This window comes from Bufo gargarizans, unplaced genomic scaffold, assembly GCF_014858855.1.
Source record: "Bufo gargarizans isolate SCDJY-AF-19 unplaced genomic scaffold, ASM1485885v1 original_scaffold_1145_pilon, whole genome shotgun sequence".
Lineage (NCBI taxonomy): Eukaryota > Metazoa > Chordata > Amphibia > Anura > Bufonidae > Bufo > Bufo gargarizans.
The window spans coordinates 164,746-308,924 of NW_025334252.1; the positions used below are offsets into that span (position 1 = coordinate 164,746).

At 45.6% G+C, this 144,179-nt stretch overlaps 2 protein-coding genes across 2 annotated transcripts in view; both read right to left on the bottom strand.

The window, feature by feature from the left end:
* Nucleotides 1–24,395: 24,395 nt before the first annotated feature.
* Nucleotides 24,396–54,283, bottom strand: LOC122923003 (cytochrome P450 2A4-like). Its single transcript, XM_044273792.1, has 9 exons — nt 54,051–54,283; nt 44,368–44,530; nt 33,573–33,722; nt 31,753–31,913; nt 31,206–31,382; nt 30,095–30,236; nt 29,589–29,776; nt 28,580–28,721; nt 24,396–24,617 (listed from the first exon to the last, which is right to left on the bottom strand). The coding sequence occupies exons 1-9, from the start codon at nt 54,228–54,230 to the stop codon at nt 24,436–24,438; spliced, it is 1,485 nt and encodes a 494-aa protein (XP_044129727.1). The 5' UTR covers nt 54,231–54,283; the 3' UTR covers nt 24,396–24,435.
* An 87,326-nt stretch (nt 54,284–141,609) lies between these two features.
* The window catches only part of LOC122923001 (cytochrome P450 2G1-like), a 77,255-nt gene continuing 74,685 nt past the window's right edge, over nt 141,610–144,179 (bottom strand). Inside the window, exon 9 of the mRNA XM_044273790.1 lies at nt 141,610–141,980. Within this exon, the coding sequence (XP_044129725.1) occupies nt 141,808–141,980 (173 nt within the window). The 3' untranslated portion in view covers nt 141,610–141,807. The remainder of the gene's footprint in view (nt 141,981–144,179) is intronic.

The following is a 144,179-nucleotide window of genomic DNA, read 5'->3' on the forward strand; positions in this document are numbered from 1 at the left end:
GTCCCATCCAAATTAGCTTATGATTTGGTAGCCAAAAGCAGGAGTGGCTACAAAACATATTAGACATGCAAATTTTCCATTCACGTGTCATCTCTGTTTTAGATCCACTCCTGTTTTTTTTGGCATTAGCAATACTGATAGATTATTGAGCAAAGGCTGGGCAAAGGCTGACCGAGTGAAGACGTATGCTCCACAGACAGGATCCGTTTTTTGTGGGTTTTTGTTCTGACGGATCTGAGGAAGGGCAAATTAATCAGTGACGTCAACACAAACTTACTGCTGACACCCTCTCCATTCTGTCAGGGGGCTCTACTTGTATAAGCGTTTAATAGAACAGGTTCTGTAGACATCTATGTAGAATCAGCTGATGAGGGTGTAAAAGGACTGCGCTTCTTCTTGACGCTAACATGAGCCTGTAAGGCTGAGTTGATACATACTTCAGTTATTTGGTCAGTTTTGGCCACGTGACTACCCAAATAAGTGAAGTATACAGTGATTCTAAGAGTGAAACCTGTCATCTGCATGTCATACTGACTCACAGTATTATTTCACTACCAAAGCAGACTCCCTATGCATGTTACTGCAAGGCACAGTGTTCTACACCCCTATAAAGGCTCTCTGCAGCCCGGAAATAGCTGTTTTTTAACGTAATTTGCCACAAATAAATTCAAATCAAAGCTATTTTTTTTTTATATTCGGCAAAAAACTCTAAAAATAACTAAAAATAAAAAAAAAAAAGGGAAGCCAGCAACTTTTGTGACAGGTTACAGTAAGGAATACACCGAGATTTATAATATCATACAGCAACATCTCCCTGTATTAAACTTTGACCCGGAGTGGAAAGGGATAGTCAATGAGGGGGTTAAATGTGCGGCCCGCAGAGCCACAACCATAGGACAAAAAAATAGCGCCAGTCTTTACCAGGAACGATCAGCAACTCCACTTATGTGGCTCACCTATAAAGGGAGCTACAAATGTGGTAGTAACAGATGTATCTGTTGTAAATACATGTCAGTGTGTGAAAATGCGACATCTCCTGTGAATGGCAAGAATTACACCATAAAACTATATTTGAACGGTAACACAGATTATGCAATTCATTTAATCACCTGCAGAGATTGTCTTCTACAATATGTAGGTTGCACTTTAAAACAAATAAAAAGCAGAATACGCAAACATTTATCAGATATACCATATTATGAAACTCGCAATGAATCTGCAGCCAGTTTTCACTTTACCACTGTGCACAAAGGAGATACAAGAGCGTTTTCTGTTCAGGGAGTGGAAAGGGTTACTCATCCCATTAGAGGAGGCGAACACAAAGGAAAACTCCTCAGCTGCGAGGCATTTTGGATGTTTGAATCGGGAAGTTGCTTTCCCACAGGTCTGAACAGAAAATACGATCTAATTTTGCAATATCGTTAAAAAAACTATTTTTTATAGTTTTTCACTACTATATACATGTTGTCTTTTCTTTCTGATGCATTGGGTGTTGGTTTTTGGTGTCTGATTAGTTCTCCTACCTTTTTGAGCATGTGATGCCGAAGTCTTGATTACCTGGTGCACCACATGTTTAAAGAGAGGTGAGCATTCACTTTTCTGTATGTCATGAATAAGGACCGAGATTGTGGAGTCTGAAACGCTTAGACATCGTGGATCTTGTATGTGATTTGTGTTTGGATAACAGTTTTTTATTGTTATTAATAAAGCTGCAAGTTTTATTGAGAAGCTGGGCCACAAGTTTTTTCTTTGAAGCCGTGAGACATGTAACATCTGTGGATACTGCATTTCTATGGAACTGCATACTGCATCAGTTGGTCCATTACAAGGAAGTTTGCATTTCAATTCTTCAGTAAAGTAACCAATTTATTGCATAACCTTCTCCTTATCATTACTTCCTGCACTACATTTGCACCTCAAGATGCTGACGTCACGACAACATGGACGCTACCTCACACTGTAAAACTGTCAACATTAAGGGCACCTTGATTGCCATCAGGCAGGAGGATCCCGAGAACCTGAACATGCCCCGAAGTAAAGAACCGGTGCCCCCTTCTCGTCACTGCACATCAACACAGGGAACTTTAGAACCATCAGTAGACTACTGCATCCATCTGGCCACCCACACTCCCGAAAGACCCTGCTGCCCACATTTTGCAACACCAGCACCTGATGACTGATTTTCAGCTTGGATATTCATATTCCAACTATATTTTATTCCAACTTCACTATTGTGTTTTCATCATTTTAATGATACATTCCAGGTGTTGTTTTCCTTAGGCAAAACCCTCTACCTTTGCTCTATTAGGACTTATAAGTATGATAGAAGGAGCCCCGAAAGTGGTGGAGTGCACACTGCTCATGCGCGCCCGCCTTCCTTTGATTTCTATAGGGCTGCTGAAAATAGCTGAGCGCTGGCTTGATAGCCCATAGAAGTGAATGGAAGCGGAGGCCGGTCATGCACGGTGCACTCCCGTACACTTCTACGGGGAGAGGGTTTGGTGGGGGCTGAACCAGAGTCCTCCAGCCACCACTTTGGCCCGCTCCATTCTCAATATAGGTGCTGTTCCCCGCGGTGGTACCCGCACCTATCAGGCAATGGGAGCATATTTTAGCGCTATACCCCCATTGTCTCGGATGAAACAACCCCTTTAAGAAAATCAGCTGTATATGGATACAAAAACTATTTTTCCCATGCAGTCATAGAAGTACATCATCCAACATCTTATCTGCTGGTTGAAAAAAATGAATAGTAACCCGATACAACTAGCTACCAGTGGGAAACTGGAGATCCTTAGGGTATAGATGACCAGGATAGGTGCTGCATATCTGCTCATTTCCATGTCTGTTCTGCCACCTTGAGGCAGATAAGTCACATATCTGGTGTACGCAGCCTAGGCTCTATCAATACCATGCAGGCACAGGACCTTTATCGAATACATACTGCTTTAAGTGAAGCCAGTATTTTACCGACGACTTCCAGGTCCCAAAGCAGATGCTGAAAATGCCTCACCGTTACAATCAGATTCCACTTCTTATATTACCACTAATGTTATATTAGGGTTTTATTGGTTATGCAATCACCTAATGTCATTTTTAAAGCGGATCTAAAGATTGTTCTTATATTGTGATTTCCATATGTATCATAAATGATAAACCAGTGATGTAAGGCTGTATTCACATTAGCCTTTGAATGTGGCCATCACATTAAATCTTTTATCAAATGAACCTGCCAATTTCCATGCCTTAGGCCAACCATCTAATGTGTATGCAGCGTCTTGACTTTCCCCTAATGACTGATGTTGGGAGAAATAAGGATCGGGAACATTGGATTTCAACTGTCCGATCGTTTTGTTCTCCCCTCTCCTCATTTGCTACTTATGCATTCTTGGCCAAGCTAACAATGCATATGTATGGGAGGATAGGGAGAGATAACTGTTGGCTGAATGATCCTTCAGCCGACATTAGAACTCAACAGAGTTACATCACACATATACAGTATAGTACAGTGATTCCCAACCTACGGCCCGCGGGCCAAATGCGGCCCGCGAAGCCGTGTCATGCGGCCCGCGCAGTGACCGAACTTTATCAGCGCAGGGCGCGCTGCGAACGGCACAGGCAGCAAAGGCATCGAAGTGCTCATGCACTGTCTTCCTGGCCTCTGCCAGTGCGCCTGTGGGAGATTACGGTGCTTCTCTTCAATTTCACAGAGGCAAGTGCAGTAAATAAATTAGCTAGGAAGCGGCTCTGGGTGGGGGGGATATCTGTGGAGGACACTGAAGGGGGGAGATCTGTGGAGGACACTGAAGGGGGGATCTGTGGAGGACACTGAAGGGGGGATCTGTGGAGGACACTGAAGAGGGGATCTGTGGAGGACACTATGAAGGGGGGATCTGTGGAGGACACTGAAGGGGGATCTGTGGAGGACACTGAAGGGGGATCTGTGGAGGACACTGAAGGGGGGATCTGTGGACGACACTGAAGGGGGGATCTGTGGACGACACTGAAGGGGGGATCTGTGGACGACACTGAAGGGGGGATCTGTGGACGACACTTAGGGGGGGATCTGTGGATGACACTTAGGGGGATGTTGGGGTGGGAGGTCCTGGAGGGGTGTTTGGGTGGGAGCTCTGGAAGGGGTGGGAGATCCAATAGGTATGTGGGGGTGGGAGATCCGGGAGGGGGGCCCATAAGTTTTTTTTGCTATGGGGCCCAGTCATTTCTAGCTACGCCCCTGATAGGTGGGTAATGTGGAATCAAATATTCACACACAAGTATGCTCCACACACTCTCTGCACACCTGTGACGTGTATGCCATGGTGGTTAAAAGGGCTAAAACCAATATACTTAATGCCTGAAGAGTTGCTTTAAAGGGAACCTGTCACCTGGATTTTGGATATAGAGCTGAGGACATGGGCTGCTAGATGGCGGCTAGCACATCCGCAATATTCAGTCCCCTTAGCTCTCTGTGCGTTTGTGTCAAAAAAACGATTTTAGAGATATGTAAAATAACCTTAGATGAGTACTGTATCCTCCATACTAAGACATGAGTCCAGGGTGCTCTACTAATTTAGGTAGTTACAGCCGCTGCTCCACTCACTCTTTGTCTGTCAAAGGTCCAGCTCTTTGGCAGAAGACCTACTGCCTGTGTCCTGTGTGCCTATTGGGAATATTCTTCATTAAACCTGACCTCAATCTACAATACTGCAAGAGTTCAAACCTTCCTTTGGTTCTGTGTGCTGCTGCTAGGCTGTCTCTGATGTGTAATCAGCTTCTGCTATATATGCTATGCAGTTTGTCTCATTCTCTGCCTGGACAATAGGTTTACTAGCTTGCTAGGTCCTGCAAAGGTGCTACAATCAGTTTCTCTACCCGTGTACCGAATTCTGGCTTATTACCAGAGTCTGACCATCTCCTGCCTGACTTGACCTGTTCCTGATTACTGTTCTGACCCTGTGGTGCCTGTCCTGATCTCTGGATTGTTTCTCATATTTGCACGTACTCTGCCTGCCCTTATTTTGACCTCTGTCTGATTTTGTGCATTGCCTGATCCCCCGGTGCTTTGCACCTAGTGTCTCAGACCCCAGGCAACTGCAACAGGCAACAGTCAACTACATTGGGTCTATTGAAAGAGGTAGCTTGCTAGTAGCTCTCCTGCAGCAAAAGTCAGATTCCTATATAGGGGTTAAAGGGTGAATACCAAGGGATTGCTTGGAAAATGCCCTTAGGTTTAGTCCAATGTCAAACTGGTTAATTGACACAGTGGTTCCACCCCGACTGCCAATAACTAAGCTTAGAAGTACAGGTACTACTCTGGGCTGAGCCAGCTATGTGAAAGGATGTGTGTGCCATGTGTCTGGTAGCTTTGACAGAAAATAATTACAGACACAAACCAGTAATCTTAGGGTGTTGCAGGGATCGTTTAGGGATTTATTTAGTTAGGTAGATTTAATTAATAGCTAGAAATAGAGTTTTATCAGTAGAGATGGAGAGCCAAGTGGAAAGGTACTGTTCTGTGTGTGAAGCCGGCTGGAGTTGTTTATGTAATGCACTGCAGTCACAAAAATCTTGCTGGGTCTGTACAAACATAATTTTTCTCTGTGCATGAAAGCAAAATAAAAAATAAAAAAACAACTCAAACTTCTACAGTTCATAAGTGTTTAACAGGTATATTCTTAGCACCTCCAGCAGCATACATTTCTCTGGATATGCTGCACAAAAGCCCCTTTTTATTTCTAAAATCCAGTTGTAATTTTATTACCATTTATAACTGCGCAGTTCAGCGTATTTCAGTATGTCAATGCAACGGCCGGGTTCAGCGTCTGGGGGATCCCTTGCCCCTTGGGAGGTTTCTACTAAATATGTTTCTCTTATAGAGCAAGTAAATGTGACACCAGTTGTAGTTAAGCAACAGGGACATGGAGTCCCCTTTGTAGATGGTAGTGTAGGTACCCAGTGTAGGAAGGCCAGAGTGGTGTTAAATAGGCCACAATATCCCTGGAGATGTAGTGTAGCATTTTGTCACGGTGCTCCTACCTGAAAACGGGTGGATCCCAGACATGGCCGTCCAGTGCAAAAAGGGTTGATAACTTGGATGGGGTAGAACAAAGTTGAGTCTAGACTCGGTAAACGGTTTAACAGTTGCTTTACTTTGAATAAATGGTAATCCATACTGTTTCCATTCTTTATCTTGGTTTCCAATAGGTTTTAACAGTCAAATCGCAGGTAAATACTTTCTCTGCAAACAAACTCCTCTCTGCTGTATCCTTAGTGTAGCTCTCTCAGCTCTGCTATGTCAGCAATAGTAGTGTGTCTCTTACAGTAGGCAATCCTAGGAATTTCTTGCCCTGGCATTTAGTACCTCAAGCTTTAGCTTCAGCTTGGAATAAGGCAATGTGAGCCCAGGAGGGGACAAGCAACCATGTATCCCTTTGCAGGCAGGACTACACACAACCTCTCCCTTAGGAGGGTAGACTAGACACTCACTGACATTAGCCAAATTCCTCCTCTCCTTCTCCCGCTAGAGGGAGAGAGAGAATGGACAATCCAGTCCATTCCCTGCAATTTGCACTGCCAAGTGTTTGCTTCCACCCTGTGGTAAACCAGGCACATAGCATGAAATATAATAGTTACATAGGAAAGAATATGCACATTATTAGGAGATGACATAAAATATATTTGGATGATGTAAGTTAGCGTATAGAAAATATTAGAAAGGTGCAAAAGAGTGGTAATGGCACTCCGGGTAATTACATCAATGCCAGTGTGCTCGCAGGAGGAGACATTTAATCCCCAAAGACTGTTGCAACATCAAGCCTGGCATGGAGAGGGTGCCAGGGGTGAAGATGGGAATAGTAGTCTGGATGGTGGCAAGAATCCCGATCCAACACTCCCCTATTTAGCCAAGTCCACAGTGAGAACGTGATGTACCATCTCCACCAGGGCATACCTTAGCAAGAGGGGTCTCCTGCCCAATATAAGTCAGGTTGCCCTTGGTGTCAGGGTTGTGATAAGGTACAGGGCAGGAATCCTCGTTGGGGGGTTTGTGCAGAGATAAATGGTGAGCAGCCACTAAATCTAAACAATAACCAGTACAGTGGTTCTAAAGTGATCCGAAGTTTAGTTAAAAAATGCAATTTGTCATGAACGCATCTAATGTTCTTATGATCTTATCTTAACTCTGGTGAAGCTTCAATTTTCAACACAACTAGAAATAAGCGAATTTCTCAAAAATTTGATTTGGAAAAGATTTGATTCAATTTGAATTAATTCGTGGCGAATTGCATTAAAAAACAGTCCCCTCGGTTAGCATTTGGTTAATTATCCATCAGTATTGCTAATGCCCCAAAAAAACAGGAGTGGATCCAAAACAAAGATGACACGTGGATGGAATATTTGCATATCTTCTTTTGTACCCACTCCTGCTTTTGCCCACCAAATCATAAGCCAATTGTGATGGGACCATACAGGCCTTACGCCTCTTTCACATGGGCATCGCGTGTGAGGGCTGGATAGGATGCAGGTGCGTTGCGGGAAAATGCATGATTTTTCTGCGCGAGTGCAAAATAATTAAACTCACCTCATTCACTTGTTCGCTGCCTGGCTCATCTTCTTTCTTCTTCTTTGATGACCTGGGAGGAAAAGGACCGTCACTGCGCTCATCATATGGCCCATCACCATGTGGCACCATGTGGCAAGGTGACATAGTGTGGAGTTGACAGCAGCATCAGGAGACCACAGAGTGGCAAGATGACATAGTGTGGAGGTGGCAGCAGCATCAGGAGACCACAGAATGGAAAGATGACATAGTGTGGAAGTGGCAGCAGCATGAGGAGGCCACAGAGTGGCAAGGTGACATAGTGTTGAGGTAGCAGCAGCATCAGGAGACCACAGAGTGGCAAGGTGACATAGTGTGGAGTAGAGATGGCCTTGCGGTTCACCCGGCGGTCGTTTCGCGGCAAACTTTGCTTGTTCACGATTCGCCAAACATGCAAACATATGGCGATATTCGCAAGCGCCATCTTTTTTTGCATAGAGCAGAACTTTGACCCATGACATCCATCAAGTGGGACAGGATAGCCAATTGAGAAGTTTCAGCACATGGACACACACACCCTACCCTATAAATTAACCCGATCTGGCCACCATTTTACGTTCAGTCTTTTGCCAGTGTAGGGAGAGGTTGCTGTGTGGAGCAGGGACAAACTGTTAGGGACACCAAACGCTAGCTAATAGGGCCACAAAAGTCATTTTAAGGACTGGTATAGGTGTGCTATTGATAGGTGTGACATACTGAGGAGTGTGATATACCTATAATATACTTTCCATATAGTGCATTTGTAATTTACAGGAGTTGTGTGCGGTTCTGCTGAGATACCACAGCTATACAGAGGGACAAACACTATTGGAACAAATAATTTCTACTGGTTTGATATACCAGTTGCCCCCCCCCAAAAAACAGATAGAGGCAGGGGTGTAATTTACCTATAATATAATTTCCATATCGTACATTTGTAATTTGTCGGAGTTGTGTAAGGTTCTGCTGAGATACCCCAGCTATACAGAGTAGCAAACGCTATTGGAACAAATAATTTCAACTGGTGTGATATACCAGTTGCCCCCCCAAAAAAACTGATTGAGGCAGGGATGTGATATACCAATAATATAATTTCCATATAGTACATTTGTATTGTGCAGCATTTGTGTGCGGTTGTGCTGAGATACTCCAGCTATACAGAGTGACAAACGCTATTTGAACAAATAATTGCAACTGGTGTGATATGACATTTGCCCCCCAAAAAAACTGATTGAGGCAGGGGTGTGATATACAGTACCTAGAATATACTTTTCGTATAGTGCATTTGTAATTTGCAGGAGTTGTGTGCGGTTCTGCTGAGATACCCCAGCTATACAGAGGGACAAACGCTATTGAAACAAATAATTTCAACTGGTGTGATATACCATTTGCCCCCCAAAAAACTGATTAAGGGGCTTGATATAAGTGTGTCCAGATAATAATTATTAAGCGGTTCTATATACCTGCTTACACAAATGCTGTTCTTCTATAGGGACTTTGTCACAGGGTCATTTTGAAAATGACAGGCAGAGGAACAGGCCGGCCATTCCGCAGGGGTGGTAGGGGTCGTGCAGGTGCACCAGGCTGGAGCCTAAGTGGGAAGTTGGAGAAGGTGCGTGCAATTACGTCAAAGGACGCAGCAGAGTTGGTTGAGTGGCTCACTCAGCCTTCTTCTTTTGCACCCACCTCATCCTCTGTATCTGCACCCTCCTCACTCTCTGCTGTGTGCACCCCCAAAGACACCACCACCATCACCATAGCCCCTCTACTTGAGTCAGAGGAATTTTTTTCCCATCCATTCCCAGACCTTACCGATGCGCAGCCATTATTGGCATCGGATGAGGAAGAGGAGGTAGCAACGGCCGCCACCCAGTGGTCTGACGACAGTACCCAGATCAGCCCAAGGCTGGTCCCGCTGTTGCTGCCTACTCTGATAGCTCTAATGTCAGTGGTGGTGAAGGTGATGATGATGACGTGTCGATGGACGTCACGTGGGTGCCCACAAGAGAGGAAGAGGAGGGAGTTCAGAGGGAGAGACGGAGCAGCAGATAGAAAGGAGAAGGAGGAGAAGCACGCAGAATTTGCAGTGCACAGGAGGCAAAAAGCAGACTGCAAATGTATCTGGAGCGAGCCATCCACCATGCACGGTCACATCTTGCGCTCCCAGGACGCCGACACATGGCTCCGCAGTGTGGGCTTTTTTTAACTTGTCAGCAGCTGATAATAGTGTTGCCATCTGCAGCCTGTGCTGTCAACGCATAAGTCGCGGTAAGCCCAACACTCCCCTAGGGATGACCGCCTTAAGAAGGCACCTGGCCTCCCATCACCAAGCCCAGTGAAGCAAAGCCGTCAGAACCCACAAAGCCACACTCCTGGTGCTCCACGTCCTGCCTCTTCTCCTTCTCTTTCTCCTCTCTACTCCCATTTGTCCTCCACTCCACCTTCCACCGTGCCGTCGTCGCGTTCATCTGGCACAAGGCAGGCTTCGGTGGCCCAAATGTTCGAGCGTAAAAAAAGATGATACCGGATAATCCTCTTGCGCAACGGCTGACCGCTGGCTTGTCAGAACTGCTAGCCCGCCAACTACTGCCATATAAATTGGTGGACTCAGAGGCCTTTAGAAAACGACATTCTACTGGGCGATGAGCAGGAGCCAGGCCGCTCCACTGCTTCCAATTTAGTGCAAATGGGGGCCTTCATTCTCCAGTGTTTTTAAGAGGGACCCTCATATAAAAAGCATAAATGGCAAGGACTAGGGATGAGCGAACTCAAACTGTATAGTTCAGGTTCGTACCGAATTTTGGGGTGTCCGTGACACGGACCCGAACCCGGACATTTTCGTAAAAGTCCGGGTTCGGGTTCGGTGTTCGTCGCTTTCTTGGCGCTTTTGTGACGCTTTCTTGGCGCTTTTTGAAAGGCTGCAAAGCAGCCAATCAACAAGCGTCATACTACTTGCCCCAAGAGGCCGTCACAGCCATGCCTACTATTGGCATGGCTGTGATTGGCCAGAGCACCATGTGACCCAGCCTCTATTTAAGCTGGAGTCACATAGCGCCGCCCGTCACTCTGCTCTGATTAGCGTAGGGAGAGGTTGCGGCTGCGACAGTAGGGCGAGATTAGGCAGATTAACTCCTCCAAAGGACTTGATTAATCGATCGATCTGCAGCTGTGCATCATTGAGCTGCTGAAATTCAATTGCTCACTGTTTTTAGGCTGCCCAGACCGTTTGTCAGTCACTTTTTTCTGGGGTGATCGGCGGCCATTTTGTGTCTTGTGGTGCGCCAGCACAAGCTGCGACCAAGTGCATTTAACCCTCAATGGTGTGGTTGTTTTTTGGCTAAAGCCTACATCAGGGTGAAGCTGTCACACCAAGTGCATTTAACCAGCAATAGTCTGTTCATTTTTTGGCCATATACTACATCAGGGGCAAGCTGCGCCCGTCACCAAGTGCATTTAACCCTCAGTAGTGTGGTTGGTCAAGCTGTCACACCAAGTGCATTTAACCAGCAATAGTCTGTTCATTTTTTGGCCATATACTACATCAGGGGCAAGCTGCGCCCGTCACCAAGTGCATTTAACCCTCAGTAGTGTGGTTGGTCAAGCTGTCACACCAAGTGCATTTAACCAGCAATAGTCTGTTCATTTTTTGGCCATATACTACATCAGGGGCAAGCTGCGCCTGTCACCAAGTGCATTTAACCCTCAGTAGTGTGGTTGGTTAAGCTGTCACACCAAGTGCATTTAAACAGCAATAGTGTGGTTATTTTTTGGCCGTATCCCAGTCTAATTCTGTCAGTAAATCCATACCGGTCACCCAGCGCCTAAATACTAGGCCTCAAATTTATATCCCGCTAAATCTGTCGTTACCGCTGTACTGTTGTGGCTGGGCAAGTTATTTAGTGTCCGTCAAAGCACATTTTTTGTTCTGGCTTGAAATACAATTCCCAATTTAGCAATTTCATAATTTAGTGGTTTCTGCTATATCAGAGCTATTTGAAATCTATCCCTAAAAGGGTATATAATATTCAAGGTGCACATAAGGTCATTCAGAATAACTTCACACACACGCTACTGTGCATTTCCAAGTCTAATTCTGTCAGTAAATCCATACCGGTCACCCAGCGCCTAAATACTAGGCCTAAAATTTAAATCCCGCTAAAACTGTCGTTACCGCTGTACTGTTGTGGCTGGGCAAGTACTTATTTAGTGTCCGTCAAAGCACATTTTTTGTTCTGGGTTGAAATACAATTCCCAATTTAGCAATTTCATAATTTAGTGGTTTCTGCTATATCAGAGCTATTTGAAATCTATCCCTAAAAGGGTATATAATATTCAAGGTGCACATAGGGTCATTCAGAATAACTTCACACACACGCTACTGTGCATTTCCAAGTCTAATTCTGTCAGTAAATCCATACCGGTCACCCAGCGCCTAAATACTAGGCCTCAAATTTATATCCCGCTAAATCTGTCGTTACCGCTTTACTGTTCTGGCTGGGCAAGTACTTATTTAGTGTCCGTCAAAGCACATTTTTTGTTCTGGGTTGAAATACAATTCCCAATTTAGCAATTTCATAATTTAGTGGTTTCTGCTATATCAGAGCTATTTGAAATCTATCCCTAAAAGGGTATATAATATTCAAGGTGCACATAGGGTCATTCAGAATAACTTCACACACACGCTACTGTGCATTTCCAAGTCTAATTCTGTCAGTAAATCTATACCGGTCACCCAGCGCCTAAATACTAGGCCTCAAATTTATATTCAGCTGAATTTGAATACAATACATTGGGCCAAATAATATTTTTGTTGTTGTGGTGAACGATAACAATGAGGAAAACATCTAGTAAGGGACGCGGACGTGGACATGGTCGTGGTGGTGTTAGTGGACCCTCTGGTGCTGGGAGAGGACGTGGCCGTTCTGCCACATCCACACGTCCTAGTGTACCAACTACCTCAGGTCCCAGTAGCCGCCAGAATTTACAGCGATATATGGTGGGGCCCAATGCCGTTCTAAGGATGGTAAGGCCTGAGCAGGTACAGGCATTAGTCAATTGGGTGGCCGACAGTGGATCCAGCACGTTCACATTATCTCCCACCCAGTCTTCTGCAGAAAGCGCAAAGATGGCGCCTGAAAACCAACCCCATCAGTCTGTCACATCACCCCTATGCATACCAGGGAAACTGTCTCAGCCTCAAGTTATGCAGCAGTCTCTTATGCTGTTTGAAGACTCCGCTGGCAGGGTTTCCCAAGGGCATCCACCTAGCCCTTCCCCAGCGGTGAAAGACATAGAATGCACTGACGCACAACCACTTATGTTTCCTGATGATGAGGACATGGGAATACCACCTCAGCATGTCTCTGATGATGACGAAACACAGGTGCCAAAAGCTGCGTCTTTTTGCAGTGTGCAGACTGAACAGGAGGTCAGGGATCAAGACTGGGTGGAAGACGATGCAGGGGACGATGAGGTCCTAGACCCCACATGGAATGAAGGTCGTGCCACTGACTTTCACAGTTCGGAGGAAGAGGCAGTGGTGAGACCGAGCCAACAGCGTAGCAAAAGAGGGAGCAGTGGGCAAAAGCAGAACACCCGCCGCCAAGAGACTCCGCCTGCTACTGACCGCCGCCATCTGGGACCGAGCACCCCAAAGGCAGCTTCAAGGAGTTCCCTGGCATGGCACTTCTTCAAACAATGTGCTGACGACAAGACCCGAGTGGTTTGCACGCTGTGCCATCAGAGCCTGAAGCGAGGCATTAACGTTCTGAACCTGAGCACAACCTGCATGACCAGGCACCTGCATGCAAAGCATGAACTGCAGTGGAGTAAACACCTTAAAACCAAGGAAGTCACTCAGGCTCCCCCTGCTACCTCTTCTGCTGCTGCCGCCTCGGCCTCTTCTGCTGCTGCCGCCTCAGCCTCTTCCTCCGCCTCTGGAGCAACGTTGGCACCTGCCGCCCAGCAAACAGGGGAGGTACCACCAACACCACCACCACCTCCGTCACCAAGCATCTCAACCATGTCACACGGCAGCGTTCAGCTCTCCATCTCACAAACATTTGAGAGAAAGCGTAAATTCCCACCTAGCCACCCTCGATCCCTGGCCCTGAATGCCAGCATTTCTAAACTACTGGCCTATGAAATGCTGTCATTTAGGCTGGTGGACACAGACAGCTTCAAACAGCTCATGTCGCTTGCTGTCCCACAGTATGTTGTTCCCAGCCGGCACTACTTCTCCAAGAGAGCCGTGCCTTCCCTGCACAACCAAGTATCCGATAAAATCAAGTGTGCACTGCGCAACGCCATCTGTGGCAAGGTCCACCTAACCACAGATACGTGGACCAGTAAGCACGGCCAGGGACGCTATATCTCCCTAACTGCACACTGGGTAAATGTAGTGGCAGCTGGGCCCCAGGCGGAGAGCTGTTTGGCGCACGTCCTTCCGCCGCCAAGGATCACAGGGCAACATTCTTTGCCTCCTGTTGCCAACTCCTCCTACTCGACTTCCTCCTCCTCTTCTTCCACCTGCTCATCTAGTCAGCCACACACCTTCACCACCAACTTCAGCACAGCCCGGGGTAAACGTCAGCAGGCCATTCTGAAACTCATATGTTTGGGGGACAGGCCCCACACCGCACAGGAGTTGTGGCAGGGTATAGAACAACAGACCGACGAGTGGTTGCTGTCGGTGAGCCTCAAGCCCGGCCTGGTGGTGTGTGATAATGGGCGAAATCTCGTTGCAGCTCTGGGACTAGCCAGTTTGACGCACATCCCTTGCTTGGCGCATGTGCTGAATTTGGTGGTGCAGAAGTTCATTCACAACTACCCCGACATGTCAGAGCTGCTGCATATAGTGCGGGCCGTCTGTTTGCGCTTCCGGCGTTAACATCCTGCTGCTGCTCGCCTGTCTGCGCTACAGCGCAACTTCGGCCTTCCCGCTCACCGCCTCATATGCGACGTGCCCACCAGGTGGAACTCCACCTTGCACATGCTGGACAGACTGTGCGAGCAGCAGCAGGCCATAGTGGAGTTTCAGCTGCAGCACGCACGGGTCAGTCGCACTACAGAACAGCACCACTTCACCACCAATGACTGGGCCTCCATGCGAGACCTGTGTGCCCTGTTGTGCTGTTTCGAGTACTCCACCAACATGGCCAGTGGCGATGACGCCGTTATCAGCGTTACAATACCACTTCTATGTCTCCTTGAGAAAACACTTAGGGCGATGATGGAAGAGGAGGTGGCCCAGGAGGAGGAGGAGGAGGAAGAGGGGTCATTTTTAGCACTTTCAGGCCAGTCTCTTCGAAGTGACTCAGAGGGAGGTTTTTGGCAACAGCAGAGGCCAGGTACAAATGTGGCCAGCCAGGGCACACTACTGGAGGACGAGGAGGACGAGGATGAGGAGGAGGTGGAGGAGGATGAGGATGAAGCATTGTCACAGCAGGGTGGCACCCAACGCAGCTCGGGTCCATCACTGGTGCGTGGCTGGGGGGAAAGGCAGGACGATGACGATATGCCTCCCACAGAGGACAGCTTGTCCTTACCCCTGGGCAGCCTGGCACACATGAGCGACTACATGCTGCAGTGCCTGCGCAACGACAGCAGAGTTGCCCACATTTTAACATGTGCGGACTACTGGGTTGCCACCCTGCTGGATCCACGCTACAAAGACAATGTGCCCACCTTACTTCCTGCACTGGAGCGTGATAGGAAGATGCGCGAGTACAAGCGCACGTTGGTAGACGCGCTACTGAGAGAATTCCCAAATGTCACAGGGGAACAAGTGGAAGCCCAAGGCGAAGGCAGAGGAGGAGCAAGAGGTCGCCAAGGCAGCTGTGTCACGGCCAGCTCCTCTGAGGGCAGGGTTAGCATGGCAGAGATGTGGAAAAGTTTTGTCAACACGCCACAGCTAACTGCACCACCACCTGATACGCAACGTGTTAGCAGGAGGCAACATTTCACTAACATGGTGGAACAGTACGTGTGCACACCCCTCCACGTACTGACTGATGGTTCGGCCCCATTCAACTACTGGGTCTCTAAATTGTCCACGTGGCCAGAGCTAGCCTTTTATGCCTTGGAGGTGCTGGCCTGCCCGGCGGCCAGCGTTTTGTCTGAACGTGTATTCAGCACGGCAGGGGGTGTCATTACAGACAAACACAGCCGCCTGTCTACAGCCAATGTGGACAAGCTGACGTTCATAAAAATGAACCAGGCATGGATCCCACAGGACCTGTCCGTCCCTTGTCCAGATTAGACATTAACTACCTCCCCATAACCATATATTATTGTACTCCAGGGCACTTCCTCATTCAATCCTATTTTTATTTTCATTTTACCATTATATTGCGAGGCTACCCAAATTTGAATGAACCTCTCCTCTGTCTGGGTGCCGGGGCCTAAATATATGCCAATGGACTGTTCCAATGTTGGGTGACGTGAAGCCTGATTCTCTGCTATGACATGCAGACTAATTCTCTGCTGACATGAAGCCAGATTCTCTGTTACGGGACCTCTCTCCTCTGCCTGGGTGCTGGGCCTAAATATATGCCAATGGACTGTTGCACTGGTGGCTGACGTGAAGCCTGATTGTCTGTTAACGGACCTCTCTCCTCTGCCTGGGTGCTGGGCCTAAATATCTGACAATGGACTGTTGCATTGGTGGCTGACGTGAAGCCTGATTCTCTGCTATGATATGAAGACTAATTCTCTGCTGACATGAAGCCAGATTGTCTGTTACGGGACCTCTCTCCTCTGCCTGGGTGCTGGGCCTAAATATCTGACAATGGACTGTTGCAGTGGTGGCTGACGTGAAGCCTGATTCTCTGCTATGATATGAAGACTGATTCTCTGCTGACATGAAGCCAGATTGTCTGTTACGGGACCTCTCTCCTCTGCCTGGGTGCTGGGCCTAAATTTATGAAAATGGACTCTTACAGTGGTGGGTGACGTGAAGCCTGATTCTCTGCTATGATATGAAGACTGATTCTCTGCTGACATGAAGCCAGATTGTCTGTTACGGGACCTCTCTCCTCTGCCTGGGTGCTGGGCCTAAATTTATGAAAATGGACTCTTACAGTGGTGGGTGACGTGAAGCCTGATTCTCTGCTATGATATGAAGTCTGATTCTCTGCTGACATGAAGCCAGATTGTCTGTTACGGGACCTCTCTCCTCTGCCTGGGTGCTTGGCCTAAATTTATGAAAATGGACTGTTGCAGTGGTGGCTGACGTGAAGCCTGATTCTCTGCTATGACATGCAGACTGATTCTCTGCTGACATGAAGCCAGATTCTCTGTTACGGGACCTCTCTCCTCTGCCTGGGTGCTGGGCCTAAATATATGCCAATGGACTGTTGCACTGGTGGCTGACGTGAAGCCTGATTGTCTGTTACGGGACCTCTCTCCTCTGCCTGGGTGCTGGGCCTAAATATCTGACAATGGACTGTTGCATTGGTGGCTGACGTGAAGCCTGATTTTCTTCTATGATATGAAGACTGATTCTCTGCTGACATGAAGCCAGATTGTCTGTTACGGGACCTCTCTCCTCTGCCTGGGTGCTTGGCCTAAATTTATGACAATGGACTGTTGCAGTGGTGGCTGACGTGAAGCCTGATTCTCTGCTATGACATGCAGACTGATTCTCTGCTGACATGAAGACATATTCTCTGTTACGGGACCTCTCTCCTCTGCCTGGGTGCTGGGCCTAAATATATGCCAATGGACTGTTGCACTGGTGGCTGACGTGAAGCCTGATTGTCTGTTACGGGACCTCTCTCCTCTGCCTGGGTGCTGGGCCTAAATATCTGACAATGGACTGTTGCATTGGTGGCTGACGTGAAGCCTGATTCTCTGCTATGATATGAAGACTGATTCTCTGCTGACATGAAGCCAGATTGTCTGTTACGGACCTCTCTCCTCTGCCTGGGTGCTGGGCCTAAATATCTGACAATGGACTGTTGCATTGGTGGCTGACGTGAAGCCTGATTCTCTGCTATGATATGAAGACTGATTCTCTGCTGACATGAAGCCAGATTGTCTGTTACGGGACCTCCCTCCTCTGCCTGGTTGCTGGGCCTAAATATCTGACAATGGACTGTTGCATTGGTGGCTGACGTGAAGCCTGATTCTCTGCTATGATATGAAGACTGATTCTCTGCTGACATGAAGCCAGATTGTCTGTTACGGGACCTCTCTCCTCTGCCTGGGTGCTTGGCCTAAATTTATGAAAATGGACTGTTGCAGTGGTGGCTGACGTGAAGCCTGATTCTCTGCTATGACATGCAGACTGATTCTCTGCTGACATGAAGCCAGATTCTCTGTTACGGGACCTCTCTCCTCTGCCTGGGTGCTGGGCCTAAATATATGCCAATGGACTGTTGCACTGGTGGCTGACGTGAAGCCTGATTGTCTGTTACGGGACCTCTCTCCTCTGCCTGGGTGCTGGGCCTAAATATCTGACAATGGACTGTTGCATTGGTGGCTGACGTGAAGCCTGATTCTCTGCTATGATATGAAGACTGATTCTCTGCTGACATGAAGCCAGATTGTCTGTTACGGGACCTCTCTCCTCTGCCTGGGTGCTTGGCCTAAATTTATGACAATGGACTGTTGCAGTGGTGGCTGTTGTGAAGCCTGATTCTCTGCTATGACATGCAGACTGATTCTCTGCTGACATGAAGACAGATTCTCTGTTACGGGACCTCTCTCCTCTGCCTGGGTGCCGGGGCCTAAATATCTGAGAATGGACTGTTCCAGTGGTGGGTGACGTGAAGCCAGATTCTCTGCTATGGGACCTCTCTCCAATTGATTTTGGTTAATTTTTATTTATTAAATTTTTATTTAAATTCATTTCCCTATCCACATTTGTTTGCAGGGGATTTACCTACATGTTGCTGCCTTTTGCAGCCCTCTAGCCCTTTCCTGGGCTGTTTTACAGCCTTTTTAGTACCGAAAAGTTCGGGTCCCCATTGACTTCAATGGGGTTCGGGTTCGGGACGAAGTTCGGATCGGGTTCGGATCCCGAACCCGAACATTTCCGGGAATTTCGGCCGAATTTCTCGAACCCGAACATCCAGGTGTTCGCTCAACTCTAGCAAGGACCAGTACTGGGTGGACACGTACTTGGACCCCGGTACAAACACAAAATGGCGGACATGTTACCAGCATCACAGAGGGCTGGAAGAATGCAGCATTTCCAGGCCTTTCTGCGAGAGATGCTGCATTCTGCTGTTGTGGGCGCTGGCAGAGGAATTTCCATCCACAGAGAAACAGTTGCAAGTAACAATTCTACAGCGCATAAAAGAAGAGGGCGGTTTAAAGATGTGTTGGTCACTCGGGTATGAGATCATTCTTGCAGCCAACCCATCGACAGCCGCCCTCCGGATCCAGCCTCAGGGAACGCCTAGAATGACAGGTGTCCGACTACATCGGGTTAATGGACGATGTGGACGCTCTGAGAAGCGAGGAACCCCTGGACTACTGGGTGTGAAGGCTTGACCTGTGGCCAGAGCTGGCACAATCTGCCATACAACTCCTGGCTTGCCCCTCGTCGAGTGTCCTGAAAGGACGTTTAGCGCAGCAGGGGTGACGATAAGCGCACTTGCATAGCTCACGACAGTGTGGACTACCTCACATTTCTAAAAATGAATGAGGCATGGATCTCGGAGGAATTAAACACCTGTGACGACCACGTTTAATTGAAGTTCCTTATGCCAGCCCACAAATATCCACCACCACCCAGAACAAATAATGGTCCCTGTCTTAGGTAAATAAAGCTGCATAAAAGGCCTTTTCTGTCCGGTGAATGCCTAATGTTTGGGACCTTGGAGGAATTCAACACCTGTGAAGACCATGTGGTATCGAATTTCAACTATTATCATTTGGGTTTTTTTAAGAGGGGAGCTTCGTTAGCCATTTTTTAAAATCCAATTTTATATTTTTGTTTTTTTAAACATATGTATTTGACATCTATTTGTACTGGCCTGCAGTAAAATTGATACCTAATGATTGTTCAATATACCTCCAGCCACATAATTATTTTTTCTTTTCTGTTCGGTGAATGCCTAATGTTTAGGGCCTGTACTACACTGGCCTGCAGTAAAATTGTTATTGAATGGCCGTTTAATATACCTCCGGCCACATAATCACTTGATTATTTTTGCATAATTTTTGGGGCCTGTAATCTAACTGGCCAACAGTTAAATTGATATCCATTGACCGTCAAATATACCTCCGGCCACATAATCACTTGATCTTTTATGTATGGTGAATGCAAAATTTTTGGGGCCTGAAATCTAACTGGCAACCAGTAAAACTGTTATGCGATGACCGCATAATTTACCTCCAGCCACATTATCAATTATGCTTTTCTGGCAGGTGAATGCCAAATGTTTGGGACCTCGGAGGAATTCAACGCCTGTTGACGACGACCACGTGTTATCGAATTTCAACTATTATCATTTTTTTTTTTTCAAGAGGGGGGATTTCTTTAGCCATGTTTTTTAATCCAATTTTATATTATTTGTTCTTTTAAACATATGTATCTGACACCTATTTGTACTGGCCTGCAGTAAAATTGTTATTGAATGGCCGTTTAATATACCTCAGGCCACATAATCACTTGATTATTTATGTACGGTGAATGCATAATTTTTGGGGCCTGTAATCTAACTGGCCAACAGTAAAATTGATATCCATTGACCATCAAATATACCTCCGGCCACATAATCACTTGATCTTTTATGTACGGTGAATGCATAATTTTTGGGGCCTGAAATCTAACTGGCAACCAGTAAAATTGTTATGCGATGACCGCATAATTTACCTTCAGCCACATTATCAATTGTGCATTTCTGTACGGTGAATAAATAATTTTTGGGGCCTGTAGTTCACTGGCCTGCAGTAAAATTGATATCCATTGACCGCCTAATATACCTCCGGCCACATAATCACTTGATTATTTAGGTACGTTGACTGCATATTTTTTGGGGCCTGTAATCTAACTGGCCAACAGTAAAATTGTTATACAGTGACCGCCTAATGTACCTCCAGCCACATTATCAATTGTTCTTTTCTGTCCGCTGAATGCCTAATCTTTGGGTCCGGTACTCCACTGGCCTGCAGTAAAATTGATATTGAATGACCTTCTAATGTACCTCCAGCCACATTATCAAGTGTTCTTTTCTGTCCGCTGAATGCCTAATGTTTGGGACCTCGGAGGAATTCAACGGCTGTTGACGACGACCACGTGTAATCGAATTTCAACTATTATCATTAGTTTTTTTTTCAAGAGGGGGGATTTCGTTAGCCATGTTTTTAATCCAATTTTATATTATTTGTTCTTTTAAACATATTGTCACTGCCATGGTCATGGTTGTGACTCCTGAACCGCATGCGGTTGTCAGCGGTCTTTGGTTTTGTTGTCAATCACAGGTGAGGGCTGTGGTATTTGCCTCACCTGTGGTTGCCGCTGGCAACAGTATGTATGTGGCAGCATAGCGGTCTGAGCTGTTTCATGGCAGCTTGCTATGTTGTGCATGCGGTTGTGTGTGATATGTGTGTATGTGTGCACTTGGTTTTATGTATTGTGTGCACTTCCCCTTTAAGTGGTGTTTTCCCTTCCCTGGTGGTGGAAGGGTTAACTCCCTTTCTGTGTGTGTGAGAAACTGGGTGTGTCTGTGTGGTTGTGGCCACTTAGGCCTATAAAGCCTCTGTGTTTGGCATGGCTCAGTGGGTTGCTTCAGCCATGCTTAGCTGGAGCAGCCTCCTGTGAACTCCATCTGCCAGTGGGGGCCACCCTTGTGTTCATAAACAAACTGTGACTCTTAAGTTTATGTGATGTCCACTTGATGTTTTTCCTTGTTATGTTATGCCCCTATGGATCTGGGTTCCTGTGTGTTTGTGTGTGTGCTGTGTCCATTTGTGTTTGGGTGTGGACACTTGCGGTCTTGCACGGGATCCAGTCTGAGTGTCTGTGGCAGGTAGGTGTGGAAGTGCTTTTCAGCCTCCTGCCATATCCATAGGCTGTTTATGTTCCTTTCCCTGCAGCTTGGCCAGTGAGACTCCTGTTCATTCGTGTCCAGAAGGAACAGGTCGTCTTACCCTGCTCCTTGTTCCAGGGCAATCCTGAGGGCTAGTAGGGACCCCAAGGCATCCGGTGTATGAGTTCTCCCACCTTCAGGGTTGACTCATATGGTTATTGTACTATTGCTAAGTAACCATGGCAACCAGGGCTGCAGTAGCTTCCTGGTTGCCATGGTTACCGATCGGAGCCCCAGCGATTAAACTGGGACTCCGATCGGAACTACGCTGCCACCAATGATCGGGGGGGAGATGGGAGGCCGCACACTGCCACCAATGTTGTTACTGCTATAGAGGGAGGGGGGGCCGATGGGGGGTGCACACTGTGCCACCAACGATTTATTACAATAGAGGGAGGGAGGGGGGGCGATGGGGGGCGCACACTGTGCCACCAACGATTTATTACACTAGAGGGAGGAAGGGGGGCCCGATGGGGGGCGCACACTGTGCCACCAACGATTTATTACACTAGAGGGAGGAAGGGGGGCCCGATGGGGGGCGCACACTGTGCCACCAACGATTTATTACACTAGAGGGAGGAAGAGGGGCCCGATGGGGGGCTCACACTGTGCCACCAACGATATTCAAACTGGGGAGGGGGGGGTCTGCCCCCTGCTGCCTGGCAGCCCTGATCTCTTACAGGGGGATATGATAGTACAATTAACCCCTTCATGTGCCGCACCTGAAGGGGTTAATTGTGCTATCATATCCCCCTGTAAGAGATCGGGTGCTGCCAGGCAGCAGGGGGCAGTCTTGTACAAAGTTTGTAGTGTATTCTAACTAGAAGCGTCCCCATCACCATGGGAACGCCTCTGTGTTAGAATATACTGTCGGATATGAGTTTTCACGACTTAGATCTGAAAAAGCTTTTATGCAGACGGATCTTCGGATCAGTCTGTATGAAAGCAACCTACGGCCACGGATCACGGACACGGATGCCAATCTTGTGTGCATCCGTGTTCTTTCACGGACCCATTGACTTGAATGGGTCCGTGAACCGTTGTCCGTCAAAAAAATAGGACAGGTCATATTTTTTTGATGGACAGGATACACGGATCACGGCCTCGGCTGCAAAACGGTGCATTTTCCGATTTTTCCACGGACCCATTGAAAGTCAATGGGTTCGCGAAAAAAAACGGAAAACGGCACAACGGCCACGGATGCACACAACGGTCGTGTGCATGAGGCCTTAAGTGAATGAGGCCCGCCGCAAACTTGCGGTTCGCGAACATTTGATCGCATTCGCGAATCGTCCTGGCCGATGTTCGTCCATCACTAGTTCTCAGCAAAACATCAAAAAGTATTTTGCCTTCGAAGGGGAAATATTAGATTTAATGTTACCGTTATAAGATCAAATTGTATTGTGATTGTATGTGTGTGGGGTCTGAGCAATCGGATATTGGCCAGCTGAGCAGAGATGTACCTGTCTAGTACGGTATGGGGTGTACAGCTGGTTCGCTTCCCCGTGGTGCACCCTGGGTAACTCTAAATGAACCAGCAAATACTTACGGTCAGACAAAGACCAACAGGACACAAACTCTAATCTATAGACTGTGTTTGTGGGTGTGTGTGTGTGTGGGGGGGGGGGTGTATATAGTATGCGGCAGGAAAATGGATGTGCAATGTGCATGTGAGAGATATTTCTTTTATGTCCATACATACATGCTACAGACATAGTGATGTGATGTCACAACAATACTTAGTGCACCAATCAGTAATATCTACTTAGACCTGATAAAAAGTGAAGTTATATGTATCGCGAAAAAAAATTCGGATCATAAGTGCCTATTTTCGCTATCACGAATATTTTATAACTTTCTATCTGCATATAAAGTGATTGGTCTGACATGCATGTGAAATGTAATTAAATACACTAGTGTAATGTGAAATTACTTACAGTGATCAGGAGTTCTTCCTCACTGTCTTAAAATTTGCTTCTGACCATCTTTTCCAATCGCCTCAAACTTCGGGTAGTTCGAAAACAGTTGCTAGGCCACGCCCCTTTTTGCGCATGCATATTAAGCGAATTTTACATTGCGATTTTAGTAATGAAAAAAAAAATGTGAACAAAGAAAGTGAATTCGCGTTTTCACAAATATATGACAAATATTCTACCATACTTTCGCAAAATCGAATATTGCCCCTGCTGCTCAACACTAGGGTTAACCCTTGCTGCATTACAGGAAAAATTGTATTAAATTGGAAAATCTGCAAAAGAAGAGAAACCTCTATTTTTCTTTAATTCTAGTGGAGCACCTAAAGAGGTAACTATGATTTTAAAATCAATTTCAAATAATTTGAGGGGTGTAGTTTTTAAAATGTCATTTCTGGGTAGTTTCTATTATGTAATCCTGTTAAAGTGACTTTATAACTTAATTTGTTCTTAAAAAGTTGGTTTTGGAAATTTTTCATGAAAATTAAAAAAATTGCTTCCAAAGCCTTCCACCTTCCAAAAATAAAATGACATTTACAAAATGATACCAACATAAAGTAGACATATGGTAAATGTTAATTAATAACTATGTCATGTTTTATTACTATTGGTCCTAAATGCAGAGAAATTCAAATTTAGAAAATAGAGAATTTTTCAAAATTTTCTGTCAATAAAGGAAAAAATCTATTGACTGAAATTTAATGCAATGAAGCACAATGTGTCATGAGAAAACAATCTCAGAATTAGTGGATAAGTAAAAGGATTCCAAAGTTATTAGCATATAAAATGACACATCAGATTTGAAACATTTGGCTCGGTGAAAACTGGCTGTGTCCTAAAGGGGTTAACGAGGTATAAAAGCCATTTTGTACAGTTTTGGAAAATTTCCAAGCCCAGATATGTCTGGTGTGATATTCAAGTCTTCTGGGGGTACAGATGCTTTCAAGTTGAAGTTTTGAAGTATGGTAATTAAGAAGATAAACAGCTCCATTCGAGCCAGACCATCTCCCAAACAAATCCTTTTACCTGGAGCAAAATACAAATATACAGCGTCATTGAACTGCATCATTTATAATGCAATAATCCAAGCAACCAGGGTGTGAATTATTTCTATATTGTGTCTTGTTACCAGGTTAAATATTCTGTCTTGTTTACTTTCATATATCTTAATATCAGTCGGAGCTCAGTGTTTCAAATACAGAGCTTCATATGTCCTGCATAGACATGCTGTTAAATGGTAGAATTGTGGCTGGTTGCAGACCCTATCATGGGAAATTTAGGCGATAAAAGTGGTTGTTCACGTATTCTGCACTTTTTTTCAGACTCCCCAACATGGCTGGACCCACGGTAGTGAGCATACTTACCTAATCCCCACCGCTGGATTACGGTTCCATTACTCCCCTGGTGCACAACTGGTCCTATAGCTACCATAGCATGATGTTGATCTGGTTCATGTGACCGCCGCAGCCAATGACTGGCTGAGTTAGCTACGTCCCCAGCAGCGCACAAGTGGGAGTGATAGAGCTGGAACTCAGGAGAAGGGATCAGGTAAGAATGATTTCTACCAAAGGTCTGGCCATGCTGGAGGGTCTGAAAAAAAGGTAAAGAAGAGGAGTACTATCCCTTCAATACATTGCATTAAAGCCCATCTGTCAGCACATTTGTACCTATGACACTGGCTGACCTGTTGGATGTGCGCTTGGCAGCTGAAGACATCTGTGTTGGTTCCATGTTCATATGTGCCCGCATTGCAGAGAAAATCCATGTTTTACTATATGCAAATGAGCCTCTAGGAGCAACAGGGGTGTTGCCATTACTCCTAGAGGCTCAGGTCTTCCTGCAACTGCTACGTCCACTGCTCTTTATTGACAGGCAGAGACAGGGAAAAGAAAAAAAGAGGGTTAGTCACTGGGCCTTTCAGAATGATGGTCCAGGGATAACTTCGCAGGGCGCCAAAGGTAGGTCAAAGAGTACGTATAGTTCGTTTGTACCAGAATTTTTGGAGAACAAGTATATGTATATATTAAAAATTTAGTGGAACAAAGGAGGGCAGGCTGCCAATGGTCTCGACCCACCCTGATGCCCTCAAGGTGGGTGATTAGGATGAAAACAGTGGGGTTGCGTAAAAAACGCTAGAAAGGACCACAAAGAGGCGCCAAGATCCCTAGTATCTAGGGTTGTGATGGTATATACCCAAAAGGTGTTAGATACACATAAGTGGGGTGACAGTACTTTCACACTCACCAATTTATTTGTTAAGATTCTCACGGTCAACTCGTATATGGTGTGCAAATAGCAAATGTAGTATTAGGTAAATACAAATATAAAACCTTTGACAAATATAAAATCTAGATATAAAATCAAGATATAAAATCAAAATTTTAGTGACTCACTTCACCCAGGAGGGTAATGTGGGATAAAGCACAAGACACCCACATCACACCTCCTGCGCCTGGATCGCCAGTAGAGTCTCACGGATGAACAGTGATCATTGTTCATCCGTGAGACTCTACTGGCGATCCAGGCGCAGGAGGTGTGATGTGGGTGTCTTGTGCTTTATCCCACATTACCCTCCTGGGTGAAGTGAGTCACTAAAATTTAGATTTTATATCTTGATTTTATATCTAGATTTTATATTTGTCAAAGGTTTTATATTTGTATTTACCTAATACTACATTTGCTATTTGCACACCATATACGAGTTGACCGTGAGAATTTTAACAAATAAATTGGTGAGTGTGAAAGTACTGTCACCCCACTTATGTGTATCTAACACCTTTTGGGTATATACCATCACAACCCTAGATACTAGGGATCTTGGCGCCTCTTTGTGGTCCTTTCTAGCGTTTTTTACGCAACCCCACTGTTTTCATCCTTTATTGACAGGACCAGGCAGGGTAAACGTGATCACACCTGCCTGGCCCTGTCAATCAGTGTGCAGAGGGCATGGCAGTTGCAGAGACCTGAGCCTCTAGAAGTAATTACAATGCCCCTGTTGCTCATTTGCATAAATTAAAACTTAATTTTCTCAGCACTGTGGGCACATATGAACATGGGACCAACACAGATGCCTTTAGCTACCAAGCGCACATGTAACAGGTCAGCCGGTATCATAGGGACAGATCTGCTGACAAATAAACTTTAAAGGTATAAATTGTATACAGTAATCTCCCATAGTCCCTCTAGTGGTGGCAGCCGACAGAAAGAATTTTTATCATTAATCCCCTAACAGTCACATTAAAATTGGAAACAAAACTCCCTAATATGTCACTTTGATCGTAGATTTTGAATACAGGTCTCCGATAAATATAATTGACACAACTCAGGTGATTTAAGTGCATTTTAACCCCTTGAAGGGAACCTGTCAATGGGATTTTGGGTATAGAGCTGAGGACATGTGCTGCTAGATGGCCACTAACACATCCGCAATACCCAGTCCCCATAGCTCGGTGTGCTTTTATTGTGTAAAAAAAAACGATTTGACACATATGCAAATTAACCTGAGATGAGTCCTGTCCCTGACTCATCTAACGTACAGGACTCATCTCAGGTTAATTTGCATATGTATCAAATCGTTTTTTTCTTACACAATAAAAGCACACAGAGCTATGGGGACTGGGTATTGCGGATGTGCTAGCGGCCATCTAGCAACCCATGTCCTCAGCTCTATACACAAAATCCCGGTGACAGGTTCCCTTTAATGACTCATTTTAGCCTGAAAGGCTTTTCCAGGATTTTTATTTTTAAAGCCCCCTTCCCCCCTCTACTGGTACTTTTGAACATGTATACTCACCTGCTCCCCTTCACTCTGTTCTGGCTCTGGTTTGTGTTCGCTGAACTTCTGGTACCTACCTATCAACTTTTACACGGCCGTAGTCACGTGCCCCACTGCAGCCAGTGGTGACGTGTCTCCAAGTGATACATTACTGCTTGTTTATACTTGGGAACATGTCACCTCTGAAGCCATTCATTGGCTGTAATGGCGTAGGTGACTATGTCAATGCTCCATCTGAAAGAAAGCAAGCCGGGGACCCGACAATGGTAGAAGAGGAGCCAGCATGCAGGACCAGAGTGGTGGAGGTAAATATGAATTGTTCAGATATGGAGAAGAAGATATAGATTGGACATCCACATGCCATGCATTGTTTTACTTTGTCTCTCAGTACAATTTATAAATATCTCTATTGCCGTACTTTTTTATCAAAATACATAGACCCACTCACCACGTTAAGCTGACCTCTATTGAGTAGATCTCTAATCTAAGTATAAATTGTTCAATAGGCTATGCAGGCTAGGGGTCATCAGTTAATAGTTAATTATTCCCAGAAAACCCTTTTAAGGATTGGCATTCATTTACATGTATTAACCTGCCAGCATGTCAAATTAAATCTGACTGGTCACTGTAGTCTAGAGGGGAAAGGCACCTTAAAACTTCAGCATTTCCTGCTTCTAGGCAGGGCTTACATAATTTTCTCGCATTGTCTCTGAAAATAAGGACAGTCCTTGCAAATTTGGAACTGTTGTAGAGATGGGCGAATCAATTATAAACAATACATTTCACAAAAATAACTTTGTCAAACGAATTTGAAATTTGGGAGATTCACTTTCGGATGATTCACTCAGAATGGTGCCTGCTCAGTAATCTAGCAAGGAAACAGGGCAGGGAGGGTGAAGACATAAGATCACATGACCCCAGGCAGGGCCCCGATCAGTGCCTGACAGCCAATCAGGAAGAAGGATAGTGGCTAGTCCATTAGGCTTCATGTTAGCTGTGAAGTACAATGTGGAAAAGTTTAAGGGCTATGAATACTTTTTCATGGCACTGTGCAGATGTCATTGTGAGCTCAGCTGTTCATGTGAGAGCTGAACAACCTTTTCACATACTCATGGAGAGTGGCACATCCATGAGTACATTAATAGGCAGTGCAGTGATAACAGCTTCTAGCTAGGTCCTAACCCAAAAATGTACATACTATAGCTGGACATACCTGTAGCCAGAGGCATGAAGGCATCATTCTTTTTAAATTCACCATTTTCATCCAAGAAATTCTTGGGGTTAAATTCATTTGGATATGGGAAGCAGGTGGGGTCTTTCAGGACAGAAGACAATATGGGATACACATTAGTGTTCTGAAATAAGACAGAATAAGACAGTGTAGTTTAAATCAGTTGTTAGTTTTCGAGAAGAAAAAAGATTTTAAAGGGTATTTAGACTTAAAAGTGTAGGGTTCATTGTTCAGGACCTCCATCAATTAACCAAAGCTTTGAATGGCGATGAAAATAGCTCTGGTTCTGGCAATCAGATGGCCTACTGTTTCAATGGACACTGTTTAATCTGTCCCTGTAATTTCCCTGTGATGGCTTTACAGTTTTCTGATGTTCTCTGAATGCCAGAAATTGTCCACCCCCAACTACATATAGTGATGCCTGAAAGCTTCAGAACACTTCAGACAATGACCCTAAGCAAACAAGTCATTCTACCAAAAAATAAAGAAGTATAAAGTTAAACTTTTGGAATAGTTGAGTCAAAGTTCTGCCCTTAATCCAATACAAATTTTGTGAAAGGACCTGAAGTGAGCAGTTCGAGGAGGAAACCCATAAAGCTGTTTTGTACAGAGGAATGGGCTAAAATTCCTTCGAGCTGATATGCAGTCAACAATTGCCAGAAACTTTTAGTTGCAGTTTTTGTTACACAGGGGATCACACCAAATACTGAAAGCAAAGAGTCACATCATTTTGCCACTCACAGACATGGGATTTTGGATTATTTCCCAAGTCTTCCAAGACCAAGTGTTATATTTTTGACTCATTTGTTTAATTTGGTTATCTTTATCAACTTTTAGGATTTGTGTGAACATCTGATGTAGTTTAAGGTCAAATTTATGCAGAAATATAGAAATTTATGTAGGGCTCACAAACTGTCAAGCACCAATGTAAATGGAACATCTTAATCTACTTCCCAGAAGTCTTTCCATACAAACATTTTACGATACCTACCATAGGTATGGAGTACCCTCTGTATGTAATGTCTTTTGTTGTCTTCCGTGGCAAACCCATTGGAAGCAAATCTGCGAAACGCTGTATTTCATGAAGAACAGCATCAGTGAAGGGCATCTGTTTCTGGTCTTGAATCTTTGGGCATCGATCAAGACCAATGACCTTGTCAATCTCCTTATGGACTTTTTCTAGTAATAATGAGAAATGGAAGTGTTGTATAATACATTTTTAAATGTTGATTTTTTATTATGGTAATGATGATATTGCATTAGGAACCCAATAAGACACATTTTGTAGCCTATTCTTACTGTTGCCAATCGGTTGCCATTAGGGTCTTTCTCTTATGGATAGATTTTCATTGCAGTTAGTGCAAGCTAGATGTATGTTGGACATCTAGGGATGAATATTAAAGAATAATAAAAAGGTCCACATTCTGTTGAGGTGTTGACATCTTCCCATTAATATACTACATTTTTAAAACAATAATTGAAAAGTGATTTACCTACCAAGGACATCAGGATATTTCATAAGAAGAAGCAGAGAATAAGTTAGGGTTGTGCTGATGGTCTCGACCCCAGCAAAGAAAATCTGCAAAGCACTGTTCACTAAGTTGGTGAGGTGGAATTCACTTTTGGGATTAGTATTTTCCTTTAAATAAAAGAGGAAAAAATATTACATATGCATTATATCTTACTATCATATTACTATTATCATTATGTTGATTCTTCCATTGAAATGAGTGTAAAAGTGTCTGCCTTCTGTTTACCATTCACAATGCCAAAGTCTTAGTATGTAGCAGAGGGATCTTTGAGCCCCCTTCACATTAATTGTTGATGAACACATTTAATTTTTTGTTACAAAAGTTATGGTTGTCCACATAGAATTTGAGTTGTCTATCCATATTTATTCTTCTGTTTAGGTTAAGTGCCCTCATGAAATGGAAGATTTTATGATATTTCATGTGCTTCTTGAACTTTTATATGCCAGGACAGAGGTGGCATGCTAAATCTCATGCCAATTACAGAGGCATTTTATATTAGAGGCAATATTTATACTACAGGTACTTAGTGTGTGCAGGACCCAATGGTTCAATGGGGGTTCCTGACAAGTCAGCCAAGAAAGAATATGTGTATTAGAGAATCCACTTGGATTCTGTCGTGAACTTTTTGTGATTTGTTTCAGGTGAGTGAGAGAGAGAACCTAAAATGCTACTAGGGTTTTCTGGGCAATATGTATACATTGTCTGGGGGTATTATTCTCATTACGGAGAGTGCCTAGCATGCATAGTATGTGTGTGGAATATTGTAAACCAGGCAATGCTTTTGGAAAAAGCCTGCCTTGTGATATACCTCATAATTGCCTACTATCTATATTTTCATTGTGTCACCCATCTTGCTCAGTAAACAGTGTAATTTGTTATAACAAAGCCGGCGTAGTCATTGCTTCCTGCTATCCATCCACCATCAAGGACACACTACGTTGTATCCAAAAGTGAAGAAGGGTTACACCTCTCAATTCACTGCTCATACAGCCCAGGGAGCGCTGGAGCAGGAATTAGCCACCGTGAGGACTACAACCAACCTCATTGCCAAAGCCACCCTCCCGTTTTTAATTTACCTTTTCCATTTTGATGAGAAAAGCATCAACATAATCCCTGGGGTTATTCCTATTCAAAGATTTCTTGTTTATTTCAACAATTTTTTCCACAAACTTAAGAAGTTTTTTGAGATAGATGAAGACCTTCTGGTGTTTCCCAGGGATAAACAACATGATCCACGGAAACATTTCATACAGCTAAAGTAAAATAAAGTGGAGGTTTAAAACATAGTAGTAGGTGTGATAATATGAAAAACATTAGCATCATAATATTTGTTATGAAGCAACAGATACATTGCAAAATGCTCCACCGAATCATTCAATTATACAGCATCCTTCCATCCCATCCCAACTTGCCACCTCCTAAAAACTTTAGAAAAATATGCAAATATATATACACCCTTTCCTCTCCACAGTCTGGATCATGCGAATCACCCTGGTCTCTAATGCTCTCATTCTTTGATAATTTTCTATCATGCTTTGCCAAAATACCAAAGAAACAAAAAATTGCCACAATTTCAATCTTTTGCTCATCTCTAGTAAGAATCAAACCTTCTTTAGTTCTAACCTGGCCCCAAGTTGAGCTGGCAATGGAGAATGTTTTATGCATCAAGGAAATAACATTCAGGAGTTCTGCATCCTCGTAATCACAACGATTTCCAAACATGATGGAGAAAATAACATTGCAGGTAGCTTTACTGATGTACAATCGAGGTTCCACCAAGGATTCTAGGGCACAGAGAAAGATGAAATGCCTGTAAATTTTTGGTCCAATAGGAGAGGAGTTCCTGACATTTATTGGAAGTTAAAACTCTCAAAGAACAGAACTCTGACCTGATGGGTGTAAACTGACCCAAACTAACACTCTTATAGGTCATGATGATGCTGTGAGTTTACATCTTTAGACCAAGAGTCGGTCTGAATTTCTGGCCGCATTACAGACATCTGAATGAGACCTTGGTTTGGCCCCATAAGAGCTTAAGCCCACAAATAATTGTGAGCGTGTTCAGTATTTGATGCCCCTAAATGGGCAGAGCTTTTCTAAATGTTTGTCTCAGACATGTTTATAGGTACCCACATGTGTCAGGCTTATTGCCTCTTATCAGTTAAGAATAAGAATTTGGTTGACTGTGTGAGATAATGTGTTTATTTGGCACATATTTTGGATGACAACCCAGATCATGTTTCAAGCCTTTTTAAATGGGTTGTTTCATAAGTACAACCCCTGTCTATATGCCCTATTATGGCATATGGACACAATAAAGGGGGACTCCCCTCTATAAGCTAGAGTAAAAAGCTGCTCTGCATGACCATCTCTTGTTCTGATGGGCTTCAGTTATCCTTGTATTACAAAGATGGCCATTCATATGAATGGATGGCATGTAATATTACTTGTCCTCCTCAATGAATGCATCAGGAGAAGTGCCTTGCTGCAACTATTTGGTGGAGGATGTCGAAAGCAACTAGGGGTCAAATATCTAACTTCTGGAGTTTTTTGCCTACTTTTTTTCCAAAGAACATTGCAATAAAAACTACCTATGGCTGGATCTCTGCAAGGAGAATCAATACTTTTTCTGTGTCAAAGTACACAATATAGCTATAAAGTACTGTCTCTATTTTTTACCCAAATCTCATCCATTGGTCTTTGCTCCTTAAGTGATCAATAGTTAGCTGGGACGCATGTGACTATCTTGGACTAGATCTAAAAGAAAAAAAAGGAGTATCTTTCCTTTTGATTTTTATCTCAGTCATGATGAATAAGAGATGGTAGGAGCACACATCAACACCCCAAAGAACATATGTGAGACTAGACTATAGTCATTTTTACACTGCAGTGAAAAGCAGAATTATATGGAAGGAAGCATTCCATCCAGGTAAATGCCTGCTTATTTTGCTTATTCATTGGGTGATCTGCAGCGCCTTTACATATGCCAATTTGTTCCCGATAGTCAACCCAAAAATCAGGCCATGTAAATCCAACATAAGTGTCCCTTCAGGTAATAACTTCAGAAATTAATTTCTACTGTTAAAAACCTTTTACCCAACTCGGGTTTGGTTCCAAGTGGTACCTTGGTGCCTTGGAACCGAACCCGAGTTCGGTAAAAGGTTTTTAACAGTAGAAATTCATTTCTGAAGTTATTACCTGAAGTCTCAGCAAGAATTCGCAAAGTAATAACTTCGGATCATCAGAGCCAATACATTCTAATACTGTACAAAGCACTTGCTCCGTACAGTATTGTAATGAAGTTTTAATGCGAATTGACTTCAGATGTTTCATCCGAAGACGATTCAATCATCCCTACTTTGCATGTACAGTATATAACTTTCATAGACTTTTGTTTTATAATATGATTTTTATAAAAATACTAAGATTACATAGTAGAACACCTGTTTTCTTAAGTTCCGTCACTAGACAGGCAGCCTCTTCTTGAATCCGTTCCTCTGTGTTTCTTCTTCCCATGCCCAATTCCCGCAATGTGGAGAGTGAAAATTTACGAAGCTCCCTCCATCTGTCCATGTTACTTGTGAAAGCAATCCCTGAATGTTGAAATTCTATTTATATTTTTCGTAATCATATTCATGCATGTGTACATTATAGCAAAATAAATTAACTGGTCGTCAATATTTTATCTGTCTTTATGGTATGTGAAGAGTCGTGAGCCGGCTTCACAAATAACTTATGGCAGCCATACATATTAGATGAATGCCAAGTGAACCCACTGACATCAGCAGACCAGATGACCATCTAATGTGTAATGTCTTCTGAAATTTTCCTGACAACAGATATCTCCAATCTCAAAGGAGATAAGCAGATGTTGAGCCAACCATTTATGTGTATGGGGGGTAGTTTGATGGTTCTAACTCTCCATGGGCTACAGAAATGTGTTGACAATGCACATTGCATACATTAGGACATATCCCACCAGTTTCAGCAGGATCTAATGTCAATCTAATGTGTACACAGTGGTAGCCTAACAAGGATTTTAACATGTCAGATCCTTTGTTCTCCAAGAATACAGCATAAGCACAATTATAAGTGTTACAAGGCCAAATGAGTGCCCTTCTGACAGTCATCCACAGATCCCCACAAGTGTCATCCACAGATCCCCACAAGTGTCATCCACAGATCCCCACAAGTGTCATCCACAGATCCCCACAAGTGTCATCCACAGATCCCCACAAGTGTCATCCACAGATCCTCACAAGTGTCATCCACAGATCCCCACAAGTGTCATTCACAGATCCCCACAAGTGTCATCCACAGATCCCCACAAGTGTCATCCACAGATCCCCCATAAGTGTTATCCACCACAGAGCCCCATAAATGTCATCCACAGATCCCCTCCCCGCCCAGTGCCACCTCCTAGCTAATTTATTTACTTCACTTGCCTCTGTGTATTCTCACACAGGCGCACTGGCAGAAGCATCGTCGAACAAGGTGCGCTGGAAAGCGGCGCATGCGCACTTCGCTCGACGATGCCTCTGCCAGTGCGCCTGTGCGAGATTATACAGAGGCAAGTGAAGTGAATAAATTAGTTAGGAGGCGGTGCCACGGGCCGGCGCCTCCAGCAAGAGTGCGCTCTACGCGGTGGCGTACCTTGCTTATAGGTGGCTCCAGTCCTGGTGCTACCAGCATTGCTACAGAGGTTAAAAGGGTTGGGGGTCAGCCTGCACAGACCATACTCCGCACACTGTATCAAATTGGTCTGCATGGCTGTCATCCCAGAAGGAAGCCTTTTTCTAAAGATGATACACAAAAAAGCCCACAAACAGTTTGCTGAAGACAAGCAGACTAAGGACATGAATTACTGGAACATGTCTAATGGGACCAAGGTAAACTTATTTGGTTCAGATGGCGTCAAGCAAGCATGGTGGTGGGAGTATCATAGTTTGGGGCTCAATGGGTGCTGCCAACTGTGGGGATCTACAGTTTATTGAGGGAACCATGAATGCCAACAGGTACTGTGACATAGTGAAGCAGAGCATGATCCCCTCCCGTTGGATACTGGGCTGCAGGGCAGTATTCCAACATGATAATGACCTCAAACACAACTCCAAGACAACCACTGTCTTTCTAAAGAAACTGAGGGTAAAGGTGCTGGACTGGCCAAGCTGTCTCCAGACCTAAACCCTATTGAGCATTTGTGGGGCATCCTCACATGGAAGGTGGAGGAGCGCAAGGTCTCTAACATCCACCAGCTCTGTGACATTGTCATGGAGAAGTGGAAGAGGATCCCATTGGCAACCTGTGAAGCTCTAGTGATTTCCATGCCCAAGAGAGTTAAGGCAGTGCTGGAAAATAATAGTGGTCACACAAAATATTGACACTTTGGGCACAATTTGGCAATTTTCACTTAGGGGTGTACTCACTTTTGTTGCCAGCGGTTTAGACATTAATGGCTGTGTGTTGAGTTATTTTGAGGGCACACCAAATTGACACTGTTATGCAAGCTGCACACTGACTACTATACATTATATCAAAGTGTGATATCTTCAGTGTTGTCCCATTAAAAGACATAATAAAATATTTGCAAAAATGTGAGGGGTGTACTCACTTTTGTGAGATACTGTACACTACGTGCAGAATTATTAGGCAAATGAGTATTTTGACCACATCATCTTCTTTATGCATGTTGTCTTACTCCAAGCTGTATAGGCTCGAAAGCCTACTACCAATTAAGCATATTAGGTGATGTGCATTTCTGTAATGAGAAGGGGTGTGGTCTAATGACATAAACACCCTATATCAGGTGTGCATAATTATTAGGCAACTTCCTTTCCTTTGGCAAAATGGGTCAAAAGAAGGACTTGACAGGCTCAGAAAAGTCAAAAATAGTGAGATATCTAGCAGAGGGATGCAGCACTCTTAAAATTGCAAAGCTTCTGAAGCGTGATCATCGAACAATCAAGCGTTTCATTCAAAATAGTCAACAGGGTCGCAAGAAGCGTGTGGAAAAACCAAGGCACAAAATAACTGCCCATGAACTGAGAAAAGTCAAGCGTGCAGCTGCCAAGATGCCACTTGCCACCAGTTTGGCCATATTTCAGAGCTGCAACATCACTGAAGTGCCCAAAAGCACAAGGTGTGCAGTCCTCAAAGACATGGCCAAGGTAAGAAAGGCTGAAAGACGACCACCACTGAACAAGACACACAAGCTGAAACGTCAGGACTGGGCCAAGAAATATCTCAAGACTGATTTTTCTAAGGTTTTATGGACTGATGAAATGAGAGTGAGTCTTGATGGGCCAGATGGCTGGATTGGTAAAGGGCAGAGAGCTCCAGTCCGACTCAGACGCCAGCAAGGTGGAGGTGGAGTACTGGTTTGGGCTGGTATCATCAAAGATGAGCTTGTGGGGCCTTTTCGGGTTGAGGATGGAGTCAAGCTCAACTCCCAGTCCTACTGCCAGTTTCTGGAAGACACCTTCTTCAAGCAGTGGTACAGGAAGAAGTCTGCATCCTTCAAGAAAAACATGATTTTCATGCAGGACAATGCTCCATCACACGCGTCCAAGTACTCCACAGCGTGGCTGGCAAGAAAGGGTATAAAAGAAGAAAATCTAATGACATGGCCTCCTTGTTCACCTGATCTGAACCCCATTGAGAACCTGTGGTCCATCATCAAATGTGAGATTTACAAGGAGGGAAAACAGTACACCTCTCTGAACAGTGTGGGAGGCTGTGGTTGCTGCTGCACGCAATGTTGATGGTGAACAGATCAAAACACTGACAGAATCCATGGATGGCAGGCTTTTGAGTGTCCTTGCAAAGAAAGGTGGCTATATTGGTCACTGATTTGTTTTTGTTTTGTTTTTGAATGTCAGAAATGTATATTTGTGAATGTTGAGATGTTATATTGGTTTCACTGGTAAAAATAAATAATTGAAATGGGTATATATTTGTTTTTTGTTAAGTTGCCTAATAATTATGCACAGTAATAGTCACCTGCACACACAGATATCCCCCTAAAATAGCTAAAACTAAAAACAAACTAAAAACTACTTCCAAAAATATTCAGCTTTGATATTAATGAGTTTTTTGGGTTCATTGAGAACATGGCTGTTGCTCAATAATAAAATTAATCCTCAAAAATACAACTTGCCTAATAATTCTGCACTCCCTGTATATATAGGTATTTATAGGGGTTTTCCTAGATTTTGATAATGATGACCTATCCTCTGGATAAGTCATCAGTATCTGATCGGTGGAGACATAACACCCTGGTCCCCTGCGATCAGAAGGCACAGGCTCTCCTATGAGCACCACGGCCTTCTCACAGCTTACTAAGCACAGCACTGTTCATTATTTAGTGGTCATTATCATGCTCAGCCCCATTTACTTCACAATGTATGGCGCTGTGATTGCTAAGCTGCAAGAAGGCTGCGGCACTGTCAGGGAAGCCGGTGCCTTCTCAAACAGGTGATCGGTGAGTGTCCCAGGTGTCGGACGCCGACCTATCAAATACTGATGACCTATACTGAGGAAAACCCCTTAAAAGACCCTTTGCACTGGCCAAAGGATACCGCATGGGGGATGGATGATATGTTATAGGATTGTTCATCCCACATTTACATTATGTCAACAGTATATCCCCTATTTACACATAGAGATGTGCTGTCGACCAGTAAACGTTTTTCTGATGACATTAAAGATCTAATCGGCGGGGGTTGATGTGATGACGTAGTCACGCTACGTTTCACCTCCCTCCTCCACCTAACATGGCGTGTAACCTATGCGCTACCCTGAGCGAACTGAGGGCCTCACCGCTTCTGACCCTTGGTACAGGTCTGGATCTCTTTAATACCCTCCCTGTCTCCATGCTGTGACTGCCCGCTTTAATTTGGCGTTCCCTTGAGGGCTCTTGTCTCCGGTCTTCGCCTGCTCTCTTTTGCCCTTCCGCTCCTTGCTCCTCCACCTCCCCGTTCTCCGCTTCCCGCCGGTCCCTGGATCAAAGTTTGAAGAGACGCTGCTCTGTGTCCTCCCTGATTTGTTTGTTTGATCCACCCTACCTTTTGTCTCCTTGTGCATATCCTCCGACCCTCCTGTGTTTGCTTCCTCATACCAAAGGTCTGCTTTATTTGTTTTTCTACTGAATATATTATCAGACTGATATTGGTTATACTTTGGATGAACTATTTGGATGAACTTTTTTTTTTTGCTTTTTACCACAGCAAGTCTTAATATTTCCCCTCTGGTAATTAATATAAGAAGGTAGAGAAGGTAGAGAGGGGAGAGATGACGTAAATGTCTTGTCAAAAGATGAATCCTCACCACTGATTGAAATCTTGGGCGCGGTTAAAAAAAATAGAGTTAATAAAAGACATATCAACTCAAATTGGGGTAATGACTGATGTGGTTCTGATAAAAGATGACGTCTCCAAAATATGGGACAGAGTAACTACCATAGAAAAAACTGTGGAGGTCCTGGAGAAGGAAGTTAAAACGGAAATCCCCATGTTGAGATCTGAGGGTAACACCTTAAAAAAATTGATGGTGGATCTGAAAGACAGGTCTAGGTGATGGAATGTGAAAATTGTGGGCTTCCCTGAAAGCATGGAAGGGGGCAATCCTGGTGATATGATACACAAATTAATTCCGGGGAGGTTTGGAAGGGAGCATTTGTAACATTCCAGAGTTATGTTACGAAACTCTCTTACCCCGCTACAACCTGTCAAGTGTATCTGCATTGTCATCCTGTGTAATTTAATGTCACATACTCACTAATGTGCATTATAATCCTTGTTAAATGTATTTGTTGTAATTTCTATGTACACCAGCAGGTGGCAGCAATGTGTTTAGCAGAGACTTAGTTCAGTTTAGTGTTTCTAGACTGGAATAGTATATTCCAGTTTAGCTCCCCCTCTGTGAGGAGGTGTGGAATGTTCCCACATCCTGCCTCATGGGTGGGGAAGGAAGTTAGAGTTAGTGTGCCAGCCACCCCGGCTAGGAGAAGGCTGCGTGTGTAGGAGCTCCCAGTTCTAGGCATCCAAGACAGTCTCTTGTCTCGGCTGAGACAAAAGATCATCATTCCCAGTCTGAGCCATTCAGCATCAGCTGGTGGAAAGCAAGCAGCCACCTCCAGTATTCCAGGAAGAACCATACCCTGTGAGCACAACTGTGAGTACCGTCCAGAGACCAGGAGAAGCTAAATTCCTCCTCAGCTAGTCAGTCCCCAATACAGCAGAAGTCAGATAGCGCAGAAGATATAGATTCCTGCCACATCACAGAGCCATAAGCAGACGACTTATCCTGCAGAGAGCTCCAGGCACATGATAGAAGCAGAAGATAGATTCCTGCCATACATTGCTAATACCTGCTGGGACTTCAGACTATTGCTGTACCTCATATGGATTACTGCTGCATCAAGTAAAAACCAGTTTGAACTTTATTGCAAGTCTGGATCTCATTTACTGCTACAAAATCCCTCAAGTACTCCTACTAGCAACACACTCATTTTATTGCAAGTGAGCCAGGATCCAGGAGTCCAGCCGTACCCAGGTAGGAGACACCGTTGACACCATTACTATTACCACACAGAGACATCGGGTTCCAGGGGGTAAATGTACTTCTGGAAGGTATCCGCAGACAGTTCTTGTGAAGATACTTGTTTTACGAGACAGGGACATGATCTTGAGAAGGGCAAGGGAGTGCCCCCCTATTTTATACAATGGAAATTTTTTCCAGATTTTTCTAAGGATATTCAAGAAAAGAGACATAGCTATACTGAGGTTAAGAGATCACTTTGTGAAAAGAACATTCAATATTAATTTGTCTATCTGGCAAAACTGTGGATAATCTTTAATAGTGTGACTCACTTTTTTGATACTCCTGACCTTGTGGTAGGCTGGCTTGATCAGAATAACATCTGATCCTTTTTGCTTTTTTCCATTGTGGCGAGTGGGGGGGGGGAGGAGGAAAGGTGGCCTCAGTTGAGAGATCTGTCCTAAGATGGTGGCGGATCAAGAGTTGGTGGGGTGGGGGTCAGGTATGTAGTTTGTGGGGTGGGTTGCGATGCGTCTCCCAGGTTGGGGAGGGGGAGGTAGAGACTGTAATATTTTCCATTTTTTGGGGGCTGATTGATGTTGGTTAGAATCCTAACCTGGAATGTTCGTGGTCTTGGTGATAAATTAAAAAGACAGGCAGTTTGTGATCGGGTTTGGAGACATCTTCGAGCGATTGTCAGTTTAGTGGAGACCCACTAACCTGAGGGGGAGATCCCTCAACTCGGTGGGGGTTGGGCCATGCAGACCTATCATTCCACTTTTACTAGTTATTCAAGAGGAGTAACAGTATTAATTCACAAAGGGATTGATTTTGTCTGCTGGGCCTCCTCCATCGATAAGCAGGGGAGATTTGTTTTCCTTTATTGAAACTTATCTGGGAAACTATGCATCTTGGCTTTTATTTATATTCCTCCCCCTTTTTCTCTTTATGTACTTAACTGTTTACTAACTTTTATGGATCAGTGGCCTGAATTCCCTGTCATTGTGACAGGATAGGATCTCCATGGACAGAGATACGTGTATTCCCGCGTCAAGGGTCTCCTTTGTCCCGCTTTTGCCCCTGACGAAGCACGTGAGCGAATCCCAGGTCGGGCAATGGGAGGATTTGTATTTGTGATATGCCTTTTACAAGTTATTGTATAGTGCTTAACTATCAGTGCAACCCCTTGATATCCTGCAGGTTTCTGTTGGAGGAGGGGAGGTTACCTGAGGAAATCGTGTGCTTTCCATGTCCAGACGGACTGAGGAGAGCATTGGGTGGAGGAAAGGATTACAAGAAAACTTGCAGCGCGGTCCTATAAATAGAGGATGGTAGTCTTCCGGGAATCAGAGGCGATAAATGTACCCCTTAGACATGGGTTCATATAGGCCGATTTCTTTACTCAATACAGATGTTAAGCTTCTCTCAAAGATTATTACTACAAAAATTGAAAGTTGCAATTCCATTTACTGTAGAGTCTCTCGGATTTTGAGTGATCTTTGCAAGGTTGGTTGCCATAAATACAAAAGTGATTCTTTTGGTTAAAATAATGTTTTTGGCAAGGCTTGTGATAGCACGGGCTTGGTTCTCATCTAATACCCCAAGTATAAATACATGGTTAAATCTTGTTAGCAAGATTAAAAGGTATGAAAATATCTTATATAAACAAAGAAACTCTAAGGATAAATGGTTTAAGGTGTGGGAAGAATGGAATTTTTTTATTTTTTTTTGCCTCAACCTCTCATTATGCCCATACCGTCCTTTTTTTGTCGGGGGGGATGGGAGACGCATCGCAAAGGGGTGGTAGTTTGGGATGGAATTGGGGGGTAAGGTTTAAGGAAATGGAAATACTAATTATGATATTTTAATTTGTATGGAAATATTATTGCTTAATAAAAGGAAAATAAAAGATCTAATCAGCCAAGGTTGTTTGTCTACTGATTGCTGCCCTAGTTACACAGCCCTTAGGGTGCTCTCACACATTCAGGCTTCTCTATGTTGTTTTTGATGCCAAACTTAGGTGTGGATCATAACAGGAGAGAAAGTATATATACAATACATATCATCTCCCCATTTTTCAATCCACTCCTGGTTTTGGCTTCAAAAACTGCATAAAAAAACCTTAACATGTGGCAGCACCCTTAGGTCACACACATATAATAGTGTTCTATATGGCACTCAATCTGAGACTATGTTCAGGTGTCTCGAATTGTGCCTATTCAGCCTAGAAACTCTGAAAACAGTCTATTGCTCTCCATCAATCTGGAGATGTAGCCTAGTATTGCTACCAGAGGGTAAATAATACATACACGATCCTCATTAAAAATCAATAGAACATGTAATACATGGACCTGCTGAGTCCTCTCTGCTCTGGCTTATAATGGCCCCCTGAGAACAAAACCCCTTTCTATTAAGTTAGAATTCACTAAAAGACTTTATACATGAAAACATTTGGTTGCTTTTAATGTTTGTTCACATGTGGCACATATGTTACAGAAAGTTCTGTGGCTGTGCCATTCAGCTGAATGGATCTTGCAGGATTTGAGGCTCCTGCCGCAGAAGTACTTCCAATTCAAATGTTCCAGTACCATGTGCGAGCATGCAGAAAAACATAAGCAAAAACAATAGAAAATAGCCTTAAACTAGAAATAAATGCTCTTTTATAGCATATCTTGTGGAATATAATCATTCTTAGTGGTAATATTAAAGGGGTTGTCTCACTTCAGCAAATTGCATTTATTATGTAGAGAGAGTTAATACAAGGCACTTAGGCTACTTTCACACTAGCGGCAGCCTTTTCCGGCAGGCTGTTCTGGCGAGGGAAGAGCCTGCCAGATCCGTGCTGCCGCTAGTGCACCGTGCTGCCGGAAGTTCGCTCCAGCCCCATTGACTATAATGGGGGCGGGCCGGAGGCCGGCCGCATCACGGCTTACATGACGAGAGGCGCCCGGAACAAAACTACGACATGTTTGCAGTGCTGCAGCCGGACCTCTGGCCCGCCCCCATTTTAGTCAATGGGGCTGGAGTGGACTTCTGGCGGCACGAAGCACTAGCGGCAGCACGGATCCGGCAGGCTCTTCCCCCGCCGGAACAGCCTGCAAAGAAGGCTGCCGCTAGTGTGAAAGTATCCTTACTGATGTATTATTATTGCCTCTATTGCCTCCTTTGCTGGCTGGATTCATCTCTCCATCACATTATACACTGCTTGTTTCCCTGGTTACGACCACCCTGCAATCTATTATCGGTGGTTAAGCTTGCACACTATAGGAACACTAGGAACACTAGACTATGTGCGCTCCCTCGGTCCCGGCCACCAAATATGAAAGTGTTTTTTCCTATAGTGTGCAAGCACAGCCACCACTGCTGGATTGCAAGGTGGTTGTAACCATAGAAACCAGCAGTGTATATCGTGATGGAAAAATGAATCCAGCCAGCAAAGGTAGCAATATAGACAATCATAAAATATTAGTAAGTGCCCTGTATTAACTTTCTCTACATAATAAATGCCACTTGCTGAAGTGAGGCAGCCCCTTTAACTCTGAAACGACAGGTGAAAATGTAGTCCTTTCAAACCAAACAAGCTTTTCTAATCTATGCTTATGGTCGGTAGTCCATCAGAGAAGTCGTGTGGGTTTTGCTAGAGAATTGTACAGGTGGTGATCAACAATACATACTGTGGGGGGTTAGCTCTTCTCCGGGGGTCATTCTCACAGATACGCCTTTAGGACACCAAGTTTCAGGTCCAAACAGTGTATTTATTGTTCAACACCAGCAACAATAAAATGACAAAATAATAAACACTCGCCCGTCCAGGCTCTAACTAAACATAAAGTTTCCTGACTCACCTAGGTCCCAGTTCACACCCTGTGAACTCGTGCGGCTTTGTCAGCCAATGTCCCACAGCCTCCTGGCTGTACAGAGCACAGTACGCCCACTGCCTCCAGTTCAGTATTTCTTGTGGGGGATTGGGGCTCAGTAGTCTGCCTGACTATGGCCCTGCGACCCTCCCAGGCGTCGCTGCGTCCCCCAACTCCAGGCTATCGCCCAGCTTTGTGGTCCCTCCGCCTTGCCCAGCTGAGACCACACAGACAGAGCCTCCAGGCCTCTGTCCACAGGTACCACACTCCCCCCTTTCTGACACTCTGGGAGGTGCTTTGTGCCAGGCTGATTACCTCCAGCTTCTCTCACCTGTGGTGGAACAGGGGTGTGGACCGAACTATCCACCCCTTCCTTGCCTCTAACCTGAGTGAGACCTGTCACTGTCTCACAATACTTTAAGGAATTTTTTAGATTCAGAATATCGATGGCTTCTCCTCAGGATAGACTATTAATATAAGATCAGTAGGCGTCTAACTCTCCTCACTCCTGTTGATCAGCCATTTGACAGACCCTCCTGCCTCTACTTTGTCTACCTGCATGGTGTGTACTTAGTTGCGACATTGGAGGATGTTGCAACTTTGTCCCACTCAAGTGAATTAAGCTGCAATATCCTGCGCCGGTGCTGCTAACTACTGTAGTCACACCCCTACTGATCTCATATCCTAAGGCCTGGAAAACCTCTTTTTACTAATTGTCCATTGGCTCTGGGAGACCATTGGCCCGCAAAGAGCTCTACTCCTAGGCCTTTTGCTATCTCCACCATTTCTGCCTTACGTTTGATTAGTAAAACTACAATAACGTAAAATTAGATAAATCACTCACCGTAGTTTTTGTAGATAAAATCAAAGGAAGAAATATCACCTCGACCTAAGAAATCTTCTCCTCTGTCAACGTAAACCTCTTTTACCGATTTGTATCCAGTGACCACTATGACTGGTCGGGAACCCAAGTAAATGGTGAACACCTCTCCATATTTCTCACTCAGCTGTAAAGAAATCAAAGATATATAATGTCACATTAAGTAATGAGTTACCTCGTACAGTTCACTCATTGGGTGTTGGTGTGATCGTCTTGATCCAATAATTACGCTTCACATATATACTAGCACCGGAATCCCACAGTGTACCTGCTCTGTTTTACCCATACAGGCCGCATAAACTTCCAGAAACACCCCTATAGGACTAATGATGAGCTTATCAATTTGTTCATCTGAACAGATTTCCATTTTTGAGAGAGCATCCTCAGAGCTGTGGACAATCCCTGCGCCAGCAGATTAACATTGGCACACATCTCACGTAGCCCTAATAATCTCACTCATGTGCTGTTACTGCTAGTATCGCTGCATGCTCAATGATATCAAAACTAACCTGCATCAATGAATTTGCATGTGTTGCCAACTGAATAAAGGAATTTTTGGTTTACCAGATAGATCATTTGTGCATGAGCTGATACTCACAGTAACAGTGCATGCACAAGATTATCATGGCCACGGGAGATGTGGGGCCATGAAGGATGCTCCCTCTCAGATGTAAAATTCGTTCAGAGGAACATATTGCTTCATATGAGATGATTCACTCATCCCTACAAAGTAAACAAAGTGGTATGCCCTTGCTGAAGTCAGTCATTGGCCACCTGTCACGAGGGTGTCACGACGTATCGACCCTGTTGTGCCTGGGGTCATAAGGTGGCTATGTTCTCGGTTTCTCAAGGGATCGCTTCATGACCTAATGCTGAGAATGGATTCCGGTCCAGGTTTTCCTGATTAGGTTTGCGATCCTTTGAGTCAATTTTGTCAGGAGCCAGTTTTGCCAGGGGTTGTCAGAGAAAATAAAAGACGTGCTTGCGCTGTATGAGACTCCTATAGCCCTGTCGCTATCTATAAGAATTGATACACGCCTTAGGGATAGGCTGAGGAGTTATTGTCCTCCAGAGACTTTTCTCAGGCAGGAGTCTGTTTGCTCTGACTCAGACGAACCTATGCAACTAGGGGCAGCCACTCATCAGGTTCGTCCTCTTGGGGTTTCGCGTAAAGCAAGGGTTTGTTTTTTCTGTGGTGGGAGGGGTCATTTTATTAGAGCTTGTCCATCTGTACCCAAAAAGAAACAACCGCCGGAACTACTGACCCCAGGTTGTGCGGAGGATGAAATATGAGTTTATACATCTCCTCCATACAAATGTCTCAGTGCCAACTATGGTAGTCTCAGGTGATAAAACTGAGACTATCTCAGTTTTTTTGGACAGTGGGGCTGGGGTTAATATGGTGGATACCCGATTCGCTCGGACTCTGGGTTTGTCTATTAGTCCTTTATCTAGATCAATCCCCATATTCGCCATTGACTCTGCTCCTCTTACTCAGGGGAACCTAACACACATTGTACATAACATAAATCTTTAGTAGTGTTGATCGAGCACCAAAGTACTCGAGTGCTCAAGTAGAACACTTTGGGATGCTCGGGTGCTCGGCAGAGCACAATGGAAGTCAATGGGAGAACCCGAGCATTAAACCAGGCACCCCCTGCTCTGAAAAGGGGAGGGTGTCTGGTTCATAGGAAAAGGTCAGTAATTGATGGAAACACCACTGAAATGGTTCGGTAACAGCATGGGGAGGATGTCTGGATGCATCTTGGACTCCCATGTCGCTGCTGGGAAGGATGTTGTCCGAGTAGTGCGCCACTTTTACAGACTGACAATAATACGTGCCAAACCAAAGATAAAATTGATTTTAGAGGAAAAATTGTTAGGAAACATTCTTTCCCGTATAATTACTTGTATATAAAGTGCAAGTGCTGCCAAAAATTACAAGGAAGAGGCACTCCGATATGACCTGTATATCACATAAAGAAGGGCCTCATTCACATTGTGGTACAATTGATTAGGTAGTGGGACTCCTACACTCATAAAGCCTATGCAGTAAGTGAAAGGGCTGCCAAAAATTACAAGGAAACCGCCACTCCAATACACCCTTTATTACACATAAAGGAGGGCATCCTACACACCCTTGAAAAATAATGATTGCTGGCCTGCTGGTGACCCTCAAAAACATTAGAAGCAATGCTGGTGACCTTCTAAAACATTAGGGGCGAGGGCCTGCTGCTGATCTGACCATCTAAAAAATTAGGGGAGAGGGCCTGCTGCTGATCTGACCATCTAAAAAATTAGGGGTGAGGGTCTGCTGCTGATCTGACCATCTAAAACATTAGGGGTGAGGGTCTGCTGCTTATCTGACCATCTAAAAAATTAGGGGAGAGGGCCTGCTGCTGATCTGACCTTCTAAAACATTAGGGGTGAGGGTCTACTGTTGAGCTGACCATCTAAAAAATTAGGGGTGAGGGTCTGCTGCTGATCTCACCATCTAAAACATAAGTGGTGAGGTTCCGCTGCTGATCTGACCTTCTAAAACATTAGGGTGACGGTCTGCTGCTGATCTGACCATCTAAAAAAATTAGGGGTGATGGTCTGCTGCTGAGCTGACCATCTAAAACATTAGGGGTAAGGGTCTGCTGCTGAGCTGACCTTCTAAAAAATTAGGGGTGAGGGTCTGCTACTGAGCTGACCATCTACAAAATTAAGGGTGAGGGTCTGCTGCTGATCTGACCATCTAAAACATTAGGGGTGAGGGTCTGATGCTAATCTGACCATCTAAAACATTAGGGGTGAGAGTCTGCTGCTGAGCTGACCATCTAAAACCTTAGGTGTGAGGGTCTTCTGCTGAGCTGATCATCTAAAACATTAGGGGTGAGGGTCTGCTGCTGAGCTGACCATCTAAACCATTAGGGGTAAGGGTCTGCTGCTGAGCTGACCATCTAAAAAATTAGGGGTGAGGGTCTTCTGCTGAGCTGACCATCTACAAAATTAGGGGTGAGGGTCTGCTGCTGATCTGAACATCTAAAACATTAGGGGTGAGGGTCTGATGCGAATCTGACCACTCAAAACATTAGGGGTGAGGGTCTGCTGCTGAGATGACCCTCTAAAACATTAGGGGTGAGGGTCTGCTGCTGAGCTGACCCTGTAAAACATTAGGGGCGAGGGCCAGCTGAGCTGACCATCTAAAACATTAGTAACGAGGGCAGCCTAAAAAGCATGTTGATATGATGGAGGAGGACGAGAAAAGTAAGATTGAACCATATACCCTTTTTTGTGTGGTGGAAGGGGTGTATGGGAATACAGTGTATTCAATACATCATAAAAGCCACAATTAAAGTGCCTTTATGTTCAGCCGCTTTCCTCTGGTGGAGTAGAGAAGTCAGGGGCAATCCAGGCCTTGTTCATTTTGATAAGAGTCAACCTGTCAGCATTTTTTTTGTTGACAGTCGAGTGCCCCAGCAACACTAAATGCCAACTCTGACAAAACGCTGGCGGCAGGGCAGGCCAGCACATCCAAGGCGTAGAGCGCCAGTTTGTGCCATGTGTCCAGCTTGTTTACCCAATAGTAATAAGGCACAGAGAGATCATTGAGGACGCTAGCACGGTCTGCTACACCATCTTCCAAAACTTTTCTCTCCTTGTGACAGTAGGCCGCGCATCAGGGTGAGGGTGCTGGCGTGGTGTCATGAAACTGTCCCAGGCCTTGGAGAGCCTTGGAGAGTGTTGCCTTGTCTTTGTTGGAACTGCTGTGTGTTCCCCTCGTCTCCCCTCCTCGGCTGCCCAAGGAACTATGTACTCTGCTGCCAGAGTTGTCAGCTGGAAATTTTTGGAGCAATTTCTGCTATTCTTCTCCACCACAGGAATGAGAGATGAGTTCTCTTTGTAGCGGGGGTTGAGAAGGGTACACAACCAGTAATCGGTGTTGTCCAAAATGCGTACAACGCAAGGGTCACGGGAAAGGTAGCATAACATAAAGTCAGCCATATGTGCCAGAGTCCCAACAGACAAGACTTCGCTGCCCTCATCAGGAGGATAACTCTCAGTCTCCTCTTCCTCCTCTTCGGCCCATCCACGCTGAACAGATGGAATAAACCTGCTGTGGGTACTACCCTCTGTAGCGGAGGCAACCGTCTCCTGCTCCTCCTCCTCATCATCATCCAATTCGTGCTGGGAAGATGAATGGAGGGTGGTCTGGCTATCACCTGTGTACTATCTTACCACATGTTCACCTCTTCCACATGCAAAGTGTCCTGCTTCATTGTGAGCAGCAAGCGTTTCTGTAGACACAGAAGTGGGATGGTTACACTGGTAATAGCGGCATTGCCGCTCACTATCTATGTTGATTCCTCAAAGTTGCATAAAACCTCACAGAGGTCAAACATCCATGCCAACTCCTCGCTTGTGAAGAGCAGAAGCTGACTGGAAAGGTGATGACCATGTTGCAGCTGGTATTCCACTACTGCCCACTGCTGCTCACAAAGCCTGGCCAACATATGGAATGTGGAGTTCAAGCGCATGCTCACAACACACAACAGTCGGTGAGCTGGTAATTGCAAGCGCTGCTGCAGCGTTGCCAGACCGGTGGCAGCTGTAGATGACTTTTGGAAAAGGGCACATACGCGGCACACCTTCACCAGTAGCTCAGGCAAGTTGGGGTAGGTTTTGAGAAACCGCTGAACCGCTAAGTTGAACACGGGGGGCTAGGCATAGTATGTGGGTGAGCTTGCCGAGCTCCAAAGTCGCTACCAAGTTACGGCCATTATCAGACACAACCATGCCTGGTTCTAGGTTGAGTGACAAGAGACATAGCTCATTCTGGTCTCTTATCCCCTTCCACAGCTCTGCGGCGGTCTGCTGTTTGTCTCCTAAACATATTTGTTTGAGCACGGCCTGTTGCCGCTTCCCCACTACAGTGCTACACTGCTTCCAGCTACTGACTAATGGCTGACTGGTGCTGCAAGATGCTAATTCAGAGGTGGAAGTGGAGGAGGATAATAGGGGGGTTGCAGCCACTAATGTAGGTGATGGCGGAAATCCTGATGTAAGTAGAGCCCGCAATCCTTGGCGTTGGTAGCACCTGTGCCATCCCAGGGTACGACTCGCTCCCAGCCTCCACAACTATCACCCATTATGCCATCAGGGAAATATAGCGTCCCTGGCCACAAACACTTGTCCATGTGTCAGCCGTTAAGTGGATCTTCCCAATAACTGCATTGGTCATGGCACGGGTCATGTTACGGGACACATTCTGGTGTAAGGCAGGGACTGCAAACTGGTAAAAATTGTGGTGGCTGGGGACTGAGTAATGAGGGACGGCAGAAGCCATCAGGCTGCGGAAAGCCTCAGTGTCCACAAGCCTAAATGGCACAATTTTCAAGTCCAGCAATTTGGAAAGGTACGCATTTTGGGCTATGCCCTGTGGGTGCTTGGCTGGGTATTTGTGCTTTCGTTCAAAGGCCTGGCGTATGGACATCTGTACGCTGTGCTGGGACACAGAAGTGGATGTGCTAGCTGATAGTGCTTGCGAAGGTCCAGGTGCAGGGCGGGAGGCATCCGGGGGAAGAGGAGGCCGTGATGTGACCCGCAGACACTGATTGTGGACCCAGGCTTTCGGCCCACCTATTAGGGTGCTTTGATGCCATGTGGCGGATCATGCTAGTGGTGGTGAGGTTGCTAGTGTTCACGCCCCTGCTCATTTTGGTGCGGCACAGGTTGCAAATGATAATTCTTTTATCGTCCGCACTTTCCTCAAAAAAGCGCCAGACTGCAGAACACCTACCCCTTGGCAAGGGAGATTGCCGCAAGGGGGTGCTCTGGGGAACAGTTTCGGTCCTGTTTGGTATGGCCCGCCTTCTCCCTTTTGCCACCCCACTGCCTCTTCCAGTTTGTTGTGGTGCTACGGATCCCTTCCCCTCTGTACTGCTGTCCTCACTCCGCTTGCCACCTTCCCAGGTTGGGTCAGTGATTACATGGTCCACCGCCTCCTTTTCCACTTCCTCATTCTGGTTATCCTCCTGGCTTGTTGACCTAACAACAACCTCACTTATTGACAACAGTGTCTCATCCCCATCATCAACCTCTTAAAACACAAATTGCGATTGACTTATTGGCAATTGTGTCTCTTCTTCATCATCAATCTTGTGAAACACTAATTGCCGTTCCCCACCATCATCTTCTTGTGACTGTGGATGCTCAAGAGTTTGGGCATTAGTACACACAATCTCCTAATGTCCTTTTTCAATCGATGAATAGAGCTCCTCGGAAAATCCAAGTGTGGAATCACTTGTTTGCCAAGACTCTCATGGTGGGAGGAAGGAGGATCAGGGTGAGGATTCTGTTGACCAGACTCTTGGCTACTGAGACTGGACTTTGTGGAAGACAGGGTGGTGCCTAACCGACTGGAAGCATTATCTGCTGCAATCCAACCGACCCCCTGGTCGCACTGGTCTGACTTCGAGAGTGGTGTCCTGCACCACCCTGCAAACTAGAACATGAAGCTAGGTATCATGGATGAGTGTGTTTCTTGTGCTCTGGCAGCAGGCACAGTTTCACCGCGGCCAGGGTCACGTCCTCTGCGTGCACCATCAGCAGCCTGGCCACTTCCCCGTCCCTTACTGCTCGCCTTCTACATATTAAATTGTATATATACTTGCAAGTATGTCACACGTACAGTAGCGCAGATTTTGTAAGTGTATGCACAAATAAATTAAACTGAATGTCACTGATATTTAGGATGTGCAAACGTAATACAGGAGATGTAGCGCAGGTAATGTCACTGCTGTCACCAGCGGCTAACGTTATACAGGAGATCTAGCGCAGGTAATGTTGTTGCTGTCACCAGCGGCTAACGTTATACAGGAGATGTAGCGCAAGTAATTTTGCTGCTGTTACCAGCGGCTAACGTTATACAGGAGATGCAGCACAGGTACTGTCGCTGTCACCAGCAGCAAAACAATTGCACGCAATTTAGGGCACGTTGCGCTAATATATTACACAGCCAGATAAAACAATAATCCTTAAAAGGACTGTTGGGTCTCTAACAATTTTCAACACTCAACACTCCCTAAAAAAAATGCGCAATTCCTCTCCCTACACTATCTGTCCCTTCTGCTGTAGCTCGCTCTGACTGAACCGAACCACGGAACAGCCAGCCAATCACTGTAATGTCAGTAACCAACATGGATTGGCTACAGCATTACAGTGAATGGCAGTACTTCCCTGCACGTTTATTGGCTGCATAGCAGCCAACAAACGCGCTGGGAGGAGACTTGAGCATCGCTCTCGAGCACACGTGGTGTTCGGCCGACCACCGCAATGGGTATTCGGTATTCGGCTGAGCATGGGTATTCGGCTGAGCATGTTCGCCCAACACTAATCTTCCGGTGGGGGCCCTCCATAATGATTTTATTTCTTGCTATGTCCTTGAAGGTCTTCCCACTCCTATGGTATTAGGTCTTACCTGGTTGGTAGCGCATAATCCTGTTGTTGATTGGCAGGCCAGGGAGATATTGGAGTGGAGTGAGCATTGTAGGGACAATTGCCTAAGTAGCAGTTGCTCAGCCACCTCCATTACAACCTTACCAGCATTTGTGTCCGACTTTGAGGATGTTTTCTCTGAAAGGGGTGTCAGGAGTTACCACCCCATCGTCCCTATGATTGCTCAATTAACCTGCTCACTGGAGCAAAGTTACCTAAGACCCACTGGAGCAAAGTTACCTAATCTTTCTGGCCCCGAAAGACAAACCATAAAGGACTATATTTCTGACAGTCTGGCTAAAGGACATATCAGACCCTCTTCTTCACCCGTGGCTGCAGGGTTCTTCTTTGTGAAGAAAAAAGATAGGGGCCAGCCTCCTTGCCTAGATTTTCATGAACTAAATCGGATAACTATCCGAGACCTCTATCCTCTTCCTCTCATTCCTGACCTCTTTAATCAGATTGCGGGTGCAAAATGATTTTCCAAAATGGATTTAAGGGTAGCCTACAATCTGATTCGCATTAAAGAGGGGGATGAGTGGAAGACAGCGTTGAACACTCTTGAAGGGCATTATGAAAACCTGGTCATGCCATTTGGCCTGACTAATGCTCCTGCTGTCTTTAAACACTTTGTCAACAATATTTTTTGTCATCTTGTCGGCAGATTTGTGGTGATATATCTTGTTGATATTTTGATCTATTCACCCGATCTAGAGACACACATGGTACCTGTCAGGCAGGTGTTGCAGATTTTATGGACGAATAAGTTATATGCTAAAGTGGAGAAATGTGTGTTCACTGTACAGGAGGTACAATTCCTGGGGTATCTGCTATCAGGGTTCAGTATGGATCCAGAGAAGGTCCGCACGATCCTAGAATGGGATCTTCCTAAGAACCTAAAAGCTCTGCAGCATTTACCGCCCCCTCCAGTAATTGTCGATGGCAAGAATTGTAGATTCTTGTTTCGTCTGTCGCTCCCTTTAATATCTGGTGCATTGGAGGGGTTACGGTCTGGAAGAAAGAATGTTGGTGCCAGCTTTGGAAGTAAACGCCAGAAGGTTAATTCATTCTGGTCCCGAGTGTCCGGTGGCTTCCCGTAGAAAGGGGGGTACTGTCATGAGGGTGTCACAACTTATCGCTCACCCTGTTGTGCCTGGGTTCAGAAGGTCGCAGCGGGTGGCTACACGCTTGGTTTCAGGGATTGCTCCATGACCTAATGGTGAGAATGGATTCCAGTCTAGGTGTTCCTGCTTAGGTTTGCAATCCTTTTTCTCCTACTTAGAAATCTGTAGCTATTCCTTTCAGCTGTTCTCTGTCAGCCACTTCCAGCTACTATATATTCTCCCTTTCTGCTTCCCTTGGTGCCAGATATGCTGTAAACCTTTCTTCCAGATCTTCTGACCTCAGGTGGACAACAGTTGCTGTGGAGCCGTTGGAACTGGAGCTGTTGTCCGGTTCACTCCTGTTGTTGTCTTCTGTTGTTGTTGTCTCCCTTCAGGAATTGTTTATTGTGTTTGTGTTGTTTGTCCTTTCCCTGTTGTTACCCTAGGTGTCAGTGGTGAGGACTAGTGCTCCCACCGCCCTATTCACTACCTAGGGCTTATTTCATGGTAAGCCAAGGACGAGGCTCTTCCCTCCCCTCTGGCCGCACGTCTGTTACCTGCCATCTCAGACGGGATACCACAGCGGTGCATGTGACCATGCCTATACCCGGCTGGAAATAAACAACAGAGCCAGGGAGTAGGATCAGCAGGTAGCAGGTCAGTATGCATCTTTCAATAGGTGATACAGGCGATGCGACATAAGTAAAAAGTAATTACAGGAAAATCCCTTTAACTTGGCTAAAATAAAGTCTCATTTGAAAAAAAGTTTTTTTTGTTGTCATGTTTTTACCACCATGCCTCAGGGACACAGAAAACAACTAATATCTAGGTCATGCCCCTAACTTTATGCCCTTCAACACAATAACAGTGCCAGCTACAGCGTCTCCAAATTAGTTAATGCCTTAGTTCCCCCATAACAATGTTTGTTACCCAGTGTTATCATGATTCTATTGGTGTTTCAGTGATGTCTGTCGGCACAGTAGCAGTTGTATATCTGAACAAGCACATATGAGTTTGTCTAGTAATGTTTTTGACTCACCAGTCAACTCGAAGAACACTTACTTTCAGTAGAGATTTCACTATGTCCCCTTTAATGAGCTGTAGGCAGTTGCCCAATATTGGCAGGGGAGTAGGTCCAGGTGGCAAATTCCCTTTTCTCCAGAAATGTTTAAAGCTGATGAATAAGATTAGACAAGCCACCACCACTGTAAGAAGGAGAGTAACATCCTCTGAGAAATACATCCTGACTGCGGATTCTTGTCTTGTTTCCCCAGGTGAAATCTCTGCTCAGGGAAATCTTCTCATTATGTACAGGGAGGACTATAGGCGGGGTGAGGGTGTTCTGATTTTATTTATCTTGTATTCAGATTATTCACAGTTCAGAAAATGTTTAGACTTTTTTTGTGTCATGAAATTCTAGTTCTTGAATGACCTCTCACAGAGGGAGTGTTTGTATTGATTAGTGTTGATTGCGAATATTGGAACTTCGAGAATTCGCAAATAACTAGAATATAGTGCTATATCTTTCTAATCGCGAATATTCTAGATTTTTTTTATCATTACCCATGATCCCTCACTGCTTTTTGCTTGCAGACCAATGAGAAAGCTGCAATATCTTTGACTTGGGAGTAGTGTTGATCGCGAATTTTCGTATCGCAAAGTTTCCGATTGCCGTTTTTGCAATCAAGAAAATAATCACTGGAGATCCTGAATTCTCAAATTCGCAAATATATGACGAATATTTGCCAAAATATTCGCAAAATATCGCAAACTCGAATATTGCCACTGCCGCTCATCACTGGTATTGATCTGGGTTGCTTGACTATGCACCATTTTGTAAAATATCCTATGAATACCATCCCCAAGAGCTATGGTTTCTAGCTGAAGGTACTCCTTTGTTTGCTTGACTCTTTGAGCAGAAATCTAGGGTAAAAGTGATGGTCAAGGGGTGCTGGGAGTTGGACTCCTGCCGATTTAATATTGATGATCTAGCCTGAGGATAGGTTATTACTATCCTGGCACTGCAAAATCCCTTTAATTAACCACTTCAGCCCCGCTAGGTGAAACCCCCTTCATGACCAGGCCACTTTTTACACTTCGGCACTACACTACTTTCACCGTTTATCGCTCGGTCATGCAACTTACCACCCAAATGAATTTTACCTCCTTTTCTTCTCACTAATGGAGCTTTCATTTGGTGGTATTTTATTGCTGCTGACATTTTTACTTTTTTTGTTATTAATCAAAATGTAACGATTTTTTTGCAAAAAAATGACATTTTTCACTTTCAGCTGTGAAATTTTGCAAAAAAAACGACATCCATATATAAATTTTTCACTAAATTTATAGTTCTACATGTCTTTGATAAAAAAAAAATGTTTGGGCAAAAAAAAAATGGTTTGGGTAAAAGTTATAGCATTTACAAACTATGGTACAAAAATGTGAATTTCCGCTTTTTGAAACGGCTCTGATTTTCTGAGCACCTGTCATGTTTCCTGAGGTTCTACAATGCCCAAACAGTAGAAAAACCCCACAAATAACCCCATTTCGGAAAGTAGACACCCTAAGGTATTCGCTGATGGGCATAGTGAGTTCATAGAACTTTTTATTTTTTGTCACAAGTTAGCGGAAAATGATGATGATTTTTTTATTTTTATTTTTTTCTTACAAAGTCTCATATTCCACTAACTTGCGACAAAAAATAAAAAATTCTAGGAACTCACCATGCCCCTCACAGAATACCTTGGGGTGTCTTCTTTCCAAAATGGGGTCACTTGTGGGGTAGTTATACTGCCCTGGCAATTTAGGGGCCCAAATGTGTGAGAAGAACTTTGCAATCAAAATGTGTAAGAAATGACCGGTGAAATCCGAAAGGTGCACTTTGGAATATGTGCCCCTTTGCCCACCTTGGCAGCAAAAAAGTGTCACACATCTGGTATCGCCGTACTCAGGAGAAGTTGGGGAATGTGTTTTGGGCTGTCATTTTACATATACCCATGCTGGGTGAGAGAAATATCTTGGCAAAAGACAACTTTTCCCATTTTTTTATACAAAGTTGGCATTTGACCAAGATATTTTTCTCACCCAGCATGGGTATATGTAAAATGACACCCCAAAACACATTCCCCAACTTCTCCTGAGTACGGCGATACCAGATGTGTCACACTTTTTTGCTGCCAAGGTGGGCAAAGGGGCACATATTCCAAAGTGCACCTTTCGGATTTTGCAGGGCATTTTTTACACATTTTGATTGCAAAGTTCTTCTCACACATTTGGGCCCCTAAATTGCCAGGGCAGTATAACTACGCCACAAGTGACCCCATTTTGGAAAGAAGACACCCCAAGGTATTCCGTGAGGGGCACGGCGAGTTCCTAGAATTTTTTATTTTTTGTCACAAGTTAGCGGAAAATGATGATTTTTTTTTTTTTCTCTTTTTTCCTTACAAAGTCTCATATTCCACTAACTTGCGACAAAAAATAAAAAATTCTAGGAACTCGCCATGCCCCTCACGGAATACCTTGGGGTGTCTTCTTTCCAAAATGGGGTCACTTGTGGCGTAGTTATACTGCCCTGGCAATTTAGGGGCCCAAATGTGTGAGAAGAACTTTGCAATCAAAATGTGTAAAAAATGCCCTGCAAAATCCGAAAGGTGCACTTTGGAATATGTGCCCCTTTGCCCACCTTGGCAGCAAAAAAGTGTGACACATCTGGTATCGCCGTACTCAGGAGAAGTTGGGGAATGTGTTTTGGGGTGTCATTTTACATATACCCATGCTGGGTGAGAAAAATATCTTGGTCAAATGCCAACTTTGTATAAAAAAATGGGAAAAGTTGTCTTTTGCCAAGATATTTCTCTCACCCAGCATGGGTATATGTAAAATGACAGCCCAAAACACATTCCCCAACTTCTCCTGAGTACGGCGATACCAGATGTGTGACACTTTTTTGCTGCCAAGGTGGGCAAAGGGGCACATATTCCAAAGTGCACCTTTCGGGTTTCACCGGTCATTTCTTACACATTTTGATTGCAAAGTTCTTCTCACACATTTGGGCCCCTAAATTGCCAGGGCAGTATAACTACCCCACAAGTGACCCCATTTTGGAAAGAAGACACCCCAAGGTATTCCGTGAGGGGCATGGCGAGTTCCTAGAATTTTTTATTTTTTGTCGCAAGTTAGTGGAATATGAGACTTTGTAAGGAAAAAAGAAAAAAAAAAGAAAAATCATCATTTTCCGCTAAATTGTGACAAAAAATAAAAAATTCTAGGAACTCGCCGTGCCCCCCACGGAATACCTTGGGGTGTCTTCTTTCCAAAATGGGGTCACTTGTGGCGTAGTTATACTGCCCTGGCAATTTAGGGGCCCAAATGTGTAAGAAGTACCTTGAAATCAAAATGTGTAAAAAATGGCCTGCGAAATCCGAAAGGTGCCCCTTTGCCCACCTTGGCTGCAAAAAAGTGTGACACATCTGGTATCGCCGTACTCAGGAGAAGTTGGGCAATGTGTTTTGGGGGGTCATTTTACATATACCCATGCTGGGTGAGAGAAATATCTTGGCAAAAGACAACTTTTCCCATTTTTTTATACAAAGTTGGCATTTGACCAAGATATTTTTCTCACCCAGCATGGGTATATGTAAAATGACACCCCAAAACACATTCCCCAACTTCTCCTGAGTACGGCGATACCAGATGTGTCACACTTTTTTGCAGCCTAGATGCGCAAAGGGGCCCAAATTCCTTTTAGGAGGGCATTTTTAGACATTTGGATCCCAGACTTCTTCTCACCCTTTCGGGCCCCTAAAAAGCCAGGGCAGTATAAATACCCCACATGTGACCCCACTTTGGAAAGAAGACACCCCAAGGTATTCAATGAGGGGCCTGGCGAGTTCATAGAAATTTTTTTTTTTTTGCATAAGTTAGCGGATATTGATTTTTCTTGTTTTTTTTCTCACAAAGTCTCACTTTCCGCTAACTTAGGACAAAAATTTCAATCTTTCATGGACTCAATATGCCCCTCAGCGAATACCTTGGGGTGTCTTCTTTCCGAAATGGGGTCACATGTGGGGTATTTATACTGCCCTGGCTTTTTAGGGGCCCTAAAGCGTGAGAAGTCTGGAATATAAATGTCTAAAAATGTTTACGCATTTGGATTCCGTGAGGGGTATGGTGAGTTCATGGGAGATTTTATTTTTGACACAAGTTAGTGGAATATGAGACTTTGTAAGAAAAAACAAAAACAAACAAAAAATGTCCGCTAACTTGTGCCAAAAAAAATGGCTGAATGGAGCCTTACCAGGGGGGGAGTGATCAATGACAGGGGGGTGATCAATGACAGGGGGGTGATCAATGACAGGGGGGTGATCACCCATATAGACTCCCTGATCACCCCCCTGTCATTGATCACCCCCCCTGTCATTGATCACCCCCCTGTAAGGCTCCATTCAGACATCCGCATGATTTTTTACGGATCCATGGATACATGGATCGGATCCACAAAACGCATGCGGACGTCTGAATGGAGCCTTACAGGGGGGTTATCAATGACAGGGGGTGATCAGGGTAATCAGGGTGATCACCCCCCTGTCACTGATCACCCTCCCTGTAAGGCTCCATTCAGACATCCGCATGATTTTTTACGGATCCATGGATACATGGATCGGATCCACAGAACGCATGCGGACGTCTGAATGGAGCCTTACAGGGGGGTTATCAATGACAGGGGTGATCAGGGTAATCAGGGTGATCACCCCCCTGTCACTGATCACCCCCCCTGTAAGGCTCCATTCAGACATCCGCATGATTTTTTACGGATCCATGGATAAATGGATCGGATCCACAGAACGCATGCGGACGTCTGAATGGAGCCTTACAGGGGGGTTATCAATGACAGGGGGTGATCAGGGTAATCAGGGTGATCACCCCCCTGTCACTGATCACCCCCCCTGTAAGGCTCCATTCAGACATCCGCATGATTTTTTACGGATCCATGGATACATGGATCGGATCCACAGAACGCATGCGGACGTCTGAATGGAGCCTTACAGGGGGGTTATCAATGACAGGGGTGATCAGGGTAATCAGGGTGATCACCCCCCTGTCACTGATCACCCCCCCTGTAAGGCTCCATTCAGACATCCGCATGATTTTTTACGGATCCATGGATAAATGGATCGGATCCACAGAACGCATGCGGACGTCTGAATGGAGCCTTACAGGGGGGTTATCAATGACAGGGGGTGATCAGGGTAATCACCCCCCTGTCACTGATCACCCCCCCTGTAAGGCTCCATTCAGACATCCGCATGATTTTTTACGGATCCATGGATACATGGATCGGATCCACAGAACGCATGCGGACGTCTGAATGGAGCCTTACAGGGGGGTTATCAATGACAGGGGGTGATCAGGGTAATCAGGGTGATCACCCCCCTGTCACTGATCACCCTCCCTGTAAGGCTCCATTCAGACATCCGCATGATTTTTTACGGATCCATGGATACATGGATCGGATCCACAAAACGCATGCGGACGTCTGAATGGAGCCTTACAGGGGGGTTATCAATGACAGGGGGTGATCAGGGTAATCAGGGTGATCACCCCCCTGTCACTGATCACCCTCCCTGTAAGGCTCCATTCAGACATCCGCATGATTTTTTACGGATCCATGGATACATGGATCGGATCCACAGAACGCATGCGGACGTCTGAATGGAGCCTTACAGGGGGGTTATCAATGACAGGGGTGATCAGGGTAATCAGGGTGATCACCCCCCTGTCACTGATCACCCCCCCTGTAAGGCTCCATTCAGACATCCGCATGATTTTTTACGGATCCATGGATAAATGGATCGGATCCACAGAACGCATGCGGACGTCTGAATGGAGCCTTACAGGGGGGTTATCAATGACAGGGGGTGATCAGGGTAATCAGGGTGATCACCCCCCTGTCACTGATCACCCCCCCTGTAAGGCTCCATTCAGACATCCGCATGATTTTTTACGGATCCATGGATACATGGATCGGATCCACAGAACGCATGCGGACGTCTGAATGGAGCCTTACAGGGGGGTTATCAATGACAGAGGGTGATCAGGGTAATCAGGGTGATCACCCCCCTGTCACTGATCACCCCCCCTGTAAGGCTCCATTCAGACGTCCGCATGATTTTTACGGATCCATGGATACATGGATCCATGGATGCGTTCGTACGTGCTGTAAAACGCTCAGGTAAGAACCATGCCCATAGGGAAACATTGGTTTTTGCCTGCATTTCAAAATTCCTGGCCTTTAAAATGCTGTCATTCCATCTGGTGGAGACGAAGACTTTTAAAAAACTTCTGGCGGTGGGTGTCCCACATACGTGGTTCCCAGCCACCACTACTTTTCCAGGCAAGCCATCCCCGCTCTGCACAACCAAGTGGCGGACAAAATTAGGTGTGCATTGCGCAACGCCATCTGTGGCAAGGTCCACATAACCAGTAAGCACGGGCAGGGACGTTATATCTCCCTAACTGCATTCTGGGTAAATGCAGTGGCGGCTGGGCCTGAGGTGGGTAGCAGTTTGGCGCATTTCCTTCCGCCACCGAGGATTGCAGGACATTTCTCTTTGCCTCCTGTTCCCTCCTCCGCCTACGCTTCCTCCTCTACCGCCTCCTCATCTGGTCAGCATAACACCTTCACCACCAAATTCAGCGCAGCCAGGGGAAAACGACAGGAGGCTTCTTTGAAACTTATCTGTTTGGGGGAAAAACACCACACCGTGCAGGAGTTGTGGACGGGCATGGAACAACAGAGCGATGAGTGTTGGTGCCACTTAGCCTCAAGCCTGGCCTTGTGGTGTGCGATAATGTGCAAAATCTCATAGCAGCTCTGGGACTAGCCGGTTTGACGCACATCCTTTGCCTGGCGCATGTCCTGAATTCGGTTCCTGAAAAAATACCCCGATATGTCAGAGCTGCTGCAGAAAGTGCGGTCTGTCTGTGTGCGCTTTCGGCATTCTCACCCTGTCGCTGCTCGCCTGTCTGCGCTGCAGCGTTACTTAGGCCTTCCCACTTATCGCCTCATATGCGGCATGCCCACAAGGTGGAACTCCACCTTGCACATGCTGGAGAGACTGTGCGAGCAGCAGCAGGCAATAGTGGAGTTTCAGCTGCAGCACGCACAGGTGAGTCGCTCAGCAGCACCACTTCACCACCAACGAGTGGGCCTCCATGCAGGATGTGTGTGCCATGTTGTGCTGTTTCGAGTACTCCACCAACATGGCCAGTCATTCACAAGTGGCTCAGAGGGAAGATTTCTGCACCAACAGAGGTCAGGTACACAACTGTCCAGCCAGGACACAGTTCTGGAGGATGAGGAGGATGATGAGGAGGAGGAACCGTGTTCACAGCAGTGTGGCACCCAAAGCAGCTCATGGGGATCACTGGAGCGTGGCTGGGGGGATACAGAGGACACAGACGATACACCTCCCACAGAGGACAGCTTGTCGTTGCCTCTGGGCAGCCTGGCACACATGCGCGTCAACATGCTGCAGTTCCTGCGCAACGACCGCGGAGTTGCCCACATTCTAACCAGTGCTGATTACTGGGTGGCCACCCTGCTGAATCCCTGCTACAAGGACAACATGCTGTCCTTAATTCCGTCACTGGAGCGTAATCGGAAGACACGCTGCTGATGGCATTCCCACTTGACACCGGGAGCTCAGTGAAAGCACAAGGCGAAGGAAGAAGAGGAGGAAGAAGTCGCCAATTGAGCTGGTGCACTGCCAGCAACTAAGAAGGGATAGTTAGCATAGCCGAAATGTGGAATCAGCACACCACAACAACCAGCACCACCAGCTGATATGGAACGTCTAAGCAGGAGGCAGCATTTCAGCAACATGGTCAAGCAGTATGTGTGCACACGCCTACTTGTACTTACTGATGGGTCTACCCCATTCAACTTCTGGGTCTCCAAATTGGGCACATGGCCTGAACTTGCCCTTTATCCCTTGGAGGTGCTGGCCTGCCCTGCGGCCAGTGTATTGTCCGAACGTGTGCTCAGCATGGCGGGTGGGGGGGGGGGGTTGGGAATCACAGACAAGTGCAGCCGCCAATGTGCACAAGCTCACGTTCATTAAAATGAACCAGGAATGGATCCTACAGGACTTGTACTTACCTTGTGCTGAGTAGACAAATATACCGGCCGCACTCAGCCATTGTTATATTCCAGCGCACTTTCTCTTTATTTTCCTTTTTATATTTCCCGAAGTTTTGGGGTCTTCCCAAATTTATGGAAAAAAAAAATTAAAATACAAAAATATTGGATATATTGGAATGGCTCACCCTCCAATTGCAGGGAATGGGTGCTCCCCCGAAAAGGTAACCCCAACCTTTAAAGGAAATGAAAATATCCAAGAGAGAGTATAAAATACAAAAATAGTGTTGTCTCCTCCACCACCGCTTCCACCTCCACCTCCCCGCTTCCACCTCCACGTCCACCGCCTCCTCAACCTACTACTCCACTTTAACCTACGCCTCCTAGTTCAAGATCATCATTTTTTACTTTTTTTTTATTCTATGTTTTTTTAATTCATTTACCTGTTCACATTTGTTTGCAGGGCAATTGTCCTGTTCTTACCCCTATTTTGCTTCCTTTTTCAACCCTCTAGCCCTTTCTATGACTTTTCTAGAGCCATTTTAGTGCCCCAAAAATGCGGACCGAAATTGCGGGCGTGTGAATGGACCCTTAGAATATAGTGCTATATATTTATATTCTTGATTATTCTAGATGTTTTTTTCCTCAGTAACCTCCCTTCTTGCTTGTGGGCCAATGAGAAGGCTGCAGTGTCTTCGTCTGAGCTTAGCAACATCCCTAGCAACCAATAGGTTACCTACCCCTTACTATATAAGAACCGTCCCATCAGCCATTTTCTGTCGTTTTATGGATGTCACGGCCACGGTTATGGCCGTGACTCCTTGGGAGCCGCATACAGTTGCCCGCGGTTTGGGTAGTTGTTTCAACCGCAGCTTGGGGCTTGATGTAGTTAGCCTCAGTGCGGTTGCCGCGGACAACAGCTATGTGTGCGGTTCCCTTGGAGTTGTGTGCGTTTGTGTATGCACTTTTTGTGTTGTGTGCACTTCCCCTTTTAGTGCTATTTTCCCTTCTCTGGTGCTGGAAGGGTTAACTCCCTTCCCAGTGTGTGTGTTGTGTCACTGGGTGTGTCTGACTGTGGGGTGGGGCTTCTTGGCCTATAAAGCCTCACAGCCATGCTTGCTGGAGCAGCCTCCTGTGACCTCCATCTTCCTTGCCAGTGAGAGCCACCCCTGTGGTTTTCCCCATCCTCAGCCGTGACAGTATGACCACAGCGGCTCCTCGCGTGGCGGATCCCTCGAAAGAGGGCAAAGCATGCACCGCCGTCTGCGGATGGGGTGCATGCGCGCTCTTCGGAGGGAGAGCGCTCTGGGGGTTTCGCCTCTGACGGCGCGGTGAGTGGCGTTCCCGCCATCCTTTCACCGTTGCCTCGTTTGGCGTCCCCCTGATTGTTTTGCACCTTGGTGTTTGTTTGGTGTGCGGGTGCACACCTTCGGAAGAGGGTGCAGCATGCAGTGCCATCCCCTTGTGGCCTGCATGCGCGTTCTCCGGAGGGAGAACATCCCGGGGGGATCACCGTTAACGGCACGGTTGGTGGCTTATTCCCCGCCACCGTACCTTCCGTGTCCGTGTTGGTGGTCCCTCGTCCCTCTCCATGTTCCCATCTCTGGTCGTTTGCTGGCAGCACTCCGTAAGTGGTCCGGCTGCGTGCTGGTTAGGAGTGTCTGCTGGCAGCGACTGGAGTGGGGACGTTAGTGGAGAGTCCCCTCGTCCACTCTCTGTGGTTCCATCCCTGTGTCGCTGGTGCGGGCTGCAGGCCTCGTCGGACTGGCTGTGTTGTGTGCTGGGAGAGGATGCAGCTGACAGCGACTGTTTGGGAACCATGTCCTGAGAGTGGACGTTCCCTTCTCCTATCCCCTTGTCTGAGTCCCTCACGAGTTTTTTTTTTGGTGGGGGGGCTTTGAGGGGTGGGAGTGTCATGGCTACGGTTATGGCCGTGACTCCTTGGGAGCCGCATACAGTTGCCCGCGGTTTGGGTAGTTGTTTCAACCGCAGCTTGGGGCTTGATGTACTTAGCCTCAGTGCGGTTGCCGCGGACAACAGCTATGTGTGCGGTTCCCTTGGAGTTGTGTGCGTTTGTGTATGCACTTTTTGTATTGTGTGCACTTCCCCTTTTAGTGGTATTTTCCCTTCTCTGGTGCTGGAAGGGTTAACTCTCTTCCCAGTGTGTGTGTTGTGTCACTGGGTGTGTCTGACTGTGGGGTGTGGCTTCTTGGCCTATAAAGCCTCACTGTTAGCATGGCTCAGTGGGTTGCTTCAGCCATGCTTGCTGGAGCAGCCTCCTGTGACCTCCATCTTCCTTGCCAGTGAGAGCCACCCCTGTGGTCATAAAGTATTGTTGCTATGTTTAAGTCTTGCTGTGTGTTTATGTAGTATGTTACATTCTGTTGGGACCTTTCTATGTTTTGGTGCAGCTGACGGTTCTGGATTCCTGTTAGCTCAGGGATCCAGTCAGCAAGGCTGTGGCAGGTTGGTGGAACTTCTCGTTCGCCTGCCATTCCCGTAAGGCTGTTTATGTTCCCCTTTTCCCAACAGCTTGGCCATTGAGACTCCTGCTCCTCCGTATCTAGGAGGAGTAGGTCGTCTTACCCAGCTCCTAGCTCAGGGACCTGCGGAGGGTAAGTCAGGGCTCCGAGGTTCCTGCGCATGGGTCCTCCTACCATCAAGGTCGGCCCATGCAGGTAGGAGTTAGGGTCAGGTTAGGGATGCGTGAGGAGGTGACCTGCTCCCTATCCTGTTCTCATGGCCGAGTAGCCACTATATCATCTGGCATTGCACGGCTGAGGGTTTTCCCCATCCTCAGCCGTGACAATGGAGTTCTGAGAGAGAGACAGCAGTGTCATGGCTGTGCTTTGTGCTTTACTGTGTAATTACATTAGATAGTTAGTTAGTTAGCTTATATATATAATACAGATAGTTAGCGGGAGATAGTCAGTGTAGGTTAGATCGTGATATAGTGTAGCTGATAGGTACCAGTGCATGTAGTGTTAGGTAGTATGACAATACTTTTACACTAGCGTTTTAGTTTTCCAATATTGAGTTCCGTCACAGGGGCTCAATACTGGAAAAGAACTGATCGGTTTTATCCTAATGCATTCTGAATGGAGAATCAGTTCAGTCCCTTTCACATTTTTTGGCTGGAGAAAATACCGCAGCACGCTGCAGTTTTATCTCCGGGCAAAAATACTGAACACTTGCCGGAATGCCGGATCCGACATTAATTTACATTGAAATGCATTAGTGCCGAATCCAGATCTGGCTTTTCGCTCTGCGCATGCACAGACCTTTAGAAATGCAAAAAAGAAAATTAATACCGGATCCGTTTTTCCGGATGACACCGGAGAGACGGATCTGTCCCAGGAAACTTTTAGCAACTTGATAAATGTAGCAACAGTGACCCACGCCTGTATTGCGCACACAATACGCGCATATTACATTGCTGATTTTTGCAATCAAGAAAATAATAATATATGATGAATATTTGCCCAAATATTCGTGAAATATCGCAAATTCGAATATTGCCCCTGCCGCTCATCACTAGTAATTACTAGGAGATGTAGATTGTTATTCTTCAGAATTGAAGTAACTGGAGTAGCTTTTAATCCAGGAGCATGGACTGCTAGCTGTGTGCCTACTTTATGAAAAGACTTGTGACTCTTCATAAATTAGGAGATTTCTCCACCAGTGCAGGGGTAAAACAAAGGGGCACATTTATAAAGGCCGGCTTTTTAAACGCCAGACTTCATAAGGCCCTACGCTGGTGGTAGATCTTCCACAGATCCACAGACGCTTCTAAATTTAGACCATATTCTATGCCTAAACCAAGCATACAAAATGATGAATGAGATGGGCCTCCCGTCCCCTTCTCCGCCAACACCACACCCACTCTTTTAGGCCTTGCGTGAGCAGGGAGAAGTTGCAGATTGCGGAGCAAAGGACCTTTGTACCGCAATCTGCGCCAGAAATATGCCTAGGCATATTTCTGTTTAATAAATGACTCCCAAAGACCAGCTTAAAAAGCTTGTTGTTGTAACATGACCCTCAAAGACTGAACATGGACTTAAAACCATTGTGTCCCAACCCTTTCAGATCTTGTGAGAACAAGCTTGTTATTCAGCTACTTTACATAATTATTTTTGGCACTGGAAAGTAGACAAGTAGGTGCCTGTTCACATGACTAAGGTATTGGTTAGTCTGCTCGGTTCTCTTCCTATCCTTAAGATTTTTTTCTACACCTCCCATCAAATAATAGCCAGACACGAATTCGGATTTAAATCTGCCAAAGCAGCCGTTTTTATTAAATAAAACAAATAACAAACATAAATAAATTAACATTAACCCCCAAAACCTGAGTCACTGATGAGGGAGGTCCTAGAAGCCCCTATACGTTACAACACCCAGAATTAACTGGCAACTCCATCTTGGCTCCAGCCGATGAACATCAGCTCGGAGACACCAACTGATGGACACCAACTTCCTCAATTACTGTTCACTGATAAGAGTCCACCCCCACCTGTGGGGCCTTCCCATTCTCAACCACCACCACATCCACCAAGTTCGAGGACCTCCCACCGCCAAAAATGCTCAACTTGACCTCAACTTAAGTTTACGCGTCCCTTCACATCCCCAAAGCGATCCCACCTTGGATCCCCAAAGACCATAGATCTATCCCTACGGGATTAAGTTGTACCCCATCCTCTCTCCAAAACTCACCCACACCCGCTTCCAACTCTGGATGCCATACCTCTGTAGATGTTATGTACACATGTCACAGTGTTCCTACCTGGATATCTGGATGTGATGTGGTCCGAAGAAGTGCAAAAAGGGTAGTTGAACTTGGATGATAAGTAAGTAGAATAAATGGAGTCCAGACCTTGCAGTAACGTTGAACAGTTGCTTTTACTTGGTAATAAATGGTATTCCATACAGTTTCCAGAATTTATCTTGGTCATCAGCAGGTATTGGCTTAACTTTGGCAGGCAAATACTTCTCTGAAACAATCTCAGTCCTGCTATGCGGTTGCTCTCTCAGCTCTGCTATGCTTGGCTGGATAAATATTAAACTCTTCCTCTTCTGCTGGAACTTAAGTTATCTGTAGTCTGTAGTCTGTCTCTTACTTTTAATCCTAGGTACTTATTGTCCTGGCAGTGAGTGCCTGAAGTTTCGGCTCAGCTTGGCTGAAGGCAATGCAAGCCCAGGAGGGGACAAGCAACCATGTAGTCTTCAGAGGCAGGGCCTCTGGGCCTAGCAGAGCAGGCAGTGCTAGCCAGCACACAACCTCTCCCTAAGGAGGGTGGACTAGACTAATCACTAACTAACTAACTCCCCCCTCTCTAGAGAGGGCTGGGAGGAACCAGAAGGTTCCTCTCCAGAGAAACTATCTCTGCCAATTGCTGCCGCCATCTGCTGGTGGACCAGGTAATTACACTTGAACATAACAGTTTCAGGAATAAACATGCACATTATAGGAAATACATCAGGTGATATAAATTAGCACATAGGAAAGTGGTAGCAAGGTGCAGAAGGAGTGGTAATTGACATTACACGAGCAGAAATGGATCGCTTCCTAGCTGTCTTACATTTAGACCATATTCTACGCCTAAACCAAGCGTATAAACTGAGGAATGAGACGGGCCTCCCATCCCCTTCTCCGCCAACACCACACCCATTTTTTAGGCCTGGCGTGAGTGGATAGAAGTTGCAACCTAACATACAAGCAGAAACAAATAGATTCCCACCGCCCCATTCTTTTTATCACATTCTCACTTAGCCCTAAACTTGCTGCTTCTGTCGCTGCCCCAATTCTAAACGAATGCCCTGTATAATCCTCCAAATCAACCCCTGAACCCTTTAAGCACCTTTTAAAAATTGCTAAAAATTTAAACTGCAACAAAAATGAGCCGTCCTGATGGCGAAGGAAAGGAGCAGTGCCCTTCCCAATTTCTCCACTGTACAAAGTAAACACCCTGGGACCGCAAGCAAAACCAGGTGCTTACCCCTACCTTGACAATCCATTTTTGATTTCCAAATGCACACCTCCACTCTGTCATCGTAAAGGTCTACATCCTCCGACAACAGCCCCCCTGCTTTCTGGATGCTGCCAGAATGCTAATGAAAAAGCCACCGGAATAAATTAACTTCCCCCGGTTAACAACAAACGAACCCTAATTGCTACCTTATTTCTAATAAATGAGTAAACAAAACCGTCCGTCTGGTATTCTCTGCCTGACTTTCGTAAAGTCAGGTAGCCGACGCATAAGAAAACCAAAGGCTAGACCCGCCACACATCTGTTCAGCTGTGATAGCGACCAACCATCCTCTCTAACTTGACCTAAAAATAATAATAAAGCCACCTCCCCTTTCTCATTGCTCATACCTAACTGCGCACACCAACCTTGTCAAATCTGCCATGCCTTACCATACGCCGCCCATGTGCCGGATTTCATCGACGGCCACAAAGACCCATTACCGTTTATCCAAGAGTTCCTACAGAAACGTTAGACACACCAACCCCTCGTGTTCCTTCTCTGGCATCAGTTGACGAAAACGTTCCCACTGTGAACGAGCAAGTATTCTGCATCTTCGTTTTAGCTACCTATTGGTCAACTTCGCTAATTCTAGCAATCATATAGGAAAGTTTACTATAGAGACAGCTAAGTTTAATTCGCTATGCGATTATATGACTGCTTTTTTAAAAAAATAAATAGAATAATTATAATACCTGATAATTATTATAATTATTCTATTTATAAAAAAAAAAGCAGTCATATAATCGCATAGCGAATTAAACTTAGCTGTCTCTATAGTAAACTTTCCTATATGATTGCTAGAATTAGTGAAGTTGACCAATAGGTAGCTAAAACGAAGATGCAGAATACTTCGTTATCTTCGTTTTGTGGAATATAACGAATACATTCGTTATATTCGTTTTGTGGAATATAACGAATATATTTGTCATATTCGCTAATTCTACCAAGCCATTGAAGCCAACCATATAGTAAACCAGGTTCAAGTTAAAATCGCCATGCGATTAATATAACTCGAAGGAATCGCATGGCGATTTCAACTTAGTAATGCTATATTCCATATTCGTTAATTCTAGCCTAATATGGAATATAGCAGTGCTAAGTTGAAATCGCTATTCGATTAATTCAAGTTATAATAATCGAATTGCGATTTCAACTTGGACCTGCTATATTCCATATTAGGCTGGAATTAACGAATATGGAATATAGCAGTGCTAAGTTGAAATCGAAAGTCGATTTATTATAACTTGAATTAATCGCATTGCTATTATAATAACTGAGTAGCCTTAAGTAAAAATCGCAATATGCGATTATTTAAATCGCATATTAATCGCGATAACTAGAATAATGACGAATATTCGATTTCGATGAATATAAAACGAATATTCTATCGAATATTCGCGAATTTCATCGAAATCGAATATGACACCTGCCGCTCATCACTACTCCTCTTCACTGTTTACCTTCTAGCCATTGCATCTGCAGTGGTGAGCAGGTGTAATTACACCCAAGCCGTCCCATTCATTTCAATAGGAAGGCTTGGGTGTAATTACACCTGCTCACCACTGCAGGTCGGTTAGAAGGTAAACAGTGAAGAGGAGGCAGCGCTGACACCACGCACGCCTTTAACCACCGATGGAGACGATGCCGCCAAACTATTGATTGCTTGAACTACCCGCAGATTGTCACAGTGAAACCGAACTTTTTTGTTCACAAACTGGTCGCCCCAAAATTCCACCACCATGACAATCGGAAACAACGCTAACAGATCCAAATTCTTTACCCAGCCCCTAACTTTGCACACCTCTGACCATTGCCCCATGCACCATTGGCTGTGGAAATAAGCCCCAAACCCCCCCACCCCAGCTGCCAGCTGAATCTGAAAACATTTTAAAGTCAAAACTATTATTAACCTCGCCCATCACCAACATTCTTCTATTAAATGCCTCTAGAAAACCCGCCCACACCTCTTAATCCCCCTGTAATTCTTTACCTAACCTATTAAGATAATGGGGGGCAAACACACCAGTCGTTGAGGAGGACAAACGCCGACATAATATCTACCCCATTGGTATAATCCTACAGGCAAAGTTGAGTTTTTCAGAGACTGGAACTCCTGTAACTGCACTGTATGCAATAACAATGAACAAACCCGCCGGGCCCGAGTATAAAAAATCATCCAAGTATAGCGGACCGCCCCCTAGGGCCCTACTAGGGGAATCGGGGTACCCGGGGGTAGGAATGCCCGAATGGTATAGGGTGGCCTAAAATGTCCCTTTATGTTTATGAGTGTCACAGTGCTCCTACCTGGATACGGCTGGACCTAGGCTTTGGCTCCGAAGCAGACAAATAGGGGGGATAATAATTGAGCGATAAAAGAATAACTTGAGTCCAGACCTTGCGATGAAGTTGAAAAGCAGATTTACTTTGGTAAACTTTCATCAGACACAAACTTAAAACTTTGTATTGGTCCCAGCAGGCTTTGGCATTAAAACTCTGGCAGGCAAACTCAACTCTGGTACATCTGTTGCTCTCTGGGTCTGCTGTGCTGACAGGCTTGCTGTATAACTTAGCTTATTCTTTATGCTGCAACTTATCTCTTTGTAGTCTGTCTCTTAATTATGAAATGTGCCAGGAAACCCTCCTCCTGGCTCATGAGGCTCTAAGCTGTGGCCTTCACATCCAGCAGAGCTGAAGGTGCTCTGGCTGGTGTGGCTTGGCCTGGGCACGTCCAGCAAAGACGTGCCCATCACACCCTCCTTCCCCTAGCAGGGGGTAAGCTAGACTATCTAAAACTGGTCCCCACCCTTCCTGCAGGAAGTGGGACTCGCCCACTCCTCCACAGAGGGGGGTTAGAATAGAATGGAAATGTCACGGTCCCTCCTGTGACAGAGGTTAGAAGATCTGAGAGACTGGCTGCACATTAGGTTATGTGACAGCCTGTTTTCACTTGTTGCAGTGTTGTTGTTGGTAATGACCACACCTCTTGCCTCAGGTGTAGCTTGTGGTCATTACTGCTCTTCTATTTAGTATGGACTCACACTTCATACCATGCGGTTGATATAATCTGCCTGGATTTGGAAGAGCTGGTGTGTTGTCCTCATCTAAGTTCCTGCTTATCCATTTTCTATTGAAGATAAGTGTACTTCCTGTAACGGAACGCCTGGCACCCCAACTAGGTACCTTCGTTGATGGATGCTCCTAGTGCTTCCCGAGGGCTCAAGCACTCCACTTGACATTGTAACCACCACAGACCCCACGAACCGCCGCAGCTTGGTTGGGGTCTTGCCGTACTCCACCCATTAATCCATATCATTCCAAAGGGTTCACATACTTTTTCTTGCAACTGTACGTACCCAAGCCACAGCCGCATCAAATTACGTAAAAACAACTGAGCATAATTAAGGATCTATACCATCATTAACCGACTCCCCCTTAGGGAAGGAAAGGTGGTGAATGAGCCGAAATTTATTCAGCTCTTTCTTCGTAACTACCCCCAGAGGAGATACCCTCAAATTTGCCAACGGCGGCTCTGGAAACGGACCCGCCATGCGCTCTAATATAACTTACTTAGCTAACTTTTCTGAGACTACCTCAGGGTGTTTAAGCGGCGATCTTAAATTCCTATGCCCACCGACTCCAGGCGACGATACTGAGGGAATGTGAAAACCAAACCTAAATAACAGCTTTGTCGCCTCCTGATTTGGGTACCTATTTAAAAAACATTTCATCCTTTCCACTACTACCGGCGTCTGCCCCTTTTCCAGAATTGTCACCCCCTTTTTGCTTTTCACCCTTAAAACACTGGTTTAATCTGTGCTACCCGCCACATGTTGTGCACTCGTGCTTAAATTTGCACTTAGCTTCGAATGTGCAGTTCCCTTCATTAAATAGGAAACACAACCATTTTGCAGACGCTGCTGCAAAACTAGACTGTCCTGACACTACAGCATCCCCCCAAAAGGGCTGCCCCGACCTCACTGATGCCGTCACCCCTAACCATAGACCAATATCTTCATGGTCCCAACAACTGTTAGGCCGCAGTGCCTTCTTTTGCCTGAATTGCTCATCGTACCGCAGCCAACCTGTTCCCCCATAAACCCAATATGCCTCCCCACATGCGTCTAAATAACAAAATAATTCTGAGCAACACTCTTTTCCCCAATTACGCTCGCTAAAATGGCAAGCGCTCGAAGCCAATTAGAAAAAGTGCGCAGAATGAACCGATACCGGCGCTTTTCCTCTTCTTCCTTTTTACCCTCATCTTTCTTCCCCCTATCTAAATTAAAGCATTCCAGGGGGGGCAGGGAAAAAATCTCCACATACTCCCCTTTCCAAATCCGCTCCCTCACCTCCTGTTTCGAATGCACCCCCAACAGGCCCTCAAAACATACCTAAACCTCCCCTTTAGCTGCGTTATCCACCTTCGGCCTATCATATTGCATCTGCACTGACACTAAACCGCCTGCCCTGCTCGCCAGACTCCCGACTGACACCCCAAACCCAGGGCCTACACCCCAGGCATAAAGAGGAAATACCCTGCCAGCCCCCTAACCATTTAACCACCACGCCAAACCACCTAAAAGTTGCCCTAGCCCCCTCCCTAGCTCTCCCAGACGTTCAACCGCCCCGACTGCTAGCAAGAGATAGAAGAGGAATCCATGAACTCTCACCAGGCTGCACAGGCGCTGTGAAACCTGCAGCTGCAGGTCCTGAATCCCGCTGCTCCTGGTTGCCATCATCCGTGTTTCTGGCCCCTGATGCCGTGTTGATACTGGACTTCACCCTCCTGGTCCCCTCAATGCTGGATCCACTGTGTTTTCTGCCCAAAATTGCTCCTGCCATGCGGTGGGTGGAGACTCCTGCTTCTTCATCCAAGCCAGCTCTGGGCCTGTGCAGATCCTCAGCAGCCTCCTGCACAGCCTCACCTCCAGTTGAGCTTCTCCCACGCCAAGCGGACCCCCCGGACAGGACACACCTAGGAGGATCCACAGAACCAGGTCCATATCTTGAAGAGCATGCTGCAGAGAGCGGGGAGCTAACCCCTCGCTCTGCTCTGGGTCCCACCGCTGCCTTGGATTTCTCCCACGGCGGGAGCACCTGTTGGGTGCCTGCTGTGCTGCTCCCTGCTGTGGAGGGTCCCCGGAGGGGCTCCGCATTCGGCGCCGGACCTAGGGGGTTTTGTTTAAGCTCGCCATCGGCCGTACCCACCGCGGCCGTCTGCCCCCTTCACCAAGGACTGCCACCTCTTCGGTGGCCCCCTGAATCAGGCCTGGTAAGTTTGGTTTTGTACCTAAAATTGCGATTTTGGTGTCCCCGCTCCCTCCTTATATACCCTCCTTGCCACATCCCCCTTTACCATGAATAAACCTCCAACTGCTACTGGGCCTTAACCACTTCTGTGCCGTTCCTCGTCAAACAAACCAGTGTCATGCTGGCCTTCCCTCAGCTTTTAGCCCCAGTCCGGCCCTGCTCACAAGAAGATTTACAATGCAATGTATATATACACTCACCTAAAGAATTATTAGGAACACCTGTTCTATTTCTCATTAATGCGATTATCTAGTCAACCAATCACATGGCAGTTGCTTCAATGCATTTAGGGTTGTGGTCCTGGTCAAGACAATCTCCTAAATTCCAAACTGAATGTCAGAATGGGAAAGAAAGGTGATTTAAGCAATTTTGAGCGTGGCATGGTTGTTGGTGCCAGACGGGCCGGTTTGAGTATTTCACAATCTGCTCAGTTACTGGGATTTTCACGCACAACCATTTCTAGGGTTTACAAAGAATGGTGTGAAAAGGGAAAAACATCCAGTATGCGGCAGTCCTGTGGGCGAAAAATGCCTTGTTGATGCTAGAGGTCAGAGGAGAATGGGCCGACTGATTCAAGCTGATAGAAGAGCAAAGTTGACTGAAATAACCACTCGTTACAACCGAGGTATGCCGCAAAGCATTTGTGAAGCCACAACACGCACAACCTTGAGGCGGATGGGCTACAACAGCAGAAGACCCCACCGGATACCACTCATCTCCACTACAAATAGAAAAAAGAGGCTACAATTTGCACGAGCTCACCAAAATTGGACTGTTGAAGACTGGAAAAATGTTGCCTGGTCTGATGAGTCTCGATTTCTGTTGAGACATTCAAATGGTAGAGTCCGAATTTGGCGTAAACAGAATAAGAACATGTATCCATCATGCCTTGTTACCACTGTGCAGGCTGGTGGTGGTGGTGTAATGGTGTGGGGGATGTTTTCTGGGCACACTTTAGGCCCTTTAGTGCCAATTGGCCATCGTTTAAATGCCACGGGCTACCTGAGCAGTTCTGAAGGCAAAAGGGGGTCCAACACCGTATTAGTATGGTTTTCCTAATAATTCTTTAGGTGAGTGTATATGTGTATATATATATATATATATATATATATATTTACAATAGTAAAAGATCTCCACAGTGCCTGTCCCTTTAACAGTGACCTCAATAGTGGCCTCCCCTTTAACATTGACCTTCATAGTGGCCGCCCCTTTAACATTGACCTCCACATTGCCCGCCCCTTTAACAGTGACCTTCACAGTGCCCGCCCCTTTAACAGTAACCGCATCTTTAACAGTGACCTGCACAGTGCCTGCCCCTTTAACAGTGACCTCCACAGTGCCCGCTCCTTTAACAGTGACCACCCCTTTAACAGTGACCTCCACAACGTTCGCCCCTTTAACAGTGACCTCCACAGTGCCCGCCCCTTTAACATTGACCACCCCTTAAACAGTGACCTCCACAGTGCCTGCATCTTTAAAATTGACCACCACTTAAACTGTGACCTTCATAGTGACCGCCCCTTTAACAGTGACCTCCACAGTACCTGCCCCTTTAACAGTGACTTCCACAGCGGCCGTCGTTAAATAGTGGCCCCTGCCCCCCATGCATGTAGCAGTGTAGTTGTTCCATCATGCGTCATATGACTGAATATTTAAGGACCTACGAACTGCTAAAACCTGTGATCAGTTGTTATGACAATTCTATTGGCTAATAAGGGACATGTGACCGTGTAAATGGCAGTTCAGATTTAAGTGAAAGCCTTGCTGGCTTCTTTTGGCAAATGCAGGTCACTTTTTGGGAATATCTCAGTAACGGTACATCCTAGAGAGCTGAGACATGGTCTAAAACCTTTCCGGACACCTGATGTACCTGTAAGTCAAATTTGGTGAACATCGGTCCAGTCGTTTAGTCGCGCATAAAGAAAGTCTAGACGTCTAGACAGACAGACAGAAACTTATTTTTATACATATACTAACAGAAGGACCCGGCTTTGCATGGGTATATTTAATCTATTTCATTTTATGTTTCCGTGTGTTGTAAAAAGAGATCGACAGTTTTACCCATGACAGTGACATCTACAGTACCGCCCCTTTAACAAATATCTCCACAAGGCCTGCCCCTTTAACATTGACCTCTACAGTGGCCACCCCTTTAAAATTGACCTTCACAGTGCCCACCCCTTTAAAAATGACCTTCACATTGCCAGCCCCTTTAACAGTGACCTCCACAGTGCCCACCCATTTAAAAGTGACTTTAACAGTGACCGCCCCTTTAACAGTGACTTTCACAGTGACTGCCCCTTTAAAAGTGACTTTTACATTGACCGCCCCTTTAACAGTGACCGCTCCTTTAACAGTGACTTTCACAGTGACCCCCCCTTTAACAGTGAATTTCACAGTGACCTCCCCTTTAACAGTGACTTTCACAGTGACTGCCCCTTTAACAGGGACTTTCACAGTAACTGCCCCTTTAAGATCGACTTTTACAGTGACCGCCCCTTTAACAGTGACTTTCACAGTGACCGCCGCTTTAACAGTGACTTTCACAGTAACCGCCCCGTCTAAAACCTCCCCGGACACCTGATGTACCTGTGTGGCAAATTTGGTGAAGATCGGTCCAGTCGTCTGGTTGTGCATAAAGAAAGTCCAGACAGATGTCTCGACAGACAAACAGATAGATACAAATTTTTATATATATAAGAGACTAGCAGAAGGACCCGGCTTCGCATGGGTATATTTTATCTATTTAATTTTATGTTTCCATATGTCGTAAAAAGATATCAACAGTTTCCCCCTTAACAGTGACCACTACAGTACCCTCCCCTTTAACATTGACCTCCACAGTGCTTGTCCCTTTAACAATGACCTTCACAGTGCCTGCTCCTTTAACACTGCCTGCCCCTTTAACAGTGACCTCTACAGTGCCCACCCCTTTTACAGTGACCACCCCTTTAGCATTGACCACCCCTTTAACAGTGACCTTCATAGTGGCCGCCACTTTAACAGTGACCTTCACAGTGCCTGCCCCTTTAACAGTGACTTTCACAGTGACCACCCCTTTTAACAGTGACTTTCACAGTACCCACCCCTTTAACAGTGCCTTTCACAGTAACCGCCCCTTTAACAGTGACTTTCACAGTAACCGCCCCTTTAACAGTGACATTCACAGTGACCACCCCTTTAACAGTGACTTTCACTGTGACCGCCCCTTTAGCACTGACTTCAAGTTACCGCCCTTTTAACAGTGACTTTCAAAATGACCCCCCTTTAACAGTGACTTTCACAGTGACCGCCCCTTTAGAAGTGACTTTAACAGTTACCGCCCCTTTAACAGTGACTTTCACAGTGACTGCCCCTTTAACAGTGACTTTCGCAGTGACCGCCCTTTTAACAGGGACCTTCATAGTGCCCACCCCTTTAAAAGTGACTTTCACAGTGACCACCCCTTTAACAGTGAATTTCACAGTGCCCGTCCCTTTAACAAGGACCTTTATAGCACCTGCCCCTTTAATAACAGTGTCCTTCACAGTGCCCGCCCATTTAATAACAGTGACCTCCACTGTGCCCGCCCATTTAAAAAACAGTGACCTCCACAGTGACCGCCCCTTTAAGCAGTAAAGAAAAAGAAATGTCTGGGTTCTTATGAAAACCTGAAGTAAAACTGTGTTTATATTTATAGCAGTTGGGATTTGATGAGAAAGACTAGCAGGCTTGTATTGGCTAATGTGGGGCTTTTTTGGGGAATATCTCAGGAACGGTACACCCTAGAGAGCTGAGACCCAGACTAAAACCTTCCCGGACACCTGATGTACCTATGTGTTAAATTTGGTGAAGATCGGTCCAGTCGTCTGGTCGTGCATAAAGAAAGTCCAGACAGACGTCTAGACAGACAAACAGATAGATACAAATTTTTATATATACACTCACCTAAAGAATTATTAGGAACACCTGTTCTATTTCTCATTAATGCAATTATCTAGTCAACCAATCACATGGCAGTTGCTCCAATGCATGTAGGGTTGTGGTCCTGGTCAAGGCAATCTCCTGAACTCCAAACTGAATGTCAGAATGGGAAAGAAAGGTGATTTAAGCAATTTTGAGCGTGGCATGGTTGTTGGTGCCAGACGGGCCGGTCTGAGTATTTCACAATCTGCTCAGTTACTGGGATTTTCACGCACAACCATTTCTAGGGTTTACAAAGAATGGTGTGAAAAGGGAAAAACATCCAGTATGCGGCAGTCCTGTGGGCGAAAATGCCTTGATGATGCTAGAGGTCAGAGGAGAATGGGCCGACTGATTCAAGCTGATAGAAGAGCAACGTTGACTGAAATAACCACTCGTTACAACCGAGGTATGCAGCAAAGCATTTGTGAAGCCACAACACGCACAACCTTGAGGCGGATGCGCTACAACAGCAGAAGACCCCACCGGGTACCACTCATCTCCACTACAAATAGGAAAAAGAGGCTACAATTTGCACGAGCTCACCAAAATTGGACTGTTGAAGACTGAAAAATGTTGCCTGGTCTGATGAGTCTCGATTTCTGTTGAGACATTCAAATGGTAGAGTCTGAATTTGGCGTAAACAGAATGAGAACATGTATCCATCATGCCTTGTTACCACTGTGCAGGCTGGTGGTGGTGGTGTAATGGTGTGGGGGATGTTTTCTGGGCACACTTTAGGCCCCTTAGTGCCAATTGGCCATCATTTAAATGCCACGGGCTACCTGAGCATTGTTTCTGACCATGTCCATCCCTTCATGACCACCATGTACCCATCCTCTGATGGCTACTTCCAGCAGGATAATGCACCATGTCACAAAGCTCGAATCATTTCAAATTGGTTTCTTGAACATGACAATGAGTTCACTGTACTAAAATGGCCCCCACAGTCACCAGATCTCAACCCAATAGAGCATCTTTGGGATGTGGTGGAACGGGAGCTTCGTGCCCTGGATGTGCATCCCTCAAATCTCCATCAACTGCAAGATGCTATCCTATCAATATGGACCAACATTTCTAAAGAATGCTATCAGCACCTTGTTGAATCAATGCCACGTAGAATTAAGGCAGTTCTGAAAGCAAAAGGGGGTCCAACACTGTATTAGTATGGTGTTCCTAATAATTCTTTAGGTGAGTGTATAAGAGACTAGCAGAAGGACCCGGCTTCGCACGGGTATATTTTATCTATTTAATTTTATGTTTCCATGTGTCGTAAAAATATATCAACAGTTTCCCCCTTAACAGTGATCTCTACAGTACCCTCCCCTTTAACATTGACCTCCACAGTGCTCGCCTCTTATACAATGACCTTCACAGTGCCTGCTCCTTTAACACTGCCTGCCCCTTTAACAGTGACCTCTACAGTGCCCACCCCTTTTACAGTGACCACCCCTTTAGCATTGACCACCCATTTAACAGTGACCTTCATCTACCTTCATAGTGGCCGCCACTTTAACAGTGACCTTCACAGTGCCCGCCCCTTTAACAGTGACTTTCACAGTGACCGCCCCTTTAACAGTGACTTTCACAGTGACCACCCCTTTAACAGTGACTTTCACAGTACCCACCCCTTTAACAGTGACTTTCACAGTGACCGCCCCTTTAACAGTGGCCGCCCCTTTAACAGTGACTTTCACAGTCACCGCCCCTTTAACAGTGACTTTCACAGTAACTGCCCTTTAACAGTGACTTTCACAGTGACCGCCCCCTTACGAGTGACTTTCACAGTGACCGCCCCTTTAACAGTGACTTTCACAGTGACCGCCCCTTTAACAGTGACTTTCACAGTTCCCGCCCCTTTAACAGGGACCTTCATAGCGCCTGCCCCTTTAATAGCAATGACCTCCACTGTGCCCGCCCCTTTAAAAACAGTGACCTTCACATTGCCCACCCCTTTAAGGGGTAAAGAAAAATTGCTGGGTTGTTATGGAAACCTGGAGCAAAACTGTGTTTATAGCAGTTGGGATTTGAATAGAAAGACTTGCAGGCTTGTATTGGGGGGGCTCATTTTTGGGAATATCTCAGGAACGGCACATCCTAGAGAGTTGAGACCTGGTCTAAAACCTTCCCGGACACCTGATGTACCTGTGTGCCAAATTTGGTGAAGATCAGTCCAGTCGTTTGATAGCGCATAAAGAACGTCTAGACAGACAGAAACTCATTTTTATATATATATGAGAAAGAGACTAGCAGAAGGACCTGGCTTCGCACAGGTATATTTAAAGGGAACCTGTCACCAGGATTTTGTGTATAGAGCAGAGGACATGGGTTGCTAGATGGCCACTAGCACATCCGCAATACCCTGTCCCCATAGCTCTGTGTGCTTTTATTGTGTAAAAAAAACGATTTGATACATATGCAAATTAACATAAAAGAGTCATATCTTACTTGTGTGACCAGAGAAGAGTCATATTACATAGTCACATAGTTTTTTTTTTCCACAATAAAAGCACACAGAGCTTTTAACCCAACCCATGTCTTTTAAGCAACCCATGTCTTCAGCTCTATACCCAAAATCCCGGTGACAGGTTCCCTTTAATCTATTTCATTTAAAGTTTCTGTGTGTCGTTAAAAGATATTGACAGTTTCCCCCATAACAGTGACCTCTACATCACCCCACTGTCTGCTGAGCTGTGTAACTTATCCTTGCTGAGCTGTGTATCTAATCCTATCCTGTGTGATACTGTGTGCTGAGCTGTGTATCTAATCCTATCCTGTGTGATACTGTCTGCTAAACTGTGTATCTAATCCTATGCTGTGTGATACTGTCTGCTGAGCTGTGTATCTAATCCTATCCTGTTTAATACTGTCTGCTGAGCTGTGTATCTAATCCTTGCTGAGCTGTGTATCTAATCCTATCCTGTGTGATACTGTCTGTTGAGCTGTGTATCTAATCCTATCCTGTTTAATACTGTCTGCTGAGCTGTGCATCTAATCCTATGCTGTGTGATACTGTCTGCTGAGCTGTGTATCTAATCCTATCCTGTTTAATACTGTCTGCTGAGCTGTGTATCTAATCCTATCCTGTGTGATACTGTCTGCTGAGCTGTGTATCTAATCCTATCCTGTGTGATACTGTCTGCAGAGCTGTGTATTTAATCCAATCCTATGTGATACTGTCTGCTGAGCTGTGAATCTAAAATCCTATCCTGTGTGATGTAGCATGCTGAGCTGTGTATCTAATCTTATCATGTGTGATACTGTCTGTTGAGCTGTGTATCTAATCTGATCATGTGTTATACTGTCTGCCGTGTATCTAAGTCTATTGTGTGATACTGTCTGCTGAGCTGTGCATGTCGTTGAGTTGCCCTAGCCTAAAGCTGACTTATAGCAGTGAAGAAAAATGGCTGGGTTGTTTTGTATTGGCTAATACAGGTAATTTTTTGGGGAATATCTCAGGAACGGTACGGCCTAAAACCTTCCCGGACACCTGATGTACCTGTGTGCCAAATTTGGTGAAGATCGGTCCAGTCGTTTAGTCGTGCATAAAGAAAGTCCAGACATACAGAAACTCATTTTTATAATATAAGAGATTAGCAATAATATTTGAATACAATGACTGCTTCATGTTTCGTTCTTTTGATCTGTCAGAAGAACAGGGGAAAAAAGCACAGATCCTGTATTTTAAACATCCACTATGCACATCTTACTTCTGTTTTAGCCATTTCTGTCTGAGATCCGTTATTTTAGATGGGAAAAAAATACATAGTGCAGGATCCATAATTTTTTCTTCTGCTGTTTTGATGGATCAGAAGAATAGAAAACAAAATAGTGATGTGAACCCAGCCCAAGATCTTAAAGATGATCCATACAATACCCTTGGTCATGAAATCTCTTGCAATTTTATGACATTTGGTTTGGAAACTATGATTTTTAGTAGAGATGAGCAAAGTTTAAAAAAATTCGATTTTTCTCCAAGAAATTCACTTCATTACGAATTAATTATTCACTAAGCTAGTTAAATCAGGTCTATTACTGGTTGCAGTTAAACTTTAGGGAGAATGTATCTCGGTGTACATCACTTTGCAGTGTAGCAACATGCATAGCTAGTAGAGTTAAGCGGACACCTGGATGTTCAAGTTCGACGGGTTCGGCCGAACCCGAACCCTATTGAAGTCAATAGGGACCCAAACCTTTGAGCACTAAAATCGCTCTAAAAAAGTCATGGAAAGGGCTAGAGGGCTGCAAATGGCAGAAAAATGTGGTTAAGAGCATGGCAAGTGCTCTGCAAACAAATGTGGATATGGAAATGACTTAAAATAACATAAAATACGCAAAAATAAAAAATTATAATCTTGATCTTGGAGGACGAGGTCTATATGAGAAGGAGGTGGATGTGGCGGTATAGGTGGAAGTGGCGGTGTAGGATGAGGGGGTAGCCAACACAGTTTTTTGGTTTTCATTTTTTTAAATAATTTTTTTGTTTAAATTAGGGTACACCCCAAAACATTGGGAAATATAACCTGTGATAACCTCCTCCAGCCATGCTAAACAGACGTTCAGACAACACACTGGCTGCAGGGCAGGCCAGCACCTCCAAGGCGTAAAGGGCAAGCTCAGGCCATGTGCCCAATTTGGAGACCCAGAAAATGAAGGGGACAGACCCATCTGTCAGTACGTGTAAGCGTGTGCACACATACTGCTCCACCATGCCGCACGTCCCCGTGATGTCCATAATCCAATTGGATATCTGCTCTAACAACTTTCGATATTCTTTTCTGCACCTACCATGTTGATCACGGTTAGCGGCGAATCAGGGTTCCACGCCGGAGAGGGAGCATGAGAAAGGGAGACCACACCCAAGGGAGGTCAATGCCTGCAATGTGATCAAGCTGAAATGTGGGACAAAATAATGAAGCCGAAGCTTCCAAGTAAAGGAGGGGCAGCGCGGCAATTACCCTCTCCAGAATCGTCGAGGTAGTGACGATAAATAACAATACAGGACTCTTAAGATGCCCTGTTATAGGAATGATTAATAAAAAATTATAGGGAATGTCACTGGGGTATTTTGGATTTGGAAACATTAGACAGGAGAGGCCCTGCTGCCGCTTTGTTGACTCTAGATAACTTCTGCCTGATCGCATGTCCCCGTGATGTCCACCATCCAATTAGATATCTTCTCTATCAACTTTCGATGTTCTTTTCTGCACCTACCATGTTGATCACGGTTAGCGGCGAATCAGGGTTCCACATCCAAGGGAGGTCAATGGCTGCAATGTGATCGAGCTGAAATGTGGGACAAGTTATTAAAGCGGAAGGATCAAATGAAAGGGCCAATTAAATATGAATTTTACAAATTTAAGTCCCTGTCACCTATGTAGAGCAGGGGTTTATTCACGGAAAAAATTGTAAAATGTCACCCAAGAATGTAACGAATTAGTGAAATGTATTTCCTTGTCCACTAGGTAGAGCAGGGGTATATCACAGCCAAAAATTGGTGAATGTCACCCGACTATGTAACAGAAAAATTTGTGAAATTTATTAACCTGTCCACTAGGTAGAGCAGGGGTATATCGCAGCCAAAAATTGGTGAATGTCACCCGACAATGTAACAGAAAAACGGGTGAAATTTATTAACCTGTATACTAGGTAGAGCAGGGGTATATCACAGCCAAAAAGTGGTGAATTTCACTCGAAAATGTAACAGACAAATTAGTGAAATTTGTTTACCTATCTACTAGGTAGAGCAGGGGAATATCACAGCCAAAAATTGGTTAATGTCACCCGTTAATGTAATAGAAAAATTTGTGAAGTTTATTAACCTGTCCACTAGGTAGAGCAGGGGTATATCACAGCAAAAAATTGGTGAATGTAACTATGTAACGGAAAAATTAGTGAAATTTATTAACCTTTACATTGTCTCCCACCCAGTCTCCTGCTGAAAGATCGCAGTTAGCACCTGCAGCTGATGTCCATCAGTCTTTCACCTCACCCCCTTGCAAATCAGCCAAGCAGTCTGAGCCCCAAGTCATGTACTCGCGCATCTTACAATCACGCTCCAGTGACGGAATTAAGGATGGTACGTTGTCCGGGGATCCAGCAGCGTGGCAACCCAGTAATCAGCACAAGTTAGAATGTGGGCAACTCAGCGGTCATTGCAGAGACACTGTAGCATGTAATTGCTCATTTGTGCCAGGCTGCCCAGAGGCAACGAAAAGCTGTCCTCTGTGGGAAGTGTATCGTCTGTGTCCTCTGTATCCCCCCAGCCACGCACCAGTGATGGCCATGAGCTGGTTTGGGTGCCATCCTGCTGTAAACACAGTTCCTCCTCCTCCATCTCCTCCTCCTCATCCTCCACCTCGTCATCCTCCAGAACTGTGCCCTGGCTGGACAATTGTGTACCTGGCATTTGTGGGTGCAGTGATCCACCCTCGGAGCCACTTGTGAATGACTGGCCTGAAACCCTATGAAATGATCCCTCTTCCTCCTCCTCCTGTGCCGTATGCTCTTCCATCATCACTCAAAGCGTCTTTTTAAGGAGGCATAGAAGTGGGATAGTAAAGCTGAGAACAGCCTCATCGGCACTGGCCATGTTGGTGGAGTACTCTAAACAGCGCAACAAGGCACACAGGTCTCACATTGAGACCCGGTCATTGGTGGAGAAGTGGTTATGTTCCGCAGAGCGACTCACTCTTGCATGCTTCAGCTGACACTTCGCTATCGCCTGCTGCTGCTCGCACAGTCTGGGCACGTCGGATATGAGGCGGTGAGCCGGAAGGCCGAAGTTATGCTGCAGCGCTGACAGGCGAGCAGCAGCAGGGTGAGAACGCTGAAAGCGCACACAGACGGCCCGCACTTTGTGCAGCAGCTCTGACATATCAGGGTAATTTTTAAGGAACCTCTGCACCACCAAATTCAGCACATGCGCCATGCCCGTCCACAGTTCCTGCACAGTGTGGGGTTTGTCCCCCAAACAGATACATTTTAAAACTGCCTGCTGTCGTTTACCCTTGGCTGTGCTGAAGTTGGTGGTGAAGGTGTTACGCTGACCAGTTGAGGAGGTGGTAGAGGATGAGGAAGTGGAGTAGGAGGAGGCAACAATAGGAGGCAAAGAGAAGTGCCCTGTAATCCTCGTGGTAGAAAGACAAGTGCCAAACTGCTATCCGCCTCAGGCCCAGCCGCCACTGCATTTACCCAGTGCGCTGTTAGGGAGATATAACGTCCCTGACCGTGCTTACTGGTACACGTATCCGTAGTCAGGTGCACCTTGCCACAGATGGCGTTGCGCAGTGCACACCTGATTTTGTCCCCCACTTGATTGTGCAGGGAAGGGATGGCTCACCTGGAAAAGTAGTGGCGTCTGGGCACGACGTACTGTGGGACAGCCACCGCCATAAGGCTTTAAAAACTCTCTGTCTCCACCAGACGGAATGACAGCATTTCAAAGGACAGTAATTTTGAAATGCTGGCCTTCAGGGCCAGGGATCTCGGGTGGCTAGGGAAGTACTTCCTCTTCCGCTCCAGTGTTTGGGAGATGGAGAGCTAAATGCTTCCATGGGACATTGTGGAGATGCTTGGTGACCCAGGTAGTGGTGTTGCTGTCAGATCCTCTGTTTGCGGGGTGGCAGGTTCAATTGTCACTCCAGAGATGGATGAAGAGGCCAAGACTGCAGCAGAAGAGGAAGCAGGAGGAGCCAGAGACATTTCATGGCTTTTGAGGTGTCTACTCCACTGCAGCTTGTGCTTTTCACGTAGATGCCTGGTCATGCAGGTTGTGCTCAGGTTGAGAACGTTTATGCCTCGCTTCAGGCTCTGATTTCACAGCGTGCAAACCACTCGTGTCTTGTCGTCAGCACATTGTCTGAACAACTGCCACGCCAGGGAACTCCTTGGAGCTGGCTTTGGTCTGCTTGGTCCCTTGCTGCGTTGGGCAGTAGCAGGCGTACTGTCTAGGGGACGGCTACTCCGTTTTTGCACCCTGCTCCCTCTTCTGCTGTGCTGGTGGCTCTGTGCGACCACAGTTTTGTAAGAGGCAGCCCTGATCATCCAGCAACATTTCCAACACATATATATATAGCAGACTGTCATGTTTCCCTCCAGCCACCAGAGGCCACTGTGGCTGAGTAGGACAGTGAGAGGAGTTGTTTCCAGAGGACAAGGAGTTCAGTGTTTTTGCCGGGCTGAGCAGAGAGCCTGGGCTGAAGGTGTCTGAGTACACAGGAAGAAGGACGCTGTGCACTGAGAGGGAGATCCACAGGGAAGATTAGAGTGATTTCTCCCTGCCTGCTGTGACACAGTATCTGGGACATTAGAGTGTGTTTGCTCTCTGACTGAGCTGATGTGTCCTGGTGTAGAAGAGAGACTGCTGTAGTGTGAGGCACTTACCAGAGGAACTGTGAGTGAATTCCAGGCCCTGCCTGATTACACGTCCAGAGCTGCTGATTATCTCTAACCAGAGTTACAGAGACTATCTAAAGAGAGGCCAGAGCTGAGCCACGCTGAAGCAAGCAAGCAAGCAACCAGATCGGGACCCAGACTGTACCTGCCTGCATGTGCCGGACACCGAACTGTGAGTGCACTGATGCTAACCTGAGCTAGGACATAGTGGAATAGGATTTAGTTTAGTGCACCGTAGAGGTGCACCCCGGGTAGCGGGGACAGATAGGACTACCTAGAAGAGAGTAGCCTGCTATTGTCTGTACTTGTGTTTGTGATTCATTTGTGTTCTTTATGCAAATTTCCATTATCTTTATTGTGAATTCTCAAGCTGTTCATATTGTAAATCTGCTTCTCCGGCAGTTAGAGTTCTCTTTTAATAAAGCCGGTTTCTACTTCAGCCTCCTTGTCTGCTGCACTGTACTTGAGTCCTGCTCTACGGTCTCTTCCTCTGCTGACCGTTACAAGTGGCGCTGCGAGCAGGGTACAGTCACAGAGATGGAGGCGGCTGAAGGCAATGTGCATGATGTTAATGTGAGTACCTCAGGCAATGGTGGAACCCTTGCAAGGGCCCTTCCTATTGGCACGTTGTTCAACTTGCTACCCAAATTTGATGGCCAGAACATGACACTGTCAGACTGGGTGACAAGGTTACAGAGTGCTGTTAGGATTTACAATGTCAGCCCAGAACTACAAGTAGAAATTGCTTTGGCCGCTCTCGAGGGTGAGGCCCGAAGAAATGTTCTCCTACAACCAGAAGCCACGCGCAATACATTGCAAGAGATGGTGAGATTCCTGGAAGAAATATATGGGGAAACAGCCAGTGCAGGGCACCTCCGGGCGAAGTTTTTTTACCGGATTCAACGGGAAGACGAAGGTGTCTCTCAGTACGCTACAGCCCTACAGGAAGTGTTGGCCGAGGTACAAAAAAAAGAGGCAGATGGGGTTACTGGCATGGGACCCATAGACCGGATACTGCGGGAACAATTTATTCTGGGGCTCTACAGCAATCCCCTGAAACAGGCTCTGCGGGAACGAGTCAGAGTAGACCCTACCCTAACCTTTCGACAAATTTTGGCAGAGGCCGTGACGCGAAACAAAGAAGACGGCTATGCTTCTGGAGTAATACGGACCCAGACCGTTACACCCCCCGGGGTTACGAGAAATGAGGAAGCCCTGGTCAGAGTGGTACAAGACTTGCAGAGCTCCCTGAGTGCCATGCACGAAAAGTTGACACACCTGGAGAAACGGATAGAGTCGCGCCATACTACTGAGGCTGCCTATCCAGCCCGACAACAAACCTATCAGGCGACTCCGTGGGTTCCTACACCCGAATGCCCTTATGCTAGTTTACCATACCATCAAGCCCCTCATTACCCTTCAGTGGGGCCATCCAGCCAAGCTCTGAGGGCACCTCCCACTCGCAGGCAAAAAGTGGGCCGTCAAGGGGCACAGTGTTGGCGGTGTGGAGATCTAGGACATTTCGCCAGAGAGTGTCGGAATAATCCAGCTGGACGCCAAGAGCCGCCGTTAAACTACCGACCCCTGCAGTAGTGGGGCGTACTGCAGGGGAGGTGGAGAGCCAAGTTACCCAGCAAAGCTCCGAACACCTGGTCGCAGGGTGCCCCACTATACGAGCTGAGTTCGAAGGTGTTCCTGTCGACTGCTTAGTGGATACTGGGTCTCAGGTGACAACTATGCCCGAGTCATTCTTCTACCGTTACTTTCAAGCGCTGGCCAAGCCAGAACGAGAGACACTGGTCCGGGTTACAGCGGCTAACCAACAAGCAGATTCCTGTCACAGGGGTCGTGTGGATGAATGTACGGCTATGTGGACAGGAAGTGGGGCGGAAAGGTATCTTGTTGGTCCCCGAAACGTTCAAAGAAGATGTGCCGGTGATAATGGGCATGAATATCCTGCGAGAATTGGATCAGATCATGTTCACCAAACGGGGGCCGGGTTACTGGAAACAAGCCACCCCGCACAAACCTACCCAGAAAGCATTTCAACGGCTAATCCGTTTTTGTGGAACACAGAAAAGTGTACCAGCACACCAGGCGGTGGGAACGATCCGAGCGCCAGGAAAGGCTACCTTCACCCTTCCCCCTGGTCGGGAGACCGTGCTGACGTTACCCGTGGGAACTTTCCGTAATCTTGAAGGCATGGAGGTGTTCGTTGAACCAACAGGCCTAGGAGAGCTGGGTCAGGACGTCCTGGTGGCCCGGACACTGGGAGTGGTCCAGAATGGACGAGTACCCATAAGAGCTGTGAATGTGGGATATCTAGAAGTTCCCTTGACGCCAGGGGTGGAACTGGCTCGTGTGTACCTACATCAGGGAGAAATCCTGAGTCAGAGAGAAGTGACTCTAGCTCCGGTAGGGGATGCTGGTTGGACCCTGGCAGTTACTGCCAGTGCAGAAGAGGCGCCGACCCCAGAATGGAATGGGGGAACCATCTTGGGTCAAATGGAGATAGATGTTAAGGCTCTCAGTTTAGACCAACAGCGAGCAGTTGAAACCATGCTGTGGGAGAATCAGGCTGCGTTTGCCCGCCACGCCGATGACTTTGGCTGCACGAATGCTATCACACATGATATACCGACGGGGGACACTCCACCAATTCGGGAGAGATATCGACAGATTCCGCCCAAGTTGTACCAGGAAGTGAAGACGCTATTGAAACAGATGATAGATTCCGGAGTGGTGCGGGGAAGCCAGAGCCCTTGGGCAGCCCCAGTGGTGCTTGTCAAGAAGAAGGACGGCACTATTCGATTTTGTGTGGATTACCGGCGGTTGAATGCTTGCACTGCGCGAGACTCATATCCTCTGCCACGCATCGAGGAGTCTCTGACGGCTCTAGGACGAGCCAAATACTTCTCCACCCTGGATCTAGCAAGTGGGTACTGGCAAGTACCAGTGGCTGAGCAGGACAAGGCAAAGACAGCATTCATACTCCCCATGGGGTTATTTGAATTCAACAGGATGCCATTCGGACTGACTAATGCCCCTGGAACCTTCCAGCGGCTGATGGAGAGATGCCTGGGAGACCTGAATTTTGAAGCCACTCTGATATACCTAGACGATATCATCGTATACTCTGCTACTTTTCAAGAACACTTGAATCGGCTAGGGCAGGTACTCGAGCGACTGCGATCCCATGGCCTGAAGGTAAAGCCAAAGAAGTGTCATCTCTTCAAGAGGGAGATCGAGTACCTGGGCCATAGGGTGTCCCAAGACGGAGTGCTACCGTCCCAAGACAAAGTGGCTGCAATACGACAATGGCTAGTGCCGAGAACACTGCGTGAGTTGAAGGCCTTCCTGGGACTGACTGGGTACTACCGGCGGTTCATCAAAGACTACGCAAAAATAGCGGGCCCTCTGAATGAGTTGTTGAGAGGAACGGCTGGGCAACCCAAGGGCCAAAGTATCCCCTGGGGACAGAAACAGGAAGAGGCCTTCCAGGCCCTGAAAGAAGCCCTGACATCGGCCCCCATCTTGGCTTATGCCGATTTTGATAAACCATTCATCTTAGCTACTGATGGCAGCCTCTACGGACTTGGGGCAGTCCTGTCGCAGGTACAAGATGGACATGAGAGAGTGATCGCTTATGCCAGTAGATCCTTGCGAGATACGGAGCGAAACCCCCATAACTACAGTTCCTTCCGGCTGGAACTCCTTGCCCTGGTGTGGGCTATGACGGAGAAATTTGCAGGATATCTGACAGGAGCTAAGATCTTCGTACGGACGGATAACAATCCCCTGGCCCATCTGGGTACTGCCAAGTTGGGAGCCCTGGAGCAACGCTGGGCGGCTCGCCTCGCAAAGTATGACTTCTCAATTCGCTACCGCTCCGCTACAGAGAACACTAATGCTGATGGTCTCTCGAGGGTTACTTTTGAAACTCCAGTAGGGGATATGGATGAACAAAAGGAAGAAGATGAAACTCCTGACTTCCGCAAGTTCGCTCCCCCAACAGTCGCGGCCCAGACAAGTGGGGAGGCCCGTAAGCTACCCAAAGCATTGGGGAGAACTAATGAAGAATGGGGCAGATTGCAAGATGAAGACATTGGACTGCAGCAAATGAAAAGCTGGGTAACCCAGTGCAGGAAACCCAACAAAGAAGAAAGGACTGATCTGGATGCCGAGATGAAGTCCGTTCTACATCAATGGGACAGACTGGAAGTGCATGGAGCTGTTTTGTTCCGCAAGTGGCAACAGCCTGCCGACCTAGAGGCGAGGTGGCAGGTAGTGATACCCAGAAGAATGGCACGGGAGATAGCCAAAGAGGCTCATGAGTTTGGAGCTCACTTCGGGCCAGTCAAGACATACCAGTGGCTGCAGCGTTATGTGTATTGTCCGCGACTGGAGGCCACAGTTGAAGAAGTTTGCCGACAGTGTCGAGTGTGTGAACTCACGAAGAGTACAGAACAGAGAGCACCCCTACAGTCCATCCAGACCACAGAACCGCTGGAAGTGTTGATGATAGACTATCTTCTTGTGGGACAATCGTCAAGAGGTCCACAGTATTGCCTGGTCATGATCGACCACTTCTCCAAGTTTGCAGTAGTCACCCCAACTCGGGACCAGACGGCCGAGTCCGCTGCACGAGCCATTTGTCAAGACTTCATTCGGGTCTATGGGTGTCCAAAGCGGATCCATTCAGATCAAGGGGCGTGCTTTCAAGGAAAAGTGATGGAAGAGCTACATCGACTGTACGGCATTGAAAAATCCAGGACAACTCCTTATCATCCCCAAGGAAACGGAGCCTGTGAGCGCTTTAACCGCACATTGCTGCAAATGCTGAGGACACTAGAGGAAGACAAGAGGGCACACTGGCCTGACTACCTGCCAGAATTAGTCTGGGCTTACAATAATCGTGTCCACACCACCACCGGTTACACCCCATACATGTTACTGTTCGGTAGGGCTGGTCGAGAGATCGTGGAATTAAACCTAGAACAGCCAGAAGACCTAATAGAGCGATCAACCACCTCATGGGTGAAAGAACACCGTCGGCGTCTCCAGACCATTCGCCGGTTGGCAGGTCAGCGGTTACAGGAGAGAGCTCATACAGACCGTCCTCCAGTTCAGGAGGTTCCATTGCAGCCTGGGGATCGGGTACTGGTACGAGAGAAACGTCCCAGAGGCAAGTTGAGTGAGCGTTGGGAAGTACAGCCGTATAAAGTGATCAAGAGAGTGTACCCTAATGGTCCGGTCTACGAAGTGCAGGTTGAGAATGAGGAATTTGCTTCACGGACTCTACATAGGAATATGTTACGGCCATGCCGGTCCAAAGATCCCGCACCTGTTCAGAGGACACCTCCTCCTGCCCCATACTCAGAACTTGTTATCTCTGATGGAGATTATGGTGAAGACTGGTGGACTGCTCCCAACACTGAAGAAGCCTCCCAGGTTACAGGTGATGAAGGCACTGTCACAGAACCATTGCCAGCCCGTAATGGAGAGGGGCCCTCGGACACACCCGAACCTCCTATTGTGGTGGATGAATCCAGACTGGCAGTTCCTAGTGGAGAGAGTCAGGTCGTAACAGATAGCCAGGACCTCCGGAGATCCAGTAGGCTTACTGCAGGGGTTCCACCAAACAGGTACGCTGCTGATGAGTTCATTTGGTCCACCTGTATGTATTGTGGACAATGTTGTACTGCTGTATAAAAAGTTACATTAACCATTATTTCTATGGACTATATAGCAAGGCCGAGGACGGCCACCTTTAAGTGGGGAGGCATGTAAGAGGCAGCCCTGATCATCCAGCAACATTTCCAACACATATATATATATAGCAGACTGTCATGTTTCCCTCCAGCCACCAGAGGCCACTGTGGCTGAGTAGGACAGTGAGAGGAGTTGTTTCCAGAGGACAAGGAGTTAAGTGTTTTTCCCGGGCTGAGCAGAGAGCCTGGGCTGAAGGTGTCTGAGTACACAGGAAGAAGGACGCTGTGCACTGAGAGGGAGATCCACAGGGAAGATTAGAGTGATTTCTCCCTGCCTGCTGTGACACAGTATCTGGGACATTAGAGTGTGTTTGCTCTCTGACTGAGCTGATGTGTCCTGGTGTAGAAGAGAGACTGCTGTAGTGTGAGGCACTTACCAGAGGAACTGTGAGTGAATTCCAGGCCCTGCCTGATTACACGTCCAGAGCTGCTGATTATCTCTAACCAGAGTTACAGAGACTACAAAGAGAGGCCAGAGCTGAGCCACGCTGAAGCAAGCAAGCAAGCAACCAGATCGGGACCCAGACTGTACCTGCCTGCATGTGCCGGACACCGAACTGTGAGTGCACTGATGCTAACCTGAGCTAGGACATAGTGGAATAGGATTTAGTTTAGTGCACCGTAGAGGTGCACCCCGGGTAGCGGGGACAGATAGGACTACCTAGAAGAGAGTAGCCTGCTATTGTCTGTACTTGTGTTTGTGATTCATTTGTGTTCTTTATGCAAATTTCCATTATCTTTATTGTGAATTCTCAAGCTGTTCATATTGTAAATCTGCTTCTCCGGCAGTTAGAGTTCTCTTTTAATAAAGCCGGTTTCTACTTCAGCCTCCTTGTCTGCTGCACTGTACTTGAGTCCTGCTCTACGGTCTCTTCCTCTGCTGACCGTTACAGTTTCTTCCTCCGAACTACACAGGTCACTCGAATGACATTGATTCCATGTGGGGTCGAGGACCTCATCGTCCTCCACATCATCTTCCACCCAGTCTTTACCCCTGTCCTCCTTGTCATTCTGCACACTTTCGAAAGCCACTGCAGTTTGCATCTGTGTTTCTTCATCATCCGAGACGTGCTGGTCCTCCCATGTACTCATCTTGAAACATAAGTGGTTGGGCATCGGTGCACTAAATCTCTTCCACTTCTGGGGCAGGGCTATGTGGATGGCCCTAGGAAACCCTGCTAACAGAGTCATCAAAAAGCAGAAGAGACTGCTGCATGACTTGGTCTCAGACTGCTTGGCTGATTTGCAAGGGGGTGAGGTGAAGGACTGATGGACATCAGCTACAGGTGCTAACTCTGATATTTCAGCAGGAGATTGGGTGGGAGACAAGGAACTGGAGGCACTGTCAGCAACCCAATCTACTATCGCCTATACTTGTTCTGGCTTCACCATTCGTAGATACCGCTGAAGGTTCTGTCACCTACTCGCACCTGAGGAAGGTGTTTCACTTGTGCGTGTAGCTGGCACAGATCGACCACGTCCTCTCCCTGCAACAGGAGCTCCACCAGCAGCACCACGACTGAGGCCACGTCTCTTATTCAACGCTCTCCGCATTCTCTGCAAATTTAGTATTGCTCAAAATGGGTGTTTTTTTAATAACAGAATATAACAGCAGTATCTGATGCATGTATTTCACATTGACAGATGCAGCAAAGGAGGCAAATTTAGTTTTTGGCCCAAAATGGGTGTTTTTTTATAACAGAATATAACAGCAGTATCTAACACGTGTATTTCACACTGACAGATGCAGCAAAGGCCGCAAATTTTGTATTTTGCCAGAAATGGGTGTTTTTAAATAACAGAATATAACAGCAGTATCTAACGCATGTATTTCACACTGACAGATACAGCAAAGGCTGGAAATTAATTTTTTTGCCCAAAAAGGGTGTTTTTTAAAACCCAGAAATTATTGCATTATTTTAAGCTTAAATTTCACACTGAAAAATACTGTATAGGCCCCACATGGAGGGTATTGCCAAAAATGGGTGCTTTTTTATACCCAGAAAATTATTGCAGTATTTCAAGCTTGTATTTAACAATGATAGATGCAGCAAACACCACAAATTTAGTATTTTGGCCAAAATGGGTGTTTTTTTTGTAACAGAATATAACAGTAGTATCTAACGCTTGTATTACACACTGACAGATGCAGCAAGGGCTATAAAATTTAGTATTTTGCCCAAAAAGGGTGTTTTATAAAACCCAGAAAATTATTGCAGAATTTCAAGCTTAAAGGGACACTGACAGGCAAATTCAGCATATTGTGTTATATATCTGACATTACAGGTCTTATACAGTCTATTAAAAGCATGTAAGTATCCCCCCTGTCCACCTTCTAAATACCGAAATATAAAGTTTTATAACTTGCCTGTCTCCTCACCAATCTGCCCAAGGGGCGGCGTTTCATCTGAAAATGCGCCCAGCCAGCTGCTCCCAACTGCCGTTCTGTAGCCCCGCCCAGCTTATCAATATTCACTTAGCTGGGCGGGGCTACAACTCTCCCCAGTCACGATCCTGCGTATGGTTGATAGAATCCTCTTGGCAGCGTCCGTCTAATCCTCTGCGCCTGCGCCCCGCCGTGGTTAGATCGCGCCTGCTGTACACACCCTGCCTGCGTTTCCAGAGGCAGCTGCAGCCTCTGCCTCATGCGCATGCCCCAGGCACTGTTCAAAGCAGCGCTTTAGAGCGCTGCTCACTCACATCTCCAAAGGGGTTAATGATAGTGCGGAAAGTTGTAGCCCCGCCCAGCGAAGTGAATATTGATGAGCTGGGCGGGGCTACAGAACGGCAGTTGGGAGCAGCTGGCTGGGCGCATTTTCAGATGAAACGCCGCCCCTTGGGCAGATTGGTGAGGAGACAGGCAAGTTATAAAACTTTATATTTCGGTATTTAGAAGGTGGACAGGGGGGATACTTACATGCTTTTAATAGACTGTATAAGACCTGTAATGTCAGATATATAACACAATATGCTGAATTTGCCTGTCAGTGTCCCTTTAAATTTCACACTAACAAATGCAGCATAGGCACTAGATGGAGGGTATTGCCAAAAATGGGTGCTTTTTTAAACCCAGAAAATTATTGCAATATTTCATGCTTGTATTTAACATTGACAGATGCAGCAAACGCCACTAATTTATTTTTTTGCCCAAAATGGGTGTTTTTTTAAATAACAGAATATAACAGTAGTATCTAACGCTTGCATTTCACACTGACAGATGCAGCAAAGGCTGCAAATTTAGTATTTTGCCAAAAAAAGTGTTTTTTAAAACCCATAAAATGATTGCAGTATTTAAAGCTTAAATTTCACACTGACAAATACTGTATAGGCCTCAGATGGAGGGTATTGCAAAAAATGAGTGCTTTTTTAAACCCAGAAAATTATTGCAGTATTTCAAGCTTCTATTTAACAATGACAGATGCAGCAAACATCGCAAATTTAGTATTTTGCCCAAAATAGGTGTTTTTTTTTATAACAGAATATGACAGTAGTATCTAATGCTTGTATTTCAGACTGACAGATGCAGCAAATGCTGCAAATTTAGTATTTTGCCCAAAATGGGTGTTTTTTTAAAACCCAGAAAATTATTGCAGTATTTCAAGCTTAAATTGCACACTGACAAATGCTGCATAGGCCCCAGATGGAGGGTATAGTCAAAAATGTGTGCTTTTTTAAACCCAGAAATTTATTGCAATATTTCATGCTTGTATTTAACATTGACAGATGCAGCAAACGCCACAATTTTTTTTTCCCAAAATGGGTGTTTTTTTTAAATAACAGAATATAACAGTAGTATCTAACGCTTGCATTTCACACTGACAGATGCAGCAAAGGCTTCAAATTTAGTATTTTGCCCAAAATGGGTGTTTTTTTAAAACCCAGAAAATTATTGCAGTATTTCAAGCTTAAATTGCACACTGACAAATGCTGCATAGGCCCCAGATGGAGGGTATAGTCAAAAATGTGTGCTTTTTTAAACCCAGAAATTTATTGCAGTATTTCAAGCTTGTATTTAACAATGACAGATGCAGCAAACGCCGCAAGTTTAGTATTTTGCCCAAAATGGGTGTTTTTTTTATGTCAGAATATGACAGTAGTATCTAATGCTTGTATTTCAAACTGACAGATGCAGCAAAGGCTGCTAATTTAGTATTTTGCCCAAAATGGGTGTTTTTTAAAACCCAGAAAATTATTGCAGTATTTCAAGCTTAAATTTCACAATGACAAATGCTGCATAGGCCCCATATGGAGGGTATTGTCAAAAATGAGTGCTTATTTAAACCCATAAAATGACTGCAGTATTTCAAGCTTGTATTTAACAATGACAGATGCAGCAAACACCGCAAATTTAGTATTTTGCCCAAAATGGGTGTTTTTTTAATAGAATATAACAGTAGTATCTAACGCTTGTATTTCACACTTACAGATGCAGCAAGGGCTGTAAAATTTAGTATTTTGTCCAAAAAGTGTGTTTTTTAAAACCCAGAAAATTATTGCAGTATTTCAAGCTTCATTTTCACACTGACAAATGCTGCATAGGCCCTAGATGGAGGGTATTGTAAAATAAATTGTGCTTTTTTAAACCCAGAAAATGATTGCAGTATTTTAAGCTTGTATTTAACAATGACAGATACAGCATACGCCGCAAATTTAGTATTTTGCCCAAAATGGGTGTTTTTTAAAACCCAGAAAATTATTGCAGTATTTCAAGCTTAAATCTCACACTGACAAATGCAGCATAGGCACCAGATGGAGGGTATTGCCAAAAATTAGTGCTTTTTAAAACCCAGAAAATTATTTCAGTATTTCAAGCTTGTATTTAACAATGACAAATGCAGCATAGGCCCCAGATGTAGGGTATTGCCAAAAATGAGTGCTTTTTTAAACCCAGAATATAATTGCAGTAGTTCAAGCTTCTATTTGACTGTCACAAATGCACATATGCTGTGCTGGTGCACTGAACTTGCATAAAATGGCCTCTGCTGCCCACCTAACTAACAGACGGATAAAACTTATTTTTCTGTGTCAATGGGCTCAGGGCAGGGTAAACAGACTGTGCACTGCACCCACAAAACAAAATCTAGGTAGATCGCTGAGTTAACAAGCACTTCTGATTAAATATTCTTTCCTATTCTCTCCCTCACAGCAGCAGCATCCTATCCCTACACTAATCAGAGCAGAGGTACGTGCAGCGCTACGTGACTCCAGATTATATGTGGCTGGGTCACATGCTGCACTGGCCAATCACAGCCATGCCATTAGTAGGCATGGCTGTGATGGCTTCTAAGTGCACACAAGTTAAACACTTGTTGATTGGCTGCTTTGCAGCCTTTCAAAAAGTGCCTTTAAATCGCCGAACACCGGGGTCTAAAAATCCAAAAATCATAAAGTTCGGTACAAACCCAAACTTTACAGCCTATTTCTGGTAGCGAAACAGATACTGTTCGTCAGAATGAAAGGCAGGCCACATATATGGACGTTCACATCATCTTGCAGGCCACCAACATTTCTAGCTAACTGCTAGCTAAACCAAAAGAAAATCATACAGCAATGTTCAGTAAAGCAAAAAAATATATAATAGAGCACTGTGCGCCCCTGCAGGTGTCCTAATGACTCTCTAGTGGAACAAAATGAGGACATGGAGGCAGCACCAATAAAGTATTGGAGTGCAAACACAGTGGTTTGAAGCCCTTCTGTTAGATGTAGAATGACTGTGCGTCACTATTAGGCTTAGTTCACACTTCACTTATTTGGTCAGTTATTCTTATCAATTATTGGCCCCTTGCAGACGAGCGTGGGCGGAATAGGTCCGGATGCATTGCGGATGTGTTCAGTGAAAAATTTGCGATTTCGCAATTAATTTCATTCAGTTTTGTATGCAATAGCTTTCAGTTGTTCAGTTTCTATCGTGTGGGTGCAATGCGATTTAATGGGTTCTGCATGCACATGATAAAAAACTAAAGGTTTAAAAACAACATCTCTTACCAACCATCAGTGAAAAACGCATCGCATCTGCACTTGCTGGCGGATACGATGTGATTTTCACGCAGCCCCATTCACTTTCTTGGGGCCAGCATTGCGTGCAAATCGCAAATTATAAAAAATGCTGCGATTTTCACGCAACGCACAAGTGATACGTGAAAACCAACGCTCAGGTACACAGACCCATTAAAATGAATGGGTCCGTATTCAGTGCGGGCGCAAAGCATTGCACCCGTGTGGAATACTCGCTTGTGTGAAAGGGGCCATTGTCAGCCAAAAGCAGGTGGGGGGCAAAACCCCGGAACAGGTGCTATTCATGATACCTAATCCAAGAGTAGGCTTGGTTCCTGAATTTGGCTCACAATGAGTGATAAAAATAACTGACCAAATGACAGAAATGTGAACTCAGCCTTACAGGTCAACTGTGCAGTGGCCCAAGATTCAAGTAGTGGCCTCATGACAGTGGGGAAGGTGTCAGCAGTAAGAATTGACTCAGCTCACCATGCTGACCAGGTACAGAACAGCGTGACAACACCGTGCTTTGCATAAGTGATATGCTGCAGGACCACTCTGAAATGTGCCTGCAGTGGAGGCTGAGGACAAGGTGGAGGATGAGGAGGCAGAGGAGGACATTGGTGAAGAAATCCCACGATTACAATGCGGAGGTGGCATTGCAATCACCTGGTCAAGTTGCTGGTGTACCTGGGCCAGAACCACATTTACCCAGTGAACTCGGGTTCAGTTCCAAGTGGTACCTTGGAACCAAACCCAAGTTTGGGAAATGTTTTTTTTACATTATAAATCAATTTCTGAAGTTATTATGCGAAGTCTCGCGAGACTTTGCAAAGGAATAACTTTGGCTCATCTGAGCCAATACATTCTAATACTGTACGGAGCGCTCGCTCCGTACAGTATTGAAACAAAGTCTGATGCGAATCAACTTTGGATGTTTCATCCGAAGTCAATTCGCTCATCCCTACTCATAATCTTATCCTATGCATTCAGATATCACTGTCACAGCGCCATCTATTGGAATGATAAACTTGATCCTGTGTTAGCTGCTGGAAATGTGGAGAAGCACAGCGCCCTCTAGTAGACATACAGAGTCACTGTATGTTCAGGCAGGAATTAAATAACAGCATTTTGCATGCTGCACCATGCCCACTGCTGCTCATTTAAATGAATCTGAATATTAGCACAACGTTAAAATAATAATTCAAATGGACTTTCTTTTTCATTTGACTTTTGGCAGGTAAAATGCCTGCAAGAGATGAAAATGAAATCTTAATCTGCCATTTTCAGTTTCTACTTGGTGTTTTCATTTGATTTATGATTTTGAGATGAAACACCCACTATAGAAACAGGAGAATGAATTGACAATGTGGAAATTTAAAATAAAAAAGGCTATTTATTTTTATATTTATTTGTGACACTTATTACCTACACTGTAGTTGGAAAAGAAAATTTAAAAGGAGAAATTAAATTTTATTTTTAATTTTGGCATGCATTTTGCAGACACTAGATGAAATTAATATGTTAAAACATTATTTTTATTATAATTTTAGTTTTTTGAATTTGATTTTAATTTTGGCAGGTTTTACCTCCCATAACTTTATGGTGACGATCTATGTGTTGATGCAGGGCCGTGGTGCCAACATTAGCACCCTGACCGCACTTTACCTTCTGCCCACATATCCTGCATACCACCATGCTAACATCCTCCAGCGACTTGATAAAAAATTCCCACACTGCCAAGTATGGGAATTTACCCCCACCACTCTGTGCTGACTGCCTGCCGCTGCCTTTATGAACCCGTGCACAAAAAGTTATTTCTTGACAGGTAGGCTACTGAGTACATGGTCTATCCCAGGCGTGTTTGGCTCCAGATCTCCCACTGCTTCTACCCTGGTGGCTCATCGGCACGATGCCACCCAGCTGCTGTCTCATGGGCCTGCAGCCGCCCTCACCCCTGATGATGATGATGATGATTATGCCCCCTCTTTAACCGGCTCTTATGTGTGATCGGCTACATTATCATCCACTACTGTCTGTTTGTCACTTATGCTACTCTCACCAGTCTCATGCCCACGTCCCTGATCGCTCACAACACATGCTCTCACCCGAATGTCGTAATTTTTAGTTGCACTCTTAAGGGAGGATGCAGCGGACCTCTCCTCCAAGTCTGTTCTGGCCTGTAGCTACTGACTGTCCTCACTAAGTTTGTCCTCGCTGAAAAGCAGAGCAGAGCTGGCAGAATGCATTACTTCCCGATCAGAAGGAGCAGAAAAAGAAAGAAGCAGTTGCAGGTGAGGTCTTTCCTGGGCCATGCCAACTAAGTGTGTTGTCAGAGGAACCCACTGATTCTTGGCTGTCTGTTGTCACCTGAGATGATGTTGAAGAGCGAGCCAAACATTTCAGTACAGCTGGATTGTTGGTCAAAACAAGACCGCTGGATGACAGTGGCAGCTCTGGCATGCTGCTGTGGCTGCTACCACCACCCCTTCTTCTGCTGCTTCTTGTGCCAGCTACAGCATTATTTCTGCCACTGGGCGTTCCTTTTGAGGGCCCAGGAAACTGTCTATTGGCCATTGTCTACAGTAACTGAATCAGTATTGTTACTATGTAACTAACTATGAATGGCACAGCAGATGAACTAGTAAAATGTGCCTATATATTAGACGCCTGTTCACAATGAGTTTTCTGCACAGTAAGTCTATGTATAACAGAGCAGATTAAGGCTACTTTCACACTAGCGTTCGGGTCTCCGCTTGTGAGTTCCGTTTGAAGGCTCTCACAAGCGGCCCCGAACGCATCCGTACAGCCCCAATGTATTCTGAGTGGATGCGGATCCGCTCAGAATGCATCAGTCTGGCGGCGTTCAGCCTCCGCTCTGCTCAGCAGGCGGACACCTGAACGCTGCTTGCAGGGTGTCCGCCTGGCCATGCGGAGGCGTGCGGATCCGTCCAGACTTACAATGTAAGTCAATGGGGACGGATCCGTTTGAAGATGACACAATATGGCTCAATCTTCAAACGGATCCGTCCCCCATTGACTTTCAATGTAAAGTCTGGACGGATCCGTTCAGGCTACTTTAACACTTAGAATTTTTTTTAACAATATAATGCAGACGGATCCGCTCTGAACGCAAGTGTGAAAGTAGCCTAAGTATGAATGGCCCAGTAGATGAACTAGATAAACACGCCTGAATGCACTAATTGACAATGAGTCTGATGCACAGTAAGTCTATGTATAACAGAACAGATTAAGTATAAATGGCGCAGGAGATGAACTAGATAAAGACACCTATATATTAGACATTAAGTCTAATGCACAGTAAGTCTATATATAACAAAACAGATTACGAATAAATGATGCAGCAGTTGAACAAGATGCACAGGGTGATTACACTGAGCCTGTACTGTCCCTGCACTGTCCCTGCAGTCTCCCTATGCTCTCCCTATGTTCTTCCAACAGTGTCCAAAAATTCTCCATACAATCTCCCTACTCCATTCCCTGCACTGTCCTTCAACTATCCCTACCTAATATTCTAGAATTAATAGAATTCTAGAACACTATCCCTAGTGCTTGCGACATCTCTCTCTCTATGCTCAGTTCACAGTGAAATGGCACTGATCGTGCGGGATGAGGCTTTTATAGCACTGTGACATCACAGGGGATGGCTATCTGCTGATTGGCTGGCTGCACGGCATTATGGGTCATATCGCATTTCCAGGCTTCCTACTTTCACTTCGTAACACGTGTAGTCACCATTTTAGGGTAAAATGATTTATTACCACGAAATGTGAGGAAATTCGGATTTGTGGCAAATCAAATTTTTCCTGAATTTTAGATTGAATTCAATTTGTTTATTTTCGATTCGCTCAACACTAATCTTCAGTACAAGCCCCTCTAGATCTGATGTATTCCCCAGTGGGGAGACTGTGTATAATATGATTTGGATGACAGCTATGGGCATGAAGGATAGGAATCCAAAGTCGGGTTCAGTACTGGCGGGTACTTCTTGTTCATAGTTTAAAATGTTTTTTAATGCGCAGATAGGAATTCTGAAATCATCTACCATAAGTCTCGCACAACTTCAGCTGAGACAAAGTTTGCATACACAGAATACATACATTGTAATGCTGTATGTGAAACTTTTTTTAAAAACAACAACAACCTTGGATCTATAATCCGAAGCTCTATTCGCTCAAGCCTAGATAGAATGGCCCATTATAGATTTCTTGTACAGACTACATATAACTTGACCTGTACAGGCTACTTTCACACTAGCATTTCTCTTCCAATATTGAAATCTGTCATAGGGTCTCAATACCGGAAAAAAACGCTTCCGTTTTGTCCCCATTCATTGTCATTGTCAATGGGGACAAAACGTAAGTGAACAGAATAGAGTGCTCAAAAATGCATTCCGTTCTAGTCTCATACCAGAGAGCAAACCTCAGCACGCTGCGGTTTTCTTTCCATCATGGGATGCGGAGCAAGACGGATCGTCATGACCCACAATGCAAGTCAATGGGGACGGAACCATTTTCTCGGACACAATAGAAAACGGATCTGTCCTCCATTCATTTTCAGTCGAGTTCATGTTGGATCCGTATTGGCTATGTTAAAGATAATACAACCGGATCCGTTCATAACGGATGCAAATGGCTGTATTATCAGTAACGGAAGCGTTATTGCTGAACCCTGCCGGATCCAGCAAAACTGCTAGTGTGTAAGTAGCCTTACTATTGCCTATTAGGGCCAGAGCCAAAAACGGAATGTAACAACCAGACATGTGATGGGTAAGCTGGAGATTAAATGCCAGCGCAGACGCTGGTGCACTTTCTCCAAATGAGGAGGACGGTCATCAATATAGCGTCAGCATCCGTACCAGCAAATGTACCACACAAACAGATTTGTAACAGAAAAGAAGAAATGTTCCTCTCAGTACCCCATATACAGTTGCAAGAAAAAGTATGTGAACCCTTTGGAATGATATGGATTTCTGCACAAATTGGTCATAAAATGTGATCTGATCTTCATCTAAGTCCCAACAATAGACAATCACAGTCTGCTTAAACTAATAACACACAAAGAATTAAATGTTACCATGTTTTTATTGAACTCACCATGTGAACATTCACAGTGCAGGTGGAAAAAGTATGTGAACCCTTGGATTTAATAACTGGTTGAACCTCCTTTGGCAGCAATAACTTCAACCAAACGTTTCCTGTAGTTGCAGATCAGACGCGCACAACGGTCAGGAGTAATTCTTGACCATTCCTCTTTACAGAACTGTTTCAGTTCAGCAATATTCTTGGGATGTCTGGTGTGAATCGCTTTCTTGAGGTCATACCACAGCATCTCAATCGGGTTGAGGTCAGGACTCTGACTAGGCCACTCCAGAAGGCGTATTTTCTTCTGTTTAAGGCATTCTGTTGTTGATTTACTTCTATGCTTTGGGTCGTTGTCCTGTTGCAACACCCATCTTCTGTTGAGCTTCAGCTGGTGGACAGATGGCCTTACGTTCTCCTGCAAAATGTCTTGATAAACTTGGGAATTCAATTTTCCTTCGATGATAGCAATCCGTCCAGGTCCTGACGCAGCAAAGCAGCCCCAAACCATGATGCCCCCACCACCATACTTCACAGTTGGGATGAGGTTTTGATGTTGGTGTGCTGTGCCTCTTTTTCTCCACACATAGTGTTGTATGTTTCTTCCAAACAACTCAACTTTGGTTTCATCTGTCCACAGAATATTTTGCCAGTACTGCTGTGGAACATCCAGGTGCTCTTGTGCAAACTGTACACGTGCAGCAATGTTGCAGTGGCTTCCTCTGTGGTATCCTCTCATGAAATCCATTCTTGTTTAGTCTTTTACGTATCATAGATTCGCTAACAGGGATGTCAGCATATGGCAGAGACTTTTGTAAGTCTTTAGCTGACACTCTAGGATTCTTCTTCACCTCATTGAGCAGTCTGCGCTGTGCTCTTGCAGTCATCTTTACAGGACGGCCACTCCTAGGGAGAGTAGCAGCAATGCTGAACTTTCTCCGTTTATAGACAATTTGTCTTAACGTGGACTGATGAACAGCAAGGCTTTTGGAGATACTTTTATAACCTTTTCCAGCTTTATGCAAGTCAACATTTCTTAATCGTAGGTTTTCCGAGAGCTCTTTTGTAAGTCAATGGAGATGGATCCTTTTTCACTGACACAATATGGTGCAATTGAAAATGGATCCGCCTCCCATTAACTTTCAGTGTAAGTCAAAACGGATCCGTTTGCATTATCACGACCAATGGTAATGCAAACGGATCCATTCTGAACAATCGTTTGCATTATCGGTGCGGATCCGTCTGTGCAGATACAAGACGGATCCGCACCTAACGCAGGTGTGAAAGTAGCCTAACCCTGATGTCCTGAAGATGAGAACTAAGATTTAAAAATAAAAATAATAATTGCTGAGAAAATTCTATTTGCCGCAAAGCCTTCGCAGAAGCTAAACATTTTCCCCAGAAATAGAGCAAAAAAAATAAAAATAAATAAATCATACTTACCTCTTCCATTTGCTCACAATGTGCCGACTGCTGTCATCTTGATTAAAGATCTCGCACGTCATCACGGGCCATGCAAGATTTTGCGCTATATTTTCAATCGAGATGGCAGCGGCCGGCCCGTCACAAGCAAATGGATGAGGTAAGTATGTTTTTTTTTATTTTTTATTTTACACCCGATTATTGCTATCAGATGCCACAATCATGCATGAACGCGGCATCTGAGAGGTACAACAATGTGGAGCTTCGCAATCGCAGCTTCCTGTCATTGCACCCACTATTTACAAAGAAACACGCTTTGTGATTAAGTAATTCGTCACAAAGCAAAGCCCAATCTAATTTATGAATACTTTGCTCATCTCTACTTATGATGTTATTGCAGTATTGGCTTCTTTCTCTGTCTACAGTGCCACCTAGTGTCCAAAAAAGACAACTGCATTATTTCCACTTTAGTAATGTAAACACAAAGGTTACATCCTTTACATAGGTAAAGCCACTCCTGTGGCTACTCAAGATCGCTCTCTCATACGAGGTCCAGCAGCTGCTCTGTCCGTTTCCTACAGTGTCACTGTATATAATGCCATTGTATATACTGTTGAGGGGGCCCTGACAATGAAATCTTTAGCCTCCTGGGTGGGCCCCTTCTGAGTTTGGGCCCCAAGGAAGCCACTTCCCTTTGGCTATGCCCCTAGGGTAGACAAGACGATAGTATTTTATTTTTACTTTTTTAGTCCCCACCAGCGTTTAATGTAACCCAAGGAGGAAGCCTTCCTAATTTTAGTTACAGGTGCCTATACAGATACCACCGACATACGACAGACATGCAAATAAATACATACGGCTGGCTCACAGTAACATCAACACATTTAATATCTGTTTAAAATACATACACTAATAATATTAATGCCGCTAATAATTACATGCGGAGCTCACGCATGTATCATCTCATATGACGGCTCTTTTTCCCACACTTCAGAGCTATATAGCCTCCTTGTGTTATAACAGTTTACACGTATGCTGGTGCGGTTCGCACTGCAGGCTTTTTAATACCGGACAACTTCATAGACGTTGCACAGGAGTGTTGCGTCTGTAGGATCCAGTTCTGGAGTGGACCAGGAAATAAGAAAAAGCACCAAGAACCTGATCAAGGAACTGTAAGTGCGGCTCTGCCACATCCCATTGCACCACACTTTTCAAGTAGCATTTGGACATACAATAACGCTTCAAGTACAGTTACGCTAATGCATAGCCCTAAGGGACTCCTACGCTGACACCTTCCTATCTCACTGGCTGCTCATAGGTAGTGATAAGTGGCAGGGGCAATATTCGAATTTGCAATATATCACGAATATTTAGACGAATATTCGCCAAATATTCGCGATATTCGTTATATTCTTTTCGGTTGTGCCATTATTTGCGCGAGCACATACGCACGCACGTACTATTAGCTACATAAGTGATGAAAATGGTTGGCAGCAACTTTTGAGATAGTGAGGAAGAACTCCTGATCACGGTAAGCAATTGTACATTACAACACTGTTCTAGTTTAAAATTCCATGCATGTGCAGTGGCCACGTACGGGTAGATAATATTCTGTATTTTTCGTGACACCCGCGACGCCAATTGCAGCATGTAAATGTATTTTATGTTCTCAGCATTTGTGGTTGTGTTTATTATCATGTGTTAGTAAAATTCTGTTTTTACAACAGCTGGTGTCAGGGTTGCTTTCCTTATTCGTGACTTCGCTGTATCCTGGGGAGCCCGCCCCGGTACATGGTTTACAACTTGGCGTAGTTGGCAAGATACAGCGACCGTTATGGACGGGAACGCGGCGGGAGACGTTCCCCCGGCACTAATGGCACCAGTCCATTACCCAGCTCAGGGTGCGCCAGTGCAAGGCCAACTTGCCCCAACACTGCTGATACAGCTTGCCCCGCCATGCCCGCCTCAGTAGGCTACATCCCCGTGGGGACGCTGTTGCGTCATCTGCCGAAATTTGATGGTAAAAACATGACGTTGCAGGACTTGACTGAAAGGGTGCAAAGTGTGGTTAGAATGTGTAACCTGACCCCCGAGCTGCGGGCAATGGTTGCATTGGGGGCTCTAGAGGGTGTTGTCAAACAGACAGTGATGGTAAGGCCCGAATCCGAGAGAGACACACTAGAGAAAATATTCTCCCTGCTGGAGTGAGCCCGGGGGGCGTGCTAAAGTAGTGCAGTTGCGGAGCCACTTCTTCAACCGACCATAGCGAGAGGGCGAGACCCTGATGCAGTACTCCGATGCCCTACAGGAGACACTAAATGAAATTCATCGGCTAGACCCAGAGGCCATGGGAGCCTTTCAGGAGGTGGATCAGCTACTAAGAGACTGTCACCGCCAGATATCTGAGAAGCTCTGACAGACGTTCTTCAGAACCTCCTGCTTGAGGTTCTTTTGTTTTGCTTTCGTGTTGTCATCTCGTTTCCCTCTCTCAGCTGTCATCTAGTGGCACTGATTGCATCCCTTTAAATCCCCTCCCATACTGCATCACTTTGCGGTTTATACAACTTCCTGGATTGTGCGCATGCTGGATGCTGCAACTGATGCTTCTACAGATAAGTCTGTTCCTTTATTTGTGTTTTCCTGTTGGCTTGATCCTAGGTGACCCTGACTCCCTCTGTATTAAGTGTAGGGAGCCGGTGGTTATGTCCCCTCACTATTATAGGGTGTTCAGGTGTCATACAGTCGAGGCACGAGGGCATGCAATTATCTATCATAGAGATCTTTGCATGGGTTGAGAAGTCAGGGAGAGCGCGAGGGCTTTTACAGGGCTCACCCTTATGTTCCTTAGTTTGGGATCAAGTCAGTCGGATCTTCATTTGTTGTCTTCTAGTTTTCTGCAACACCATCCGTGACATTATAAACCGCCAAAACCGTCTTAAGCATGGATCCAGTTTTACTCTTGACTGAACGCATGCCGGCTCTTTCACTGGAGGTAGCAGTTTCACTGTATCTCAGTTTCAGGTGACCAGTTCAGCTTGCATTCATGGAGTTTGTTCTGAGCCTAAGATCTTGCTCCCGAATACGTTCTCCGGGGGTGGTAAGAATTTTGTTCGTTTTAGAGAGGCTTGCAAACTCCATTTTTGCCTACTTCCCCATTCCTCTGGTGATGAAGAGCAGAGAGTGGGGATCATCATCTCGCTGCTCAGGGATAACGCTCAGTCTTGGGCCTTTTCACTACCGGTGGGGGCACGCCCCCTCCGATCGGTGGATGAAATTTTTGTAGCCCTGGGTCGGATATATGATGATCCGGATCGTATTGCTCTGGCTGAATCTAGACTGCGTCTTTTATGCCAGGGTAAACACTCCTCAAGGATATACTGCTCAGAATTTCGGAGATGGGCAGCTGATTCTGGTTGGAATGATGCTGCACTCCGAAGTAAATTTTGCCATGGTCTTTCAGAGGGATTGAAGGATGCACTGGCATTTCATGAGAGACCTGCCTCCTTGGAGTCTGCCATTTCTCAGGCTGTTCGTATTGACAGGCGTCTTAGAGAGAGAGGAGAGATCACTCCTTCCTGTCATATTCAGTCCAAGGACAGTGGGTCTGTCTCATTCAGTGCACAGGGGTCTCAGTCTCTCTCAATCCCCTTTGAGGAGGAGCCCATGCAGCTGGGTTTGTTTGCCTCTAATAATAGAGGATTCAGCTCTCCAAGGAGGGTTTGTTTCTGTTGTGGAGGTATAAATCATTTGGCAAATGTTTGCCCCTCTAGAAGATCCAGGGAGAGTTTTAAGGGTAATAAAGAAACAAAAAGAAAGAAATCCTCTAAAAAATTTCCATCTGTTACCATTGGCAAGGTTGATGCGGAAATTGAAGCTCTTCCGTTTGCTTGTAGTTCCCGTTTTGTCCTACCTGTCAGGGTGGCGCTAGAGAGCAAGAACATTGTTTGTGAGATTTTTGTAGATAGTGAAGCAGCTGTTAATCTCATTGATAGTCAATTTTCTGTAACACATGGTTTCCACGTATGCACTTTGGGAAAGGACATACCTGTTTTTGCTATTGATTCCGCTCCACTTTCTCAAAGATCGTTAAAGGGCATAGTTCACAATATCCGTTTGACTGTGAGTGATGCTCATGTTGAGGATGTTTCATGTTTCGTTCTAAGCGGATTACCGACTCCTCTAGTATTGGGGCTACCCTGGCTCACTAAACATAACCCCACCATTGATTGGCAAGCGAGGCAAATAAATGGTTGGAGTAACTTTTGCAGAGAGAATTGCCTCACGACATCTGTTTCAGAGGTTTCTACTAAGACTGTACCATCTTTTCTCTCTGAATTTTCGGATGTGTTTTCTGAGAGTGGGGTTCAGGAGATGCCCCCTCACCGGGAGTACGATTGCCCTATTATTCTCATCCCAGATGCCAAGCTGCCTAAGTCTTGTTTATACAATCTGTTTAAGAAAAAAGATGGTTCTTTAAGACCATGTCTGGATTTCAGGTTGATGAACAATATCACAATTTGTGACCCGTATCCGCTTCCTCTGATCCCAGACCCGTTTAACCAGATTGTTGGGGCTAAAGTTGTTTCCAAGTTGGATTTAAGAGGGGCATACAACCTGGTCAGGGTCAGAGAAGGGGACAAATGGAAGATGGCCTTCAATACCCCTGAGGGCCATTTTGAGAATTTGGTTATGCCTTTTGGTTTGATGAATGCTCCAGCCATCTTCCAACATTTTGTGAACAGCATTTTTTATCATTTAATGGGGAAATTTGTACTAGTGTATCTAGAGAATAAATTGTATGCTAAACTGGAAAAATGTGTGTTTGCGGTTCCAGAAATGCAATTTCTGGGGTTTCTTATCTCTGCTTCTGGTTTTCGCATGGACCCCGAGAAGATCCGCGCTGTGCTTGATTGGGAGCTAACTGAGAATCAGAAGGCGCTGATGCGCTTTTTGGGTTTTGCCAATTATTACAGGAAGTTTATTTTGAATTATTCCTCTGTTGTTAAGCCACTCACTGATATGACTAGAAAGGGGGTAGATTTTTCCTCCTGGTCGGTAGAGGCGCGTAAGGCCTTTCTAGTATCAAGGAGAGTTTTGCTTCCGCTCCCATCTTGGTACAACCTGATATCTCTCTGCCCTTCATTGTAGAGGTGGACGCTTCTGAGGTGGGTGTGGGTGCGGTCTTGTCTCAGGGTCCCTCTCCTGCCAAATGGCGACCGTGTACCTTTTTCTCGAAGAAACTCTCCTCCGCAGAGAGAAATTACGATGTGGGAGATAGGGAATTGTTGGCCATCAAGTTAGCTTTAGAGGAATGGCGCCATTGGCTAGAGGGAGCCAGACATCCTATTACCGTGTTTACCGACCATAAGAATCTGGCCTACTTGGAGTCAGCCAAGCGTCTGAACCCGAGACAGGCCAGATGGTCTTTGTTCTTTTCAAGGTTTAATTTTGTTGTCACGTTCCGCCCTGGGGTTAAGAATGTGAAGGCGGATGCCCTGTCAGGTTGTTTTCCGGGAGGGGGGAACTTTGAAGACCCGGGTCCCATTTTGGCTGAAGGGGTGGTTGTCTCTGCTCTTTATCCTGATATGGAGGCAGAGGTTCAAGCAGCCCAGGCAGATGCTCCTGATCTTTGTCCCCCTGGGAGGTTGTTTGTGCCTCTCGCTTTACGACACAAGGTTTTTAAGGAGCACCACGATACTGTCCTTGCTGGGCACCCAGGGGGCAGAGCCACTGTCGATCTCATTGCTCTGAGTTTCTGGTGACCGGCTCTTCGTAAGTCGGTTGAGGGTTTTGTGGCAGCCTGCGAGACCTGCGCTCGTGCCAAGGTCCCTCATTCACAGCCATCAGGTCCCCTTCTTCCATTACTCATTCCTTCCTGTCCTTGGACGCATCTGTCCATGGACTTCATTACAGACCTGCCTCGTTCCTCGGAGAAGACTGTGATTCTGGTAGTAGTGGACCGTTTTAGCAAAATGGTGCATTTCATTCCCTTTCCTGGGTTACCCAATGCTAAGACGCTGGCACAAGCATTTGTTGATCACATTGTTAAAATTGCATGGCATTCCTTCAGACATCGTTTCTGATAGTGGCACGCACGTGGTTTCCAGATTCTGGAATGCTTTCTGTTCTCGCTTGGGGGTTCGGTTGTCATTCTCTTCTGCTTTCCACCCGCTTTCGAATGGCCAGACAGAGCGCGTCAATCAGAATCTGGAGACATATCTGCGCTGTTTTGTGGCAGAGAATCAGGAGGATTGGTGTTCTTTTTGGTCCCTTGCTGAGTTTGCTTTAAATAACCGTCACCAGGAGTCCTCTGATAAGTCACCATTTTTTGGTGCATATGGGTTTTATCCACAGTTTGGGATATTCTCTGGAGAGGGGTCTTCTGGTTTACCTGATGAGGAGAGATTTTTCTCGTCTTTGTCATTTATTTGGCAAAAGATTCAGGGTAATCTGAAGAGGATGAGTGACAGATATAAGCGTGTGGTGGATAAGAGACGTCTGCCTGGTCCGGACCTGAATGTGGGGGATCTGGTGTGGTTGTCTACAAAGAATATCAAATTGAAGGTTCCCTCCTGGAAGTTGGGTCCTAGGTTTATTGGGCCTTACAAGATCTTGTCTGTCACCAATCCTGTTGCCTTCCGTCTTGATCTTCCTCAGACATGGAAGATCCATAATGTTTTTCACAGGTCCCTATTAAAACCTTATGTCCAACCCACTGTACCCTCCTCTTTGCCTCCTCCTCCGATTGTTGTTGATGGTAATCTTGAATTTCAGGACTCTAGGATTGTGGATTCTCGCATTATCCGCGGTTCTCTCCAGTACCTCGTTCATTGGGAGGGTTATGGTCCTGAGGAGAGGATGTGGGTCCCAGTGGCGGACATTAAGGCCACTCGTCTCATCAGGGCTTTCCATAGATCTCATCCTGAGAAGGTGGGCTCTGAGTGTCTGGAGTCCACCCATAGAGGGAGGGGTACTGTCACGGCCAGCTCTGTGAGAAGATCTGGCAGACGTTCTTCTCTACCTGTTGTATGATGTTCTTTGTTTTGGTTTTACTTTCTCATATCTTTTCCTTCTCCCAGCTGTCACCTATTTGCACTGATTGTCTCCCTTTGTATTCCCTCCCATACTGCCTCACTTGTGTTCACTGCTGGAGGCTGCTTCTCCTGATTCCTCAGATAAGTCTGTTTCTTTTATTTGTGTTTCCTTCCTGGCTTGATTGTAGGTGACCCTGACTCCGTCCATATTAAGTGCAGGGAGCCGGTGGTTGTGTCCCCTCACTATTATAGGGTTTTCAGGTGTCACATAGTAAAGGTACGAGGGCATGCAAATGTCTACCATTAAGACCTTTGCATGGGCATAGCAGTCAGGGAGAGCTCTAGGGGTTTTATATGGCTCACCCATATGCTCCTTAGTTTGGGATCAAGCCAGTCTGATGTTTTCCAGCTTTCTGCAAAACCATCCTTGACAACAGGGGATACCAGGACTCGGAGGATATATCTGAGTGCAGTTCAGACCTTTCTAGATATAAGAGCAAGTGAGATGAAACAAGAATCTTACTGATTACCTGAACCTAAATGTTGTCCACCCTTCTAAGATTCTCAGCTACAAGGTCCAGCAGTGTCTGCAGCATTGGATCTGTGTACTCAAACCTCCTCCCAAAGATGACCGAACAAATGACATTTGAGATGGAGCGGCGAATGAAGAACGCTGGGCTGAAGAGGGAACCTGTAATACATAAAGTACCAACATCCAGGTCATCAATCCCTTTGATGAATTTGATTTTTCTCACCCTATTTTATTGTTCCTCCTCCTGAGCCATTCAAGTAATCTCGCAGATGTGTGTGGTTTAAAAAGGACTTTGTGTACTCATTATGACATGTTACATAAAGAAATAGATAGATAGATAGATAGAGTCATCTCTGCTACCAACCTTTTGTTTTTGTAAATATGTCTAGCAGATACTGAATCTCTTCTTGGATCCGTTCCTCAATGCTTCGTTTACCCATTCCAAAATAACCTAGGGTGCTCAACAAGAACCTTCTCAGTTTTTTCAGCGTTCCCTATTACTGTAGGCAATTACTGATGAATATAGATTGTGCCATAACACATAAAAATAATTATATACATAAGTTAAGGTTTTTTTTTAAACCTCAATAACATTATAAATTATTTTAATCTAGCATTAAATAGATCACATTGGTGCTAAATTAGATATTCTAGATTATTTGGTGGTTATAGGAAAATGTATGAAAATACTTTAAAGGTAGAAAGGTTAAGGCCTGATCTACACTGACTTTTTGTAGCACGACTGAATGATTTTAACAATTTAACTACTATTTAACTACAGCTGTAGTCAAAATTAATGCATTCAGTTGAATGCAATTTTGTGGACTGCAGCTGTCATTGAATAGTTAAAATCAATCAATCGCACAACAAAAAGTCACAGTGTAGCCCAGGCCTAAAAGCTGTCTAATGCCACCTGTTGGAGGTACAGTAGCCTCCTTAAAAGTCAATAGCCGACCCTTTAATAGGCCTTACAACATTTTATTAAAGAATAGATTCCATCTATAGCCTGCTCTTTTGGTTTTCTTGCCCCTTGTCAGTACAAAGCAAGGTGCTGATTGGCTAGATGAGAGGCCTATGATGTATGTCTAGGGGGTACTATTTCTCCTTGTGGTATAGAGCATGTATGTGCCATGCAATGCTGTCTGGGAAATTGATATAATTGGAATAATTCAAAAATAATTTTCCTGAGTTGTAAATATTGCTATTATATACTTGTAATTGTACCGCCCCCTGGAGTTACTTTGATTCCCTCTAGAGCATCCACCTAATGTGTCCAATGTCTGTGGTCACACATGTTCAGTAGTTCAGTCAGAGCTCATGAATCCTTTTGCATATGGGCAGTAGAGTGATTTCTGCTATTGCACAGGCCAATCAGTAAGAATCTGTTCTCTAGATACATTCTCGGAACATTCTGATGGATGGTCACAAACACCAAGGGGTGTCATCTAACATCAATAGCTAGACAAAGGACCATTTTCTTAATCAATTTATTCCAAATTAAATCTTAAATTAATATTTAATCATAGGACAACCCTCCACATTTTGATTGTCTTGAACAGTGACTGACCGTATCCCTTGCTGGTTAAATCCACAATTGGAAACTCTGCTCGTCTGCTGAACTTGTCACCATTGTCCACTAGGGCTTCCTTCACCGCCTGGAACCCACAAAGCACTACAGCAGGCTTTGGACCTATATACAGCGTGTAGACGGGTCCATACTTCTTACTAAGCTTAGAGGGAGAACCTAAAAAGTCACACACATATATATTTGATAATGCTTTATTAGTAGAAAAACACAATAATTATTACATATATGGCGGTTTCAATTAATGGTAAAAAGTGCAGGAGTATAAAGTGACAAGTGCATGGAGCCACCCAACCAATCCAACAACTGATATATCTGTTAGGTAAGATGGTACAAGGGGTGATAGGACGATTATAAGCAAATGCAATAAATGGTAAGGGTCCCAATAATAATTGCACAAAAAGCACAACGTCCTTATTACACTACCAAGGGTCATTAATATATAAGAACATAAGGTCGCACCATGATTTGCAGAGCGGTCAGCAGGTAAAGCTAGCACCAGTGAGCAGATGCTGATCCGCCTGCAACCAACAGTTCAAATGCAATCGACCGTGGTAACCTATACTGACCAGAGAGGATAGCGTGATGGCTCCTTGCCCGAAGCGCGTTTCGCCTTGCTTCTTCAGGGGGCGAAACGCGCGTCGGGCAAGGAGCCATCACGCTATCCTCTCTGGTCATTATAGGTTACCACGGTCGATTGCATTTGAACTGTTGGTTGCAGGCGGATCAGCATCTGCTCACTGGTGCTAGCTTTACCTGCTGACCGCTCTGCAAATCATGGTGCGACCTTATGTTCTTATATATTAATGACCCTTGGTAGTGTAATAAGGACGTTGTGCTTTTTGATGCCGCCATGGATTGCCAAATAATAATACCACACAGTGCCCACATAATAATCCTATCTACAGATTTGTGTCATACAATACCAAAATAATAATGCTATGTAGTGTTCATATAACAGTCCTGGCCATAATATAAGTTTAACCATGGTGGACGAAGGTTTGGTTTATTCCCCTGAGACTTGGCCTTTATTCATACTCTGTTATACAACTGTGCCTTCTACTGCTGTATTAAAAGGGTTGTACACCTTGGACAATCTATTTTTATTCCCTTGGCAATAAGCTGATACCAACGGTCTCCTGCTATAATCTCCAGCGATCAGTTGTAATCTATGGTTGAACTCAGCAACAAGTGTTTAGTTTTCCTACAGTGCCACCACAGGAGATACGAAGCATTGCACCATGCCAATGAAGCAGGTGAGCCATTCATGTCAGAACGAAAGATGCCCTTTGTAGCCACGCAGCCAAGTTGATGGACGTTCTGAACAGAGGACCCACTCTTTTGGGGTTTTAAACAAGACATTATAGCCGCAATCAAAGTTCCTAGAAATGCCACCATGGATTGCCAAATAATAATACCACACAATGCCTACAGAATAATGCCTTGTAGCACTTACAGATTAGTGGCATACAATACCAACATAATAGTGCTATGTAGTGTTCATATAATATTGGTCAACCCAGCAACAAGTGTTTAGTTTTCCTGCAGTGCCACCACAGGAGATAAGAAGCATTGCACACAGTGTTAGACTAGGGTACCTAGGGCCCACCAGTAAAATTGATTCTGGGGGCCCACTGTATAGCTACATCCAAATCTTACCTGCTCACACAGCTACAGACAGCAGCAAGACATTACGAGATTATTGATTATAGGTGTCCCTGCACTGACTTCAAGATGGCATGTCCCTGGGGAAAGAGGATGCTAGCTGGTCTGCCTTCTATACCTAGAAGTAATCTCAACCACCTAATGCATCTATAATAATAAACTGGGTATTTTATGTAAACATAGGCTGGTCGAGGTGCTGTATGCTGCCTTCAGTCTAATGTATCATATGCCACTTGTGCAGGGGGTTGAGGGCTAGGGGCCCACCTTGCTCAGGGGCCCACCAGGGAACTCACCTGCTCTCCTGTGGGCCAGTCCAAACCTGACTGCACCATGCCAATGAAGCCAGTGAGCCATCTATGTCATTCATAAATGTGTTGGGTCCTCCAGAGTGAAACATGCCCTTTGTAGCCACGTGGTCAAGTTGATGGAGGTTCTGAACAGAGGAACCTCTCTATTGGGTTTTAAACCAGACAGTCCCTTTAATACCTACAGCGATTTTTGAATGGACTGTTTCCTTCTATTTTGTAAGTTGAGATGTGATTGAGGACCATCTGTGGGGGAGATTTATCAAAAGTGGTTTAAAGGAGGAAAAAAGGAAAGTTGGAATCTAATTGGTTGCCATGGGAAACTAAACCAGTTTTTATAAACTCCCTCTTTGAATGCGATAGATGAATATGCTGGGCCTTATTTGTCCTGCAGATAGAGAGTATTTTTCTACGTTATGTAGTTGGCCTGTAGGATGTAAACTCTATATTTAGACCATTACCTGAATAACTTCTGGTACAGAATGTTTCCGGAGGCCATATGTTATCTCTCACTTGTTTCCTGATAGTGGCTGTGTACACAGGGACATGGGGCCTCATTCTTGCTATGAGCACATTATGCTAGTCATAGGTCATCGATAACTATACGGCTACCTGCAGGTAATGCAGAATACGCAAGTTTTTTTCTATACAGATTTTTGTTCAGGAAAACGGCAGAGTAAAACAGTACCAGCAAAGTGAGCGATCAAAGCACGGTTTACACAGCGTTTCCTTCAAGGCTGTGATGGCTAACCTCCGGCTGTGGTAAAACTACGACTCCCAAGATGTACACTTGCTTAGCTTTTCTCAGAACTCCTCAGAAATGAATGGAGTATGCTGTGAGTCATAATTTCACCACAGCTGCATACCTCTAAACTAGTGTTGATCGGGAATATTCAAATCGTGAAATGTTATCGCGAATATCGGTACTTTGAGAATTCACGAATATTGTAGATTTTATTTTTATCAGTAACCTCCCTTCTTGCTTGTGGGCCAATGAGAAGGCTGCAATGTCTTTGTCAGAGCTTAGCAACATTCCTAGCAACCAATAGGAAAGTTGCCTACCCCTTTACTATATAAGAACCTCCCAGCAGCCATTTTGTGCAGTTTTTTTGCAGTTCTGAGACAGAGAGCAGTGACATTGCTGTGCTCTGTGCTTTCATCTGGATCCTATTCCTTATCTAATTACATTAGATCAGGGATGCTCAACCTGCGGCCCTCCAGCTGTTGTAAAACTACAACTCCCACAATGCCCTGCTGTAGGCTGATAGCTATACGTTGTTCGGGCATGCTGGGAGTTGTAGTTTTGCAACAGCTGGTGGGCTGTAGGTTGAGCATGCCTGCATTAGATAGTTAGTTAGCTCATATATATATATAATACAGATAGTTAGTGGGAGATAGTCAGTGTGCAGTGTCCCACTACCCACGTGAGTACTGCAACGACGTAGTGTTATGCTTTGTATGCTTTATATAACCTGTTTTATGCTGCAGTGCATCTTTATGCATAATCCCTGCCTACAGTTGTGTTAGATTGCATTACAGTGAGCCTACCACTAGGGGGAGACAACACATCCCATATATATAGCCCACCTCAGGCCTAGTTAGCCAGAGTGTGTTTTTAGTCCTCAGTGAGTTCAGTTCAGTTTAGTCTTAGCTCTCAGTCTGGAGTCTTCAGCCCTGAGCTGAAGTGCTCCACATACTCAGAAGGATATTAGTCCAGAAAGCACTAAAGAAGCAGAGACCCAAAGGGTTATGGCCATCGCTACACACGCCTTAAGACCTTTGGAGTCAAAAGTGAAGGATTTACCGGCCTCTGGCAGCCTCACTAACCTGCACTGGGATAACAGGGACCAGCGTAGAAGTCCTTTACCAGTAAGCATAAAACTTATATCATTAATAGTCTTAGAGACAGACATTACACCTGTAAGCAGTGCTCTTGCAGCTTTACCTCTGTCCATCAAAAAGAGACTGTATTTCCTATCTGGATGTACTACTGTTTTATACTTAGATGTTACCGTTACCAGGAGCAACGTTCAGTAAAAGTTATAAGTTGGATTGCACCATCCTTGTCTCAGTCTTCAATTCCTCAGTAAACACTACAGTAAAAGGTTATACCACCATAAAAGGTACTGGTGTCACGACTACAAGGGACCTTGCTATAGGCGCATTAATACAGACCGTCAAGGGCACCTCGAACCACCATCTGGCTTGTGTCCCTTACACCATAGTGTGCCCCAGAGAATTCCTGTGCCGTTCTCCTCTTCACTTATGCAGGCCTGCCTAGGGACGATATAACCGTGAGTAACCAGAACTGTATTTACCTCGGCCCACCTAATGCTTGCACCGTGACCTCACATATAATTCCCCTGTCACAGGGGGTTGAGGACTAGGGGCCCACCTTGCTCAGGGGCCCACCAGGGAACTCACCTGCTCTCCTGTGGGCCAGTCCAAACCTGACTGTAGCATGCCAATGAAGCCAGTGAGCCATCTGGCGTGATGAAAACCATTTTTTCCTTGGCAGCCTCCGTTAAGGGTACCTGTCAGAACCCTTTGGTGAGGTCCAACACAGAAAAATACCGGGCTTGGACTAACTTCTCAATAAGTCCTTGCATCTGGGTGACATACTCAACAACACTTTTCTGCGGTGTGGATTGTTGTTCCCACGCCTCTTTGCCAACATCCAACAGACCACGAGGGTGTCTGCCATATAGTCGTTCGAAGGGCGAGAACCCAGTAGATGCCTGGGGCACCTCTCGCACTGCGACATTAGATAGGGCAGAAGAAAATCTCAGTCCCTCCCATCTTTAGACATCACTCTTTTTAACATATTTTTTTATGTTTGATTAAACCTCTCCACCAGGGCGTCCGTTTGCGGGTGATAGACGGACGTCCGCAACTGTTTTATGTGGAGCAACTTATAGAGTTATCTCATGACCTTGGACATAAAAGGGGTCCCCTGGTCAGTCAGAACCTCTTTAGGCAGACCCACTCGGGAAAACATCTCCATTAACTCCTTAGCTATGAGTTTGGCTGCTGTATGATGCAGTGGCACCGCCTCCAGGTACCGAGTGGCGTAGTCAAGGATGACCAAGATGTGTTGGTGCCCTCTAGCGGACTTCGGTACTGGGCCTATGAGATCCATAGCGATCCGCTCGAATGGAACCTCAATAATCGGGTGTCACAACCAGACAGCTGAGAAGCTCTGACAGAGGCCTTTCAGAACCTCCTCCTTGAGTTTCTGTGTTGTGGTATTCAGCTCCTCCTCTCGTTAGCCTCTCTCAGCTGTCATGTGTTGGACTAATTGCTTCCCTTTAAATTCTTCCCCAGAAGGCTTTTCTGGGCGGCTTATACTACTTCCTGGAGTGTGTGTGCACGCTGACTCTGTCCTCCTGTTTGCTTCAAAGCTAAGTGTTGTACCTTTATCTGTTTGCTGGATCCCAGGTGACCCTGACCCCCTCCGTATCTTGTGTAGGGAGCCGGTGGTCGTGTCCCCTCACTATTGTAGGGTGCTCAGGGCTTTATAGTCAAGGTTCGTGGATATGCAAACCTCCACCATTCGGATCTTTGCATAGGCTGAGCAGCCAGGGAAAGTGCCAGGTCTTCTGCAGGGGTCTCCCTTGGTTCCTTAGTTTTTGGATCCAGCGAGTCGTTTATACATCTTGCTTTGCCTTGTTTCCTGTACACCGTCCGTGACATTATAAGCCGCCATAACCGTCTCAAGCATGGATCCGGTTTCACTTTTGGCTGAACGCCTTCAGGGTCTTTAATTGGAGGTAGCTGATCTCCGTAAGACTTTTTCTCAGCTTCAAGTGACCGGTTCAGCTTGCGTTCATGGAGTTTGTTCTGAGCCTAAGATCTCGCTCCCGGATACGTTCTCCGGGGGTAGTGAGAATTTTGTGCGTTTTAGAGAGGCTTGCAAACTCCATTTTCGCCTTCTTCCCCACTCCTCTGGTGATGAGGAACGGAGGGTGGGGATCATTATATCGCTGCTCAGAGGTAACGCTCAGTCCTGGGCCTTTTCGCTGCCGGAGGGGGCACGCCCTCTCCGTTCAGTGGATGAATTCTTTTTAGCCCTGGGTCAGATATATGATGATCCGGATCGTATTGCTCTGGCTGAGTCTAAACTACGTCTATTATGCCAGGGTAAACAATCCGCAGAAATATACTGCTCAGAATTTCGGAGATGGGCAGTTGATACTGGTTGGAATGATGCTGCGCTCCGAAGTCAATTTTGCCATGGTCTTTCAGAGGGATTGAAAGATGCATTTGCCTTTCATGAGAGGCCTAGTTCTTTGGACTCTGCTATGTCTCAGGCCGTTCGTATTGACAGGCGTCTTAGAGAGAGAGGAGAGATGTCCCCTTCCTGTCATACTCAGTCCCAGGACAGTGCAGCGGTCCCGTTCTGTGCGCAGGGGTCTCAGTCGCCGTCAGCCCCTTCTGAGCAGGAGCCCATGCAGCTGGGGTTGATTGCTTCTGACAATAGAAGATTCAGCCCGCATGGGAGGGTTTGTTTTTGTTGTGGAGGTATAAATCATTTGGCAAATATTTGTCCCTCTAGGAGATTCAGGCAGTTTTCTGGGAGTAATAAAGAAGCAAACAGGAAAAAAGGTTTTCCATTTGCTTGTAGTTCCCGTTTTGTCCTGCCGGCTAGGGTGGCGCTAGAGAGCAAGAACATTTTTTGTGAGATTTTTGTGGATAGTGGAGCAGCGGTTAATCTCATTGATAATAAATTTGCGATAACTCATGGTTTCCAGGTACGCACTTTGGGAAAGGATATTCCTGTTTTTGCTATCGATTCCGCTCCACTTTGTCAAAAATCATTAAAGGGCATAGTTCACAATATCCGTTTAATTGTGAGTGATGCTCATGTTGAGGATGTGTCATGTTTCGTCCTTAGCGGTTTACCCACCCCTCTGGTGTTGGGGCTGCCCTGCCTGGCTCACTAAGCATAACCCCACCATTGATTGGCAAGCGAGGCAAATAAATGGTTGGAGTGACTTTTGCAGAGAGAATTGCCTCATGAGTCTGACATCTGTTTCTGAGGTTGCTACTAAGACTGTACCATCTTTTCTCTCAGAATTTTCGGATGTCTTCTCTGAGAGTGGAGTTCAGGATTTGCCCCCGCACAGGGAGTACGATTGCCCTATTAATCTCATCCCAGACGCCAAGCTGCCTAAATTTCGTTTATACAATCTTTCCCAACCTGAGAGGATCGCTATGCGTGCTTATATCTCTGAGAGTCTGAGAAAGGGACACATACGACCCTCGAAGTCACCTGTTGCCGCTGGTTTTTTCTTTGTTAAGAAAAAAGATGGTTCTTTAAGACCTTGTCTGGATTTCAGGGAGCTGAACAATATCACAATTCGTGACCCTTATCCGCTTCCTCTGATCCCGGACCTATTTAACCAGGTTGTTGGGGCTAAAGTCTTTTCCAAATTAGATTTAAGAGGGGCATACAACCTGGTCAGGGTCAGAGAAGGGGACGAATGGAAGACGGCCTTCAATACCCCTGAGGGCCATTTTGAAAATTTTGTTATGCCTTTTGGTTTGAGGAATGCCCCAGCCGTTTTTCAGCATTTCGTGAACAGCATTTTTTATCATTTGATGGGAAAATTTGTATTGGTGTATTTGGATGACATTTTGATTTTTTCTCCTGATTTCAAAACTCATAAGGAACATTTGCGTCAGGTCTTGCTCATCCTGCGGGAGAATAAATTATATGCGAAACTGGAAAAATGTGTGTTTGCGGTTCCAGAAATTCAATTTCTGGGGTTTCTTCTCTCCGCTTCTGGTTTTCGCATGGACCCCGAGAAGGTCCGCGCTGTGCTTGAGTGGGAGCTTCCTGAGAATCAAAAGGCGCTGATGCGTTTTTTGGGCTTTGCCAATTATTACAGGAAGTTCATTTTGAATTATTCTTCTATTGTTAAACCACTCACTGATATGACCAGAAAGGGGGTAGATTTTTCTTCTTGGTCAGTAGAGGCGCGAAAGGCTTTTTCTGATATCAAGAAGAGTTTTGCTTCCGCTCCCATCTTGGTGCAACCTGATGTTTCTTTACCCTTCATAGTTGAGGTTGATGCTTCTGAGGTGGGTGTGGGGGCGGTCTTGTCTCAGGGTTCCTCTCCTGCCAATTGGCGACCGTGTGCCTTTTTCTCAAGAAAACTCTCCTCCGCAGAGAGAAATTACGATGTGGGAGATAGGGAATTGTTGGCCATCAAGTTGGCTTTTGAGGAATGGCGCCATTGGCTAGAGGGAGCCAGACACCCTATTACCGTATTTACTGACCATAAAAATCTGGTCTACTTGGAGTCAGCCAAGCGTCTGAACCCGAGACAAGCCAGATGGTCGTTGTTCTTTTCTAGGTTTAATTTTGTTGTCACGTTCCGCCCTGGAGTTAAGAATGTGAAGGCAGATGCCCTGTCACGTTGTTTTCCGGGAGGCGGGAATTTTGAAGACCCGGGTCCCATTTTGGCTGAAGGTGTGGTGGTCTCTGCTCTTTTTCCTGAATTGGAGGCAGAGGTGCAGGCAGCCCAGTCAGAGGCTCCTGATCTTTGTCCTCCTAGGAGGTTGTTTGTGCCTCTCGCTTTAAGACATAAGATTTTTAAAGAACACCACGATACGGTCCTTGCTGGGCACCCGGGGGTAAGAGCCACACTGGATCTCATCGCTCTGAGATTCTGGTGGCCTGCGCTTCGTAAGTCGGTTGAGGGTTTTGTGGCAGCCTGCGAGACTTGCGCTCGTGCCAAAGTCCCTCATTCACGGCCATCAGGTCCTTTCCTTCCCGTCCTTGGACACATCTGTCCATGGACTTCATAACGGACCTGCCTCGTTCCTCGGGGAAGACTGTGATTCTGGTGGTGGTGGACCGTTTTAGCAAAATGGTGCATTTCATCCCTTTTCCTGGTTTGCCCAATGCTAAGACGCTGGCGCAGGCATTTGTTGATCACATTGTCAAATTGCACGGTATTCCTTCAGACATAGTCTCTGATAGGGGCACGCAGTTTGTTTCCAGATTCTGGAAGGCTTTCTGTTCTCGCTTGGGGGTTCGGTTGTCATTCTCTTCTGCTTTCCACCCGCAGTCGAATGGCCAGACAGAGCGCGTCAATCAGAATCTGGAGACATATCTGCGTTGTTTTGTGGCGGAGAATCAAGAGGATTGGTGTTCTTTTTTGTCCCTTGCTGAGTTTGCTTTAAATAACCGTTGTCAGGAGTCCTCTGATAAGTCACCATTTTTTGGTGCATATGGGTTTCATCAACAGTTTGGGACTTTCTCGGGAGAGGGGTCTTCTGGTTTACCTGATGAGGACAGATTCTCCTCGTCTTTGTCATCTATTTGGCAAAAGATTCAGGATAATCTAAAGAGCATGAGTGAGAGATATAAGCGTGTGGCTGATAAGAGACGTGTGCTTGGTCCGGACCTGAATGTTGGTGATCTGGTGTGGTTGTCTACCAAGAATATCAAATTGAAGGTTCCCTCCTGGAAGTTGGGTCCTAGGTTTATTGGGCCTTAGAAAATCCTGTCTGTCATCAATCCTGTTGCATACCGTCTTGATCTTCCTCAGACTTGGAAGATCCATAATGTTTTTCATAAGTCCTTATTGAAACCTTATGTTCAACCCATTGTACCCTCGCCTTTGCCTCCTCCTCCGATTATGGTTGATGGGAATCTTGAATTTCAGGTCTCTAGGATTGTGGATTCTCGTCTTGTCCGCGGTTCTCTTCAGTACCTTGTTCAGTGGGAGGGGTATGGTCCTGAGGAGACGATGTGGGTCCCAGTGACGGATATTAAGGCCTCTCGTCTCATCAGGGCTTTCCATAGGTCCCATCCTGAGAAGGTGGGTTCTGAGTGTCCGGAGTCCACTCGTAGAGGGAGGGGTACTGTCACAACCAGACAGCTGAGAAGCTCTGACAGAGGCCTTTCAGAACCTCCTCCTTGAGTTTCTGTGTTGTGGTATTCAGCTCCTCCTCTCGTTAGCCTCTCTCAAGCTGTCATGTGTTGGACTAATTGCTTCCCTTTAAATTCTTCCCCAGAAGGCTTTTCTGGGCGGCTTATACTACTTCCTGGAGTGTGTGTGCACGCTGACTCTGTCCTCCTGTTTGCTTCAAAGCTAAGTGTTGTACCTTTATCTGTTATTTTCTGTTTGCTGGATCCCAGGTGACCCTGACCCCCTCCGTATCTTGTGTAGGGAGCCGGTGGTCGTGTCCCCTCACTATTGTAGGGTGCTCAGGGCTTTATAGTCAAGGTTCGTGGATATGCAAACCTCCACCATTCGGATCTTTGCATAGGCTGAGCAGCCAGGGAAAGTGCCAGGTCTTCTGCAGGGGTCTCCCTTGATTCCTTAGTTTTTGGATCCAGCGAGTCGTTTATACATCTTGCTTTGCCTTGTTTCCTGTACACCGTCCGTGACATCGGGAGAGGGACCAGGGGACTAAGGAAATGTGGCTGGGGGCTTGTTATCTGGGAGGTTGGGCAAGACTTGCAATACTCTTCTACCTCTCTGAACACACTGGGCCAGTAGAACTGCTGTAGTATCCGGTCCTGCGTTTTCTGCTGGCCCAGGTGTCCCCCAAGAACATGTTGGTGGGCTAACTTTATCCGTTACAGCATCTCCTGTTGAACCACAAAATGGGGGAATATAGACTCGACTCCTGGTTGTTGCGGCTCACCCTCCACTATTGCCACATTTTCCCAGGCTCGAGACAGAGTCGGGTCCTGGTGCTGTGCTGTACCAAAATTATCCCCAGAGACATTGAGGTCAGCCAGCTCAGGACCCGGCGGCAAGTCCTTCACGTCTCCCACCATCACACTTAGCAGGGTTGTCTCCCCCTCTTCCACTGAAGTGGCGGTCACCCCTACTGCTGGCCCTTCTGACTCAGGTTCCCAGGGTTCTGGTCTCCCCTCTAAGCCAGGCCCCTCTGCAAAGGTTACATCTGTCTCCCGGGTATCGGTAACTTTCGTATCCGGCCATAGTCTCTCCCAATTATTAACTTATACGGTAATTTTGTGGGGACGAACACCTCATGCGTCCACCTGCTGGCCACCGTTGACAGGGAGACCAGGGTGGTGGAATAGTCCTTTAGGTCCACATGAATGCAGACAGCGCCGACTTTTCGGCCAGTATACTCGGCTAGCCACACCAAGGCAGCTCTTACCAGGGACACCAGGCTCCCTGAATCCAGCAGAGCCACCGCCAGAGTGTCCCCCACTTCCACCTGGCACAGGTGACAATTGTCTACAGTCTCGAAGGTACCTGTGGCGCACAGCTTCCTGGCATACAATGAGTGGCAGTAGCCATAGTTGGTTTCCATGGGTTCACCCCGATGGGGACAGTCGGATCTTATGTGTCCAGGCTCGTGACACCGCCAGCAGGCCAGTAGGGCTGGGTCTGCAGGGGGTACGTCCCGGGCGGGTTTGGCTGGCACCAGCCGCCGGGTTTGGAGTGGAGATTTCCGGGGTTTGACTGGCCCCCTCCCAAAAGACCCCCCCTGCAGATTTCTGGTGGCCTCGTAGTGCGTAGTGCACCAGGTACACCATCTCCAAGACATTAACCGCTTGATCGCCGGCATGCGGAGATCAAGCGTCATGACGTCCGGTAGACTGCGTCAGCACGCTTCACACGCATCATGTGCCAGAGAGCGTGGTGCAACAGTCAACCGCGTCATTTTACTTGCCTTTTTCCGCTATTTTCTAATAGGGCAATCATTTGGGCAATGATTAGATCTGACACCTTTATTATTCCTACTGTTTCCCACTAACTGAATTATCAACCCAGCTTGGTACACGCCTGATTCTACTTTCAAGTAATGCAATATATATCCACATCACATTATGATTAATTAATCCGTATAACTTCCATTGGGTCCACCCCATACAGCAAAATGGATACACCAGAGTACAGGCACTATGGAGGGGTACTAACTAACCATCCCTCCTGTTACCCTAAATTCAACATTTAACCCTTTGGGTTTCAAAGTGTCCAACCGAAAAATCCACCTGAGCTCAGTTTTCTTTAACATAGTTAACCTGTCACCTCCTCTTTCTAGCGGTTTTACATGATCCAAGATCATAAATCTCAGGTTATTTTCCTTATGATTTTTTTCCACAAAGTGTTTTGACACCGGCAAATCTTTTCTTTTATTTCTGATGGATTGTCTATGATTGTTTAACCTGGTTTTCATATCACATGTGGTTTCACTCACATAGAGCATTTTGCAAGGGCACCATAACACATATATTACCCATGATGAGTCACATGTAAGGTAATATTTTATGTTAAATATTTCTCCCGTGTCTGGATGCGCGAACACTGATCCCTTGTGCATCAGTTTACAATTCACGTCTGTTTTACTTTGGTAGTTAACAGTTCATCTCTAGGTATCTCTCTTGCTCTATCCGCATGCCTTTTTACCAAGCTTCTGGGATAACCCCTATTTACAAAAGATTGTTCCATATTTCTTAGTGCTTGATTCATATTCATATCCTACTATTCTACTTACTCTAAGAATTTGACTGAACGGTAAAGAATTTACCATCCTCTTCGGGTGTCCACTTGCAAAATGCAATAATGTGTTCTTATCAGTGGGTTTGATATTCAGATCCATGTGTATTTCTTCATCCTCTATGTATACCTGAGTATCTAAATACTGCACCCGGTTCACCGATGCCGTTAATGTAAATTGGATCTCCTGATTAATGGAGTTCAAAAATACATGAAAATCCATCAGTGCCTCCATGGTGCCAGTCCAGATGAGGAAAATGTCGACTATGTATCTCCACCACGACAAGACATGATTGAAGTGGGGAGATACATAGACAAGACGTTCCTCAAATGACCGTACAAATATATTTGCGTAGGTGGGCGCGGCTTTGGACCCCATTGCCGCGCCCATCAACTGCAAATAGAATTGTCCCTGGAACACAAAGTAATTGTTCCTCAAGGATAACTCCAATAATGTCAAGATAAACTGGCGGGTTGGAGCGGGATAATCAGACTGCCGCAACAGCTCCGCTACAGCCAACAAGCCCTTTTCATGATTAATCGAAGTATATAATGATACAATATCAAAAGATGCCAAGATCGCCCCCTTCGGGATCCGCATCCCTCTGATCTTACTAATGAAATCTCCAGTGTCCCTAATATATGATTTTGCACCCATGGCATATTCTCTCAATATTTTGTCAAGAAAGACATTGATATTTGAGAAAATCGAGTTCCTGCCTGAAATTATCGGCCGCCCAGGAGGGTCAATCAACCTCTTATGTATTTTGGGTAATACGTATATAGTTGGTGTGACTGGAGACTTCACTACCAAGAAATCTTTAAGTTGTTTATCAATGATACCCTTATCCTCTGCTATAGTTAATTGTACATCAATTTTCCTAGCAATAACAAACCTGGGGTCCCCAACCAATTGTTTATAGACACCAGGTTCTCCCAATTGTCTATGTCTCTTTTATGTATTGAGAGGTGTCCATAACCACGATTCCACCCCCCTTATCCGTGGGTTTTATGGTAAGGTCGGGGTTCTTGGACAACCTCTCCAAAGCAGACATTTCCTGTACCGTAATATTTGGTTTCACAAATGCAACAGATTTATTTTTTTGTCTCAACAAAGCTACATCTCTTTTCACTGCTTCAATAAAACACTCTAGGGCGTGTGAACTTACAATTGGAAAAAAATCACTTTTTAAATGCAGACCAAATTGTTTCAAAGTTAGCCCAACCTCTGATGTAGTAACCTCGTTAGCAATCTTGGTCTCAGAGGAACCAGAGTCGAACTACACTCAGTCTCAAATTCCTGAAGAGGCGGTTCAAGTCCAGTTCCAACTGAAACCAATCAGGCCTCGTCTGTGGACAAAAGGACAGTCCTTTATTCAATACCTTCAATTCATGCTCAGTCAATGTATAGGATGAAATGTTTACCACTACATTTGTCTCTATTTCTTCTTTGTCGCGTTCGTCTGTCTGGAATTGTTGGTCCTCATGGATCTTTGTGCTCTGGTTTTTCCCAGGTCTTCTGTGTCTATGACCTCCCCTTCTTGTGGGGCGTCTCCCGTAGTAATACGTGTTCCTAAAAAAGTTCCAGGCAGACTAGCGTTGACATCATCATTTGTATCTTTATTTCTCACTCATTTATTTGTTTCTTTATTTCTTTTCGGTGTCTTTCTTGGCATCTGACCCCTCTCCACATGCCAGGGTTGTTCCCAGGTGTAAATATGACCAGACCCATAATCATTTTGGTCTCTGTGCCATTTAGACCTTTTAATTTCTTCAAGGTCTTTCCGCATTTTTTCCAGGAAAGCTTGTTGTTTTGCCAGAAAACTTCAACTTTATTGGTAGACAAGGTAGATTTAAGCTGATGTTCAGTGTCCTGCAATTTGCTTTTTAGTGCCGCCATTTCCTCCTGCGAAAATTCAATATTTAGTAACATGACATCCATTGCATATTTGTTTGAAATTGCTTCCAAACGTGCTCTAAAATCACCATCCTGTGAAAACATATTTGGTTTCAAGCGGGATCGCATCCACCTTGGTATCCGTTTACTCTTATAATATTTTGCTAATGTAAGCGAACGTAGCTCAATGGATAACAGTTTTTTGGTAATGCTTTCATAATCCCTCTTGATGTTCATAGCCGAGGGTACATTGAGGAAGGCAGCGTCCCCCTCCACAGTTCCCATAATCCTCTGTATATCCACGTTGCTGTATGAAAAAACATGTGCGTCCATGTCCCTTTGTTGAGGTATAATACCTTGTATGCTGGTAGGGTCGGGTGCAGAGCCTTCAATCGAAAGTAGATCCATAAAGAAAATCTGGCAGCACTCCCTTTACACGCAGATGTAGGGTGCCCGCAGTAGTCCCTCGATTCAGGATGGAAGACAGCAAAGAAAATCCGCAGCACTCCTTGAAGTAAAAAATGTGGTCTTTATTCACACATGTCAAATGTTGACAACGTTTCGGTTCTCTCACAGAACCTTTCTCAAGTCAGGTGAAACACAAAGTGCAAGCGTGCAAGTATAAATACATAGTCAGGTTGTTACCAATTATTTCATCAACCAATTAAAACAGTGCACTTCCCTTTCTGGACATGTTACAATTCATTCATTAACATCCCATGCTAACGTGAATACAAACGGATCAGGTGTATTACATATATAACTTCAATATCCATAATCGTTTTCATGATCATACTAAATGTGTTAAAGTGCATAAAATAAAGTGCATAGTGCGATAAAAAAAAACTTAAACTATAGTACCTTGCTGGGGATCTTGCTAGGAATCTATGGAGTAGAAGAAGGTGGCGTCTTAGTTTCTGTAGGTACACGCCACTACTCCGCGTCTACTCCTCGTCAATGCGCATGTGCCAATCCTTCTCCTCCTATTCGGCGGTAGACATAACCCCTGCACGTCGCCGGCAGGCGGAGATCAAGCGTCATGACGTCCGGTAGACTGCATTTACATAGATAAAAAATAGGCCAGCACTACTCACTATTATTGTAGCAAATCCAGTACGTGGTGGTGCCTGTAGCATTAAATCCTGGTCCTAGGATTTCCGTAATGAACAATGTAGAATGAGCCACGGCACTCCAGAGGGATTCCAATCAATTTCTTTATTACACCTTGTGTAGCAACGTTTCAACCTAATGGTCTTTGTCAAGCTTGACAAAGACCATTAGGTTGAAACGTTGCTACACAAGGTGTAATAAAGAAATTGATTGGAATCCCTCTGGAGTGCCGTGGCTCATTCTACATTGTCCGGTAGACTGCGTCACGCGCATCATGTGCCAGCGAGCGTGGTGCAACAGTCACCTGCGTCATTTCACTTGCCTTTTTCCGCCATTTGTATAATGAACTGATTACTAAAAGTACTTATAGAAAAAGGGGTAATAAATAGAAAAAGGGGTAATAAATACCAAATATTCATTCTATCAAGATTTAGAGGAATTCGCTTTTATAAATTGATCTTGAATTCTTCGTTAAGACCATAGGGGTTCAAACTATTCAATTTGAAGATCCAGTACAATTCTCTGCGTCTAATGTACTGGATGTCCTTATATAAGTGACTTGGGATTTGTTCAATCGGGGGTCACATTAAGAGCTACCCTCATGGTGTTCTGTCGCGTGTCTAGATACACTGTGTTTCAAATATTTTTTTCTTCATGTTTGATCTATATTTGTTTAGCCTATTCTGCAATGTTTGAATTGTGCGTCCCACATATTGTAAATGGCACGGACATTCTAAAAGGTATAAAACGTGATTTAGATTCTCAGTTCAAATTACTCAAAATAGGAAAAGACTCTCCAGTAACTCGGGTATAGAAAGTGGATTTCTGAAATATACTTGAGCAACATAAACATCTTTTGCGTCCGCACTTCGAGCTGCCTTTAGAGGCAGTAGTACCATAGTTCTCAGTATGATGTTCGACTGGATTTAGTTTGCTAGGGGCAAGAATATTTTTTAAAGTACGCTCTCTCCTTTATGTAAGTTTCGGGAGCTCTGGAATAATCTGATTTAGAATGGGGTCTCTTTTTAAAATATGCCAGTGTTTTTCTAGAGTCGCTTTTATGGGCATATGGTTTTGATTGTAAGTAGCGATAAAATTGCAACTGTATTTATCACTACTGTTGTCTTTTTAGATACTGGAATCAGACATTCGTCTTGAGTGAGTTTAGCGGCTTTCATTCTTGCACCAGAGATAATATTGGAAGGATAGACTTTTTGACTAAACCTAGAGGCCAGAACATCACACTGTTGGACAAAATCGTCTTCACGAGTACAGTTTTGTCTCAGTCGTTTGAATTGGCTGAAAGGGATGTTTTGCTTCTATTTTCTGTAGTGTCTACTCTTAAAGTCCAGGTTGCTGTTGCTGTCAACCTTTTTGAAAAATGTACGTGTGTTTATTTTATTGTCCTGAATAAAAATTTCTAGATCCAGAAACTCGATTTTGGTGTTATCGTATGTTCCAGTAAAAGAAATTCCCCCACTCATTTGTATTAAGGTGTGAAATAAAACTATCAATTGATGATGAGTCCCCATTCCAAATAAAAATTAAGTCATCGATATACCTGCAAAAAAAGATAATGTTATTGTTGGCCCAGAAGCTTGAATGGTAGATAAACTCCTCCTCAAACTCCCCCATAAATAAATTTGCAAAACTCGGCGCGAAACGCGTCCCCATTGCGGTCCCTCGTATCTGCTTGTAAATTTCATTTTAGAACATGAACACATTATGCACGAGTATAAATTCAATGCCCTTCATGATAAAGGTCTTTTGAGGGGCAGGCATTTCATGATCTTTATCTAGAAAACTGGATGTGCACTTTATACCTAAATCATGAGAGATATTTGAATAGCGCACCGAGACATCCAGAGTCACCCAATGGTAGCTATCTAGGGTGATGTGGGATGTTGAGTCCCTAAGATGAGATTTGAGGTTGAGGACATGTTTCTGTAGATAGATGTCGATGTAATGTGATAAGTTTCGGGTAAGGGAGGAGACCCCTGAAATAATGGGCCTACCTGGCGGATTCTGAATGTCTTTATGAATCTTAGGTAGGTGATAAAAAATGGCTAGTGTTGACTCCTTCACCAAAATATATTCTTTTTCCTTCTTACTCAGACAGAAATCTGCTGACTTAATAAGTGCTTGAAATTCTTCTCTATCTACTGTAGAGGGATCACAGTCAATTTTCTATTAGATAAGATGTTCAAAGCTTCCTTGACATAGTCTTCTCGATTCTGGATGACAATGCCCCCCCCCCCTCCCCCTTATCGGCATCGGCATTCCTAATAGTTAAGTCAGTATTCGATTGTAGCCTCTTCTGGGCCATCTTCTCTGATGGTTTCATATTGTGTCTTATATTTGGTTCATGATTGATGGCCCTAAAGTCATTTGAGACCACAGAATAAAAAGTGTAAAGGAAATTTCCCTTATGGTGAATAGGGTAGAAGGTAGATGGTGGTTTTAGGCCTGAAGGTATAGCTGCAATCTGTTCCTCATAAGGGGATATAGTGTTTATCTCTGGTCTTGGCCCAATGGTTGAGCTTTCCTGAATTGTAAAGTGCCTTTTTAGGGTAAGTTTCTTGATGTACCAGTTGAGATCAAGGAAAAGATCAAATTCCTTAATTTTGCTAGTGGGACAGAAAGAGAGTCCTTTGGACAATACCGAAATCTCATTTGGTGTCAATACATGAGTGGACAGGTTAAAGATGCCACGAGAAAGGGACGATGCACTTTGGTTGGGAATTAGTGTTGACTGCGAGGAGTGGGGATCCTTCTTTTTGCGTCTGCCTGCTCTGCAGCCTCTCCTTGGTTTTTTCTTTTTTACTGATTTGTGACCTAGTGGGTGAAAAAAATTTGCTATATTGGTGGTCTTGGGACTTTTTGGAACAGAGTAAGCGGCTGTTGGGTGAATGAGAGAAGGAAGATCTAAAAAAGATACCATAGATATAGAGGAACTAGCTATGGAGGATTCTACAACTGGTATACTATTGCAATGATTAAAGTTGATGATATCAGAGGTGATGGAGGGGACCGAATGGGGGGTGAGTGGTGGAGATGTGCTTGCATGGATGGTGAGGAGAGAGTCAATCTCCAGATCGGAAGAAACAGAAGGAGTGTGTGAGCTAGATAAAGCTGAAGAGTTTGAATCGGGATGAATAGAAAACTCAGTAGGGGGTAGATTGAGTGGACCACATGTATTGAGTATTTCAGTGGAAAAAATTGAAGACGGAGAGGTAAGTGTTAATGTAGTTGTGATAGTGGGAGGAGCCGATACTCCACCAGGAGTGAGTATAGTGGTCTGTAATACAGAAACAGGGGATTACTGAATGGGTGTATCCTTATATTGTGTATTATTAGGAATAGATATACTGATGGGGGTGTGACAGACACTGTTAGATGATTGTTGATCAGAGTCTATGATGGGTATCTTGTCAGCTGATATTCTATTGTGTTTGGGTGTATATTGTATCTGTGGTCCTTGATGGTTATTGGATCTATTAAAATGAGAATGTGATGTTTGATGGTTATTGAATCTATTTTGATTGGAATGACACCAACGGTTTACAAAAAATGTTGTATTTATGATCGTGTTTGTCAAAGGAGGGGAGGCTGGGTATAAGCTCCACTGTTGCTGTGGAGATGTGTGGCTGAATGAAGTAAATTGATGTTCCTTCACTATAAGCACCCCTTGGGGGATTGGGCATCCGATCCCAAAGATACGTCTTCTGCGGCTGCATTCCTGGATCCTAAAGGTCTATAAATATATCTACAAGTCTACAATAGAGTTGTGTCTATTATTAGCACAACCCTAAAAGGTGAGCACCTTTATCCTTCAATCAATTTATTTTGTATTGAATGTATTACCCTATTGTGCGCCCCCCACCCTCTTTTTTGTTTCTTTATTCCCCTTGTGACCGAGTGGAATTTAGATTTGCCCGTGGTTGCTAAGACATCCATCAGGTGGGACAGGACAGACAATTGAGACGTTTCAGCTCATGGACACACACCCTACTCTATAAATAAACCCGATCTGTATGCCATTTTACATTATGTTTTTTGCCAATGTAGGGAGAGGTTGCTGAGTGGAGCAGGGACAGACTGTTAGAGACACCAAACGCTAGCTAATAGGGCCACAAAAGACCTTTTAAGGACTGGTATTGGTGTGCCATCTATAGGTGTGACATACTGAGGGGCGTGATATACTTACCGATGTAGCAGGGTTAACACACATGCTTTATAAGACATGTTATCTAAACTTAATGCAACTAAATGAGTTAAGCAATTGCTTTTCAATGGCTTTTGTTTCAAGATAACACAATGAGTTACCATAAGAAATTTGAGTCAAGAGTGTGTGTGTTACCCCTGCTACATCTGTATAATATACTTTCTAACATAGAAAGTATATTATAGTGCATTTGTATTGTGCAGCAGTTGTGTGCGCTTCTGCTGTGATACTGCAGCTATACAGAGGCTATTGGAACAACTAATTGCAACTGGTGTGATATACCAGTTGGCCCCCAATTTTTTTTTCCCATCCATTCCCAGACCTTAACGATGCGCAGCCATTCTTGGCATTGGATGAGGAAGAGGATGTAGCAATGGTCGCCACCCAGCTGTCTGACGACAGTACCCAGATCAGCCAGAGGAGGGTGGTCCCCGCTGTTGCTGCTTACTCCGAGATCTCTATTGTCAGTGGTGGTGAAGGTGACGATGATGACGTGTCCATGGACGTCACGTGGGTGCCCACAAGAGAGGAAGAGGAAGGGAATTCAGAGGGAGAGACGGAGCAGCAGCTAGGTAGCAGAAGCAGGCAGAACTCAGTGCACAGGAGGCAAAAAGCTGATTGCAAATGTATCTGGAGCGAGCCATTCACCATGCACGGTCACATATGGCGCTCCCAGGATGCCAGCACATGGCTCTGCAGTGTGGTCTTTTTTTAACGTGTCAGCTGCTGACAATAGTGTTGCGCATAAGTCGCTGTAAGCCTAACACTCACCTAGATACGACAGCCTTAAGAAGGCACCTGACCTCCCATTACCGAGCCCAGTGGGAGCAACACCGTCAGAACCCACAAAGCCACACTCCCGTCACTCCACGTCCTGCCTCTTCTCCTTCTCCTCTCTCCTCCCATTTGTCCTCCACTCCACCTTCCACCGTGCCGTTGTCGCGTTCATCTGGCAAAAGGCAGGTTTCCGTGGCCCTAATGTTGGAACGTAAAAAGTTGATGACGCCGGATAACCCTCTTGCCCAACGGCTGACCACCGGCATGTCGCCAACTACAGCCATAAAAACTTGTGGACTCGGAGGCCTTTAGAAAATTTCTGGCAATTGAAACACCGCAATGGAAGGTCCCCGAAAGAAAATATTTATCCCAGAAGGGCATCCCAGAGCTATATGGCCATGTTCAGCGGCAAGTGAATGTATCTCTGGCACACAGTGTCGGTGCCAAGATACATCTGACCACAGACACGTGGTCTAGAAAACACGGGCAGGGAAGGTACATAACTTTTACTGCCCACTGGGTGAACCTTCTGATGGCTGTCAGGCATGAAACCCGTGGCACTCGTGTGGATTTGGTGTTATCGCCATAAATTGCATGCAGGCCTGCCTCTTCTTCTTGTCCTTCTACTCCATCCTCCGTCTCCTCCTTGGCTGACTCCTCCTTTTCCACTGCTACCACCGCTTCCGCTGCACCCCCCCCCCCCAGCTCCCCAGAACCTACTGGACGTGCCAGGCGAGACGTTGCCATAGTGTGCTGCGGCTGTTGTGCCTGGAAGCCAAGAGCCACACCGGTCCTTCACTGCTTTCAGCTCTGTGGTCACAGGCCGATCAGTGGCTAACCCCGCTCAATTTGACAGTTGGTAAAGTGGTGTGTGACAACGGTACCAATCTGCTGAGTGCGCTGAAACAGGGCAAAGTTGAGGTTTTTGCTTGTACCATTTTGGAATAGATATGATTTTTTGATTGCTCGATATTACACTTTTTGGGGAAAGGTTTTGATATAGTCTTTATTGTAATTTTTTATGGCGTTCACCTGAGGGAGTAGATCATGTGATATTTTTATAGAACTGCTCATTACGGACGCAGCAATGCCTAATATGTCTATTTTTTTGTATTTGTTTCAGTTTTACACAATAAAAGTATTTTTGAAAAGAATTGTGTTTTTGTGGAACCATTTTCTGAAAGCCATATTTTTTTTCTGACAATTGTCTTGTGTGGGGGCTCGTTTTTTGAGAGAACAGTTGACATTTTTATTGACAGGGGCAGATGGAGAGACAGAGGGAGACCCCTGCCTCTGCAAACCTCGTATAAGCTGCAGTCACTGTTGATCGTGAGATATAATAGGTTAATCAGTCACAGCTAGGCTCCTGCACTGATTGGGTGCCCACCTATTATTGTGAAGCAAACAACAAATAGGATAAAATAACAGAAAAAGTCAATGTGCATAACTATTCACCCCCCTACAGTCAATACCTTGTAGAGCCACCTTTTGCGGCAATCACAGCTTCAAATCACTTTGGATAGGTATCTATCTATCCAGCTCCTTCAAGTTGGATGGTTTGCGCTTGTGAACAGCAATCTTTAAGTCTGACCACAGATTTTCTATTGGATTGAGATCTGGGCTTTGACTAGGCCATTCCAACACATTTACATGTTTCCCCTTAAACCACTCAAGTGTTTCATTAGCAGTGTGTTTGGGATCATTGTTCTGCTGGAAGGTGAACCTCCACCCTAGCCTCAAATCACGCACAGAGTGGTACAGGTTTTGCTGAAGAATATCCCTGTATTTAGCACTATCCATCTATCCCTCAACTCTGACTAGTTTCCCAGTCCCAGCTGCTGAAAAACATCCCCACAGCATGATGCTGCCACCACCATGTCTCACTGTGGGGATGGTGTTCTTTGGGTGATGTGATGTGTTGGGTTTGCTCCAGACATAGCATTTTCTTTGATGGCTGAAAAGTTAAATTTTAGTCTCATCAGACCAGAGCAACTTCCTCCATACATTTTGGGAGTCTCCCACATGCCTTTTCGCAAACTCACAACATGCCTTTTTGTTTTTAGCTGAAAGTAATGGCTTTCTTCTGGCCACTCTGTGCCATAAAGCTCAACTCTATGGAGCGTATGCCTTATACTCCATTCTCTGCTGTGGAACTTTGCAGCTCCTCCAGGATAACCTTAGAGCTTAAAGTGAGTTGCAGACCCCTAGAAGACCCCAATTCGATGTCAGTTGATGCTCTTTCGATTCGGGATGAATTTATTCGGCTCTCAATTGATTCCCCCCACTCATTCAGCTGAATCGAATGCAAGTTAAATTACAAGAAATTCGCTCATCACTTTCCAAATTCCTTAGGTTGGTGGTTTGCACTATATAAATGGTCACTACCTATGGTAATACAAAATTTGTGTGGTACCTCTTCTCGAAATCCTTCTGATGTCACTTCTCAAGTGTATGCTAGCATATTCTATTTCCATGTGGGGAACATTTAATATTGGAGACCATCAGGGAGTCCCAGAGAAGTGCAGAATATCAGTAATTACAGACCATTGGATTAAAGGATTTTATCGTGTTACATTTAAATTGTCTTATATTCTTTTCTTCAAATATAATTTTTTTAGCTTCTTACAAACATATTACCTTATAACTAGAGATGAGCGAATCAAAGTTTCGAAGTTGACAAAGTGGAATTTGATGTGAATTTCAGGAAAAATTCGATTCACACCGAATCCGAATTTCCTCACACTTTGTGGTGCACATGTTAGGACATGGGAGCAAGAAACTCTGGGAATGAGGGATCACCCACATTGTCATGCATGCAGCCGATCAGCAGCCAGCCAGCCCTGTCATGTCACAGCCTTATAAATAGCCTCAGCCATCTTGGATTCAGCCATTTTCCAGTGTACTTAGTGCAGGTAGAGATGTCAGCGAGCACTAGGGACAGTGGTAGAAAATACTTTAAAACTTTTATTTTGCTGTATGCAAAGGATAGGGAGGAATCATTCCACCGTATTTACCGTATTATAGGGGAGTTTACAGCCTGGGTAATAGAGACAATCTATTACACCTTTCTGCACTGACTGGGGATCCAAATTGCTATTATACAGCTCTGTAATTCCAGCAAACCGTCCTTGTTATTGTGGTGCAGTGCTGTTTGATACAGACATTAACAGGGTTTATTACAATGAAATATATCTACGTCTTATTTGCCCTTATGCGGTGCAGTTGTATGTTCTAAAGCCCATTTTGCCGTGTATAAGTGGCAAAAAAAAAAATATTATTTGCCATTCAGGGGTGCAGTGATATGTCCTAAAGCCCTTTTTGGTGTGTATTAGTGGCAAAAATATATATATTATTTGCCGTTCAGCGGTGCAGTTATATGTTCTAAAGCCTTTTGTGGCGTGTATAAGTGGAAAAAAGTAAAGGCCTATTTGCTGTTCAGCGGTGCAGTTATATGTTCTAAAGCCTTCTTTAGTCTGTATTAGTGGAAAAAAGGGCTTATTAGCCATTGTGTGGTGAAGTGAGAAAATGACAGTCTTTTTTAGGGTGTTTCCTTTTTATTTATTTATTTGATCTAACAGAATGTCAGAGAAGTGCAATGCCCTGCACAGGGGAGTGACAGAGGTTTAAATGTTTCTGGTGCAGGCACAGGTCGCAGCTGAGTAAGGGGGCGTGGCAGCAGAAGTTTCAGCGAGAGGCCTGATCTCCCAATATCATCTAGCGGTCATGTCTTGACCAGAAACACAGCGGTTCTTGAATGGTTGACTCAGTCATCCACTTCATCCCAAGTGACATCAGACACCCCCAGCCAAGAGTCGGTGGGTTCGTCAGACACAACTTTTAGTTGGCATGGCCCAGGAGCAGGCCCTGTGCCCTCATCTGTCCTCAACCTGCCTCTGTCCTTTTCTGTTCCCTCAGCCAGACAAGTATTATATGCTGTGGACTCAGCTCCACTATACAGCGAGGACGAGCTTTTAGAGTACAGTCAGAAGCTACTGGCCAGCCAAGATGTGGATGAGACAACCGCTGCTTCCTGCGCTAGGCGGGCAAGTAGTGATGAGGAGAGTGGGATGGGAGTTGGTGTTGCGAGTGGTCAGAGACCGTTGAGTAGGACATCAGTGACGTGCAGACAGTACTCGACAATGATGATGTAGCTGATCGCATTTGGGAGCCGGGTGAATTAGGGGCTTCATCATCATTGGGAGAAGAGGGTGGCAGCTTGCACTTAAAACATCGGCGGAGCCAGCAAGTCGCTAGCGTGGCCGGGAGTCAGCAGGGTGGCAGCAGTGGGAGGTCAGGAGCCAAACGTGCCCGGGGTAGACCACCCGCTTCGCAGGAGTCTACCTGACCAGAAAGTAATAGTGCAGGGGCTCACTGAAGCAGCGGTGGTAGCAGTTAGTGCGGAGTGTTAAGGGTGAAATCACCTACTTGGCAGTGTGCAGGGTTTTGTTAAGCCGGCGGAGGAGGTGAACATGGCAATTTGTAGAATCTGTGGGCAAAATGTGAAGCGTGGCCAGGGTGCCAATTTTGGCACCACGGCCCTAGGTCAACATATGCAGCGTCACCATAAAGTGGCCTGGGAGAACCTTGTCTCTGATGTGGTGGTCCAGCCTGCCACAGGAACTGCTGCATCACCAGTGGCACGCACCCGATTTCAAGCAGTCAAGGCTCCACCACCTCAGCCAAAGGGAGCTGTCTGTCCTTCCCATCATCTGCTGGTCCTGATGCTCCTGCTTCTCCTCCTACTCCTCGTCAGTGGTTCTGTCAGCAATCGATCGCCAAAGCGATTGCCAAGAGACAACAGTATGCGTGCAATCATCCAACGGCGCAGAAGCTGAATGTGCTCCTGGCCAAGTTGCTGGTGCTGCAGCCCCTCCCTTTCCAAGTGGTGCACTCTGTACCTTTCAGAGAACTGATGGCTTGTGCCAAGCCAAGGTGGGGCCGTCATTTCTTTGCCAAAAAGGCAGGACCAGCCCTGCACACGTATGTAGAACAGAAGGTGGGCCAGTCCTTGAGCCTGTCGGTGTCTGCCAAAGTGCACGGCAGCACCGACGTGTGGAGCTGCAACTACAGTCAAGGACAATACATGTGCTTTATGGCCTACTGGGTGAATGTGGTTTCTGCACAGCCATACCAGCAACTTGGCCAGGTGACCCCGCTTCCGCCTCCACGTTCTCACACCGTTCTCCTCATCCTCCACCATGTCCTCAGCATCCACTGCAGGGACAATTCACAGTGCCCCTCCAGAATACCACATGTGCAGGGCACAGCGGTGTCACGCTGTTCTGAACCTCGTTTGCCTGGGTGAATGGAGTCACACAGGGTAGGAACTGCTCCTTGTCCTTCATCAAGAAATCAAATCCTGGCTTTCTCCGCATTAAATCAAAATCTGAACCATGGTGACCGACAATGGGAAGAACATGGTGTCGGCACTGTGTCAATGAGGGCTGAGCCATGCGCCCTGCATGGCACACGTATTCAATCTGGTTCTCAAGCGGTTCCTGAAGTCTTCCACCCATCTGCAAGACATCCTAGAAATGGCCAGGAAACTCTGCATGCACTTCAGTCACTCGTACACTGCAACGCACACCCTCCTTGAGCTGTAGCGGCAGAAGGGCATCCCCCAACATAGGCTGATATGCAGTGTTTCCACCCGTTGGAATGCCACCCTCCATATGTTGGACTGACTATTTGAACAGAGAAAGGCCGTAATCGATTTCCTGATGATCCAAGCACAGAAATAGGCAGGAATACTCCCCTGTGTAACTTTGATGTCAGCCAGTGGCAGCTCATGCGTGACACCTGCTGTTTGCTCAGGCCCTTTGAGGAGGCCACATCATTTGTCATTCGCCAGGACTACAGGATGAACAAGTGCAACACGCCAGACCTGCAGGGTATGACGAAGTGAGGTCACAGTTATAGGCAATCGAGGGTACTCACTATATTTGCGGAACCCTGGGCAGGCGCGTGGCAGTGAAGGAGAGGTAGACACGGTTCCTCTGGGGCACGCTCTGTAGATAGGGACCAGGCCTGATGGTAGTTGAAGTGCCCTGGATGTTACAGGTATTTTGGGTGCCTGGGGCAAGGTCCCTGTGGTATTCGTGACGCCAGTGCCTTTGGATGGTGGCACGCCGGTTGGTGGTTGGAATGATGAAGGTACACAAGTATATAGTAAACCAAAACGTAAACTTTACTGGACAATCCAACTTTGTACAGCAGGTGTAGCACAGTCTCTGTATCACAGTTCCACAAAAGGGGCTTATTCACAAATATGGCAGGCAATAGTCATGCAAGTTACACTGAGGGTAAATTCCACAAGCACTCAGCAGCAGGTTGTACTTTTACTAGAATCACTGTACACTGTCCTTTATAGAACTCCCACTCTGGCTTTATAAATCCCAAGGCCCGGATGCCTAAAAGGGTGGCTTATATCCTTGGTTACTTCCTTCCTCAGGTATTATTCTGCTTGCAATGGTTCCTAAGTTCTTCTGCCTATCAGGGTCACTTCACTTACCCTGGGACGCCTCCTCTTATCAGGTGGGTAACTGTAAGTTTCTCCCAGGAGGTTGAATCCTACAACTGGGGTGTCTCTACTGAGCTAATCCTAGTCTCAGGAGCTTCAGGTGGACGAGCTGACTCCTCTAGTCCCCTGGAATGAACTAACACTTCCCTGTCTGGGCCTTCCTATATGTAACTAGGGCTCTCCAGCTCCCTCTAACGTCTGGGAGGCTAAACTACACCCTGACAGGCCTGACACCCAGATAATACAGGGAAAACAAACACATGACATTTAATGCAATGCAACACATTAACCTGTGCAGTGCCCACCTTTACCTAGTGGGACACTACACAAGGTCATTCCACTGTTTCATGTCCTGGAACAGATGCTGGACTGTCTGGTCAAGAGACTGAAGACGTGGCGCCTAGATCTCACAGCCACATGAGCCCTGTGGAAGCTGAACTGGAGGAGGAGAAGGAGGACATTGGAGCACAACCAATGTGTAGTGAAATTGGTGGTTTTTCTACACAGATGACAGGAGAGGACGAACAGGAGCAGCCAGAGGAGCTACAGAGTGATGAGGAAGACGAGGCAGAAGACCCAGACACACCGTAGCAGTATGCAGTGGAGATGGAGGCAGGGAGTCCCTCTTAGTTACCTGCACAACTGGCCCGATGCATGCTCACTTGCTTGCGTAGTGACAGCCGAATTGTCAGCATTCGGCAGAGGGATGACTTCTGGCTCTCCAACTTGTTGGACCCTCGCTACCAGTCCAAAATGGGGGCCTTTTTTTTACACCCGCTGAGCGGGAGGACAAATTGAACTACTATAAAGACATCCTATGTAGTCAGTTGGCCGCTGCCTATCTTCACCATCGTCCATCCTCTCGCAGGTCTGACCGGAGGGCCGTCTGAGCTCACGTTCCTCTGTCATGGCTGCTGTGGGAGGGTGGGGAGAAGGGTAGGAGCAGTTACAGCTCCATCAGCAACAACTTGAGTCTAGAATTGCTGATGAGCAGCTTTCTTCACCCACCTAGTGAAGAAACTACTCACAGCATCAGATAGACCTGGAGCAGGACCTGAACCAGCAGGTGGTGGCATACTTGGACAGCACCCTGCCACCCCACATTAAAGATCCACTGGACTACTGGGCAGCCAAACTGGATTTGTGGCCACAACTGGCAGAGTTTGCCCTTAAAAAGCTGGCCTGCCCCACCAGTAATGTGGCATCAGAGTGGGTGGCCTCCTCCTGATGATGATGCTGCTGCAGCCACCTCCACACACTGTCATTGTGCCACTCTGTGGCCTCCTGATGCTGCTGCTGCCATCTCCACACTCCACCTCCCTAAACGTGTTACTGCAAGGCACAGTGTTCTACACCACGGCTCTCTGCAGCCAGGAAATAGCAGTTTTTTTAACACGATTCACCATGAATAAATACGGATCGAACCACATTTTTTCTGAATTTTTTTGAGAAATCACTCATCTCTACTTATAATTACACGCTAAACTTATTCTAAGCTATTCAAAAATACAGGTTATGTATGCAAAAACATAAAAAAATAAGCAACAGATGTCAAAAGTACAATGTTCCATTAACGCGGAATAAAAGCAATCTTGTAATGTTTAGGAATATTTCCAAATCCCGATGTATTTGGATTAATGTCAGGATCTTCTACAGATTTCAGATCAAAATTTTGCAGTATGGTGATAAGGAATAGGAATAGCTCCACCCGTACCAGGGCGTCCCAAAGACAAATCCTCTTTCCTACGAATAGTAAAAAAAAATATATTTCAGTAGCCAATATTATGATATTTTATCTATAATTAGTAATTGGGCATGTGGCCTAACGATATTTAGTTGGGCATGTACCCATTTTATTACTAGGCTCTGTTAGTGGCCGCATTCTGGGAAGAGACCGTGTGGGTGCCGACAGCCGTCTTTACAGACTCTAAGTCTGATCGGTCGCATTCCACATTGTCCAAGTGGCAGCATGAGCCCCACAGTGACTGAAGTAGGAGGCTGTTGTGTGACCATGGATTACAACCAGGTATTAGGGAAATTTTTTGTTATAAAGCCACATGACCTGCATCCGAGAAGATCTGCTAACTGTAACCTGTACCAAGACAGAACCACCACTGGTATACATGTAAGGCCTCATGCACACGACCGTTGTGTGCATCCGTGGCCGTTGTGCCGTTTTCCGTTTTTTTTCACGGACCCATTGACTTTCAATGGGTCCGTGGAAAAATCGGAAAATGCACCGTTTGGCAGCCGCATCCGTGAGCCGTGTTTCCTGGCCGTGAAAAAAATATGACCTGTCCTATTTTTTTCACGGCCAACGGTTCACGGGCCCATTCAAGTCAATGGGTCCGTGAAAGAACACGGATGCACACAAGATTGGCATCCGTGTCCGTGATCCGTGGCCGTAGGTTTTAGTTTCATACAGACGGATCCGAAGATCCGTCTGCATAAAAGCTTTTTCAGAGCTGAGTTTTCACTTCGTGAAAACTCAGATCCGACAGTATATTCTAACACAGAAGCGTTCCCATGGTGATGGGACGCTTCTAGTTAGAATACACTACAAACTGTGTACAAGACTGCCCCCTGCTGCCTGGCAGCACCCGATCTCTTACAGGGGGATATGATAGTACAATTAACCCCATCATATCCCCCTGTAAGAGATCAGGGCTGCCAGGCAGCAGGGGGCAGACCCCCCCCTCAGACCCCCCCCCTCCCCAGTTTGAATATCATTGTGCGGCCCCCCCCTCCCCTGTTGTTAACTCGTTGGTGGCCAGTGTGCGCACCCCCCTCCCTCCCTCCCTCTATTGTTTTAATACATTGGGGCCAGTGTGCGCGCGCCCCCCCAAACCCCCCTCCCTCCCTCTATTGTTTTAATACATTGGGGCCAGTGTGCGCACCCCCCCAACCCCCCCCCCCCCCCTCCCTCCGTCTATTGTAATCATCATCGGTGGCAGCGGAGTAGAAGATTTTCATACTTACCTGGCTGCTGGCTGCTGCGATGTCTGCGTCCGGCCGGGAGCTCCTCCTACTGGTAAGTGACAGCAATGCGCCGCACAGACCTGTCACTTACCAGTAGGAGGAGCTCCCGGCCGGACACAGAGATCGCAGCAGCCAGCAGCCAGGTAAGTATGAATCTTCTACTCCGCTGCCACCGATGATCGGGGGGGGGGGGGGCACACTGGCCCCAATGCTATTATTACAATAGAGGGAGGGAGGGGGGGGGGGGTTGGGGGGGCGCGCACACTGGCCCCAATGCTATTATTACAATAGAGGGAGGGAGGGGGGGGGGTGGGGGGGCGCGCACTGGCCACCAACGAGTTAACAACAGGGGAGGGGGGGCCCACTGGCCACCAATGAGTTAAAAACAGGGGGGGGGGTCTGCCCCCTGCTGCCTGGCAGCACCTGCCAGGCAGCAGGGGACAGTCATGTACACAGTTTTTTTTTATATTCTACCCTGAAGCGTCTCCATCACCATGGAAACGCCTCTGTGTTAGAATATACTGTCGGAAATGAGTTTCACGATGTAGCTCATATCCGACAGTATATTCTAACATAGAGGCGTTCCCATGGTGATGGGGACGCTACAAGTTAAAATATACCATCGGATTGGAGAAAACTCCAATCCGATGGTATAACAGAACTCCAGACTTTACATTGAAAGTCAATGGGGACGGATCCGTTTGAAATGGCACCATATTGTGTCAACATCAAACGGATCCGTCCCCATTGACTTGCATTGTAATTCAGGACGGATCCGTTTGGCTCCGCACGGCCAGGCGGACACCAAAATGACTTTTTTTTCATGTCCGTGGATCCTCCAAAAATCAAGGAAGACCCACGGACGGAAAAACGGTCACGGATCACGGACCAACGGAACCCCGTTTTGCGGACCGTGAAAAAAAACGTCCGTGTGCATGAGGCCTAAGTTGGAGTATTGTAACA

Excerpts from the sequence above, each read along its gene's own strand:
- LOC122923003 (XM_044273792.1), bottom strand. The coding sequence starts at position 54,230 with ATGTATTTCTCAGAGGATGTTACTCTCCTTCTTACAGTGGTGGTGGCT. Across the intron at positions 33,723-44,367 it reads TTTTATCTACAAAAACTACG|GGATTGCTTTCACAAGTAAC; the intron begins GTGAGTGATTTA and ends TTCAACATTCAG. Across the intron at positions 29,777-30,094 it reads GAAATATCCTGATGTCCTTG|AAAAAGTCCATAAGGAGATT; the intron begins GTAGGTAAATCA and ends CATTATTACTAG.